This window comes from Poromitra crassiceps, assembly GCF_964638095.1.
Source record: "Poromitra crassiceps genome assembly, chromosome: 11".
Classification (NCBI taxonomy): domain Eukaryota; kingdom Metazoa; phylum Chordata; class Actinopteri; order Beryciformes; family Melamphaidae; genus Poromitra; species Poromitra crassiceps.
Window position 1 is genome coordinate 12,342,238 of NC_139643.1, and position 144,179 is coordinate 12,486,416.

The 144,179-nt window shown below is 43.6% G+C and overlaps 1 protein-coding gene across 2 annotated transcripts; it reads right to left on the reverse strand.

Moving 5' to 3' along the window:
- Positions 1 to 51,702: 51,702 nt before the first annotated feature.
- On the reverse strand, positions 51,703 to 109,099 carry LOC310784545 (class I histocompatibility antigen, F10 alpha chain-like). 2 transcript variants are annotated; one of them, XM_083645534.1, is made up of 7 exons: positions 108,957 to 109,099; positions 101,005 to 101,271; positions 79,700 to 79,978; positions 79,118 to 79,420; positions 70,181 to 70,282; positions 56,867 to 56,941; positions 51,703 to 53,393 (listed from the first exon to the last, which is right to left on the reverse strand). In XM_083645534.1, the coding sequence occupies exons 1-6, from the start codon at positions 109,003 to 109,005 to the stop codon at positions 56,886 to 56,888; spliced, it is 1,056 nt and encodes a 351-aa protein (XP_083501660.1). In that variant the 5' UTR covers positions 109,006 to 109,099; the 3' UTR covers positions 51,703 to 53,393; positions 56,867 to 56,885. The 2 variants fall into 2 exon arrangements, with proteins under 2 accessions (XP_083501660.1, XP_083501659.1); XM_083645533.1 differs by having other exon boundaries at positions 56,867 to 56,947.
- Positions 109,100 to 144,179: the final 35,080 nt, after the last annotated feature.

A 144,179-nucleotide genomic window follows, 5' to 3' on the forward strand; every position in this document is an offset into this window, starting at 1 on the left:
GGGAGCACACAGACCGAAATGACCCTGGCAGAGAATGAGTTAATGACTACCACCACTACTACAAAAGCATTGGCTTTTCATTGTGACAACCAATTACTTAGATCACCATTCAGGAACAGTTTGTTTAATCCTTTCCTCACTGAGCACATCTATAACCATGATCAGAAGTGTACAGTAGAAGCAGCACACTATCTTCATCCAATGGACTCGGAACACAAAAGCAACACCTCAGTAAGCTGTCCACTCATGGCTAACACATCTAAGCTTATCAGGAAGTTAGGATTTGAAATTATGACAGTTTGCCTAGAAAAAGTCCATTACTCTTTGACAGCCACCATTTGGCTTACCACCACCACTGCTACTTACTACATATTACTTACTACAAACTTGGTACACTTGTGCACATATCAACTCTGACTAAATGTGCAATTTAGTGTCTATATTAATATTATCTGACATATAACCCCCAAGTCACCAGAAGCTTGGACCCCGCATCGCCGCTTGCGGCTATATTTATATTTATTTTTATTATTATTCTCCGCTAAAACAGTATGCACATCTGAAAAACGTTGATACATCTGACGGACTAGTTAATTGGGCATGTGGCACTGTTTCTAAAGTGTATTTTGGAGATGATAAAACATTCCCCTCAATGATCTATGTCACTTTTGATGATGAGAAAGTTGGACGAGCTGCACGATGTAAGAAACCATGTCCACAACTTGGATTTGAACAAGCAACTCCAATTGGGCCTGATGAAGACAGAATGATTTACACCACTGCTGTACGCCGTCAGTTTCCATTGAGATTAGCGTGGGCTTGCACTGTTCATAAAGTCCAAGGTTTAACAGTGGAAAAAGCAGTAGTTTCTCTACAAAGGATCTTTACTGCAGGACAAGCATATGTAGCTTTGAGTCGGGTGACATCTCTAGAGGGACTAATAATTGAAGACTTTGACCCAAAATCTATATATTCCAACAATAAAATTGAAAAATCATTCCAGGAAATGCCTGCATTCATTAAACCATCAACACAAGTACCACTGCCATCATGCAAGATACTTTTGCACAATATACAAGGACTATCATCCCATGTTCAATGCATAAGACAAGATGCAAGATACATGGAGGCAGACATGATCTGTGTTACGTGGCTTGCACCAAATAATTGCAATGATGACACACATGTCAATGGATTTGTCTTCCATAGTAAACCACGGCATCTTGGATATGACACAAATGGAGAAATGTTTGCAGAATTGCAAGAACAACAACATGGTGGCGTTGGCGCCTATTGCAAAGAAAACATGCAATGTCATATTACAGCTGTGCCCTGCATAAATATTGAATGTCTCCTATTGGACATCCCACAACTGGAAACACAAGTTGCAGTGATTTACAGACCATCATCATATCAGCTTTCAACATTCCGCAGCAAGCTTAATGATCTGATTATCCATATGAACATGAAAACAGGAGGCAAAATCATCTTGGGAGATTTCAATGAAAACCTGATGGTAGCAAGTTCAATTAAAACACAAATGGAACAACATGGGTTCACTCAAGTTGTAAATGAGCCTACCACTGAGAAGGGGACTTTGATCGACCACATCTACATCAAAGACATTGACACCAAAAACATATGTGTAAGTATAATGCCCACATATTTCAGCTATCACAAATGTGTTGTACTTAATTGGTATTTTTAATCTTGACACTTGGTCTTATCTGTATGGATTTTGAGGGACAGGGTCTTTACATTTTTGTATTGCATTTCAAAGGCATCCAGAACCAAACAAGGAACCTTCATAAAATTGTAAAAACTTTGAAATTATTATTAAATTAATTAAATTAAAATTGATCTTGAAAAAAAATACAATTGTTACTCCATGTTGACCACTTTACTGTAGTACTGCTGTAGTACTGCCACAGCTAGGGTTGCCAACCGTCCCTTAACCCTTTGATGCACAACATATGCACACCCCTTTTAATGCACAACATGGGTCAAAAATGACCCGCATCAATTTCCCATGTTATTTCATGCTGACTTTTTAAATGAGCACAATATTCTTGGTCTTCCAATCCAGTTTTAAAGCCCTGCACAGCACTGAGTCAGCACTTTTAAGAGTTTTTAATGACATCTTTTTAGCTATGCTGGACCATGATATTTTAATTGCCCGCTTAGAACAGTGGGTGGGCGTCGGAGGCATAGCCCTTGAATGGTTCAGGTCCTACCTGGCAGATGTTGATTTTATGATTTTATTGTTTTATTGATTTACTGTTTTATCTTTTTTTTTACTGATTTTAGTGCTGTTTCTTTTGTTTTTACATATTATCTATTTTATTGTTTTAATGTTGCCTATGTTTTTTCTATTTTTATTCCTTTTTAGTTATTCTACATATTTTTTATCTATTTTATTATGCTGCTTATTTCTGCTCTGTACAGCACTTTGTGCCCCTGTGGCTGTTAAGGCACTTTATAAAATTAAAATTAAGCCCATCTTACAAGCACAACACTTTGAAGCAGTAATCCATGCTTTTGTCACTACTCGGCTGGATTACTGCAATGCACTTTATATGGGAGTGAGTGGATCCTCTGTTGCTCGCCACCAGCTGGTTCAGAACGCCGCTGCGCATCTTTTAACTAGCACTCGTAAGCATGAGTACATCTCACCGATTTTATCCTTACTCCACTGACTCCCCGTGCATTTTAGGATTAATTTTAAAATTATTTTATTTGCTTTTAAAGTCCTTAACAACCTTGCCCCACCCTACCTCTCTGAGCTGTTGCACTTCTATGCACCTTCCCGCTCTCTCAGGTCAGCTGACCAGCTGCTCCTAACTGTGCCTAAAACTAGGCGTAAGCTCAGGGGGGACCGTGCTTTCGCCCCTAAACTGTGGAATGAGCTGCCGCTGCAGATTAGGCAAGCCTCATCACTGTCGCACTTTAAAAGCCTCCTAAAAACACACCTTTTCTCCCTGACTTTCGACACCATGTAGGATGTTGATTTTATGATTTTATTGTTTTATTGATTTACTGTTTTATCATTTTTTACTGATTTTAGTGCTGTTTCTTTTGTTTTTACATATTCTTATTCTTATTGTTTTAATGTTGCCAATGTTTTTTCTATTTTTATTCATTTTTAGTTATTCTACATATTTTTATCTATTTTATTGTGCTGCTTATTTATGCTCTGTACAGCACTTTGTGCCCCTGTGGCTGTTAAGGCGCTTTATAAATAAAGTTGGATTGGATTGAATTGAAAATAGATGTGTGCATTGGAAGGGTAGTAATACAAAAATCATTTTTATTCAAAAAGTATGTAGAGAAAGAATAAAATAACAATGTTTAATGCCCAAAAACAAGTTAATTGAGGAATACCTGGAATACACTTTTCACTTTTGACCTATGTTGTGCATCAAAGGGTTAAAATATGGAATTGTCCTGTATTTGTAAACAAAAAGACGTGTTCTGTATTGAACTGATACGGGATGCGATCTGTCCCGTATTGGAGAAACTATGCAGTGCAAAGAGTGACAGGCTATTTGTATTGACCGATAAACTCCATAGCCGCTGCTCTGCCCCTCAGCTTGTCATGTTACATCCAACTACCCTAGAATGCGCTTCTCATTGATTGTTGTGAGTCACGACCAATGAGAAGCACTGTCAGCGTTGCTAGATTCAACTAAACTCTGACGACAGCACATTGAGTAAGCTATACATTGTGGCCCCTATCGTTGCATCGGCGCAGTTTCTAGGCCGAGCGGCAGGCGCAGATCAAAGCAGTGGGCGTGGAAAGGCGCACTTGATATCGTCGTGCTGGCGCTAGATGCAGCCCAAAGCATTACAACCACGCCTTTTAGGCGTAAAATTATGCACCGTCATGCTCATTGGATAAGTGCAATAAACGAATCGCACGCTTGCCTTTTTAGCTCCAATTCCAGTGATCCCGCAAAACCAGACGAAAGCCAAACGCTCTGCCCCCCCCCCCCCCCCCTCCCTTCATCCAGCCTGTCTGTCTGCATTATAGGCTATTATTCCATATTATTATGCTTCTCAAACCAATCTAACTGCAGTTTCAATACTGCAAGCATGTAAATACGCTACACTATAGCAAGATCAAAGTGAAAATAATGTTCTATGCATCAGCTAGAAAAATATAGCCTATTAGATTGGTGAAAGTTTGTCCAGAAAGATATCATTTTCTCTCGCCTGCTGCAGGAAGGATGATGCACATAAATATACCCTACATTATGTCAAGTCATTGCATAAATGTGTTTTTATTGTAAAACTAAATGTGAAATAGGGCCAAGTTATTGGACGGACATCACAGTATAGCAGATGCCATTAGAAGCGCGTTCCGAAGCGCGTTCCGCTGTTACTTCTCTAAATCACGTTAACTCGACAAGGGGTATATATATGCCCAGGAGGACATATATGTTTCACATAGGGTGGTGTTTTCATTTCGAGGTTTTATTTGGTCCAATATTGAAATGTTGACAATGGCAGGCTGTGTTACCATTACACATTAATTTAGAACTACCTTTTATATCTATTTTGGCTCATTTGGTGGCTATTTAGTAGCGAAATGAAGAAACACAATGCATGCTGGGAACTCAGAGAGAGAGAGAGAGAAGGGTGACAGAGAAGAAGCAGTGAAGGCAAAGAATAGGCCTGCTTTTGAAAAGCGCAAAGCGCTAAATGTAGGCCAGCTCCCAAGATATGACTAGGCTGGTATTTAGCGCCGACACGCCCACTTTGGGACTGCGCCACGCCCATTCGGCCTAAAGCGCATTTGGCAGCCTAAAGCCTATTGCTATCTTGCCGAAACAGGCGCAAGGCACGTTTTTTTGCGGTTAAGGCCCGTAATAGCGCCGATGGCCTGTGGGAGAATAGAGCCCTGTATCTATACATAGTAACATGCCATTTTGTTGTGTTCAGAAGATTTAACCTGAAATCTAAAATGTTTTTAAACTAATGATTTAATCTTTCATAATACCAGGTTTTTTCTATTTAAAAGAATATGTAATGTTGCTATTTGCATTGCTATATCAAAATACCGTTTGCACTACTGTTTATAGTTTTTTTTTTAATACAGCTGTTTTAGGCTATTAAGAATAAGAAACTTCTGTTTTATGACGCCCAAATAAAATTCTTGAATGATAATCTAGGAATAGGCTATGTGCAAAAATGCAAAAACGGGTCAAATTCAGGTTTGCTTGTCTTACTAATAATGGGTGACAGTCCCCCAACCCACATCCCGACTGTTCCTTATCGTGCGTTCCTTTATCGCAAAATAACTGGGATGTGGAGGCTAAATGACATCACATCCGTTTTGTTAGCGTTCCATTTGCAGAAAACTTGAGCTGGGAAGTTCACTGTTCATTCGTCAGATCCAGTCGCTAGCCAGGCTAGCCATTGTTAGCAATAACAATTGACAACATGGCATTTCGCGGCATTTTGCGCTTACAAACACTGCAGCCTCATGTCCACACAGATAGAAGTTAGGCAGTGCTGTGTGTACAGCTGATTTAATGAGACACAAACAAAACAGAAGTGCTAAACAATATTACTACAATTATAACTACTGTTGTTGCGCAGCGCAGCCATCTTGGGTTTTAGAGATCAGGGCTGCTGAGGCTCCTACGAGTTTGGAATGGGAAATACCAGCTCGGTGACGTCACCGTCCCAGCTCATGACCTTTGAAGTTGTAAGATTACCAGTCCCGTTATAAAGGAATGCACGATTATTTCCATTTCAAAAAGTTGGCAACCCTAGCCACAGCGGTGGGGACTTTTATTCAAGTGCATTGCTACAGAGTAGTCACTAGGCAGTAGTCATGAAATGCACTGCCCCCCCCCCCCCTGAAATCTGATTGGCCACGTCAGGTACCACTCCAAAATCGTGAGGGTGCTAATATCTGGCTTACATTACTGCCTTTCAGAGGCTGTAGCAGGCTCATTTTTTTAACTTTTTTAAAGCAATTTTAAAGCAATTTTTACATACCAATCATATCAAACTAGAATAACTAATACATCCATTGCCACCAACCATGTTATGCTAGCTGGTTGAGAAGGGGCCAAATAATGCTCCAAAGTAGGCGTCTAGATAGTGTAGCCGTAGATTCCCTGCCTACCAACACAAGGATCAGAGGTTCATGCCTCCATATTACCTCCGGCTTGGTCAATTGACTACGTTTGCAGATGGGAAACCAGATAGAGAATTTGTGCCCCACATTAGTCAAAATGGCCTAAACACACCACTACTTTTATTTAAATGTTTTGTTGTTTACAAAAGTCCCCCATCACTGCTCTCAGAGCAACGCAGCAGTACATGGCAGTAAGATGGTCAAGATAGGAGTACATCTCTTTAAAAAATCATTGTTTGAATTTAATTGAATTTACTTGACATGAATTGGCTTGAATGGACTTGAATTGGCTTTAGTCTGCTTGACATAGTCTTAAATTTGCTTTGAGACTTGAATTGAATGTACTTTGTTTTTGTTGATCAATAAAATTCGTTTTTCTTTTTTTTTCCTTTTTTACTGACAGTATGTTGATGGGTACCTAGGGGCCTAAGTAAATTTATTTTCTTTTCTTCTTTTTTTACGTTAGCTTCAGTGTTAATTTTGGCAATTATTTTACATTTAGTGCTCTTAGGTCGCTGTTTAGTCCGCTTTAACGGTGCCAGAGTTCGTTTCCTCAGATAATGCGCTTCGTTTGGGGTGGTGTTAAAGCGCAAACAACCTCTGTGACGGAACAAACAAACAAACTCTGGTCCGCTTGAAAACGTGGGTCTCGGTTCGCTTCCAAGTGAACCCTGGTGCAGTTCGTTTGTTGTGTGAAAGCAAAACGGACTAAACACAAGAGCGCCAGTGCATCCCATGCACTCATGCAGTGCATCATGAGTAGAAGACGGTAGAAGGGAGCAACACAAACACTGCGGCGTGCACACGTGTACAGTATACCTGCGCGCCGCGTCGTGACGTACGTCATAACATCACATTTCTCAACAGCTGGCTGGCTTGGCTTTCTCCTTCGGTACATAGGCTACTCTCATCTGCAGAGTGAAATGTTCAACAGCTTGCTGCCTCATCTGCTGCTCATATTGGGCACATTCTTGTTAAATAATTATTTGATAGTAACACCAAAGTAAAACGGTGCCCTCAGCCAGGCAAGAAGCCTGCTGGAGAGGAGAGATTTCCCTTCTCTATTCTGTCCAATAGACGAGTGACTGTTTCGACCACGTGACATTGTTCAGAAAGTTTGGTGCGCTTGGCAAATTGCTGTGTGAAAGTGAACCAGACCAAATGAAAATCGCAACAATGTTGCAGCTTTACCCCTGAATCGCACCGAGTCCACCAGCTTATATGTGAAAGCGACCTTAGTCTTTGGATGAAAACGCTCATTAGTTTTACTCACATTTTATTCACATCTATGCTAGTTTTAATCTAGTTTTAGTCAAAGGAAAGTTATTACATTTTAGGCAACTTTCACTCAACATGTCAACTCTATCTTTAAACTAATTCAATTAGTCCATTACAAGTATTACATGTTTTAAATGTAGCCTTATCCTTAGTCTTTGGATAAAAAACTCTCCTAAATTCTTCTATCAATTCTCCCATCCCAATTTTGGTAACTATTTTAGATTTAGTTTTAGTCTTTTATTGAGTAAACTGCTCATTATCTTTAGTTACATTAATCATTTGTATCCTTCATAGTATTAGTCAAGTTTTACTTTTTGTCACAGAAAAAAGGTGTTCACTAGATGTTTTCTTCAACAAAATGAACAATGATTTGTTGGGCCCCTAACCCCTAACTGTAAAACCCAACATCTTTAAAGACCCTGGAAACTGGAATTAAAAAAAAAACTAATTATGTAATTTAAGGTCTTATGTGAGTAATTATAAGCCAAAGAAATGGAGACATTAGTTTCAACCTAAATCTTAAATATCGCAATTTCAATATTTGCAATTTTCTGTGAAGCAGCTTTGAATTGGGCAGTGTTGAACTGCTTCAAATTCCACCAATCAGTGACATAGCTTGCAGTTGTTTATTCAACAAAACCTTCGTGCCCCCACAGCCTGCTGGGACTCTGTCTGAATGGGGCGTATTCATATGCATATTCCTATTAACTAGCCAAAGCCAGCAAGGACAATCAAACTCCACTCTACCCCACCTCTCCCTCTCCCCCTCCCCCTGCGATTTGGGAGCTAGTTCAATGCGACACGACATTCCACTAGGGAGCTTGAAGGGATAATTCTCCCTAATTTCTCCATGACTTTCAAACCTAAATGTATACTTTGCAATGTTCATTATCGTTCACGTTCCTGTGGTGTGAATAACTCAAAATGCATATTTATTTTGTATTTCCAGGGTCTTTAAAACTAAATAAATCAAATTAAGTAATTTATGTTTGAGTTTCCCAACATTTATCTGACTGACGAGTTGCTCCCTCGGAAGTTTGCCAAGCTAGCCTCGGTTTCCTAAACAGACGCTCAGGATTATTCATGCTGCAATGCATTGTGGTTTGCAACCAGACCTTGCCCATCACTACAAGTACATAGTTACTAGACCACTCAAAATGATCAACAAGTCTAGCAGAAGTGGATCCCACAAACAGAAGAGAAAAAACGGTGCTGCTCCACAACAAGCTGAGGCTAGTAAATCTAGCAATAGCAACAAGGATGCTGATGTGATCGTAATTGAAGAAAACATGCAGGTGTTGCAGCCTAATCCAAGACCAGAGGAAAAGGTTAACAACATTAGTGCTACCACCAGCTGACTACCACCACCACAACAACAACAACCTGAAGCTAGCAGTAGGACCAGCTCCCAATCGCACCAGCAGTGATTCTACAAGGATCGATCAAGGACATGTTGCCGTTCACAACTAAAGAAGCATCTAGCTTAACCCGTGATGGGGGTTTGGGAGGTCAAATTATCATCTTCCAAATGGGCGAAAAATCACATGACAGTCATATAATTCTCCAACACCCTGAATGAATGAAGCTCAGAGTACTCTACTTAAATGTTCAGCACTCATCTGGAAGAACAACAACTGGAAGGACAGAAGAAGTACTGGCAAGGGGTGCTAAAGCAGTCTGTAGCTGTCATTCAGTTCTTAAGTGAAAGAAGATTGGCTTTTCATGGAAACAATCAATTACTTGAATCACCAAAGTATGCAAACTGTCTTGGCATTCTGCAATTAATCTACATTTCATCCTTTCCTGGCGGAGCACATCAATAAACATGGACGATAGAGGTAGCACATCTTTAATCCAATGAACACAGAAAAACCCAAAAGCAACAGTACCTCAGTACATTGTTACAGATGGCCATCAAATTTGACCTTGTCAGGAACCTGGACTTGGTTGTAACTGAGTTTGCCAATAGGAAAGCTTAGGAGAAGTATTTCTAAAGGCAACTGTACCAGTGCCCCCACCATTACTGACCTCTGCCTGAGCTTACATCTGCCTATGATCTGCTTGCTGCCTTTGCTGAGCTTTGCTTATGATCTACTCTCTGCCTGAGGTGACCCTTCTGACTCTGGGTGACCTGCCAGCATACACACAGTAAGTATAGCTTTACATTTCAAATGTTTGCAATTATTGATTATCATTTACAATGGATGTTATCCCTCTCATGTCAATTACATACATTTTTCTCCTTTTATTTCCCTATTTCTTTCTCTAGATTGTTCAAACAGAATGCTGTGCCACTCCACTCACTGATCTCTGCCTGAGTTAACTGCTGACCTCTGCCTATGATCTGCCCTCTGCCTGTAATCTGCTCTCTGCCTAAGATGACACCTCTAACTATCAGTGACCTGCCAGCATACACACAGTAAGTATATATTTACATTTCAAATATTTCTAATTATTGATTGACACCATTTACACAGGATGTTATCCGTCTCATGTCAATTACATATATTTGTCTTCTCTTTGTGTTTCCCCATTTCTCTCTCTAGATTGTTTAAACAGATCTCTGCCTGAGTTGACTACTGACCTCTGCCTGTGATCTGCCATCTGCCTGTAATCTACTCTCTGCCTGAGCTGACCCCTCTGTCAGTGACCTGCCAGCATACATACAGTAAGTATACCTTCACATTTCAAATTATTCGAATTATTGATTGACATAATTTATAATGAATGTGATCTCTCTCGTGTTAATTACATATACTTCTCTTCTCTTGTGTCTCCCCAAAATGTTCAAATAGAATGCTGGGCGAATCAACTCACTGTTCTCTGGCTGAGTTGACTCCTGAACTGTGATTTGTCCTCTGCCTGTGATTTGCTCTCTGCCTGAGCTGACCCCTCTGACTGTCGGTGACCTAACAGCATACGTAAGTAAGTATACCTTTACATTTCAAATGATTCTAATATTGATTGACTTAATTTACAATTAATTTGAACTCATGTTCATTACATATCCTTATTTTTTCTTGTGTCTCCCCAATTCTCTCCAGAATGATCAAATAGAATGCTGTGCCTGTCAATTCACCGATTTATGGCTGATCTGATTCCTGGTCTGTTATTTGCCTTCTGCCTGCTTGCTCTCTGCCTAAGCTGACCCCTCTGACTATCAGTGACCTGCCAGCATACATACAGTAAGTATAGATTTACATTTCAAATGATTCTAATTATTGATTGACATAATTTACAATGAATGTTAACTCTCTCATATTAATTACATATCATTCTCTTGTGTCTCCCCATTTCTCTCCAGAATGTTCAAACAGAATGCTGTGCAAGTCAATTCACTGATCTCTGTCTGAGTTGACTCCTAGTCTGCACTTTGCCCTCTGCCTGTAATCAGCTCTCTGCCTGAGCTGACCCCTCTGACTGTTGGTGACCTCCCAGGATACGTACAGTAAGTATAGCTTCACATTTTAAATGTTTCTATATCGATTGAGATCACAACCGATGTTCTCCCTCTCAATTACATATTCTTCTCTTCTCTTGCATCTTCTCATTTCTTTCTCCAGATTGTTCCAATAGAATGTGGTGCCAATCCACTCACTGATCTCTACTTGAGCTAAGTGGTGACCTGTGTCTGTAATCTGACATCTGTTTGTCATCTGCATCGACCTGTGCTGTAAAGGGGTGCATTAGGACTCCTGCGGAGCCCTAATCATGTTGGGGCAAGCAGTAATGGGCGGCCAAAAAATAAACTACGGGTGCCATGATTTCACCCTCATGTATTGCCAAGTAAGACATTACTTCTGCCATAGATTATTTTTGGCAATGTGACCACTACACTGGCTCTCACTCTGTGCCTAGCTAGGCAACCCTAGCCGCTCTACTTGAAACAGAGACAGACTGAGAGGAGAAATTACCAGAGAAACAAAAAAAAATCAACACCATGCCTGAGCTGACCTCTGCCTGTGATCTACTCTCTGCCTAAGTTGACCTGCCACCATACATACAGTAAGTATAGCTTTGATTGACAAAATGTACAATGAATGTGATCTCTCTCGTGTTAATTACATATCCTTCTCTTCTCTTGTGTCTCCCCATGTCTCTTCAAAATGTTCAAATAGAATGCTGTGCAAATCAATTCACTGTCCTCTGGCTGAGTTGACTCCTGAACTATGATTTGCCCTCTGCCTGTAATTTGCTCTCTGCCTGAGCTGACCCCTCTGACTGTCGGTGACCTAACAGCATACGTACAGTAAGTATACCTTTACATTTAAAATGATTCTAATATTGATTGACGTAATTGACAATTAATTATATCTCATGTTCATTACATATCCTTATTTTTTCTTGTGTCTCCCCAATTCTCTCCAGAATGATCAAATAGAATGCTGTGCCTGTCAATTCACCGATTTCTGGCTAATTTGATTCCTGGTCTGTCATTTGCCGTCTGCCTGCCTGCTCTCTGCCTGAGCTGACCCCTCTGACTATCAGTGACCTGCCAGCATACATACAGTAAGTATAGATTTACATTTCAAATGATTCTAATTATTGATTGACATAATTTACAATGAATGTTATCTCTAATGTTAATTACATATCCTTCTCTTATGTCTCCCCATTTCTCTTCCGAATGTTTAAACAGAATGCTGTGCAAGTCAATTCACTGATTTCTGTCTGAGTTGACGTCTGACCTGTGATTTGCCCTCTGCCTGTAATCTGCTCTCTACTTAAACTCACCCATCTGACTGTCAGTGACCTGCCAGAATAACTACAGTAAGTATAGCTTCACATTTTCAATGTTTCTATATTGATTGAGATCACAACAGATGTTCTCCCTCTCAATTACATATTTTTCTCTTCTCTTGCATCTTCTCATTTCTTTCTCCAGATTGTTCCAATAGAATGTGGTGCCAATCCACTCACTGATCTCTACTTGAGTTGAACAGTGACCTGTGTCTGTAATCTGACATCTGCTTTCAACCTGTGCTGTAAAGGGGTGCATTAGGACTCCTGCAGAACCCAATGCAAATCTCACATGAACAGGCTGAAATCATGTTGGGGCAGGCAGTAATGGACGGCCAAAAAATAAACTACAGGTCCTGTGATTTCACCCTCATGTATTGCCAAGTAAGCCATCACTTCTGCCATAGATTATTTTTGGCAATGTGACCACTACACCGGCTGTTACTCTATGACTTGCTAGGCAACCCTAGCCCCTCTACTTGAAACAGAGACAGACTATGAGAGGAGAAATGACCAGAGAAACAAACAAAAAATTAACACCATGCCTGAGCTGACCTCTGCCTGTGATCTACTCTCTGCCTGAGTTGACCCCTCTGTGACCTGTCAGCACATACATTGTACAAGTCAGTCTGTGACTTGCTAGGCAAACCTGGCCCTTCTGCTTGAAACAGAGAAAGACACAGAGGAAAAGTAAGCAAAGATTTTTCTCCCTCAGCATGAAACAAGGCAATACAAATAGAGATGGCAGCGTAGGTTACACCAAGACTCATTCAACTTTTCAAACCCAGAAGAATGTTGCCCTGGAACAAGATTCAATGAGAGGAAGATCAAATTAACTCACTTTTATATATAATAGGATGGCAGATGCAGCTCATATGGTTTCAACAATTTACCCACCATGACTGAGGCAGAGAAGAAATGAGACTGTTAAAGCAGAAACAACAGGAGGGAGAGAAGATGTACTGGCAAGAGCTACTGAGATGGATATATGTATGAATGTAGCTGTCATTCAGTTCTTAAACAAAAAGATTGACTTTCCATGATGACAACCAAATACTTGACAGAAGGGTAGAGGCAACACATTCCTATCCATCATCAAATGAACTTGGAGCAATACAAACGCAACAATACCTCAATCTGTTGTCACAGATGGCCATTGAATCTGAGCTTGTCAAGAAACTGGACTTTGATGTAGTTGTAGCTGAGTTTGCTAATGGGAAAGGTTTATCTAACTGGAAACACCCTGAACATATGTCTAATCATGAGAAAAGCTCGGAGCTACCACTTGAACACTCAACTGGAAAGACTGTGAATGCTCAACTAGTACAATGGGAAGGAAAGAAGAGGTACCCAGAAGAGTTACTTTTCATGGCGACAACCATTTACTTCAATCACAACAAAATGCTAATATTCTTGACATTCCCAAATTAACCTCTGTTTGATCCTTTCCTGGCTGAGCACATCAATACACATGGACAGAAGGGTGGATATCCTATCTTTAATCTAAAAAACTTGGAACAACACAAAAACAAACAGCACCTCAGTGCAATGTCATGGATGGCCATTTAATCTAAGCTTGTCAAGAACCTGGACTTTGATGAAATTGTGTCTGAGTTTGTTAGTAGAAAAGACTTGAAAACGGTTTTCTATGGACAACTGAGCTCACTAACCTCTGCTTGACCTGGCCTCTGCTTGTGATCTGCTCTCCACTTGAGATGACCCATCTGACTGTCTGACCTGCCAACATGTACACAGTAACTATGTTTAAATTTGTAATTATTGATTGATTGATCATTTACAAAGAATGTATCCCTCATGTCAATTACATCTTACTCACTTATTGTCTCTTTTCCCATTTATCTCTCCACATTGTTCAAATATTGGATGCTGTCATAAGAACTCCATGACCCTACAACCATCCAACTGACCTGTTACCTGAGAAATCTTATATGAGAAAGTACCTCTCTATCTATCTATCTATCTATCTATCTATCTATTTATATATCGATCTTATATATCTATATCTATATATATCTATCTCACTCTACCTCTCTCTCTCTCTCTCTCTCTCTCTCACACACACACACACACACACACACACACACACACACACACACACACACACACACTCTTGTGTACTTTTAATTCAGCCCTGACTACAAGTGTTGGTAAGTTATTTTTCCACAGCTTAATGAGAAGTTGACAGTCCCCTGTTTGACTTCATTGAGAGCTGTGGTACAAAAATGAAATGGTCTACAAAACCACACCTCCCATCATCCATACCCAACTGTAGTGGGAGGGAGCTGTCCCTTGTAATCTTTGCTACAGTAGGTATTGTTAACTAGTAACATACAATTTCTGTCTTTGATCATTTTTGAGATTAACAAAAGTGTCATCTCACCAAGAACTTCTCTAATGTTTTCATTCACCTGTAAGATGAATTGTCTTGATCATATGAATCACTTTGGCTGACTCTCATTGTAAATGTATATATTTTCAACGTTACAGCTCCTCTGCAATTAATCAGCATCCTTAGCATCGCTAGAGTCAGGACCCTCAACAAGGTACCGCTATACTCTGCATCTCATCTCTTACATAGGTTCTTACATCTGATTTGTAAAAGCCCATTGATGTTTCTATCCTATCAAAAAGTATCCCATTACCACTAGCACTCTACTAGAAAAGCTGTTGACCACAGTGTTGGCTGATGTGTGTGATTTGGGTGTATAGAGGCAGTTAAGTTTATTAAGATAACTATTAGGCATAGCATTGCAACCAGCAACTATTCTTCCTCTGGCCCATAAGCCTAGATGTTATTATGTTAGAGATATAAACCATAACATATTGTAAATGTCTTTGCTGGTGGGAGGAACCCAGCGCACCTGTAAGACACCCACATAAGCATGGGGAAAACATGCAAACTCCATACAGAAAGGACCTGGGATGGAGTTTGCTGTAAGACAACACTAACCATTAACCATTCCAACAATTCTGATAGTTATGTTGTATCATATTCACAATACACTATACTAAATGTGTTTACAGTTTGACTTCATTGAGAGCTGCAGTACAAGAATGAAATGCTGGTATATGAAGACAGCTCCTATCATCCACATCCCCAACTGTACTGCAAAGGAGCTGTCCCTTGCAATCTCTGCTACAGTAGGTATTGTTGACTGAACACATACACCTTATATATTTCATTAGTTTTGGTATTGAATAAAATGCCTTCCCAACCATAACTTCCCTGATCTTTTCATTGAAGTCTAACTATCCTGACCATATTAATCACTTTGTCTTACTCTCATTGTGATGTCTTTTTCAGCAGTACTGCAGCTCTTCTGTAATTTTCCCAGAGCATCCTTGGCATCACTGCAGTGAGCACCATCAACAAGGTACAGTGGCACTCTTCATTTCTCCCTTAGGTTCTTAGACCTGATGAATATATAAGCACATGTCACATTACGCTTTTGTTTGTAAACAAACTAATTTATATTGTTTTGATCCTCCCAGAAATCAACCAGATGCCACCAACAACCTACCATAGAAGCTGATGGTCATAGTGTTGACTTAGACCAATCTGGGAACCCAGGGACAGCCATACCTTTTTTAGGCTTCCTATACAACACAAATCTTCCACCCAGAACATTCACCTCTACACAGTGCCACTCTGTTGTTATTCTGGTCCTCAATACTATTTAATATATTAGAATTTGGATGTTTAGCATTCAAAATAAAAGCAACACATGTTTTATATAAGGCACCACTGCATGGAAGTGGACATCCCAAGCAGAAGATCTACCTGTACAGGAAGCCTAAAAAAAGATACAGATGTCCCACTCTATTGATGTGCCAAAATAGACTCTAAGTTCCCAGATTGGACATGGTCTCATTACCACATTAGCAAAGTGGGCAAGTGTCCAGAGAGCCCTAAGCCAATGAGGACCATTAACCATTGACGGCACTCTCTTTTGGTACTGCCCCCTGGTGGCAGTTTTCTGGACAGAAACTGAGATGATTGTATTGTCTGTGTAATATATATTTGGCTATATATGTATAAATTACGAGACTATAAGTGCTATATCTACATGTACTGCATCAGCTCAAAATGTACCAAAGAACATAATGTGTAAAATAATTGTTGTAAAATTCAAATGATGTAAAAACAAAGCATGTCTTCCGAAGCGGGGGGGTGGTGGAAGGGTTAATAAAAATAAGAAAATAGGCCCTTTGCTGATTATTTTTTAATTTCTGATCATTGTTTAGATGCTGTTTTATCCAATTAAATTGTGTACTATCACTCATAAGCATTGAATGAGAACTCATCCAGAAGTCAAACTTTATCACTAACAAGTTCATCAATAACTTTTCTTTAAAAGAGGCTATTGTGCTGTACATGGCGTTTATAGAGCTAAATAGACCTGAGATAGCAGTTATTTACGTGTCAAAATAATGTATACTATTTCAAAGTAATATGCTGTATGTTTGTGAGTTGCCCCATACTGTTGGGTGATCAAACATATTTGTATGTGGAGGCCACTAGAGGCTTGTGACAAAAATCCATGTCCATGGACTGTGGTCATAATACATCTGACTGTTTGCTAATGTGTGATTTATCTTCATCATGGGTGAGTATTGACATAAACCATTATTTACAGTTGTGTTGACTACCCTCTACAATATTACAATTCAGTTTATTACACATTTTTGTTCTTGAATTAGCAGCAAAGACACCCCTATCCACGTCATCCTGGCTCTCCATGGGATAAGAGACTTCCAGTCCAGCTCTTCCCCAACAATACTCCTCATCACTAACTTCTTCCCAACTGCCATCAGCCTCATCAAGAAGACTGAAAAGCCCATGCTACTAAGGACTCTACCACAACCTTCCCCCAAATATCCCCCAAGCACAGCTAGTTCACCAACAAGCATTATCTTAACATTATCTTCACCCCATACCATACGCCAATTTAAGACTACAACCACCACTGTGATCTGTGGGACCGTTTTGATATTTTCAATGCATGTAACTATTTTAACACATTCACTGCCAACACTTTTTTCCAATCAGTAGGTAGCTTCTGCCAAGGGTTTTTTTGAGGATTCTGGCTCATCTTTCAAGAGCCGAGGATTATTTTCTGCTAGGACTTTGTGAACACAAAATATCTCAAAAGAAGTAATAGAATGTGTGCTTTCTTTGTCTAAAAGAGTTAGTTTTTATCATGTTCTGTTATGTAGGCATTAGCAGTTGAATACAGCATGGTTTCAGAGATTTTTGAGATAAATGGATTTTTAGAACCACCTCATGTGCCTGTGATTATGGGTGCCCTTGGGCAAGTGTGTATACTGTGTGTGTGTGTGTGTGTGTGTGCGTGCGTGATTCGATAGAACAGGCAGAACAGTCACTTTAACCATTTATTTTTGGCATCAGTGAGACATCAGACATCTAAACAATATAGTTCTGAACAGTAATTTCCTCCATAGGGGCTAAGCGGGGCAACAGTCCAATATAATAAAGTGCGAGGGAGGCCGTAGGGAGTGGTTAGGCCCAGGGTCAGCGCTGCATCAGTTCCAGTCCTCAATCGGTTACCCCATTCAAGTGGCTGGGGAACACACTCTGGTGTAGCGTCGGCTGGCAACACCTTCAGCCTGGAGGAGCAAGGTTTGTCAGTTGACCGCAGCAGAACGTGGTTGACCCTGGCCTGCACACAGAGCACAAACAGAATAATGAGTCTAGAGCACACAGGAGAATAATAGTCAGAGCACAACATTACATTACAATAAAGCGTAACACCATACCTGCACACAGAGCACAGACAGATGAATGAGTCTAAGCACACAGGAGAATAATAGTCACAGAGCACATTACATTACAATGAAGCGTAACACCATACCTGCACACAGAGCACAAACAGATGAATGAGTGACAAGCATTTGCTGCGTGTGGCTATTTATAGACCAGTGAGTGGAGGCACACCCAGACACACCTGCCTTCAATTACTCCCAATCACACCAGAGCCAAAGTAAAGTCCAAAGTCAAGTTCACACACCCCACCAAGTCACTGCAAACCAAAACACACCCAAAATCAATGACACCCAACGTGAAGGCAAGTATAATGAGCTGATACCAGTACCACAGGTTTACCCTGTTACAACAGCGCCCCCACCCCCCTCTCCTTCAAACTCCTCCCTCCGTGGGTGTGTCTCTGGTGGCTTTGCAGCGTTTGTCACAGGCGAGTCTCTCTGCTGCCTGTCTGTGCTGTACCCTCCCTGTCTGTGGCGGCCGCTCGTCGGGCGAGTCTGGATGGGGCTCGTTCATTTCTGGGTTTTCGGTTGTGAGCTTTGATGAAGCTGCGTGCGATTCTGGGCTTTCTGCTGGTGTTTCAAAGTGTGTTGCACCCAGAGTATATTTTTGGAATCCCCCCCCATTGTGCGCCAGCGCGAAAGCGTTTTCGCCAAACCATTTTCATGAGAATGGCTTCCTCACGCTTTTTCCTGGTGTTTTTGCTCGGCTTCCTCTAGTCTGGAGAGCACTGTCGCCACTTAGTGGGTCGGTAAAATAGGTTATACACATTCAATAGCTCCCATATATTTATAGGAGATGTAAAAGGGTTTGATCCACGTCCCACCGATTTTTTTTTTTTTACGAGATAACTCGTCCACGGCAGTCAACCGTTGGATTTTTTTTGACGAGATAACTCGTCGACGGCAGTGAACGTGTTAACAAAAGATATAACCCTACCTGTTCATGAATTTTCTTAAATATTTTCCCTGACAAAACCATTCACATGTAGTACAGTCTGTATATAGAAATACAATTTTATGAGAAAATATCAATTTTGGTTAAACAGACCTAAGATGACAGTAATTTCTTGTCAACATAACTTATACAATTTCAAAGTAATATTCTGTATAGTTGTCAGTTGCCCAATGCTGCTGTTGGACCAAATTATTTGCATCTGTAGGCCAATATTTTTTTTTCAACTGTGAATCACCGTGCATATGAGCCTCCCACTCCATGTCCTGCAAAAGAAAAATGCATGTGGTGACACAGTTGAAGATCAATGTGATGACACAGGCAACAAAAAGTGAAGGATGAGCAGTATAACATCTGCAATTTCTGTTTATATCCTTAACGTAATGTGTATTTGCCTATATATGTGTATATTCAGAAAAACTGTGCTGTATCTACATCTGTATGATATATGATATGATATTTTCATTTATATTGCGCCCCTCAACCAACTTTTACATTGGTCCAAGGCGCAGCCCGGGGGAAATAATAAAATAAAATAAATGAATAGACAGGACAATGGAGACAGGGAACCAGGCAGACGGACAGACAGAGAACATACCTCAGACACAGAACACAACAGCAAAGTAACTTAGTGATCATCTAGCAAAAAGGTGGGTTTTAAGCAAGGCACATAAATACACACACATATATACACAGACATATAGACACATGCATATACACACACATACACACACTACTATTACTACTTCTGCTACTATTACTACTACTACTACTACTACTACTACTGCTTGAAAACCGTCAGGTCACCAGATCTCAACCAAACTTTGTTTACTTGTGCACATACCAACTCTGAATAAATGTGCACTATTTGGTGGTTATTATGTCTCATATATCCCCCAGGTCACCAGATGCTTGGACCCCGCATCGCCGCTTGCGGCTAGATTAATAGTTATTATTGTTATTATTGTTATTAATTTGTTGACTGTCATTGATATCATAGGTCGCCCGATTTAAACCCCATTGAATTGGTGTGGCATGAGATGAAGGTCTACATTCGGCGAAAGTGTAAGCCGAAGACCAAAGACACCCTCATGCAGGCTGTCAACGAGTTTTGGACCACAAAACTCACGCGAGAAACCTGCAACCGTTACATCGACCACCTCGACACAGTTCTGCCCTTGGTGGTTCAACTCGGCAGGGAAGCAACAGGAAGATAAACGGACAAGATAAACGGACTGAGAACGGAAAGAAGGAGAATTGATTTTTTTTTTTTTTTTACTTTTTTCCTGAGATTTTTTATCCCATTTTATCCTCCATTAGTGCTCATTTGATTTCTCAATGCTGGTTGCTACTCCACCCTCTGCCAATCTGGGGAGAGCCGAGACTGGCTCCATGCTTTCTCCGAGACATGGGCAGTCAGTCAGCCGCTTCTTTTCACCTGACAGAGGAAGCTTCACCGGTAGGACATAGCACGTGGGAGGTTCACGCTATTCCAACCAGTTCCCCTCCCTCTGAACAGGCGCCCTTAACGACCAGAGGAGGAACCACATTAGCAACCAGGATATTGCATGTTTTTGTGAAGGGGGTTCCTATATGAAGGAATCCCCGGGAGGCACGGGGAGAACATGCAAACTCCACACAGAAAGGCCCTTTTGCCGACCCCACCCGGGCGGTGGGCACTCGAGGACATGCGGACGGGCACGCATTCCTTCAGCGTTCACCTCGTCCCCAGGTGGGAATCGAACCCACGACCTTCGAGCTGTGAGGCGATAGTGCTTACCACTGCACCACCGTACCTCCCGAAACATTTCTTGTTAATAGGCCATATTTTTTTTTCCACTGTTGAAGCTGCCATCTCTAGGGCTGGAGCGTCGTGGATTAGTCTAGCACGGAGGAAACACAGGTAGCCAACGGTTTGGTTTGACCGGCATGCTCACACTGACGGTGCAGGGGCAAGCGACCATTTATTGAATGAAGCACACACGACATAACCACGCCCTTTAGACAATTGGCCTGAGAGCACATTCAAGAGCAATAGTGTTCAACAGTGTTCGTTTGTTCAACACCCCCACTTGCGCTTAGGCTGATCAATCATATACAATAGTCAAATACATTACATACATTTCATATTACACCCCAAAAACAAAATACACAAATTCATCAAGCTTGGCTTTACTTACAGGTTTGGTCAGGATATCAGCTACCATGTCTGTGGTTGGACAATACACAATAGTTATCTTGTCATCATTAAGAGCAGATCGAACAAAATGATACTTAATGTCAACATGTTTACACCTCTGACGACATACAGGGTTCTTAGACAAAGCAATCGCACCCTGATTATCCTCATAAACGGTCACTGGTGTATACACACAACCATCATCCATCCCACTCAGCAACTGGACCAGATACAGACTCTCCTGTGTAGTGGCTGCCAAAGCCATGTACTCTGCTTCACATGTGGACAAAGCAACTGTGGGTTGTTTTCTAGATTTCCAGGAAATAACAGGGCCTGTTTCAGAAAGACTAAAACAATAACCAGTTACACTTCGCCTGTCATTCTGGTCTGAGGCCCAGTCAGCATCACAAAATGCAACAAGTTTGAGATTCACATCATGTTTCCTGTAACATAATTCTTGATCCACAGTACCTTTTAAATACCTTAAGACATGCTTTGCTGCCACCCAGTGTTGTTCTCTTGGTTCAGACAAATGTTGTGATAATTTACTGACAATAAAGCTCAAGTCTGGTCTAGTACTTGTCATCACATAGATCAAACTGCCAACCACTTCTCGATACATTTTGGGGTTAATAGTTTCACCTTCATCATCAAAGTTCAGTTTATTTTCACATGGAGTTGATCTCGATTTGCAGTGAGTCATGTCAAACCTCTCCAAAATCTTAGCAATGTACCTTTTTTGATTCATCTTAATCTCATCTTTTCCTTGTGTAAAATCAATACCTAGGAAATGTTTCAGTTTACCAAGGTCTTTCATTTTGAATTTTTCGCTCAACATGTTTTTTACACTACAGAGTGTTTGACTGTCACTCGCTGCAATAATGAGATCATCAACCCAGATTATCAGTATGATTTTCTCACTTTCAGTTTGCATACTGTAAACACAATGGTCAGACGGATTTTGAACGAAACCTTTTTGGCTAAGGAAATCATGTAGCATTTTATTCAAATTCCGTCCTGACTGTTTCAGACCATAGATTGATTTGTTAAGCTTGCAGACCAGTTTCTCCCCCGTGTCTGACTTAACCTCAAATCCTTCAGGTTGTTCCATGTACAACTCACAATCAATGGGGCATGCAAATATGCAGTTTTTACATCCATTTGATGCAGTTCCAAATCATACTGAGCTGCAATCTGCATCAAACTTCGTACAGAGGTCATATCTGCGGTAGGAGAAAAGGTCTCTTGATAATCAATCCCCTCAATTTGACTGTAACCTTTTGCAACATACCGAGCTTTGAACCTAGTCTCATCTGGGTTTTCTTTAACAGTGTAAACCCATCTGCCCCCCACTGTGCGTTTACCTTCTGGCAATGTGGTGAGGGTAAAAGTGTCATTCTCCCTCAGAGAATGCATCTCCTCCTGCATTGCCCTAGTCCACTCTGGTGAGCTCATAGCTTCGTTCACTGTCTGGGGTACATCACATATGATTCTGTAACAGTAGTCAAGATTGGTAAATGCATAGTTATCATCACATTTTACTCCACACTCATAATCTCTGTAACGCCTGGGAGGTCTCCTCTCCCTCTTTGGGTAACGTGTTGCCTCACTGCTCTCTCTTTCACCTATGCCTAGGTCTGGGGCAGGGGCACACACTTCTGTTTCCTGTTTTATGATCTCAGCCTGTGGTAGGTGGCTGCTCTCCCTACGCAACAACACATCCTCACTTGTGTCCTGATCTGTCTGAGTGTGAGATTCACTGACATGCTTTGTGACAAATTTCACCAATCTGTTCTTCACCACTTTTCCTGACTCTGGGTGAAAAACTAAATATGCAGGACTATTCTTGTCATAACCAACAAAGATTCCTTTAACACACCTGGAGTCTAACTTTTTCTTGTTCTGCTTGTATGCGTAGCACACGGACCCAAAAGTTCTCATTCTTGAGAGATCTGGCTTCTTTCCTGTCAGCATGTAATATGGAGTCTGTCCTACACGTCTGTTGAAACATCTGTTTCTGATGACTGCAGCAGTCTGAACTGCATATGTCCACAAACTCTTTGGTAGGCCGCTCTCTATCAACATGCATCTAGACATTTCGAGCATCGTTCTCCAACTCCTCTCTGCTGTCCCATTCTGATGGGGTGAATAAGGAGCTGAGGTTTCATGTCTAATAGCGTTCTTACTCAGCAGTGACTGAAATTCCCTGGACGTGAATTCTGTACCATTATCAGATCTCATGCATTTTAGCTTTCCATAAGGGGCAACATCAGCAATTAACTTCTCTGTAGCTTTTACTGTGTCACTTTTAGCTTTCAAAAAATATGTAAACACTGCTCCTGAATAATCATCAGTGAAAGCCTGGATATACCTGAACCCATCTTTTGCTGTCGGTTCCATTGGCCCTGTTAAATCTGTGTGTACAAGGTCAAGAGCACCTTTTGCTTTAGGATCGGCCTCTCGATTCCTGCTCTGAGCAAATTTACCTTGCATACACACTTCACATTGCAGTTTACCAGTTTTACCTTTAATTTTCATTCCTTCAGTAACACTTTGCAGTTTTAACACATCTTCATAATTACAATGACCTAGAATCTCATGCCAGGTTTGTACATCGTGACACCCATGACACCCATCAACATCATCAACATCATCTGTGGTAGTACTGAGGTAAAACAGTCTATCATGCACCTGAATGTTAAACGCCACACCGTTCCTGTGAACGAGTCTGTTCTGACCTTCTTTAAAGATGACTGTTGCTCCCTGGGTGGTCGCCGCCTTGACTGAGAAAATGTCCTGGGGGAAGGACGGGACGTACAGCGCCCCCCTCACCGTTGTGTCCCTCACTCTACCTGCATCATCTCTCAGGCGAACCGTGGCAGTCCCCCGCTTGAGTGCGACGCCGCTGGTCCTCTCTCCATCCGCCAGCTCCAACACATGTTTGTGTGGCTCGAAACTCGTGTCGAACTCCTGGAACTTGGCGATGTCCCGGATGATGTGTGAAGTGGCCCCCGTATCGACCATGAGGCCTTTCTCCTCCACTCCACCGACCAGGGCTCCGTCCACCTGACCGACCTTGAAGGCGAACGTGTGGTCCTCTTCATCCACTGTCTGCTTCACCTGGTCACGTCTCCTCCGCCTGCAGTTCGCTTCTTTGTGCGTGGAACTCTTGCAAAAGCCGCATCACTGTCTCTGGTCTCTGCTGCCAGAAGCGGCTGTGCAGTCCACAGCCTTATGGCCCTTCAGGCTACAGCTGTAGCAGGACAGTCTTGTGTTCATGCTGTCTCTTCCTCGCACTCTCATCACGCGGTCGTCATCTGAGCCAGCATCACGGAACTTTTCGGTGCTCTCATAGCTCCGTAGCTTTGTTTTGAACTCGGCGAAGGTTAGAGTATCATCACTCTGTGTAATGTGAATGGAAAATGGCTTAAACGAGTCTGGTAGGCCCTTCAGGATCATTGCGGTCAACAAGCCATCGCTTAAAGTCTCTCCAGCATTTCTCAGTGCTGTGATAGCCGTCTCCGCACGAATAACATAGTCAGTGACGCTCTCATTCACGGCTTTCTGGAGAGAAGTCAGCTCTGTGTACAAGCTGATGACACGCGGCTTCCCCTTACCCGCGTAGTGTTCTGATAGATTTCTCTCCCCAATCTATGGTATTTTGATCAAACATTTCTCCATAGGCCCAGTTTGGACTCAATAGGAGGTAGATACTTCAGCAAGGCGGCCATGCAGGCTGATATGGAAAATATGCAATTACAGAGATGATCTTGTCATTTGTTAATTCAAATATATCTTTAATTATGTTTAAATGTTCTGTTCTAGGTCATCGGAGGAGCGGCTGAGTTTGTGTAATGATGAACTTTCTCCATTTCCATTAGGAGACGTGCTGACCATGGGAATTAACCATTAGAAGGTTCTGTGGAGTTGAACAATGCTTTGTGTGTGACAAACTGTTATTTTAAGCTGTTTATGGCAGGTCTGGGAAAACATTTAGGATAGGCTCAGTTAACCATAGAGGGCAGAGGTCACGGAGATCGGCCACATAAGGACATTCCACGGGACCCGCAGGTTGTGGAATCTTCTATGATAAGGACAGCACTGTGTACTTTGATGCTTTTATTATGTGTTGACATTTTGAGGACAGGCTCTAAGGACAAGAGCAGAGCAGACAAGAGGGGCACGGGTTCAAATAGGCTTTTTGGTCTCAGGGAAAATAGAGGTTCAGTGGAATGTGAAATGGTAATAAAGAGATGATTGGATATCTGATATGAAATAAAGTTTAAGAGCATACATTAGATGCGCTGATTTTTCCACAGAGAAGAGAAGACATGCTCAAGTACACAGCACCAATGAGAGGAGTCTGATGTCTGATGTTGTGTGTTGATCAACTTCAATTTGTCCCACTTGATACACAAGGAGAGTGCTATCATATTTAGATAAATAATAGCCTATTGTTATTATTGCAACCAAATGGAAAATAAAGGTATAGTCAAATTAGTTGATAAGTGGTAATTGATAAGAGTTTCTCATCCGGTTTAAACGGGGTGAGTTTTTCTCTGATTTGTTGAATTTAACTATAAGAAACTGTCCTCTTGCTCTTTTTTACACCTCCTAGAGGTGGTTTTCGACCAAGAGGATAGTAAGTTTGAGCTGTAGGAAAAATTGTTCCAGCTTCAGACTGATTAGCTGAATTTGATCTTATCCAGGATGTAGAATTAGTTTATATAGTCTAAAGTAATTATAAATAAAGTGCTTTAGGATTTCTAAATAGGTAAATAGCTAAATTAGCTGACCAAACCATAGGAGTTCAAAATAGGAATTTAAAGTAAATATATTAACAGTTGCTTTGGTAGATAGGAAATAAAATAAGTGACCAGTATTCAGTGAAGGTTAGTACTGTGACCTCGATGCGGACCAAGAGGAGGAGGAGGAGAAAAACACGCCTGCCAAATAGGAGTGACAGAAGGGAGAGATCATATGACCAACCAATGACAGCCCAAGCAGTGAAGGATGACACTAGATGGAGGAGGAACCATACCGGAAGAGAGACCAGCCCACAAGAAGATGCAGTTTAAAAGGACATGCAAAAGATAAGGGGGGGGTCGGTTTGCAGGGGTCTTCTTTTGACCTGCTACATATTTTGCTGTGAGGGAAAGACCACTGGAAATCCACCTCAGAGATCTCTGAATGGGGTAATATAACTTGACCTGTCTTTGTACTTTATGCAAAATTCTCTATATAAAATAATGTTCTAAATATCAGAATTGCTTGTTGTATTGATTTTTCATATATCTGGAATAATTGGACACTGGAAAGGTATTAACATATGTCACACCTTCTGATTGGAGTGGGCTGTTTTTAATTAGGTTGAACGAGGTACAGAGAAACTCTTTCCATCAGTTCCCGCAGGATCTTCAGCGCCTTCCTGCCATCATCTGCCCCATCTCGCATCACAAGCGATATATTTTGTCGTCCAACAACTGAATTAGTTCTGCGTAGGCCTCCTCATTTTTCTCCGCGTCCTCTGCAATTTCGTCTGCGTCTGCAGGAGCCGCACCCAGTCCCAGTATGGTGCTCTTCAGGTTCATCAGTCGCAGGTGTGCCAGGAACTTGGTTTCCCACAATTCGTAATTCTTTTCATCTCCGTCAAAACATAAACGATTCCATCGACTCCCAAAATCCCTTCTGGGCCCATAACCTGTTGAAGCTGCCATCTCTAGGGCTGGAGCGTCGTGGATTAGTCTAGCACGGAGGAAACACGGGTAGCCATCGGTTTGGTTTGACCGGCATGCTCACACTGACGGTGCAGGGGCAAGCAACCATTTATTGAATGAAGCACACACGACATAACCACGCCCTTTAGACAATTGGCCTGAGAGCACATTCAAGAGCAATGTTCAACAGTGTTCGTTTGTTCAACATCCACTTTTATATTTTGCCATATTTTGACTGTATTTCACGTGCATTTTCTTACAATAAATGTGTTTGCATTGAGACTCTGCTGTGTGTCAAGCCAATGAATGTTTGTTCTACACTACACTTTACATAACATTAAGTGCAATTTAAAATAAATAAAAATAAAAATAAATAACAGTCTTTCTTTACAGACTACTAACATTATAATCTTATAATACATTGAATGAGTATTATAAACAAAATAAATAACAAAATAAATAAAAACATGAGCCTACTGGCTCATAAAGTCTTGAGTGACCCTTCCCACATTTTATTTTCGGAATATGAGTTGCTACTGTACCATCCGGGAGAAGATTCAGAGCTAGCAAACACAGGAACAACCGCTATACAAGGCCTCTTGCACTGTTGCCTCTTGCACTTCCCCCCACAGACAGGTTAGGCAGGTTTGATTCACACAAAGGCAGGTTTCGATTGGTGTTTCACTGCCACTCCCCGTGAAATCAACTTTCACTGGGACATTTGATCTAAACTCTATCTAACTAAATATTCTGCCTTAAAATGTTTAAATAATGCTATAGCCAGACTTAAAAACGAAAACCCAATTTGAAGCCTCCAGAAGATTATTTTAGCCCGTTCTCATTCCCAATCTAATCATTAGGCCGGTTTCACACACAAAGGATACTGTTGGCAGAGTGCATGAAGCAACACAGTATAGCTACAGTAGCAAATGTTGACAAAACAGACTGCACTGCACTTCCCCCCCAGGTCACTGACTCTGGTTAGGCCGGTTTCACACACAAAGGATACTGTTGGCAGAGTACATGAAACATTCCACCCCCCATCGCAAGTGATTTTATTCTGCATGTAGAATATTCAGCAGGAATGCACAAATGTCACACAAAGGAATAATAATAATAATAATAATAATAATAATAATAATAATAATAATAATAATAGGGAAATACAAGGCAGATTCTTGTTTAAATTCTTGTTCATTCTCTCACCACATGCACTTAATCTCAAGGAACAATGAGTGATTACAGCAGCTACAATCCGGTGGGCAGTACACGGGCGGGGCGCGTGCGAAAATGATTTATCCACTCACGGTGGTGTTCTTTCATCTTGGCAGTAGACTTGAGCTTTGTCAGCGTGTGTGTGTGTGTGTGTGTGTGTGTGTGTGTGTGTGTGTGTGTGTGCAGGGTTGGGGAGTAACGGATTACATGTAACGCCGTTACGTAATCTGATTACAAAAAAACGGTAACTGTATCTGTCACAGTACATTTTAAGATGTGTAATCTAGATTACAGTAACGGGTGTATAGTAACGGAGTTACAGGCGGGATTACATTCGCCCTTGCCTCTTCATTAATTTTACAAAATAACAACAAAAAACGGTGTAGCCGTGACTGACTGTGACGAGGATGAGCGAGGCGGAGCAACAGCATCAGCTGCAGGCAGCATTCATGATGACAGAGGCACCCGCGTCTGTGGTGCCTCCTCCCACGAGTGCATTCATGGAAATATAACAAGCATTTCACTTTTACATTCGCTCAGTGTTTAGACAGATCAAGCATCTTCCACATGGATTCTACTGAAAATTATATTTTCAGTAGAATCCATGTGGAAGGCGCTTGTGTGTCAGCTGAACGTTACGAGCTGCCAGGCAGTGGAAAATCTGCATTGAATTTCTCCGCGCTGACACCCGCGCTGACAAACGCTGCTCTAATCTGCATGGGGTGAGAGGTTTTTACTTTCACTATCTCCTTCAGATCACCTCAGCCTCAGCTCGCCGCGTGTCGACTCGTGTGTGGGTGTCGCTCTCTCTCTCAATCCATACGCAGGCAGCGCGTTTCTCCTCTCCCTCTCTCTGTCCCCCTATCTCTATTTCTCTGTCCTGCCCTGTGGTCCAGTAAGAGGAGGTGCAAGCAAGGTTAGTGTTTCACGTCGTGTTTCAAGATTAAAGCAACAAGCTGCGTCTTCCACTCCACATCATGAAAAATACCCATAACGTAAATTAAAGTGGTCTTAAAAATAACTCTTGTTGTCAGATCAGAATCAGAATCAGAAAGACTTTAATGATCCCCGGGGGGAAATTGGGACAAGTTACAGTAGCTCGCTCACAGAACACACATAGCATAAATACAATAAAAATAAAATAAAAATAAACCGTAGTAATGCACTATTAAGCAGTAAGCAGAAAAACACAACATAGCATAGAATAACTAGAATGCGATAGAAGCAAAAGCACAAAATAAGTAGAATGTCTAAGTAGCAAAATACCAATACGTAGAGTAAGTATAGTATACATTCCGTGTCAATTAACATTATTGCCTGTGACATATTGCACATATTGCACGTGATTTATATTAAGTCGGCTTGCCCTATACGTTACACGTGGCTCAGCCAGGCACAGTCTCGGCTGGCTCAGTCTCAGGGAGACTGAGCGTCTCCGAGGTGCTCTTTTAACACATTGACTGCCAGCCATTTTTTTCTTGCTGTATGGTAGCTTCTGCCAGGTTTTTTTTTGAGGATTCTAGGCTCATTTTACAAGAGCCGAGGTTTCTCTTCTGTTACGACTTCGTGAACACCAATCATCTAAAAAGAACTAATAGAATGTGTGCTTTCTCTGTCTAAAAGAGTTAGTTTGTAGAGTTAGTAGTTATGTAAGCATTAGCACTTGAATACAGCATGGTTTCAGCATCAGAAAAAATATTTAGAGATAAACGGCTTTTTGTGAAATTCGATAGAACAGTCACTTTAACCATTCATTTTTGGCATCAGTAAGACCTAAACAATAGTTTGAACAGTAATTTCCTCCATAACAGCAGTAAACTTCCCTCTGCTCAACTCCTCCCTCCTGTGGGCGTTCTTTTTTGCTGCAGCGGTGTCACAAGCACTTTCCTACCTTTGCAAATGCACTTTCTCATACTCTCGACCTCTCAAATAAATTTCTGAATAGAAATTAAATTACTCTAAATTATAGCGAAAAAGAAACAAAAAAGAATGGGTTGAAAATCCCATTCTAAAAGCCTTTTAGAATGGGATTTGTTTCCAATTTGGTGTCGGACTAGGGGGCAGTCCCCGCTTGTCACCATTGCTTTGCTGCTGCTGTGCGGGTGTGTGCCTGTCTGTGCGGCCGCTCTTTGAGGAAGTCTGGTTGGACTCGCTCGCGTCTTGGAGTTTTGGTTGAGGGCTTTGATGAAGCTTTTGCGATTCTGGTCATATTATGCTGCGTGTTTCAAAGTGTGTCCCACCCGCAATCCACTATGCAAATCTGCAATCCCGCACCGCCAGCAATCAGCGCGAAAATGAAAGCGCCTTCGCCAATCCACCTTCATGAGAATGGCTTCAGTCACACTGCTTTTTGCTTGCTTCCTCCTTCCTTGTCGCCACTTAGTGGGTCGGTGGAATGGGTTGTACACGTTGTACACGTCCAATACCTATATAAGAGATGTAAAAGGCTTAGATGCACAACCTACCGTCAAAAAAAAAAAATCAATTTTTTTTGACGAGTACACTCGTCGCTGGCAGTTAACAGCTGGATTGTGTTTGACGAGTACACTCGTCGCTGGCAGTTAAGGTGTTAAGAGAGGCATTAAATAGACCAATGGCCACAGGCAGGAATGATTTCCTGTGCCTCTCCGTCTTGCATCTAGGTGGAATCAGTCTTTCACTGAACGTGCTCCTGTGTTTGACTAGCACGTCATGGAGTGGATGCGAGTCATTGTTCATGATGGAGCGTAGCCTGGACAACGTTCTCTTCTCTGACACCGCAGTCAGAGAGCCCAGATCCAGCCCCACAATGTCCCTGGCCTTACGGATCAGTTTGTTGAGTCTGTTGGCATCTGCTGCCTTCAGCCTGCTGCCCCAGCACACAATAGCATACAGGAAGGCACTAGCCACTACCGACTCGTAGAACATCCTCAGCATGGTCCGGCAGACGTTGAAGGACCTCAGCCGTCTCAGGAAGTAGAGACGGCTTTGCCCCTTCTTGTAGAGTGCATCAGAGTTCTTAGCCCAGTCTAGTTTATTGTCAATGTACACTCCAAGGTACTTGTAATCCTCAACTATGTCAACACTGACCCCGTGGATTGAGACAGGGGTCACCAGAGCCTTGACCCTCCTCAGGTCCACCACCAGCTCCTTTGTCTTTGACACGTTGAGCTGCAGGTGGTTCAGCTCACACCAAGTGACAAAGTTGGCCACCACATCCCGATACTCATCATCGTCACCATCTTTGATACATCCCACTATCGCAGAGTCATCAGAGAACTTCTGAAGGTGGCAAGACTCTGTCTGGTAGGTGAAGTCCGTGGTGTAGATGGTGAAGAAGAAGGGAGAGAAGACCGTCCCCTGTGGTGCACCCGTATTGCTGACCACTCTGTCTGACACACAGTTCTTCAGGCGTACATACTGTGGTCTGCCAGACAGGTAGTCCACAATCCAGGCCACCAGGGGGGCATCCACTCGCATCGCTGTCAGCTTCTCACCCAGTAGAGCCAGCCTGATGGTGTTGAAAGCACTGGAGAAGTCAAAGAACATGACTCTCACAGTGCTGGCCGGGTTGTCAAGGTGGGCGTAGGCGCGGTTGGTAAGGTAGATGACCGCATCCTCCACTCCCAGTCGGGGCTGGTAGGCGAACTGGAGGGGGTCAAGGGAAGGTTTGACCATAGGCCTGAGCTGCTCCAGGACGAGTTTCTCCAGGGTCTTCATGATGTGGGACGTCAAAGCTACCGGCCTGTAGTCATTGGAGCCACTGGGTCTTGGCTTTTTCGGTACCGGAACTATACAGGACATTTTCCACATCACGGGGACCTTTTGGAGACTCAGGCTCTTGTTGAAGATCAGCTGTAGTACATCACACAGCTGGGGGCACAGGCTTTGAGCACCATGGGACTGACGCCATCCGGGCCGGCTGCTTTCCTTGTGTGTAGTCTCAACAGCTGATTCTTCACCTGGTCAGCTGTGATGGTCAGCGTGGGTGGGGGGGGGGGTGGCATCATCAGCTCTGAGGCCCATCGGGGGGGGAGGGGGGGTGTGACCTCGTCACTGGGAGACGGGGTATGGCCTGGAGGATGAGGGGGGGGGGAGGTGGGCCATTAGCCGGGACCAGAGGGAGAGAGGGGGGGGGGGGAGAGCAGTGTGGCGGGGGCTGCTGTTTGTATACTGCAGTCAGGGGAGTCAGGGGAGGGGGCCCCCGGGCCAGCCGCATCAAATCTATTGAAAAATAGATTCAATTCGTTGGCCCGATCAACCCCCCCCTCCACCCCCCCACCCCCCGCTTGGTTAAATCCAGTAATAGCTTTCACACCCCTCCACACTTCCCTCATGCTGTTTTGCTGGAGCTTTGCTTCAAGCTTCGACCTGTAGCATTCTTTAGCCACTTTAATGCTCGCTTTCAGCTCCCCCTGGATGGCTCGGATCCTATCTCTGTCCCCTGACCTAAACGCTCTTTTCTTGGCGTTCAGAATGGCCTTGATGTCTTTAGTAACCCAAGGCTTATTATTCGGGAAACATTTTATTTCCTTTGTGGGTATGTTGCAATCCGCACAAAAGTTAATGTAGTCCGTAATGCACTCAGTGATCCCGTCGATATTTTCACCATGTGGGTCACAGAGTGCCTGCCAGTCTGTTATCTCAAAACAGGCTCTGAGAGCCTCCGATCCTTCCTCAGACCATACCCTCACTGTCCTAGAGGTCACAGGCAGTGTTTTCACCCTCGGGGTATATCTGGATCTGAGGGAGACTAGATTGTGGTCAGAGCGGCCAAGCGGGGGGAGGGGTGACGAGGAGTAAGCATCCTTCACGTTTGCATACATCAAGTCTATTGTTCTGTCGCCCCTGGTGCTACAGCTCACATACTGTCTGAAGTTAGGCAGTGTCTTTGTCATTGTCACGTGATTAAAATCCCCTGATATCAGTATCACTGCGCTCGGATGCTTGGTCTGTAAACCAGCAATGGCGTTGTGGATATTGTCACACGCTGCTGTCGGATTAGCGGAAGGGGGGATATATATTGCCACAACAATCACATGAGAATGTTCCCGTGGCAGATAATATGGCCGTAGACCTACAGCTAACAGCTCAGTGTCTGGTGAGCACAAGCGTTCTTTAATGCAGATATGAGCCGGGTTACACCATCTGTTGTTTACTAGAATGGCCAGCCCACCTCCTTTCTTCTTACCGCACAGGGTGCTGTCCCGATCTGCTCGTATCGTTTGGAATCCGTCAATTGATGCATTAAAGTCCGGGATATCTTTGTTTAGCCAGGATTCCGTGAAGCACATTAAGCTGCACTCCCGAAATTCTCTCTGTGTCCTCGCCAGACCTGTTAGTTCCTCCATCTTATTCGCTAACGATCTTACGTTGCCCATAATCATAGAGGGGAGACTAGGCTTGAATCTCCTACGTTCCTTCCTTGCCTTGTTTTTTCTCTGCCTCGATCTTCTGCCCCTTCCCCTCCTTCCACGCCGTGCGTTTCTTGTTAATTCCTCTGGAATCAGCGGCACCGATGCCACCTCGCCGGCCGGCGGGCGTAGCGCCATCAGCTGTTCCCTGCTGTAAACAATAGCCCCATGTGTAGGCTCCAGCTGATGTCCCCGTGCGAAACATTCCGCGAGCAGTAAACAGGTCAAAAATACGGTAAAAATTCCTCTGAACCACATGGTTACTGACGGATACACTATTTACACAATATATACACACTTTAAGTGTTAGAAAAAGAGCGATCTTAATAATATAAATACAAAGAGCACGAAACGAGCGAGCTAACTGCAACAAGCGACCTTCCTGGTCGACGCCTGCGCACACCGGTCGACGCCTTAACTTCATGTTGGTAGGCTATAAACATTCTTATCTGGTTATCAATGGTAAAACATGCTTCATCTAGTTAAATAAGGGTTTTAGCCAGGACTATTGACCAGGACTCCCTGGAAGAAGAGATCTTGTATTCCAATGGGACATTCCTGGATAAAAAAAAAAAAAGTAATCCAAAAGTAACTAAAAGTAATCCCTACTTTACTTTTAAATAGTGGTAATCGGATTAGGTTACTAAGTACAATTTTTAACAAGTAACAAGTAACTTTAAGGGATTCCTATTTAAAAGTAACCTACCCAACCCTGTGTGTGTGTGTGTGTGTGTTCGTGCGTTGCTCGGCGAACACACTCGCCGCTGTGCGGCGAGCGCACAGCGTGTGTGTCAGTGTGTGTGTGTGCGCGTGTGCATGTGTGTGATTCGAGTAAATCTTATGACGTGATAAGATCATTCATTTTAGCACCGCGCGCTCCGCTCTCTTCAATGAGGAAATGGAAATCCAATGGGCACCAATCATCACGCAGGGCAATAATGGGAGAATGCAAGGCACCTGTAGTGCACCCAAGGGTGCGGCCATCAGGGCCGTGTGCAAAGAGAAGTTGTGCAATCCTTTTCTCCAGTACTATTATTATTGTTATGATCATTGTTATTTTTATTTGTTTAGTGTTTATGTTTTCTCTTTTTCTTTTTGTTGACTAGACTACTGTGATTGTGCGGTGATGTAGGCTATTTGGCTCTTGACTTATGGTAGATTTGCCTGTCTGTCATCAATTATTTCCTACTGTAGGTCTAGGATTGCACAACTTCTCTTTGCACACGGCCCTGATGGCCGCACCCTTGGGTGCACTACAGGTGTCTTGCATTCTCCCATTACTGCCCTGCGTGATGATTGGTGCCCTCCTTGATGTATGTGTGTATATATATTTCTGAAAGTGTCTCTTTTCTCATTGTTGACAAAGGCTTGAAGCCGAAACGTCCAATTTTTTCACTGCCCAATAAAAGGCTGTTTTTCAATTAGCCTACCGTGAGTGCCGGCTCTGCTTTTTCACAGCAACTGAGAATGACACATGGCACAAACACAGCACATAGCAAACAGAGTAAAACATGGACCCTGATATACTATGCTGATTAGGTGATTGGGATCAGCTGCAGAGGAATAGCTTGGGCTGATTGGTTATTGCCACATGTGTGGTAAACTGAATGGGTGAGGAGACCGCATGAGAGAAAGGGGGCGAGCCTAACAATGGGTTATACAACCTCAAAGAAAGGGGGCGTGCACTGTGATATGACGTGAACTGGGGTTAACTGCTAAGTCTTCATTATTGAAAATAGTCGAAGACATTATTTCAATCATGAGAGACTAGTAGAAAGTTTAACAAGCTTTAATGATACAACAAATAAATTTTGGCGTATGAGTCATACATATTTTTAACGGCAGAAATCAGTTAGAATTAAGTAGAGAATCCATGGTGACAGGCTGCCTGTGTGTGCGCGCATTTGGCACAGTGGCAAGATGAGGGGACGAAAGGCACACACCGCACAGTGGTGTGCCTCGGCGCTGCCACTGAAGTGAATACAATGAGTAGCCTAATACATGTTTCGGGTGCAATGTTATTATAGGCATGACATTCTCGCACCAAATCCCCCTTTTTTCCCCTCCATCTCTGAATCGGACCGGTTTTATTTCCTTCCCCCCCCCCTTTGTTGCGCTAGTCATGCATTAACTGTTGCCAGCAGCACGTTGCCACTCTTTTTCTTTTGAATTGATAATCAGGCTGTAACTTCATCTTGTGATTTGCATTGACCATTGGTTGGATTTGAGTATGCAGCGGACAGGATATGGGGCAGATCCCGTGGGTAATCACTGTGGCAGCTGCTGGTAATGGGGAATTGCGTTCAGGTGTGCGCCAGTAGCGTAGCCAGACTTGGCTCATTGGGTGTGCCACAGAAAGCCAGGGTATGCCAGGGGGCGGACTACTTTGAAAAAATGTGGGTCTTTTCAAACCAGATTTAGAGGAATATTTGTGTGTTGTTTGCTCCTTTTCACACTCATTATTAGCAGGTAGAAGCAGTCAATTAAATTTTATTTTTTGGCAACATGTAAAACCACTTTGTTTGGTATCTCAAAAAAGTCTCACCTACTTTTTCCAATGAGTGTTCTAGTCGGGAAAGAATGCAAGTTTTGTTGGCATGCAGGTTCGTCTACTGCAGAGAGATCTGTAGCGTTCTCAGTGTCCTCTGACTGCTGCTGCACAAACCACCAGTGTGTTTTTGGCTGCGTCCCCCCGCTGTTATTAATGTCATTGTTTCGGCTGCATCATCTTCATCATCGTCTGTCTCTCCACCACCAAGCGTTCACCCCTAAAGCGCTTTTTTCAGTCAGAACGCTATGAAAATCATGTTTCCCCCTGTAGTCGCGTGCAGTACAGATCAGAACACAACGACCACACGGCCGGTAGCCAGCTAGTTTTGTCTGTTTGATGTTGTTCACTGTCCACATGAAAGCCAGATTATTGCTAATTCTGGCAGCAACAGAGGTTGAAAATCCCTCGGGAGGAGAAAAGGTAGGCTACAGTAGGAAGAGTGAAAAAGACGATCAGGGCGCTTTTCCTCAATGTTCAACTTTTTCAGCTTAAAAAGTAAACGCCCACAGCGCTCCTCCAAAAACAACAGACGGACACCAGCTCTGAAACGCCAGGTGCGTTCAAGAGGAGCACGTCTAGCGCATCCTGAGAATGAATTGCAGAAAGACGTTGGCAGCTCCAAAAACGCTATTGGTCTAAATGAACAAACACAACTTAATTTTTCCGCCTTTCTGTTTGGGTGTGCCAGCTGTCTGTGTGGGTGGCATTTGCACACCCAGGCACACCCGTGGCTACGCGCATGGTGTGCGCGCAGTCACTGATAGGTTAGTCATTCTTTTCAACACAGTCCTAGGAATCCTTAGTAGGGATTCTACGCAAGGGTTGATAGATGAGACCCCTGGACAGTGCTCTCAATGACTTTAAAATTGACACATGGTGTGCGATTTGCACCAAACACCCTCTTTCATCGAGTTTGGCAGTTCCTCAAGCAATGAACATGATAATTATATAGATGAACGCACCTGGCACACGGGTCTAACCTGGGTAGGGGAGCCATAATGTAAAGCCGCCTACTATAAGAGCTAAGACATGGAACAATTATAATAGATGATTCACAAAAATAAAAAACAAAACAAAAATGCGACCGAAAATAAAAAATAAACAAAGAAATAGCCCATAGGAATGAGGGTCCCAGGGAGTGTATCCAACGCGTCCTTCTGAAGGAATCTGTCCCAGATACCACCTCTCAGAGGCAGATCACTGACAATGTCCATAATGACGATAGCTGAGAATAAGCATGTCCATTGAAGATTCCTCATGATTATTGGTGATACACCTATAGATCCTTTCTTTTCATCAGCGACTTACTAACTCACCGGGCTTGACCTCGCCAACCGGCTGCGCTTTTCTTCCCCCAACTCAGACAATGACTGAGATTGATATCCAGTTTAGCCAACAATGATGATTGATTGCAATGTTTTATTTTTAGCTTAGAACGATGATACTTTATTTCGGATTAGTCAACAACGACTATGATTTCAGCTTAAACAGAGACGAATAATTTGATTCCCAGTTTAGCCACCAACAATGGCTATATAATTTCCAGCTTAGCCCACCAACTATGACTGTCGGATTTAGCCAAACAATGATGACAATGCTATTGAGCTTAGCCAGCAATGCTGTATGGGTCCGGAGTGACCGCATTGATCAGATGAGTTGATGAGCTGAAACAACAATGTTATGATGCCTGGACTGGATCCCTAGCAGAAGAGACAGCCAAGATTACGCAGTACAATTAACTTTCATAAAAGCAAGGAAAACTATACCTGAACAAATAGGCAGAAATAAAATGCACAACACGGACAGCACAGTGGATACGTGGTGAGCCGTGCCGCCTCACGACAGAAGGTCCCGGGTACGACCTCCGGGCCATTTTGTAGACAGCTGTTGGGGCTTTGGACAGCAATGGATAGAAGGTCTGCAAAGACCTGTATTTAAGGTCAGTACTGAGTTGACCCAGATCAGCAATGACCTGCATAATCGGGGCTTTGGACCGCAGTGGATAAAAGGTCACAATGACCTGCATGAAAGGAATGGCAGTGGATAATGAACGCCTTTGAATTCAACTGATTGGTCACAATGAATTAGACTTTCAGTTTAGACCACACAATGACAAGTCATTGTGTGGTCTAAACTGAAAATTGAATTCATTTTGGCATAGTCAACATCATCAAACTTCCAGCTTAGCCAAACCATGACTGGTGATGAGAATAATGATGATTTTGGGCTTAGCCAGCAATGCTGTATGGGTCAGCAGTCATCACATGGTGAGATTGATGAGCTGAAAATGAACAATATGACACATGGACAGGATCGCTAGCTGGAGAGGCAGACAGAATTCACCCCATGCAAAATTCTTATTGTTGTTAATTGAGTCGAGTCTCCAAGGCCCTCTGAGATGAAATGACAGTCCAGGACACCAAGCTCTTGGATGCAACAGAAATACTTTTATTCCAAAGCAACAGAGTGGTATTCTTGTACAGACACTGCAGAGTCTGGAGAAAGAGCAAGCCAATCCTCAATCTATTGGTTCATCAACAGGAGACCACCTTTATACCCTCACAAAAACATGTTGTTCTCAAATCCTACTCATTTGGTTTGTAACATGATCCCTATTCTTTGTATGCAATGGTCCCTTTACCTTGTCCACATTAGGTCCTAGGGACCCTGCTAGGTACCCCTGGCCCCACCAACTCCGGGGTAGCCTCATGGCCCTGTGCGGACAGTGACATCTGGAATCAATCAAAGTAACAAAGACCCCCTTCTTTCTTTCACTGCCCCCCTTAAACTTACCTAATAATAACAGAGAGTGGCTGGGCCTACACTCTCTGAATGAGAGAGCCTTCCATATCCATCTACTGTAATAGATATGGTCTAATCACTGAATCTTGTAGAGAAGAGGATTATAACAGTGATATAAAATATACTTCACTTATAATCAGTGTTGGGCAAGTTACTTTCAAAATGTAATGTACTACATATTACTAGTTACTTTCATTTGAAAGTAATAAGTTACTTTACAATATTACTTTCTGTGTAGAGTAACTCATTACTTATTACACTACTTTTGCATTACTTTTACCAAAACAACAGCAGCAGCAGAATGACATTGCCGCCCCGGAACCATCCCGAAAAATTATTTCAACCGCCTTGAAGTCGATGTAAACCATCCAAAAATTCTAAATGTTATTCTTTTCCTTTGTTATTGTCATCTATAGTGGTTATTTGCATAAAAACACAGAGTTTGATTAGGAAATTTTTGTATCTTTTTTAAATATGTGCTTTGATTTAATAAAATGTAACTCAATTTGTAACTTGAGTTACTTGACAAAGTAACTGGTATAATATTACTGAAATCCTATAAGTAATAAGTTATATTACTGAGTTACTACTAAAAGTAATATATTACATGTAATATGTTACTTTTGTAATGAGTTACCCCCAACACTGCTTATAATAGCTTCAACACTTGTCTTTCAAGGACAAATTATTTCAAAATGACATGCCAATAATTCATGGGAATGCAAGCATTATTAGTAGCTATTTGAATGAAAAAGATACGGTGATGGCCGGTGATGATGTCATCAGATAGCGACCATATTTTCCCCCCAACAAATGCCTGTTTGCTACTGACTTCTCATAGCCCTGCTGGCACAGCTGAGGCCAGACCATGGGGAAGTCTGGGCAGATTCACGGTGATTGACGGGACCCGGCCTGGAGAAGCACTGATGCTGAAGTGCCATAGCATCTCAGACACGCAGACACGCAGACCAAAAGATCCATGGGGCAAATGGTTCATTCTGGCAGCAACCCTAGAGCTGAAATGTAATGCTTAATGCATGAGATATAAAGAAACTGGTTAATAAACAAATAAAAGAAATAAAATGGTTTCGCCGCCTTGCAAATGCACCATAGACTGCTAGTTGCAACTCGCAGTGAATTATGGTTGGCCAACATATAACAATGGGATTTGCAGCCTCTTGTTAGATGACTAGCATGTCACTGTATTAATTATTTTAGCTTTGGTAGTATTTATGGTTAAAAGAAACGCCAAAAGCATTTTACTTTGAAATTCATTAATAACAGGAAATGGTGTGTTAAGACTGGGTAGTTTGACACGGAAAAAGACGTGAAATGACAAGCAGCTAACATGAATGTAAACAAAGATGCTGTTACTGTCGGAGTGGTAATAAAACAACACGGCCTCAATGCAAACGTTTCAAGATTTGTTGCTGTTAAGAAGAAACGTGATGATCCGTCAACATTCCCTGGGCAGTCTGACTTCGGTCAGAAGGTTATAAAGTAACACACTCATTCTAAACTGATGCTCAGACATGCTCCATGAGCCAAGGGTGTTTTGAATAACCCATTGCGTGATTTTTGACCGGCATATCACGTGATCTCAACAACATGCTGACAAGAAGAATTATGAATGAAATATACAATGTGCGGTGTCATCAGGCAGCGACGTGACATCTTTCAACTTACACAACCTCCCGTTTATTTACGGTTTAAGTAAAGACTTAACTGCCCGGTGATAGCAGAGGGATCCGCGCCTGCTGTGCAACTGATCACAAGCGAGGCGACAATGGAACAGCCTGGTGATGCCTGCTTGGAGAAGCCTGGAGACGCGATGATTGCTGCCCGGTGCGGAAGCCTGAATGCTTGGACGCCTGAACACGTGTCCGCTGAAAGAATAGTGAGACTGCATGCATGCTGCTTGCTGAACAAAAATGTTTGGTCACTGTTGTCAGTCTGAAGTCTGTTGTTGACTTGAGACAGACTCCTGGCTGGAGGGAAATGGCCGCTTTGTTTGAGCCGATTTACTCCATGAATGGAGAGATAATCCTTAGCGAGGAAAGAGATTGACGACGAGCAAAACAACCAAAACATGAGGGACAGCGACTACAGCGAAGCCAGTAAGAGCGAAAACAACTGCTTCAGCAATGATGATCAGCAACTGAGAATGACACATGACACATACACAGCACATAGCAAACAGAGTAAAACATGGACCCTGATATACTACGCTGATTAGGTGATTGGGATCAGCTGCAGAGGAATAGCTTGGGCTGATTGGTTATTGCCACATGTGTGGTAAACTGTGAATGGGTGAGGAGACAGCATCAGAGAAAGGGGGCGAGCCTAACAATGAATGGGTTATACAACCTCAAAGAAAGGGGGCGTGCACTGTGATATGACGTCAACTGGGTGTTAGCTGTTAAGTAGTCTTCATTATTGAAAATTGTCCAAGACATTATTTAGGAGGAGCATGATTTAGAATCAGAATGTTAAAAATAATGTTGGTAAATGTTGTGATATATAAAACTGATAGTAACATTTTCAACCCGATCTCCCAAAAAATTGTGACCTGGGCGGTCGCAAATCCTCCCCTCTCCTGCCTGCACCTTTTCCCTCTGCCTGCAACACCACGCTAGCCGGAGCAAACTTGCATTTGTCTATTCGAAAAGACAAACATGGATTTATTGGATTTAAGCTGGTCTCTCAACGCAAATCAACTAAACTTTGAATGCGAGGTCCGGGGAACCCCCACCCTCTGCCCAGACGGACCTTTCTCCGCGGGGTATGGGAAGACAGCAGCGATTGACCCAAGGCTGTGACGTCATGAAAATTGAGATGGGCGGTCAGTGAATTTGAACTGTGAAAAATGGATTATACCTGGATTATAGCACGGAAATTTCCACTGATCTGCATAAGGAATGAACTAATGTTTGGGATCCAGAGACTTGAGACCTGTTCTGTTTGGTCTGTGTGACCAGATAGGAATTCAGGCAACCAAAACATTTTCATCCTAATCTGGACTCGGAGCTGCCAAGGACGCAGCTGAAATTCCTCCCCTGATATTTTCGAATGCAAATGCGCTCATCCACCCTCACCCCACTAGACACCTGCCTGGTCGAGGCCGTCACCATAGCGACCCGCTATGTTTTCGCTCACCATCCGGGAAGACGACTCCCCCTATCAGGCTCACTAGCACACACAAGGACAATTGGACATTCCTGACCACAGCCAATGGCTTTATTGTGTTTTTATCCTCGGTGATTGTCTGTGATTTCCCTGTATTGTTGACATTCACCCAATAAATCAATCAATCAATCAAAAGCCTCCTTCTGCAAATATTGTACAAGGCTGTATTTTCCTGACTAAAATGTGATTACTGTACAACAAGACACACATCATAATAGGCTATGTATGCATACAAGACACATTTAAAGGTCCCAATTCGTGCCGCTGTAACCTCTTAAAAACGTGTGTCTCTGGTCCATAAAACATGATTCTGGATTAATTTGTCGAAAATATAGCAACCCCGTTTGTTGTGACGGAGTTGTCCCTTCCTCATCTCGTTGCATCCCAAGAATGGTCTGTTTCTATAATATATTCAGAACTAACAGTTCCCATTGGCCGCTGAGGGAGAGCCCGCCCCAGGCGCCAATCAGATTAGCGTCTGTGGACCAGCACGCTAGGTTGTGTCCACAACTAACGTTAGCAACGCTACGCTAAAGAGGACATCTCAAAATGCCTAGACTTACCGAATGCACCTCCGCAGTTGCTGGATCACGTACAGTTGGCGTCGCTCCAGCTAGAAGTGTTAATTTTGTGGCTATAGACAAAATGGTGCAGATAGCTTGTGTGAGAGAGACGCGCGCAGTATGCTTGAGGACCATCGTGACGTCCCAATACCCCGTCTGGGGAACAGAGCGTTAGGGGGCGTGGCTTGAAGGAGACTGCAGGGGGAAGCTGGATAGGGACAAATCCAACTGTGCAGTTCTGAGCTTGTGACCACTCATTACAGGGAGGGATGACAGCAGTATATATGCATTTACAAGTAAAAACAGCTTTTGCACGGAATGGGACCTTTAAATGAAAAGGCTGCAGGTTACAGTAAATAACCAGTGATACCAGCATATGGGGTGGACAGTTAATCTGTTAAACAGGTAAATATATAAATTATGTGGATTTGATTTAGTTTCTGGTTTTCTGGTTTCAGGCTAACCTCTCCCGGGGCTTGCCGGAATTTAAACAGCATATCCGCTTTCCCACGCGAGGAGGTAATATCTTGGATCACTGCTACACGCCGTTTAAGGACAGCTATAAAGCTATTTCCATGCCAGCTTTCGGTAAATCGGACCACGTCGCCATCTTCCTACTTCCAAAATATAAACAGAGGATTCAGAGAGACGCTCCGGTTACGAAAGACGCCAAGCGCTGGACCGACCAATCGGAAGCCACGCTGCAGGACGCTCTCGAGAACGCGGATTGGGAGATGTTCCGCGTGACCTCCGCTGACGTCAGTGAGTTTACGGAAGTAGTTGGGAGCTATATCTCCCTACTTACCGATGAGATTATTCAGACTGTCAAAATAAAAGTCTTCCCAAACCAAAAACCATGGGTCGATAGATCTGTGCGGGCAGCACTAACGGCACGCACTGCCTCCTATAATGCAGGTCTTATATCGGGAGCAGTGTTGGGGAAAGTTACTTTGAAAAGTAACTCGTTACTTATTTAGTTACTGCCTTGAAAAAGTAATCCCGTTACGTTACTTAGTTACCCACTGACAAAAGTAACGCGTTAGAGTACTTTAAGAGTACTTTAGTTCAGAGTACTTCTCCGTTAGAGTACTTTAAGAGTACTGCTGCGTTAGAGTACTTCAGTTTAGAGTACTTTTGCGTAACAAAACATGAACACCCCTTTGTGATTCCATGCACATGTTGGATATTGTCCCTTGCAATTTATTAATTCTCTACCTTATTTAATTTCTTAGCCAATCCATAAAGTTAAACTGTAACTCTCGCAAGCTTTAATAAGTAATAACAGGAATGACAGATGCTATAGCCATTTTACAGCTTTTTATTAACGATTCATTCGTTTCATTAAAGAACAAACCAAAGCATGGCTACAACTTTTTTTTTTGCAATTCAACTTCAAGTTTTTCTTTTCACTAATGATTCAGTGACAAAATCAAAAACATGCTTTGCCCTACTACCATGTATTACAAAAGTATAAAAGTGCAGGCTCACAAATAAACTAAAATAGTGCATTTGGCTTTTCAAATGAATCAGATTCACTCGACCAATATTCCTTCTGCTATTCCCACAGCGAACTGAGCAGATAAGAAAATAAAACATGAGGTAGTTGCCGACATAACGTTTAAAATTAAAATGTGCTAAACGTAGCATCCATACAAAATAAAGTGCATGTTTAGGCCTAGCCTAAACATAAAATAAATACCTTGCAACAAATAAATGCAGTTACTTACAAATTAAATGACTGAGTGAAATATTCCACGAAAACATGCATACAGTACATGTAAAAACATTTTTAAAGTGCAGGGTCAAACAGGAAATAAACTAAAAGTGCATTTGGCTTTTGAAATCACAGATTCACTCAATATTCCCTCTGCTATTAAACGATCCAACAGCAAAAAGAGCACACATGAATATGCCTGCCTATAAGAACCTCAAAATGCAAACTAAAGCAACTAATTTCAAATGTGTCAGTCAGTAGTACTCGGTATCCCTGTCAGAGCATAATCAGTCAATCATCATCATTCATTCATTCTTCTCACTCATTCATCCAAGTTCAAGTTCAAGTTCAAGTTCAAGTTTATTCATATGTCCCAGAAGGGCACTTTGGGTTGCAGCAGAGCAAAAACAAAACAGTCATCAAATCACACAAGACTCGAAATAAAAACATGAAACACAAAGTGCAGACACAAATAGACCATAAAACCATAAAAACCATAAAAGACCATAAAACCATGAAAACAAAATGAAGACACAATAGACCACGACATGGTGCAAAGTAGCATTCAGTTCAAAAGTGCCAGTGTAGTTTAAAGTGCATTAGAGGCCGGTAAGTGCAAATGCGATAAGTGCAAATGCAAGGCAGTCTAAGGAGACTTAGCCACACAGCGCTACATATTACAGAAAGTAAATGCTACAATATAACTATTGTATACAACACAAAATAAATAAAAACATCAAATAGATGTTACATTACTGTACTGTATAGATGTTATATTATTGTATATTCTCTTAAGTAGCATTTAAAGCTCGAATCGAAGCAGGCACAAAGGAATTCCTATATCTATTTTTCTTAGCCAATGGAGCACGAAGACGAAGGCCAGATGGAAGCAGCTCATATTCAGAGCACAGCGGATGGGCATTGTCTGAGCAGATAGCCCTTGCTTTTTTCAGCAACTGCAAGTTGAAAATGTGGTCTAGGCTCCTAAAATGGATTCCGGCTATTTTAGAAGCCGTTTTCACAATTCTCCCTAGGGAGTTCCTATTCTTGATATCGAGGCTGCCATACCAGCAAGCAATAGAGAAGGTGATCACCGATTCAATGAAAGCACTGTAGAACAATTTCATCAAGGTCTTGTCTACCTGGAATTTGGCAAGTTTCCGGAGACAAAAAAGGCGCTGCTGACCCTTTTTGCACAGCGACTCTGTGTTTAGATCGAACTTCAACCTATTATCAATTACAGTGCCCAGATATTTATATTCAGCGACCAGGTCAACTATCTGACCATTAACAATACTACCTTTCGGAACAGGGGGGGAGCGTCTAAAATCAATGCAAATCTCTTTCGTTTTTGAAACATTGAGTTGCAGAAAGGCATCTTCACACCAGGATACAAAGTCATCAATGACTTGGCCATGGCCGACTTCATCATCGTCAAGCAAGCTGACGATAATAGAATCATCAGCATACTTGATAATGAATCTATCGGCATAGCGACTACGACAATCATTGGTATACAAAATGTACAGAAACGCAGATAAAACACAACCCTGAGGCGAGCCAGTTGAGGATGTAAAAAAACTAGACAGTATCCCGTTTACTCTTACCTGTTGAGATCTGTTGGTAAGAAAATCTAAAATCCAGCCAACCAAACATGGGTCCAGACCAAAGCTGTCAGTTAGTTTTTCAACAAGAACATGTGGCTGAATGGTGTTGAATGCTGATGAAAAGTCAACAAAAAGCAATCTAGCGTGGTTCTTACTGCCCTCTAGGTGTTTATACAGGAGGTTCAGCAAGGTGGCTGTAGCGTCTTGCACGCCTCTTTTCGCACGATAAGCGAACTGAAAGGGGTCGAGCAAGCACTCAGTTTTAGCTACGAGCTCAGTTTTTACCAACTTTTCAAACTGCTTCATGACAAGCGAGGTTAGGGCTACTGGCCTAAAGTCATTCAAGGTTTGTGGTTTGTTGCTCTTGGCAACCGGAACCACAGTGGACTGTTTCCATAGGGATGGCACCCTCTGCTGGCAAAGTGATGAACTAAAAATATAATTAAAAATAGGGCCTAGTTGGTCAGCACAGACCTTTAAAAGTCGCCCACCCAAATTGTCCGGGCCAGGACATTTTTTGGGTTTGCACGCTTTAAAGCACTTGACAACATCATGTTCATCAAAGAAAGGGCTTACAGGGGGAGCTAGGCGGAGGCTATCTCTGATCTCCTGATGTTTCTCACTAAAATCATGAACATCGAATCTACCATAAAAATCATTGAAACTCTGAGCCAGCTGGACATCGGAGTTGGACATCGGAGTTGTACCCATACCACTAACCCCATTATTCTATTCAGATGACATTTGAAATGCAACCATGGGCCGTGGCAGGTTGAGAGGTGCTTGTGTCTGTCTGGATGTCTGTCAGTCCGTCTGTCTGTCTGGATGTCCATCTGTCTGTACGTCTGTCTCTGACCAGACGTCTGACTCACCCAATCGAAAGCTTACTCTGCTACTCCAAAGTGGTGATTGTAACGCATGAGAAGAAGCTTTTCAAAACGCTTGTCGGATAGTCTGTTCCTCTTGGGGGTAAGAACAAGATTTCCCAGGCTAAACAGTCTCTCCACAGGCGCACTGGATGGTGTTGCAGTATTGAGTCGAAGAGAGATTTTCTTGATCATGGGGAATTTGTTCAGCACATCCAATTTGAAACCAGACTTGAGATAATCCGCAATTTCAGTGTCCACAGAAACAGCTTGTTCTTCATCCTCAGCAAATGCAAAAAAGTCCTCATCGTCTTCGGCGGCAGGTGCCACAGGTGGGGCTTCTTGCGGTGGTTCCGCAGCAGGGAGCGCACGACACTCAGCGGCAAGCAGCATCTTTGCGTTGGTTTTCGCAGCATCCTTCAGCCAACGGAGCTTGAATTTAGGCAGGGTCACCGCGGCCAGCAACGCCTCCTGACTGTCCAGTGTGGAGGCGAACCGTGTCTTGACGGCCTGCGAGATATTACATCACATAATAGGTTACAATTTTACAAAACCTGAGAAAAAAGGCCTATATGTGCAGTTTCAGTTCATATGTCAAACATTATCCATTACACTTAGGAAGAAATAGTTTAAAATATAAGGTGTACAGTGTGTAGATTTTGTTAAAGGGTCCGTATTTTGCTCACGTATACTGTACATTTGAAATAAATAGGTGATGTAAATAATAGTGGAGGCCAACAATAAAATAGTAATACAGTAACATTATATTAGCAAAATATGGGCCCTTTAACAAAATCTACCCCCTGTACAAAAGTGATATTTTAATAGTGTTTCTAAGTGTAATAGATCATGTTAGGCATACAAACTGAAACTGCACATATAAGCATGATATGGTCACTTTAACTATTTAATAGAAATGACTGAGCATGATCAAATAATTACCTCGACTATGACATCAGGAAGGCTAGATGTCATACGGGAGAGGTTGGCCTTCAATCCCAGTGTCTGAGTCATCAGAACAGCAAGTGTTGGCCGGAGAGTTCCATAAAAGCAGTTGTCTTCTCCTTGCAGGATATCCAAGGCCATTGTGAGAGGCTTCAAAACCACACAGTACTCGTTCATAAACTGGTATTCTCGGTCTGTGACACATCGGATGCCTAGTTTAGTGCAAAGATTATTGAGGGTTGCGATGGGAATTTGGCTAACCCTACGCACGGCATCATAGAAGGAGTTCCACCTTGTTTTAGTAGGAACCAGAAGCTTTTTCTTGGCAATGTCCTCCATGCTCTCTGCCGCTACAGTTGACCTACTAGCTTTGGTCCATAACCCGGAACACTTGCCCATGGAACTACGGTAGACCGCTTTGCTTTCACTTTGTAACAGCCATTTCTCTATGTCGTTGGATATGAGATTGAGGGTGTGAGAGGCACATCTGAGGTGGGGAGGGAGAATAAATGTGTTGTTTTCCTCATCCTCCTCTCCGTTACAAAGCACGTTGTGTAGATCTGCAAATGCTACTTCTCCGGGCCCTTCCTCCTCCTCCTCGTCCTCCTCCTCTTCCTCTGCTTCGGGGTCAGAATCAGGAGTGTCATTGACGTTGCCAGTGTCCTGAAACACCCTGAACGCTTTAACAAAATTGGAGCCGTTGTCGGTGACTGTGGCAGTCACTTTACCGTTTATGCCATATGATGTGTGTATTTGCTCGACCTCAGTCGCTATCATGTCGTAGGTGTGCCTCCCTCTCACACGCCGACAAGCAATGGCAGCCTTCTTACGTTGCAACGTAGAAGGATGGATCCAGTGTGCCGTCATGCCCATAAAACTCTTGTTGTGTGCTGTCCACAAGTCAGCCGTGGTGGACACGTATTCCAGGCCCTCAAATGTTTTTTTGAGCTCTTTCTCCATGTCTGAGTAGGCTTTGTCGAGGTAGCTTGCAAAGGTTTTCCTGTCAGGCACTGTCGCGCCCTCCGCATTTTCACGTGTAGGTATTTTTCTAATGATCTTACGGAAAGATGTAGACTCTACGGTAGACAGCGGTAGCATGTCCTCCACTACGTACCGAGCTACAAGCTTGTTGACTTCCTTCACAGACACCATACTGAAAGTTAGCTTTTGCTGTTTCGGAGGAGGTGTCCCGGTGTCCTCCTCGGGTCTTTTTTCCTCCAGAGGTATTGCGCTGTGTTTAGCTTGCAGGTGTTTCTTCAAATTTGAAGTGGAATTCCTCGCAGTTGACAGAGTCTTATCAACTCCTCGGCACAAGTTGCATTTCACGATTATGTTCTTTTCCTTATCGTTGACAACTTTGAAGTATTGGGAAAACTTCCAGGAGGAAAACGCTGTTTTCTCTGCAGCGGCCATTTTGCGTAGTAGTGACGAGCTTGCCCGGGCATGCGCACACTGACATAAACACTGCCGTCACGTGATAAGAATCACAGACAGAGGCAGCGGAGATTTTTTTCTCTCTGTGACAACGAGAGAAGCAAAAGAAAGAACGCAATTTAAAAAGTAACGCACTGCTCATTTGAAAAGCTAACGCGTTACTGATTACATGTATTTAGAAAGTAACGCGTTACGTTACTCGTTACCTCCGAAAAGTAATCTGAGTACTCTAACGCGTTACAATGTAACGCGTTACCCCCAACACTGATCGGGAGACATGACAGGATATAAAGAAGCAGCTTATGGCCTGAGGAGGTCTGTCAAGGAGGCAAAGCGCCGCTATAAGGACAAGGTGGAAGCAGACTTTAATGCTGGTGACTCTGCCCGAGTGTGGAACGGTCTTCGGACTATTACTGACATTAAAAATAAGTCCCGTATGGTGTGTGATGACCCCTCCCTTGCTGAAGAATTGAACGTTTTTTACACGAGGTTTGAGACAAATGGTGATAACAACTTAACGGTTCTAGCTGATGGTGGTGGGTCTAGTGGGGTCCCCCCATTTACAATCAGTGAGAGTGATGTGAGGAGGGTGTTTAAAGGGGTAAACGGGAGGAAAGCTGCAGGGCCTGACCGAATTCCTGGGAGGGTCCTGAAATCCTGTGCCAACCAGCTAGCCCCTGTTTACACAGACATCTTCAATACATCTCTAGCCCTAGCCACAGTCCCACTTTGCTTTAAGCGGTCTATCATTGTCCCAGTGCCCAAAAACAATAAACCATCATGTCTGAACGATTATCGTCCAGTGGCACCTCAGTGGCCATGAAATGTTTCGAGAGGTTAGTAAAACCGCACATTTGCTCCTCCCTGCCCAACTCATTTGACCCCCTCCAATTTGCGTATAAACCCAACAGGTCTAGGGATGACGCCATCACCAACCTCCTGCACACCTGTCTAACCCACCTGGACAAGGGGAGGGGGAACTATGTGAGGATGCTGTTCATTGATTACAGTTCAGCATTCAATACCATAGTCCCCCTCCATCTGGCAGCAAAGATGAGGTCACTGGGGCTCAATACTCAACTATGTAATTGGGTCCTGGATTTCCTCACCGGTTGCCCCCAGGTTGTGCGGGTGGGCGGTGGCGTCACCTCGAGCTCACGGACCCTCAACACAGGCGCCCCCCAGGGGAGAGTCCTGAGCCCGCTGCTCTACAACACACATGACTGTGTGGCCTTGAACAGCTCTACTACCATCATCAAGTTCGCTGACGACACCGTGGTGCTGGGTCTGATCTCCGACAATAACGAGCAGGCTTACCTCAGCCAGGTAGCGGACCTAGCGCTGTGGTGTCAGTCCAACAACCTGTCCTTGAATGTTGGTAAAACAAAATAAATGGTGGTAGACTTTAGGAGGAAGAAGAGTAGCGGGTACACCCCACTGATTATCGGGGGGGAGCCTGTGGAGAGGGTCTCCAGCTTTAAATATCTAGGGATGCACCTCAGTGAGGATCTCACTTCGAGCCTACACACTGAGCACACGCTTAAGAAGTCCAGGCAGCGCCTGTACTTCCTCCGGCGGCTGAGGAAGTTCAAGGTCGCACCATCCATCCTGAAGACCTTCTACTCCTCAGCCGTCGAGAGCGTCCTCACTGGGTGCATCTCAGCCTGGTACGGCAACAGTACAAAGCGGGATCAGGCAGCCCTGCAGAGGGTGGTGCGCTCAGCGGAGCGCATCACCGGAGTGTCTCTGCCCACCCTCCAGGACACATACTCAAAGCGGGTGAGAGCTAGGGCTCAGAAAATCCTGAAGGATTTCACACATCCCGATTCTTGCTTGTTCACCCTGCTGAGGTCCGGGAGACGCCTTTGCAGCCTGAAAGCAAAGACTGAGAGGCTGAAAAATAGTTTCTTCCCCCAGGCTGTCCGCATGATTAATGCAGGACAGTAGTATCTGTAGGACGCTGCCATGCTTTTTATTTATTTTTCTAACAATTATTTATGGTCCCATTATGGTACTTTTATGCAGGCCGTGTTAGGCTACTGCTTTTTAAATTACTCTTTTAGGATACTGTACAATACCGTACAGCACTTAAATGGTTAGCACTTTATGATCAGCACTTTATGACTCTTATGTCCTGTGTCTTTTATTGTTATTATTGTTGTTTTTTCTTTCTTCTTTGACACAGTGTAAAGGCAGAGACCTAATCCTATTTCATTTCACTGCATGTTTTACCTTGTATAACATTGTATGTGACAAATAAAGTACCCTTGACCCTTGGTTGTAACCCGAAGATTTCCCCCTCTGAGTAACTGATCATCTCAATCAGCTGTGATTCAAGGTGTAGAACTAACAGAATTTTAAGTTAAAAAATGTTATCAATCATGTTTGACAGTTTACCCTTTGTTGTCATTCAGTCTTTACAGTCAAACACCGACATGTCAGAACCACATTCATGACATGTAAGTCTCAGTAGCAACAGTGGGTTCTCTTGCTGCAACATTCACATTATAGCCACACATATATAAGGAAAATAATACTTGATGATACTGGAATTTAAACAAACAAACACACAAACAAACAAACAAACCAGACTTTTGGTCTATTGGAACTTTATTGAAAAGCCAAACAGCGGTACAAAACGAATGCATCAGCAGTGCAATTTAATTGGACATTAATTTCAGTAATCCAAACCAGAACATGTTGTGAGCATCCTGAATCATCCTCTACACGTTCAGAAACTCAACAAATGACCACATCCCTAAATTAATTTAGCCTACAGTAAAATCACAACATAACTTATTAAGCATTTCTATTCAGTATGTACAGTATCAGTATCTAAAGAGAAAAACTCCCACATCACAACGTACTTTCATGTCAAAATGTTTAAAATGACAGATCATTTTGCTGTAACTCAGCAAAACATCAAATATACAAATTAATTTGTTTTTGCATGGGAGAATACAATTCAACAAGCTGTAGATTTTACCACACTGCATAAAAAACTATACCAGCAAAATATTTACATAACTGGAAAAATACATCTCAGACTGACATCCTTTTGGCCAAATAAGTAGTTTGTGTGTGTTTGTGTGTGTGTGTGTGTGTGTGTGTGTGTGTGTGTGTGTGTGTGTGTGTGTGTGTGTGCGTGCATGCGTGTGTACGCATGTGATTGTATTATCAACTTTAAATTCCAGCATGGCTTTCCAGGGAAAACCTTTCCAATAAAATCACACTGTGTTTATAATTACAACAATAACAAGAGTTTTGTGTCAAATTAATATTCAAATTTAATTTTGAATGTTCAAACCTAAATCAAAACCCAATCAAATCAACCCAGGTGTCTCCCATTCCTTCCCTTAAATGTATTGCCGCTTATTTCTAAAAGCAGCAAAAAGTTGCTCTCTAGTGATCAGAGGTGTTAATAACCTCAATAGCCGCCCTAACGTATTTTACCATCATGTGAGGTGACATTTTATTACAGCAACTAAATGGTGCAAATCTCATTTTACAGCAAAAAGTTATGTACGTTGTAATTCAGGGCTGTCAAACTAATTTTAGTTCACGGGCCACATGTGACCCAATTTGGTCACAAGTGGGTCAAACAAAGAAAATAAATGCATAATAACCTAAAGATAATAAATCCCCATTTATTTTAGTGCAAAGAATTACAGGTACATTTTAAGAACATGTTTTCACATAGGGTTATCTCAGCTACCATCCAACAAATGATCAAATCTACTGTCTGTAATTGTGCATTACAATTGATGGCAACTCTACAATTCTCTATATTCAAGGTCATAATACCATTTAAAAGCATTTAATGATGAATACAGAAAGCATGAATAGATCTTTAACTTGATCCTGAAACCTGGTACCTCTTAGCCTTCACAAGTGCATCACATGGGATTGAACGACTTCTCACTGCAATTTTCACAATTTGCAAAGTCATCCTGTGGGCCAGATTGGTTGGTGGACCGGTTCTGGCCCCCAGGCCGCATGTTTGACACCACTGTTGTAAATGGTTTAGGAGGGTTTCCATTCGCCATTAATTTTTTTATGAAGGTAATGCTTTTTCATTTTCATTTTGTGTCTCAAAACAAAACCCAATCAGTAATCAGCTATTTAAATATGTATGATGCTCCTGTTGTTTGTCTGTATGTGCACTGGAGTACTGAACCTTTTTGTCATCTGAAACTTCCCAATGATTCATGAATGATTAATAACCCACTTATTCCCAGTTTAAAGATGGAAGGGTGAAAGCGACAGCGCCCCTTCTGGCTCAAGTGCGCAATTGATCCCTAAAGAGACAGAAATAATAATGAGATAGCGTATAAAATACGTCAGCAACACATAACCTACATCAAATCATTACCTGAAGTTCATCATTCAGATATGATCAAATATTGTGGATTTGTAAACCAACGATGACTTAATTTACCTACTATCTATCTATCTATCTATCTATCTATCTATCTATCTATCTATCTTATATATATATTAAAATATATATATTAAAATATATATATTAAAAAAAAAATATATATATATATATATATATATATATATATATATATATATTCAGGGGGGCTGGGCCTCTGTTTGTTTGTTTGTGATTTGTCATCAGTGATGTCATAAATTCACTCACACACACATACACACACAAAGTCCCAGTGATGATGTGATCAGTGATGTCATAAATTGTGACATCAGTGATGTCAGAGGCATTGTGACATCATCAGTGATGCACACATACACACACAAGAGACCAGTGTTGGGCAAGTTACTTTCAAAATGTAATATACTACATATTACTAGTTACATTCATTTGAAAGTAATAAGTTACTTTACAATATTACTGTCTGTGTAGAGTAACTCGTTACTTATTACACTACTTTTGCATTATTTTTACTAAAACAGCAGCAGCAGCAAAATGACATCGCCGACCCAGGACCATCCCGAAAAATAATTTCAACCGCCTTGAAATCAGTGTAAACAATCCAAAATTCTAAATGTTATTTTCCTTTGTTATTGTCATCTATAGTGGTTATTTGCATAAAACACACAGTTTAATTAGGAAATGATTGTATCTTTTTTAAATATGTGCTTTGATTTAATCAAATGTAACTCAATTTGTAACTTGAGTTACTTGACAAAGTAACTGCTATAATATTACTGAAATCCTATAAGTAATAAGTTATATTACTGAGTTACTGCTAAAAGTAATATATTACATGTAATATGTTCTTTTGTAATGAGTTCCCCCCAACACTGCAAGAGACAGACAGGCACACACATGCACACACAAACACGCACACAAGAGACAGACACACACTGTCGGGGCCCTATCTTTGCAGTGGCCTTAGGCACAAAAACTGGCGTTAAACGCAAAAAAATGTGCCTTGCGCCTGCCTCAGGAAGATAGCAACATGGTTTTAGGCCCCGAAATGCGCTTTACGCCAAAGAGGTGTGGTGCAGTGCCAGAATAGGCCAGAATGGGCGTTTCGGTCTTAAATACCGGCCTAACGATATCTTCCCCCCTGGCGTTAATTTAGCGCTTATCGCTTTTCAAAACCAGGCCTTATTCAGTGCGCCGGTTATATTGTAATTGCGCGGAGCTCTCCTCTGCCATCTCACACTCTCTCCCCCTCTCTCTCTCTCTCTCACTCCCTCTCTCTCGCGCGTCAGACAGGCACAAAGACCGATGGAAAAAAGTGGTAATATCGTAGTTTTGAGCCCGTCATTCAGAGGCTGTTCTCTCCCCCCCTCTCTCTCTCTCACTCCCTCTCTCGCGCAGCACAAAGACGATGAAAAAAAAGTTGTTCTCTCCCCCTCTCTCTCTCTCTCTCACTCCCTCAAATCTCCCAGCATGCATTGAGGCTAATACATTTCGAGAAGAAATATCAACCAAATCAGCCTAAATTGCCTAAAGTGGTAGATAGAAATAATGTTTCTGTTCACACAACATGCAATTCTCGAACATTTCAATATTGGCCAAAATAAAACATAGACATCCAAACACAACCCTATGTGAAACATATATGTAACCTAGGTGGTATATATATCCCACGCAGATATAACGTGATTTAGATGAGAGACAGCCGCAATTAACACGGCTGTACTGTGATGTTCGCTTCCTCCAACAAGACTTGGCTTACTTCACATCCACTTTTACAATAAAAACACATGTATGCAATGACTTTACATAATGTAGGCTATATTTATGTGCATCATCTGCAGCACTGGAGAAGAAAAGGTAGCGAGAGAAAATGATATCATTCTAATCTGGACAAACTTTCACCAATCTAATCTCATCATGACATAGGCCACATAGGGATAGGCTATATTCTTCTAGCCTATGCGTTTAGAACATTCTTTTCACTTTGATCTTGCTATAGTGTAGCGTATTTGCATGCTTGCAGTATTTAAACTGCAGTTAGAGTGGTTTGAGAAGCATAATAATATGGAATATTATATATGAGACAGACGGGAATGAAACAGGGAGGGGGGGAGTTCAGAGCGCTTTGTTCGGCTTTTCTTTTTTTTTTCTTTTTTTATCCCATTTTATCCCCCATTAGTGTTCACTTGATTTCTCAATCCTGGTTGCTACTCCATCCTCTGCCGATCTGGGGAGAGCCGAGCCTGGCTCCATGCTTCCTCCGAGACATGGGCAGACAGCCAGCCGCTTCTTTTCACCTGCCAGGAAGCTTCACTGATAGGACATAGCACGTGGGAGGTTCACGCTATTCCAACCAGTTCCCCTCCCTCTGAACAGGCGCCCTTAACGACCAGAGGAGGAACCACATTAGCAACCAGGATATTGCATGTTTTTGTGAAGGGGGTTCCTATATGAAGGAAACCCCTGGGAGCAGGGGTGGACTGCATAATCGGGCACGTCGGGCAAATGCCCGGTGGCCTGGCCTGGCCTGGACTGCAAAAAAAAAAAAAAAAAAGTTTTGCAGGCCAGGCCAGCCACTCACTGAACAGCAGGCCAGGCGCCGCCTAGTGGTTTACTAGTGGTTTTATTACTTTATTCAGGGTTAAAGTGGGTGCATCTCATTGTAAAATTGGACTTGGCCCAAATTGGGCTTCAAACGGCCCAAATCGGGCTTCAAACGGCCCAAATCTGGCTTTAAACGACCCAAATTGGGCTTCAAACGGCGCAAATCTGGCTTCAAACGGCCCAAATTAAGCTTCAAACGGCCCAAATTGAGCTTCAAACGGCCCAAATTTTTCGCCGCCGCCCTTCGGACACCGGCACGCGCGTCGGCCCGTATCGGCCTGGCCTGCTTGGTATCTAATGCCCGGCCTGAAATTATGATCCCAGTCCGCCCCTGCCCGGGAGGCACGGGGACAACATGCACGTTCGGCTTTTCTGACCGGACTGGATCGCTCCGTGGAATTGGAGCTTAAAAGGGAAGCTTGTGATGCGTTTACTGCACTTCTCCAATGAGCAGGTAGTGCATAATTTTACGCTTAAAAGGCGTGGTTATAATGCTTAAGGCCGCATGTAGCGCCGACACCAAAATATCGAGTGGGCTGATCCACGCTCAGTAATCTGCGCTGCGCCGGGCGCTGGGCGCAGTTTTGCCGATGCAACGATAGAGCCCACGATGTCATCATATCTACATCTGTCTTTCTGACTTGCAGTGAATTGATACAATGATAACATCCAAATAATGTTCCCTTGGATCAAATGTAAGTCAACTTTGTTCAGTTCAGATGTGAATAGTGCACATATCACCTCTTTGTCTGCCCATAGAACATAACTTACTGTGTGTAACTTCATCCGTTTAGCGATCAGGAGTCTGGTTGAGAGGCTGAGAGAGCTCAGAGCCGATTTCAGAAGCTGAAGCTGAAGGTCAGAAACACACTATCATCACTTTTTTATATAAACAGACAATGCTGGAGGAAGAGGTGCTGAAAAGTTAATTAGCATAATATCAATATATAGAAAGCTTTCTCAACTGTAGCCATAAAATGCAACAAGGTAGCCAAGCTATCACTGATTTATAAGAAGAGTGCAAGTCACATCATGAACATCAAGTAAAAACACATTCTACTTACAAGATGCAGGGTCTTTGGCTGTTGTATGACAGATGCCCCCCATATTTACCCTGTTTTCTCCCCAATTATAGAGAGCCAAAGTGAACGTCACTTCCTGCCTTTCGAGATATGTTACCTTTTTGATCCCATTTGAATTGTGACACATGTCATGTTTGTCAATGTAAAAGATAACTCCGCAAGTCAAGAAAGTCACAGTTTGTGGTAAAACTGTGGCACTATAAGTTATAAATCAGAAAGATGACGCACAACCAGTCGCATGAGTGACGTCTCTCCCGCTACTCCATGTTGTTGATGGTGTGACGTGTTGTGCGACACGAGAGATGTAGTCGATTGACAAAACTAAGGGACTGTTCATTATTTATGAGAGGGGGGGTATGGTGCAGAAAGGGGGAGGGGTATCAAATATTTTTTTGAGTACTGGGGAGGGACTTGTGTTTTTTATTTTGGCTTTTAGGAGGGTTATACAACTTTCATTTTTTGTATTTTGTATATATTTTTAAATGCGTTTTTTCGTTCCAAAATTCGTGTTTACTCCCCTATTTATATCTATGGTTTATCTGTATGGTGACTGGACTCCGCTCCAGACCGCTCACCGCTCGATACAGATTTCACCCGCTCGCACTCACCACTCCGCTCAAAAGAATAAGAGATAAAAAGGCCAGGGTGTTTTAATTTGCGTTTAAACGCCTGGGCAATGGGCATTGCTCACTACAAATAACATGAGCTCAGCAGAGTCGGCTGCATGCTCGTTTCTCTTCCTTCTCTCTTGCAGCAGCTGGCAAGAAAATAGTGGGCGTGCACATGAAGTATAGTCTTATTGGAGGCTGGAGCGGACATCACAGTGCATCAGTGTCACTCTTCCAAATAATGTTAACTCTGCAAGGGATATATATAGCACCTGGATTACATACATGTTTCACATAGGGTTGTGTTTTGATTTGTATTGTTTTATTTTGTCCAATATTGAAATTGAAATTGCATGTTGTGCTAACATAAACATTATTTATATCTACCACTTAGCCTATTTAGGCTGATTTGGTTGCTATTTCTTGTCAATGTATTACCCTCAATGCATGCTGGGAGATATCACGTGGCTCAATTAGCCATGCACCGATGCATTCTGTTTCGAACATGTTGTGGACTGAGCGGTACTGAACGGGTGATCGACTTTATAACTAGGAGATGAGGCCGTTATTGGGCTGGGTACTAAACGTTATATGCCCCCCGCCCCCTCTCTCCCCCGCCCGCCCCCTCTCTCCCCCGATGTCATAGGGCGCTATCAAACGTAGCCAAATCATCGGAAAAGGTCATATTTTCTTCAGTAGGCTACTACCTTTGGTGTGAATATGATAAAGTGTGGTTATTTATGGTGGAGGGAGGGTCATGCATTTATCTCCACTCACTCAGGGAGGGACATGGAAAAATATTTATAGATCTGGGGAGGGTGAAGGAAAAAAACGAAAACAAAGTCACCCCTGCACCATACCCCCCCTCTCATAAATAACGGACTAAGCCTTATGTTTCAGTTTCAGGACAAACTGCCACTTTCTTGACATGCAGAGTTCTCTTTGGTAACACTTTACTTGGATAGTCCGCCTACAGATACTCTACAGAGTACTAGTCCCGTTTCAACAGCTTATTAGTTGACATTCAACAATTCATCAATTCAGGTTTGTCTGTAGATGTTTAACAGATGATCTATATTCATGAACAGTGATTCTCAGAATTAATGAGTTGAAGATGAGCTATGCACTCAACCTATGCTTTACAGATGTTCAACAACCTGAATATTCAAGAATTAGTTAACATTTAATTAATATTTGTCGAACATTCTAATGATCAACTAAATGTTCAAGATTATATATACCAATCTTCCACAAAGTTTCAACAGCTTATTAGTGGGGGGATTCAACTGTTTCACTGTGTCTGTGTCACGGTTCAGCCGTGTGGCACCGCTGAACCTCATCAGCTGTTCCACTTCACTGGTACCACCAATGGTAGTCACTCTCTTGGCTGCTGCAGACAGTTTACCTGAGTTTTCACTCTCTTGGCTGCTCCATACAGTTTACCTAAGTTTTCACTCTCTTGGCTGCTCCATACAGTTTACCTGAGTTTTCACTCTCTATGCTGCTCCAGACAGTTTACCTGAGTTTTCACTCATGCTGCTCCAGACAGTTTACCTGAGTTTTACTCTCTTGGCTGCTCCAGACAGTTTACCTGAGTTTTCACTCTCTTGGCTGCTCCAGACAGTTTACCTGAGTTTTCACTATCTTGGCTGCTCCAGACAGTTTACCTGAGTTTTCACTCTCTTGGCTGCTCCAGACAGTTTACCTGAGTTTTCACTCTCTTGGCTGCTCCAGACAGTTTACCTGAGTTTTCACTCTCTTGGCTGCTCCAGACAGTTTACCTGAGTTTTCACTCTCTTGGCTGCTCCAGACAGTTTACCTGAGTTTTCACTCTCTTGGCTGCTCCAGACAGTTTACCTGAGTTTTCACTCTCTTGGCTGCTCCAGACAGTTTACCTGAGTTTTCACCCTCTTGCCTGCTCCAGGCAGTTTACCTGAGTTTTCACTCTCTTGGCTGCTCCAGACAGTTTACCTGAGTTTTCACTCTCTTGGCTGCCCCAGACAGTTTACCTGAGTTTTCACTCTCTTGGCTGCTCCAGACAGTTTACCTGAGTTTTCACTCTCTTGGCTGCTCCAGACAGTTTACCTGAGTTTTCACTCTCTTGGCTGCTCCAGACAGTTTACCTGAGTTTTCACTCTCTTGGCTGCTCCAGACAGTTTACCTGAGTTTTCACTCTCTTGGCTGCTCCAGACAGTTTACCTGAGTTTTCACTCTCTTCGCTGCTCCAGACAGTTTACCTGAGTTTTCACTCTCTTGGCTGCTCCAGACAGTTTACCTGAGTTTTCACTCTCTTGGCTGCTCCAGACAGTTTACCTGAGTTTTCACTCTCTTGGCTGCTCCAGACAGTTTACCTGAGTTTTCACTCTCTTGGCTGCTCCAGACAGTTTACCTGAGTTTTCACCCTCTTGGCTGCTCCAGACAGTTTACCTGAGTTTTCACTCTCTTGGCTGCTCCAGACAGTTTACCTGAGTTTTCACTCTCTTGGCTGCTCCAGACAGTTTACCTGAGTTTTCACTGCTTCTCCAGACAGTTTACCTGAGTTTTCACTCTCTTGGCTGCTCCAGACAGTTTAACTGAGTTTTCACTCTCTTGGCTGCTCCAGACAGTTTGCCTGAGTTTTCACTGCTTCTCCAGACAGTTTACCTGAGTTTTCACTCTCTTGGCTGCTCCAGACAGTTTACCTGAGTTTTCACTCTCTTGGCTGCTCCAGACAGTTTACCTGAGTTTTCACTCTCTTGGCTGCTCCATACAGTTTACCTGAGTTTTCACTCTCTTGGCTGCTCCAGACAGTTTACCTGAGTTTTCACTCTCTTGGCTGCTCCAGACAGTTTACCTGAGTTTTCACTGCTTCTCCAGACAGTTTACCTGAGTTTTCACTCTCTTGGCTGCTCCAGACAGTTTACCTGAGTTTTCACTCTCTTGGCTGCTCCAGACAGTTTACCTGAGTTTTCACCCTCTTGCCTGCTCCAGGCAGTTTACCTGAGTTTTCACTCTCTTGGCTGCTCCAGACAGTTTACCTGAGTTTTCACTCTCTTGGCTGCCCCAGACAGTTTACCTGAGTTTTCACTCTCTTGGCTGCTCCAGACAGTTTACCTGAGTTTTCACTCTCTTGGCTGCTCCAGACAGTTTACCTGAGTTTTCACTCTCTTGGCTGCTCCAGACAGTTTACCTGAGTTTTCACTCTCTTGGCTGCTCCAGACAGTTTACCTGAGTTTTCACTCTCTTGGCTGCTCCAGACAGTTTACCTGAGTTTTCACTCTCTTCGCTGCTCCAGACAGTTTACCTGAGTTTTCACTCTCTTGGCTGCTCCAGACAGTTTACCTGAGTTTTCACTCTCTTGGCTGCTCCAGACAGTTTACCTGAGTTTTCACTCTCTTGGCTGCTCCAGACAGTTTACCTGAGTTTTCACCCTCTTGCCTGCTCCAGGCAGTTTACCTGAGTTTTCACTCTCTTGGCTGCTCCAGACAGTTTACCTGAGTTTTCACTCTCTTGGCTGCCCCAGACAGTTTACCTGAGTTTTCACTCTCTTGGCTGCTCCAGACAGTTTACCTGAGTTTTCACTCTCTTGGCTGCTCCAGACAGTTTACCTGAGTTTTCACTCTCTTGGCTGCTCCAGACAGTTTACCTGAGTTTTCACTCTCTTGGCTGCTCCAGACAGTTTACCTGAGTTTTCACTCTCTTGGCTGCTCCAGACAGTTTACCTGAGTTTTCACTCTCTTCGCTGCTCCAGACAGTTTACCTGAGTTTTCACTCTCTTGGCTGCTCCAGACAGTTTACCTGAGTTTTCACTCTCTTGGCTGCTCCAGACAGTTTACCTGAGTTTTCACTCTCTTGGCTGCTCCAGACAGTTTACCTGAGTTTTCACTCTCTTGGCTGCTCCAGACAGTTTACCTGAGTTTTCACCCTCTTGGCTGCTCCAGACAGTTTACCTGAGTTTTCACTCTCTTGGCTGCTCCAGACAGTTTACCTGAGTTTTCACTCTCTTGGCTGCTCCAGACAGTTTACCTGAGTAAAGCTAGTGTAGACTAGCACATGCTTCCTCCGATACATGTGCAGTCACCAACTGCTTATTATCATCTGACAGCGAGGCATATTCCCTTCCCAGTTTACCTGAGTTTTCACTCTCTTGGCTGCTCCAGACAGTTTACCTGAGTTTTCACTGCTTCTCCAGACAGTTTACCTGAGTTTTCACTCTCTTGGCTGCTCCAGACAGTTTACCTGAGTTTTCACTCTCTTGGCTGCTCCATACAGTTTACCTGCGTTTTCACTCTCTTGGCTGCTCCAGACAGTTTACCTGAGTTTTCACTCTCTTGGCTGCTCCAGACAGTTTACCTGAGTTTTCACTCTCTTGGCTGCTCCATACAGTTTACCTGAGTTTTCACTCTCTTGGCTGCCCCAGACAGTTTACCTGAGTTTTCACTCTCTTGGCTGCTCCAGACAGTTTACCTGAGTTTTCACTGCTTCTCCAGACAGTTTACCTGAGTTTTCACTCTCTTGGCTGCTCCAGACAGTTTACCTGAGTTTTCACTCTCTTGGCTGCTCCAGACAGTTTACCTGAGTTTTCACTCTCTTGGCTGCTCCATACAGTTTACCTGAGTTTTCACTCTCTTGGCTGCTCCATACGGTTTACCTGAGTTTTCACTCTCTTGGCTGCTCCAGACAGTTTACCTGAGTTTTCCCAGTGTTGTGTCTGTAGGCTTCCTGTTACTTCTGTGTTGAAGATTCTTCTCCTCTCTGCAGCACCACTTGTCTGTCAGCCCGTCTGCCTGCTCGGCCTGGATCACAAACTCCCCGTGGCTTCCAGCTTCCATCCATCTTATCATTCACATCCCCTTGACCATCGTTTTGCAAATAAACCTTTTCATCTCCACTCACCTCATGTCTGTGTCTTCCTTTGGGTCCAAGCGAGCGGTAAAAGTCTGTAGAGGTTTAACAGAGTATCTATAGAGCAATAACAGTCCATGAACATATTCTCTGAATAAATTAGTTAACCTTGAACCAATCACTCAACAAACTACGAGTGGAGTACTGCCTTGTCCATGTAGTGCATTCATAAAGCCGTTGCTTTTACCACAGAATTTCAACTACATCATGTAAATGTGAAGTTGACCATCACTTGCACAACCACTAACCATCTGTAGATTTTCATCTGGACTACCCAGGTAAAGTGAAAACGAGTTGAATTCACCTCCATATTCACCTTATGCAGCCCCGCCCACTTGACCCATTGTATCACGACTTCCTGTTCAAAACGCCAGATGTTTTACCTGCTCAAACTAGTCTGACTCACGGGGTCAAACCTAGTTGGACTCACATTATGAGTCACAGGAAGTGTAAATACAATCGGAACTTCCGATTGTATTTACACTTCCTGTTAGTCTCTCAAGCCAGACAGTCTCTTCTACATAGGGTGAATAAGCAGATATGGAACTTGATTCTTTCATAACCACTACATCTGTAGATTTTCATCTGGACTACCCAAGTAAAGTGAAAACTAGTTGACAGTCTACAGGCTATTTATATCCATACTATTCATGAAAACGTTAACTGTACAGATGAAGCAGAAATACAAAGTTGTACAAAATGTGTATTTCTCCACACACACAACTTATAAGGCACATTAGGCAAAGAGAATTGTGACACTTGTCGTCGCTACCAAAAAGATGGACTGATGGTTTTAATAAAAACAAAATGGTATGAGGCCAGCAACACCTGCCTTAGGCTAGTATTAACACTGTCTTAATTTCACACACCGGCTTCAACAGTGAAGGGACACATCCTAACAATTAGCCAAGTCCCAGGGCATCACTATACTTTTTAGTTTTGGCCGACCCGGGGGGTCCACAAGGCTGGATAGCCATGGGCCCCGGGGCTATGACTTTTTCAAGGGCCCTGTGGGTGAAGATTGATTGATTGATTGATTGATTGGTTGATTGATTGATTGATTGATCGATTGATTGATTGATTGATTTATTGATTGATTGATTGATTGATTGATTGATGAAGTGATGATGAAGTATTTCTCTGCCTTCTCCTTAATCCTCTGGTGAAACAATGTGCATGAGAGCAGGCAGCTGTAGCAGTTTTTTTTTGAATATTTTTGACAAACCAGCAGTATGTAAATTGAGAACACAATTCTTCAAATATCCAGTTCCACCCAAAACAAAAGAAATTCACTACAAAATAATGAATGACTTCTACCCTTCCAGAAATGTTTTAAGGATGAGATTTGGCTTTGAGAGCAAATAATGTGTGTGTTTTCTGTAAAGGTGATATTGAAACAACTGAGCATCTTTTTGTTTCATGTTCTCAGTCACACCCAACTGTTCTGGAAACAATTCATTGATTGGTTAAATTGAAAAACCACGGTAATGCCTGTTCTTGATTATAATAGTATTGTTTTTGGTGTAATATTAGAAGACAAAAAATTGGACCTAATGATCAATGTGTTACTAATCTGAGCTAAATACTTTATTCATAAGGCAACATTTATAAAAACTCCACCCATTTTTATGTGCTACTATAATGAAACCCAACTCTACATAAAGTCATAAAGCATGTAGTTGAAATTCTGTGGTAAAAGCAACGGCTTTATGAATGCACTACATGGACAAGGCAGTACTCCACATGTGGTTTGTTTTTTTATATAATATACAATATTTTGTTTTTAATCTTTATAGAACAATAATAATACACTAACAAGACAAATAAACAGGCTCAGACACAGGAAATAAAATAAAATAAAACAAAACATAGATCATCAACGTTCAACATTACATGTTGCTACCAGCCGCATAAGGTGCTTTTATCTGTAATAGATATTGTGCATGGGGTCCCATGCAAGGGGTCCACGAGAAACCAGACAGGAGAGCCTCAGACACTAGTCATTCTTAAGCTCATCAAAGTAGGCCAAAAAAGGATCCCAAATAGTCGACCTTTTAAGCGAGTTGGCTCTCAGGGACCTGAGTCTCTCCATCTGTATAATAGAGCTCATGTCCATCAGCCACACCCCGTGGTTTGTGAGTGGTTCAAGTTCAACTAATCTACTCTACTAGAGAATATGTTCATGGACTCTTAATTCTCTATAGATAATCTGTTAAACATATACAGACAACATCTATAGGCTACAGGCTTTTACCGCTAGCTTGGACCCAAAGGAAGACACAGACATGAGGTGAGTGGAGATGAAAAGGTTTATTTGCAAAGCGATGGTGGTCAAGGGGATGTGAATGATAATGGAAGCTGGAAGCCACGGGGAGTTTGTGACCCAGGCCGAGCAGGTAGATGAGCTGACAGACAAGCGGTGCAGCAGAGAGGAGAATAATCTTCAACACAGAAGAAACAGGAAGCCTACAGGCAGAAGAAACACTGGGGAAACTCAGGTAAACTGTCTGGAGCAGCCAAGAGAGTGAAAACTCAGGTAAACTGTCTGGAGCAGCCAAGAGACTGAAAACTCAGGTAAACTGTCTGGAGCAGCCAAGAGAGTGAAAACTCAGCTAAACTGTCTGGAGCAGCCAAGAGAGTGAAAACTCAGGTAAACTGTCTGCAGCAGCCAAGAGAGTGACTACCATTGGTGGTACCAGTGAAGTGGAACAGCTGATGAGGTTCAGCGGTGCCACACGGCTGAACCGTGACATAGACACAGTGAAACATTTGAATCCCCCCACTAATAAGCTGTTGAAACTTTGTGGAAGATTGGTATATATAATCTTGAACATTAGTTCATCATTAGAATGTTTGATATATATATATATATATATATATATATATCAGTTTGTTTTGGTCATATGTTGTTGGAAAGAAAAAATTATATATATATATATTAATTATTAATTTTTTCTTTCCAACAACATATGACCAAAACAAACTGCTCAGACACAGGAAAGGGAAAAAGACAAAAACATACATACCAAGAAAAAGTTATTGCTTATACAGCAAAAAAGGATAAATCAAAGTAAACAAAAGTTTGAATCCAAAAACAAAACAAAACAAAGAAATACAAAAAACATTTCCTCAGCCTATGTCCACCTAACTCCAACCCTCACCCCGACTCAAAGTTTCCCACCCACGTTCATAAATTAAATTCTGTTTTTCATTTCTATTAATATCCCTTTCAAGAATCCACTGAAATTTTAGAAATGTTTTAAAACGTTCAATATCTAATTGGTGTCTTTTCGTAGCTTTAAATACTGTATATATGCTTTCCCCATCATATATAGTTCCAATATTATTCAGGTCTTTTCCTTCTTCATCATCCCTTAAATCCCCAAACATTATGGTTAGAGGATAACTATAAAAATGTGTGCTGTAAACAGAGATCCATTCTTCAATTTTAATCCAAAATAATTTCCGGACAATACCAAAATAAATAATAAATCACTCTCCTCTTCCTCCTCACAAAATCTACACAAATCACACTGTTGGATGGTCAATTTTTTAAGCATCTTTTTAGTAGGCAAGTACCTATAGATTAGTTTTAATTGTAAAATTCTAATGGATACATCAAAGGTAGTTGTGTAAATGCAAGAAAAAGCTTTGTCCCATGGGATGCACAGCATGTCCAACATATCCTCCCATTTTGACTGAATGGCTACCGGTGCTGCACATATTTTTTTAAGATACATATGAAACTGATAGATTTTTTTTTTTTTTTTTTCTTATTTATAACATAAATATATACATCCTGACATAAAGGATACAAATCCTTTATGTCAGGGCAGCCACCATTTGTTTTGTATTTAATAGTAGCTTCCTTTTCCAGGTCTGGGGTATAGCTGCAAAGAGTTGATTATATGTAAAGGAGTCACAAGCGTTGCCATATACTACTATGAACTCATCATACAACACGATTTCACCCCCACTATTCAAAAGATCATTCAAAAATAATATTCCTTTTTCAAACATTGATTCAATAAACATAGGTGTATCCTTAATTAAAATATTTCTATTTGTACCATAACAATTGGCTTTGAATTTCACAACATGATTCAGATTGATGAAGCCAGCTGACCGTGACCTCTTCTAAAAAGCCTGATAGATATGGGAAAGACTTTCTCTTTAATAAAGTAAACTGAAAAGGAGTTAGCTGAAAATAAGGATACAGTTTTTTAGTTTTTCAGTTAAATTTGACAATAATAATTGTTCGACAAATATTAATGAAATGGTTAACTCGTTGAGTATTCGTATATAAGTGGTTGAACATTTGTAAAGCATAGGTTGAGTGCATAGCTCATGTTCAACTAATTAATTCTGAGAATCGCTGATAATTAGAAGGTTCAACAAATATTAATTAAATAGTTTACAACTTGTTTGTTGAATATTCGTGAAACATCTGTAAAGCATAGGTTGAGTGCATAGTTCAAGTTCAACTAATTTATTATGAAAATATGTAGATTTGTTCATGAATTGTCACATATACTCTATAAATCATCTGTTAAACATCTACAAACGAAGCTGAAATGATGAATTGTTGAATGTCAACTAATAAGCTGTTGAAACCTTACTAATCTGTAGACTATCTGTAGGCGGACTATCCAAGTAAAGTGTTACCTTATCTTTTAAATTGACAGAATTTGACATGTGTACCCCGTGGCACAATTCAAACGAGATAAAACAAAGTAACGTCTCTCTCAGTTAGCCACCATTCATATTTTCTCAGACGCTGGTGCACAGAGAAAGGCAGGAAGTCCCGTTCACTTTGGCTCTCTATACTTACTGTATGACTTTAAATCAAATGCACCTTTATACAACAGTTAGTTCCGGCCGAGCAATTTGATTGGACAAGAGTTGCCAACCGCCATTAAACAACAGAAGAAGAAGAAGACATTTCGCGATAACAGCACTGGCACTTCACTCACTGTGTGTGATGATCATTGACCTATATATAATGGACCAACATAGCTCATTGACTTTGACACAGCAAAATGAAGCTCACTTCCGGATATTGTTTGATTAATTTGATTGGTTGAATGGATTAATGCTACATGGAAGTACGAGGAGAAGGGGCGGCTGCCCCTAGCGGCTGCCGGGGGAGTTTCCGAATTTGCTCTGTCTCGCTTATCGGCGTAATGCATTATGGGTAGTCAGCTACTGTGGCTAATGTAGCCGCTAACGCTACTTACTTTACATTGCAGTAAAACGGCACTGAATGACCAAATTGATTTAACTTTTAACCATTTCGAGAAACATTGTTTCCATACGGACCCCCAGCGTTGGTTAGTTGTTTATAACGTGACTCTATTTAAAATGTTATAACGTACTCCGGTTTCTGTGCTGAATCCAATGGTCTGAATACAGAGAAGGCTTAAGGCTTTATCTAACAGTATAAATAACGTTAAATGGTCCGCCATGTTATGGACGTTAGATGTATGGTATCTATATAGTTACGTGTGTCTACTAACATTATTAAAATATCATAAAGTAACGCTATTTTCTGATAATTTGCTCAACTATACTTGCTACCTGATGCCTTGCGGCACATTGCTGCCTCTACCGGTCGGAAGTATTACTGTTCTTTTTATCCGATGTTTGTCGTCAATTTTCCTCGAAATGGGGCTATCATTTGGAAAACGGAGCGCGTTAGAGCATGAAAAAGACTTGAAATTGTTTTTTCAGACCATACACTAATTTGGAAAGTGTTTATTTAATACATAGACCGAGAGAGAAGTTGTCTCCTTTCCCATATAGTTGAATGGTGATGTTCCTGGGAGTGCTACACAAGCTGCGACCCCCACTGGCCATTTGGAAATAATGCAATTTCCGCATTGGCGTCAAAAATAGGCAGGCTGAAATGCCCACTGGTGATGATGCAACAGCCTCTGAATGACAGGGGCTGCATGCTGTCATCTCTTCATGCCAATTTGGATGTCTCAGCCCATCACATAAAGACCATTGGCTGAGCCACGTTTAACGTATAGGGCAAGCCGAATAATAATACAGGTTCAGTGTGCAATAAAGATAGGCTAACTGGAAAATGTGCCTGGCTGAGCCACGTGTAACGTATGGGGCAAGCCGAATAATATAAGTTCAGTGTGCAATAAAGTCAATTGACACGTAAGGTATACTTACTCTACGTATTTGCTTACTTAGACGTACTCCACTATTTTGCTCCTATCGCAGTAATACTGGTTAACGTTTATACTGTTTATACTGTTTATACTGTTTATTCCATGCTATGTTGTGTTTTATTCTGCTTATTTTACTACTGCACTACTACTGTGTATTTATTTTAGGCTATGTGTGTTTTGTGAACGAGCAACTGTGACTTGTCCCAATTTCCCCCCGGGGATTATTAAAGTCTTTCTGATTCTGATTCTGATTCTGATCACAGATCATAGCCTGAATAAAACAATTCAACCTACAGCCAGGCAAATACAGATCTGGTCAGCAGAGCTGATGCAGTCTCCCTGTAGCCTACAATATAGAACGTTAACTATCGGTGACATTCCTGATAGCATCCAATTCCAATTCCGCATGGTCTTTATGTTAAACACATAACTTTCACAATAGTGAACAAGCACCCCCACTCGGCTCATTCAGGACAAGCTTAGTTTTATAACTTGTAGGCTACCTGCTGCTCCTGCACATCACAGCACATGGTAAATGATGCGACATAAATATAGCCTACATTATGTAAAGTCATGGCATAAATGTGTTTTTATTGGAAAAACTACGTGTCAAGTAACCTAAGTCTTGTTGGAGCGGACAGTACAACCGTGTTACTCATCTATATCACGTTGTATTTGCGAGGGATATATACCACCTGGATTACATGTATGTTTCACATAGGGTTGTGTTTTGATTTTAATTTTTAATTTTGTCCAATATTGAAATGTTCTAGAATTGCATGTTGTGTTAACATAAATATTATTTGTATCTACCACTTAGCCTACTTAGGCTGATTTGGTTGAGATTTCTTGTCAAAATGTATTAGCCTCTATGCATGCTGGGAGATTTCACATGTGTGTCTGTGTGTGACTTTGGTAGAGGGGGCGGCGCAGTGAATAAGGCCTGGTTTTGAAAAGTGCTAGGCGCTAAATTAACGCCAGGTTGGAAGATAGCGTTAGGCCGGTATTTAAGGCGGAAACGCCCATTCTGGCCTATTCTGGCACTGCGCCACGCCTCTTCGGTGTAAAGCGCATTTCGGGGCCTAAAACCATGATGCTATCCTCCCAAGGCAGGCGCAAGGTGCGTTTTTTTTCGTTTAACGCCAGTTTTAGCACCTAAGGCCAGTGGGAAGATAGAGACCATCATCTCTCAGCCTGATACTGCTTACTGTTGGTTGATTGTCATTTTGCTGAGTGAATTTGAGCTTGTTCTACTCTTGCACTCATGTGTAAGCCACTCTGTATAACAGCATTAACTTAACACCTAAGTAAATGTCAAAACATCCTCACCTTTCTTCTTTTTGTAAAGTGTGATGACTCCAATAGCAGAAATGATGATGGCAGCAAGAACAGCCACCACAACAATGATGGGGATGGTCACATCACCAGGCACTGTTGAGAAAATAAATAAATAAATAAATAAATAAATAAATAAAATCAAAGAAAGTATTGAAAGTCAGCGAGGTTGATCATTTTTTTGTATTATTTTATAAATACGGGTCGACCGTGCGCTGCGTGACCCAAGAAGGAGACGCCGGTAGGTCATTACGCACGGACGTGCCACCCCCAAATTATGCATGCATGGCGCCAACTGTGGAACACTAACGTGATTTAAAGTCACACCATCACTAACGTTGGGTGTATTTCACCCAATGCAATATACCCCATAAAACATACATGGGCAACATACCGTATGCGGCCCGCGGGCGCCCCCTGTGTGGCCCGCGATGGAATTGCAAAAAAAAATAAGTGCACTTGAACGCAACATGCAATATACCCGCTGAATAAGTGTCCAAATGTTCATGTCATTCTGGGCAATACTCTTCTGTTATAGCATTTCAGTCTGGAATATGGAATATCTTTCAATAATATTTATGACTAAAAGGCTAAAAGTAATCTCATGTGTAAGAAATTACTGTTCTACATTGAAGTAGAAATTTAAATAATTAATTTGTTGGTTTTGGATTTATTTAGCTTCAAGAGTGCATTTTTGTTCTTGTGTGACCCTCAACACAGGCTTTGAGAATCCCGGGCAACTTATACTTATGCTTAAATTAACCCACTCATATTCTGGTTTATTTCAAGAAAAACATTTCGGCTAGTGGAAATTCTAATTGGCTGGTAACTTTAAAATCTAGCAGCCATATTGGCAGGTGGTGAAAAAAGTTAATTTCAAGCCCTGAAGGGAGAGCAGGTGGTGACATAGGAGTGAGTGAGGAAAAGGATCAAATATTGGTGGTTAAGACTGAATAATGACATCACAATTGTTAATTTAAAATGAGTTATTCCTCTAAACCTGGCTTCAAATGCCCCAAATTTTTCACGCTGGCGCCGTTCAGCCCTCAGCAAAATCTGGTAGCGAGGAAATTTTTTTGTGGCCCTCTCTATCATCAAAGTTGCCCATCCATGGGTTACGGCATGACAATATTTGTTCGGCCCCCGGCAACAATCTGGGTTTCTCATGAGAAATAGTTGCCCACCCCTGCCATAAAACATACTTCTCATCAAAATATCTTAAAGTGCAACAATACATGGCAAATTGAGGTACTCTTCTTTTATTTTTCAATGTGAAATATCACAAAAAAACACACAAAAATGTATTATGGGGGACACTATAAAAAATATGTAAGATTTGCGAAAAATGAGGTAATCGTTACTAAAAAATTCCCCCAAAAATAAAAATAAAAGAGCTCCCAACTTCTCCTTTGGTCCACCCATTCATGGGACTTGTGTGGTGAAAATCACCACACAAGTCCACCACAGTTGTCCACCACAATAACCCTAACCCGAAGATATTTTACCCTCTATCACTAACGTCGGGTGAAAATCACCCGAACACGTAGCCGGTAGAAAAAACCATAAATGGGAGCAGGGAAACACACCTACATTCAATGACGTCTGTGAGCATCGAAGGTACCCAAGGACCCGCCCACCTCAGACAGCAGCAGTACACTGAAAATCACGTGAATGCAATTGTCTGGGTGAAAATCACCCGAGGTTAGTGGTCTTTTTTTTTAATCAAGGTTTATTTTCAATTTTCTAAATAAAAGCAGGGCATTACAAGAGAAAATGAACTGAAGATAGGGCTCATAGCTCCAGTATCCATCCCATTCATCTCCCTCCCACCCCACAAACCCATTAAAAAAACAACAACAAAAAAAACATATTCCAACCCCACTTGACAAGAGGCATCCCAAGAGCATATGCATTGAATTACTTTCCCACATACATACTCATTCATACACACACACAGACACAACAATGGGGAGAGAGAAAGGAAGGGAGAAGAGGGGGGATAGAAGTCAAAAGAAACAAAATCAAAACAAAAAAGATTGATAAATAAAAACACACAAAAAACACACAAAACCAAAATAAAATACTAGTCCATTCCAGCTAACAGCTGGGCATCTAAAGCCTCTACCAAATCAATCGAGGTTAGTGTTCTAGGGATAAAGGGAATGCGAGATGGGAATCTGATTGGTTTGACAGATGCCGAGGCATTGCCAGGCCACAGCTGTTAATAATTCTGGTGGTTAAACCCACCCAAATCAGATTTGCACTGGTATTTTACGGGCATGGAGCATAGCAGATGACTTAGCACAGCTCCAATTTGAGCCTGTGCCCGGCATTACCCCCGTGTAGCCTACGTTAAGTGCAAGAATGACTGGACACAAAACAATCTCAAAAGGAGGGGAATGTTTAATGAACAAAAAAAGCATAATGTGAAATTAATGAATGTGGGGGGAAAAATGTAAACTAATTGGGTCTTCTCCCTCAGATGAATTAATGAATGAATGTGTGAGTGAAAGGGTCATTTTACAATAGCTATTCAGAATTGATTGTGGAAGGATATAGAGGGTATGCATGTGATGTCACAGAGGCAGAAGTCACTGTGGGGTCACGCCCACTGAGTCACAGCAAGACTGAGCTTGAATGCAGTAATCAGCCTAGATAACTGACACCTGCTGCTCAGGGAGGAACTTGAGACTCATTTTGACACTTATTCCCGATTGAGGGGGCGTGTTCCAGTGGGTGTGCATACCCTCTATAGGCCTACCACCTCGTGCACGAGAACGTCCATCTTCTGGTCAGTGAATTGTTGTGCTCTCATTCTGCTGGCCATGTTGTCTGTCTTTTTTCTCTCTCTCTTTTTTCTTCCTGCTCCAGCCACTATCGCTGGCTTTTAAAGGGATGAGGTGACTTTGATTGGTTTATTGATATGAGCCCAGCTGGCACATGGCCACACCTGTGAATAATTGTTGCTTTAAGCATGGCCATTTACTGCTTTAGCACGGAGCGCACAGGCATTTTGCGGTGCATGGAGTATAGTAAAGCACTTGGCCACACCTCCAAATTGCACTGCGCCACGCATAAAAAGCCGCACGTTTGGGAAGGTAGGGCCCCAGGAAATTAAATGTTAGCAAAGTAGTTTATAAGCAAATATAGCAAAGACAAAATTAAGAAAAAACATATTCCATATTAGCCTTACGGCAGCAGGGCCTCTTTTTTTGTTGTTGTTGAGCTGAGCTGCTTTAGAGCTGCTTTTCAGCACGCTGACGATACCACATTGCAAGCATTTATAATAATAATAATAATAATAATACATTCAATTCATATAGCGTTTTTCTAAATACTCAAAGTCGCTTTACACACAATAAAATCATGTAATAGATACAAAACATAAAAAATAACATAACAATATTAATATCAATAAAACAAAGTATGTGATTTAAAATGGGATGAGTTATAATGATGGAGGGGAAGATGATTAGCAGGTGAAAGCGAGTTTGAAGAGCTGGGTCTCGAGGGCCTGTTTGAAGGATGGTAGAGCGGTTGCCTAATGACACCATAAAAAAAAAAAACACGATTTCAGACGGAAGCCCGTCTTTATTGTCACACGAACACACTACAACACATGCATGCGGCCACAACACACACTCATGCTGACGGTGGCATGGTGAAATATGTCCTCTGCATTTGACCCATCCAGGCTTGTCCTTTCCTCCAGGTGGCAGGCCAGGAGCAGTGGTCGCTTTTTCTTTCCAGCGCCCGGGGACCATCATTGGACCATCATTGGACCAACTTCAGATGTTGTCGTCACTGGTCGGATGACGATCTTCTGCATGTTTTTAGTGGGGGGTTATGTACGGAGGAACCCCCTGGGGGGTACGGGGAGAACATGCAAACTCCACACAGAAAGGCCCTTTCGACGAGATAGCCCACCTGGGCAGTAGGCACTGAAGATATGGGGGGGTCACAACTCCAGCGCCCACAGGCGAGAATCGAACTCAGGACCTTCTAGCCGTGAGGCGACAGCGCTACCGACTGCGCCACCATACCCCTGGATATGGATGTGGATGGGGAGGGTGCGGCAACTGAAAAGGCCCTGTTGCCCCGGAAACACACCTGTTTTACCTTGGGGGACGCCCACACCTGCAGATCCCCCCACACAACTGGATGGTATCGTGACCGCTAATTGAGACTTGCGTGGGGTGGACTGCTATCTTCCCTGCCTTAAGGCATGCGCAAACAGGTGCGCAAGCGCAAATAGGGGATAGCGGAGATACCAAGATAGGGCCCCTGATCTCAAAAGAAATAAAATAAATACCAAGATGACTAAAATGACAGCAAAACCACAACAAGGAGAGAAATGGACCAGTACAGAACAACAGAAACATACATATGAACTGTTAATCAGATGTAAGAAGTAAACTATATGTGTCCAATGTCAAATGCAATGAATTTGCGACCTTCTTTAGGGATAAAATTATAAATATCAGACTAACTATTTCCACATCAAGAACAAATGTGGCTCCGCCGCACCCACAGAATAGGTGCTTAATTAACATGACTCAGTTCAATGTCATTGACCACAAGAAACTAGAAGAAACGATACGAGGCCTTAAATCCTCATCGTGTTGCCTAGACACCCTGCCAACAAGCTTTCTAAAAAATGTCTACAGTTGCCTGGCGACCGACATACTGAAGATAATTAATACCTCTCTTCTTACAGGCATTTTTCCAAAATCTCAAAAAACTGCAGTTGTTAAGCCCTTGCTAAAGAAGCGTAGCCTCGACCCCTCTATAATCAGCAATTACAGACCAATATCAAATCTTCCCTTCATTAGCAAAATACTCGAAAAAACTGTCTACCAACAACTCAATACCTTTCTATCCTCCAATGACCTCCTAGATCCTTTCCAATCAGGCTTCCGACCCCATCATAGCACCGAAACTGCGCTTATCAGAGTTATAAATGACATCCGAATGAACACTGATTCAGGTAAAATCTCAATCTTAGTGTTACTAGACCTCAGCGCTGCCTTTGATACGGTTGACCACAAAATTCTATTGGACAGACTGGAAAACTGGGTCGGGCTTTCCGGCACGGTCCTAGAGTGGTTCAGATCTTATCTGCAAGACAGGAACTACTTTGTCTCCATTGGCAACTACACATCTGACCAAACCAAAATGACATGTAGGGTACCCCAAGGATAAATTTTAGGTCCTGTCCTGTTTAACCTTTATATGCTCTCTCTGGGCCTAATTATGCAAAAAAACAAAATAGCTTATCATAGCTATGCAGATGACACCCAACTCTACATAGCCCTCTCATCGGATGACTATGCCCCCATAGAGACACTGTGTCAGTGCCTTGCGCAAATTAATGATTGGATGTGCCAGAATTTTCTCCAACTTAATAAAGACAAAACAGAGATAATTGTCTTCGGCAAAAAAGAAGATAGGCTCAAAGTTACTGCTCACCTCGAATCCCTATCTTTGAAGCCAAAGGACCAGGTAAAAAATCTTGGCATTATTATTGACTCTGATCTAAATTTCAACTCCCACATCAAGCTTATAAGAAAATCTGCCTTCTATCATCTAAAAAAGGATTAGAGGCTATGGCCCCTATCGTTGCATCGGCGCAGTTTCTAGGCCGAGCGGCAGGCGCAGATCAAAGCAGTGGGCGTGGAAAGGCGCACTTGATATCGTTGTGCTGGCGCTAGATGCAGCCCAAAGCATTACAACCACGCCTTTTAGGCGTAAAATTATGCACCGTCATGCTCATTGGATAAGTGCAATAAACGAATCGCACGCTTGCCTTTTTAGCTCCAATTCCAGTGATCCCGCAAAACCAGACGAAAGCCAAACGCTCTGCCCCCCCCCCCCCCTCCCTTCATCCAGCCTGTCTGTCTGCATTATAGGCTATTATTCCATATTATTATGCTTCTCAAACCAATCTAACTGCAGTTTCAATACTGCAAGCATGTAAATACGCTACACTATAGCAAGATCAAAGTGAAAATAATGTTCTATGCATCAGCTAGAAAAATATAGCCTATTAGATTGGTGAAAGTTTGTCCAGAAAGATATCATTTTCTCTCGCCTGCTGCAGGAAGGATGATGCACATAAATATACCCTACATTATGTCAAGTCATTGCATAAATGTGTTTTTATTGTAAAACTAAATGTGAAATAGGGCCAAGTTATTGGATGGACATCACAGTATAGCAGATGCCATTAGAAGCGCGTTCCGAAGCGCGTTCCGCTGTTACTTCTCTAAATCACGTTAACTCGACAAGGGGTATATATATGCCCAGGAGGACATATATGTTTCACATAGGGTGGTGTTTTCATTTCGAGGTTTTATTTGGTCCAATATTGAAATGTTGACAATGGCAGGCTGTGTTACCATTACACATTAATTTAGAACTACCTTTTATATCTATTTTGGCTCATTTGGTGGCTATTTAGTAGCGAAATGAAGAAACACAATGCATGCTGGGAACTCAGAGAGAGAGAGAGAGAAGGGTGACAGAGAAGAAGCAGTGAAGGCAAAGAATAGGCCTGCTTTTCAAAAGCGCAAAGCGCTAAATGTAGGCCAGCTCCCAAGATATGACTAGGCTGGTATTTAGCGCCGACACGCCCACTTTGGGACTGCGCCACGCCCATTCGGCCTAAAGCGCATTTGGCAGCCTAAAGCCTATTGCTATCTTGCCGAAACAGGCGCAAGGCACGTTTTTTTGCGGTTAAGGCCCGTAATAGCGCCGATGGCCTGTGGGAGAATAGAGCCCCAGGGCCCCTATCGTTGCATCGGCGCAGTTTCTAGGCCGAGCGGCAGGCGCAGATCAAAGCAGTGGGCGTGGAAAGGCGCACTTGATATCGTCGTGCTGGCGCTAGATGCAGCCCAAAGCATTACAACCACGCCTTTTAGGCGTAAAATTATGCACCGTCATGCTCATTGGATAAGTGCAATAAACGAATCGCACGCTTGCCTTTTTAGCTCCAATTCCAGTGATCCCGCAAAACCAGACGAAAGCCAAACGCTCTGCCCCCCCCCCCTCCCTTCATCCAGCCTGTCTGTCTGCATTATAGGCTATTATTCCATATTATTATGCTTCTCAAACCAATCTAACTGCAGTTTCAATACTGCAAGCATGTAAATACGCTACACTATAGCAAGATCAAAGTGAAAATAATGTACTAAACGCATCAGCTAGAAAAATATAGCCTATTAGATTGGTGAAAGTTTGTCCAGAAAGATATCGTTTTCTCTCCCCTGCTGCAGGTAGAATGATGCACATAAATATACCCTACATTATGTAAAGTCATTGCATAAATGTGTTTTTATTGTAAAACTAAATGTGGAGTAGGGCGAAGTTATTGGAGCGCACATCACAGTATAGCAGATGACAGTAGAAGCTTCCGAAGCGCGTTCCGCTGTCACTTACCTAAATCACGTTAAATCCACACAGGGTATATATAGGCTCAAGAGGACATATATGTTTCACATAGGGTGGTGTTTCATTTCATGTTTTATTTGGTCCAATATTGAAATGTTCGACAATTGCAGGTTGTCTTACCATTACACATTATTTTAGATCTACCTTTTATATCTATTTCGGCTCTATTTAGTAGCGAAATGGAGGACCCAATTGCATGCTGGGAGTGGACATTCACAGGCAGTAAACTTACAACTGCTATTTCCTATGGGAAGCTGGGTGCTGCTATGTGTTGTGTCTGTTTGAGCGAGGGAGTCAGAGAGAGAGAGAGAAGGGTGACTCAGAGGCAGAAGAGCACTGGCGCACTGAATAGGCCTGGTTTCAGAGAGAGACAGAGAAGGGTGACAGGGGAGAGGCACAAGTGCACTGGCGCAGTGAATAGGCCTGGTTTTCAAAGGCGCAAAGCGCTAAATTTAAGGCAGGTGCCAAGATATCAGTACGCCGAGATTTAAGGCCGACACGCCCACTTTGGCCCATTCTGGGACTGCGCCACGCCCATTCGGCCTAAAGCGCATTTGGCAGCGTAAAGCCATATTGATATCGTCCCAAAACAGGCGCAAGGCACGTTTTTTTGCGGTTAAGGCCCGTTTTAGTGCCGAAGGCCTGTGGGAGAATAGGGCCCCATATGTCCAAACAAGATCTTGAAAAACGAATTCATGCTTTCATTTCTAGCAGGCTAGACTACTGCAACAGTCTTTTCAATGGTCTTCCCAAAAAAGCTATTAAACAACTACAGCTCATTCAGAATGCGGCTGCTAGAGTTCTAACAAGAACCAAGAAAGCTGAACACATTACACCAGTTCTCAAATCCCTGCATTGGCTGCCAGTAAATCTTAGAATAGACTTTAAAATTCTGCTAATAGTTTACAAATCTCTCAACGGGTCAGGCCCACACTACATCTCTGAAATGCTTCTACACTATGAACCATCCAGATCCCTGAGATCTTCAGGCACTGGTCTACTAATTGTCCCGAGGACCAAATCAAAACATGGTGAAGCCGCGTTCTCCCACTATGCCTCTCATAACTGGAACAAACTCCCTGAACACATTAGATCTGCCCCTACTCTGCCTATTTTTAAATCCAAGCTAAAGACCTTTATGTTTACTCTTGCTTTTAACTGCTACTAAACTACTGCCTCTCTCGGCCTGTAATTTTTAATTTTTTTTCCTGTACATTTCCAACAAATGGACTGTACATGTAATAATAATACTGAAGAATGCCTTGTAACTTATTTAAAACAGAAATAATGTTTCATGTTTGTTAATTTGAGTATATATTTTAACTAAAACTGTCGACTGTGTTTTTTATGTGTTTTTTCTGCTTGTTTTTTCGATTATTTTTTTTGTAAAGCACCTTGAATTGCCTTTGTGTATGAAAGGTGCTATATAAATAAAATTTGACTTGACTTGACTTGACTTGTCCTCCTCCATAAAGCTCTTACCCGGGTTGTTGGTCTTGATCACTGCTGGGTCCAGTTTGGTGATGGTGTCCTCCTTGACACCAGAGATCTGAAACACACACTCGTACTTCCCCCAGTCTTCAGGTTTGACTGATGAAACGTTCAGCTGAACGCTCATCTGGAAGGTTCCATCTGGGTTGGGGAGGAGCTCTCCCTTATCCTGAAGCTGAAGCTCCTCTCCATCTCTGGTCCAGAACAACATGACTCTGTCAGGGTAGAAGCCTGTAGCATGGCAGCTGACTGGAGAGGAGGGAGACTTCTGGAGGAGAGAGATCAAGGGAAGAACTGGAGAGAGAGAGAGAGAGAGAAGGGGAGAGAGATAGAGAAAGAGAGAGGGGAGAGAGGGAGAGAGAGAAGGGGAGAGAGAGAAAGAGAGAGAGGGGAGGGAGGGAGAGAGGACAGAATGACAAAAAACATGTGTAAAAAAAATCATGACAGTTGTATGTACAGTGTGTGTCTATAAGTTTGTTCATATTCACTGTCGCTTTTTCTTTACATTAGCAACAGAAGACACAGATGAACATTGCTGTGTCCATGAAACTACATCAGGTCATGTGACTCTACCTGTTCTCTGCAGAGTGCTCTTCCCAGAGGCCACAAACTTCTTCAGCCAATCAATGCAGAATGTGGTGAGGTGGTGCTTGATGTAGTCTAACTCAGCTTTGTTATGATTTAACCTATCTGTGATCATAACAGCCTGTTGTACTGAAGCCTTAAATGTCCATTTCTCCGTATCCAATACCAGCCAGTCTTCTCCATCATAACCAAACTGGCTATACCAACTAACATGGTCAGTCTCATCATCCCATTCACAACCATACATACACTGGCCAATGTGGACACCTGACAGAGACAGAGGAAGACAGAGAGAGAGAGAGAGAGAGAGAGAGAGAGAGGGAGAGAGAGAGAGAAAGAGAGATAGAGAGAGAGGGAGAGAGAGCACAGTCAACAATCAGTAGTTGATATCTCATGTTTAGCACAGAGACACACTGATCCACAGACACCAACACAGAGGATCTCCCCCTCTTGCTGTTGCAGGCTGGCTGGATGCAGGCCCGGTTTTACTTCGTTTTTAACTTCGGATTCTCACACTATGCCAAGCTGCTCCCAGCAGCGCATCTACTGGATAATTCAAAATGGACCCCTATAAAACCATCCATTGCGCCTGAAGGCGTCATAGCATCTGGCTTATGACACAGCCACTCGCTCCACCCCGTGACCACCACGTCACGTCCGTGCAATCAGCCCAGATCCTCACTCTGCTTTTGTCCAGCAATCTACTCGGTTGTGGCTTCTCTTGCTAGCTAACAGTTAGCTCTTATCCAGTAGTGGATACCCATCCCCTTGAGTTCCAACAACCATAACGGGAGCGGCGGATGAGGGCTGCGGGCGATTTTCTTCGACCCGGCCCTCTTCGCCAGGAACGGCGGGACCTGCTACGAAAGCTAAGAGTTTTTCTCTCGTTGGTTTAACTGTCAGCTCGGCAGTCTCTCTTGCTAAGCAGCCTTGTGGCTAGGTTGTAGCTAGTTGAGTTATGCTAGCCCGAGCTAGCTCTATTGCTATTTCCCCGCCTGGGGATTGTGTCGTTAGCTGTTAGCTAACTTAGCGACTTGCCTGCTTAGTGCTAGGTCTTGTACTGTTGCTCGGCACCATAGCTTGTTAGCTAGCTATCCGCTAGGCTGCTATTGTTTAGCCGGCTCGTTCGCGGCTTCTTTCTTCGTCCCTGTGCTAGTTAGGCTGTGTCTTCGGACCCGCCTTGCCCAGCTATGGACAAGAACGTGCCGTTCCGTCAGTGTGGCCAGTGCCGTGCTGTAAATCAGGTTAGAATTGTTATGCTTACTGTAACTGTTGCTTGTGTACACATTAAGTTTTAGGTTGGCTGACATTATGCTAGGCTTGCTTGCTGTGCTTGGGCACCGTTAGTCGGCTTGCTTTGCGTCTTGCCTTGCTCCCTTCCTGGACGGGTTAGCAAGTTTTTTCCTTTTCCCTGTTGCTAGTCAGGCTGTGTTTGCAAACCCGCCTCTCTAAGCTATGGACAAGGACGGGACCCCTCGCCAATGCACTTGGTGTCAGGCCGGGAGGGTGACAGACTATCCGCAGTATCATGCATGTTGCTTGGGACCTGAGCACACTGAGTGCACGCTCACCGGCCCCCGCTTCTGTCGAAGGTGTGCCAGTTCCTTCCCGCTGCCTAGGTTGAGTCCTCCCCACCTAGCTTCATTATGGAAAGGGCAGAGCCGCTTAGACCGCCTGCTCAATGCGATGCGGCCCTGATGCCAGATGATTGCTATCTGTGTTATAATGCGTACGCTGCTATAACGGTTCGTAAGCGGAGGGCGGACATCGCTCCTCTGCTAGCTTGTGTACTAACCCCGCTGTTGCCCCATTGAGTTAGTTCGCTTCTGCTGGCTTTTTGTTAGTGCTGCTTGTTCTAGCCGCTTGCACGTGTGTTCTAGCCGCTTGCACGTGGGGTTCACTAGTGTGATAACATTGCTAGCTTCGCTCCCCGCTTAGCCGGGCTGCTTGCACCCCATCTAGCTGCGGTTGGAGAGTGGTTGTTACCTCCCCGTGTGAAGATGGGGAGAGGGAGTTGTTACTGCTTGTTACGGCTCGGCCGGCCTGAAACATGGCGGCCTGGTTACCTTAGCCACCACAGAGTTGGTTACTGGCCTGCTTGTTAATAGCTTACACCACGAGCTGCACGGCACCTCGCTGGGCGCCCGCGTTGCCACAGTGTTGCCTACCCGTTCTGCTTGTTACCGGGGTATTGCTAGCTGGTTGCTCGCATCCTGCTTAGCTTGTTGCTATGATTGCCAAATGCGTCTTGACTAGGCTTGGCTTGCTATCCCTTGGCATATTGGACTTCAGGTTAGCTAAAGATGGTCCAGGTGGAAGGCTTGGCCTTAGCTGGAGGGTGACTGACTAGCCCCATCCCTGTTGTTATGCCTTAGCTAGCCATCACCTGTTGACCGCAGCTATCGGTGCTGGGCGGGTAGCCGGCAGGAGGGTAACCGGCAGCCGGCACGTGTTTAACAAGTGTGCGCATTAGCAGCCCACAGCTGCCACGCCGCCTGCTTACTCTGCCTGGGTCCCAGGCATGTAGCTTAGCCTGACACAGCTGACTGATCAACCCGCCGGTCTCTCCGTCTGGCCTCTTCGGACCGCCGGTCAGGGATTAATGGCCTGGCAGCTTCAGAAGCCCGCTTCGGCCACAACAGCAGCGCCACTAGGCAGCAGTGTGCCCTGCGCCAGCAGCAACGTTCCCCTGCCAGTGCATGCTGCTTGTCAGGGGAGCGAGCCCCCGTCGTCTGTGCCTAGTGCCTGACTTCGGTTGGAGCTCCCAAGAGGACTTACCTTTAGAATGCCCCGTGCCGGTGAAAGCCGCACGGCAAGGGGGCGGGCCCACCACAGTCTGTGCTCAACGCCCAACTCCGGTTTGGAGCTCTCAGGAAGCCTTTGCCCCGCTAGGTCCCGTGTCTGTGACAGCCCGGGTCATACAGCGTGCAAGCATCACTCTATTCCTTCAGGAGGAGGTATCCACCCTCCTGGCCAAGAGGGCGATACGGCTGGTACCGGAGGCAGAGAAGCGCGCAGGGTTTTACAACAGGTATTGCCGTGCCCAAGAAGGACGGCTCCATGTGGCCCATACTGGACCTTCGGCTTCTGAACAAGACGCTGAGGAAGGTGCCCTTCCGCATCCTTACCCTGCCCCGCCTCTTCAATGCCTTGCGGCCGGGGGACCACTTAACCTCACTATACCTGTAGGATGCCTTCTTCATGTGTCTGTAGTGGAGTATTCTCGCTGGCCAGCCTCCCCTCCCTACCGGGAGATGAGTCTGGCGGTGCAGGGCTCCATAGTGGGATTGCGATGGGCGGCGCTTGGTGACAGTGCCCTTGGAAAATAGTTTCCAACACTCCAACTTGCCATTTTGCCAACTAGCACCTATAAAAACTGTTAGGATTAAACAAAGAACTGAGAAATGGGTTGATGAAAATATTCTAGAGGCCATCAAAAAGAGAGATGCCTGTCTTTTAGAACATAAAACTAAGAAGGACCTCAACAGTTTTTTACAGTTTAAAAAACAGAGAAATGAGGTCAAACAAATGGTCACCAAGGCTAAAAAAAATTACTTTAGTGAGAAAATATTGGAGCACAGGAAGGAGCCAAAGAAGCTCTGGAAATGCCTAAAAGAAATCGGTTACAGCACCAAAACTAAAACCAGTGGCAGTAACATCAGCCTAGAAGTGAATGGTCAAATAACTTCCAATAAAAAGGAAGTAGCTGAACATCTTAACATCCACTTCTCCTCTGTTGCTAGACAGCTAGTTGAGAAGCTTCCATTACCTTCAGGGGCCTATGGTGAGAAACATCTGACTGGTTTCTATGGGCAGCTGGGCATTGAACCAGGCTCGTTGGCATTCTCCAGAGTTTCTGAAGCTGAGGTAGGTAAACAACTTAAAAATTTGAAGCCTACGAAAGGCACAGGTCTCGATCTGATGCCGGCTAGGTTCCTCAATGATGCTGCGGAGGTGATAACTCCCTTCATCACCCACATCATGAACCTATCCATCACGTCGGGAACTGTGCCAGTGGGTTTTAAAAAAGCCAGAGTGATTCCTCTTTTTAAAAAAGGGTGTAAAAGGGACCCAAACAACTACAGGCCTGTATCGATTTTATGTTCTCTGTCTAAAGTCTTGGAAAATCTAGTGTTACAACAAATCAATGACTTTATTACAGATAAACAGATTTTATATGAGTGGCAGTCAGGTTTCAGGAAATCCCATTCTACTGAAACATGCCTGATGTACCTCACTGATTTAATTAGGAGGGAAGTTGATGCAGGCAAGTTTTGTGGTCTAGTGTTGCTTGATCTTCAGAAAGCGTTTGATACTGTAGACCACAGCATTTTAATTCTTAAACTCAGAGCAATGGGTTTTAGTGTTTTAGCATTACGTTGGATCGAATCATATCTTACCCACCGTCTTCAAAGGGTGGACGTTAACGGAACGCTTTCTGAAGTTCAAGAAATGGGGTGGGGGGTGCCGCAGGGGAGTATCCTCGGACCCCTGCTTTTTCTTTTATATATTAATGATTTTAGAGCGGCGACCTCTCCTGCCTGTAATTTGTTTCTTTATGCTGATGACTCTGTTTTAATGGTGTCGCACCAGGAGAAATCTGCTGTTGAGAAAGCTTTAAGTGCAGAGCTAGAGAGTGTTTGTGACTGGCTGTCCGACAACAGATTGTCTCTTCACTTAGGTAAGACAGAGGCCATTGTATTCGGCTCAAAAATTAAATTGTCTAAATCGCCTGGTCTCGTCATCAAGATTGGTGACATTCAAATTGATGCCAAGGATAAGGTAAGCTACCTTGGCTGCATTTTAGACAAATACCTATCAGGTGAGTATATGGCTCTGAAAGTCCTTGGCAAAATTAACATGCATGTCAGGTTTCTGGCCAGGAAAGCTGCCTTTCTCACCAGTCCAGTCCTTCACTCTCTGGCTTCTGCACTTGTTCAGAGTCATTTTGACTATGCTGCCATCTGCTGGTATACTGGTCTCTCTCAGAAACTCAAAAACAAATTACAAACGGCTCAAAACAAGTTGATTCGAGTCATTCTTAAAGTCCATCCACGTACCCACCTGGACCAAGCTCACTTTGACAGTCTTAATTGGCTGACAGTTGAGAAGCGCACTTTATACATCAAGCTGCTGTTCACTTTTAAGATTGTTAAGAATTTTGTTCCTATGTATCTTAAAAGCTACTTTTCTTGTGTGAGTGAGCGTCACCAGTATTCTACGAGAGGCAGTTCTACTGATTTCATCCCTATCAGATTTAGGACCCTGATGGAGAGGAACTCGTTCAAATATAATGCAGCGACTCAATGGAACATGTTACCTTCGTGCTTGAAACTGAGTGAGTCTATCTGCACTTTTAAGAAAGGCTTAAAAAAATGGTTACAAACATCCGCACTTTAAACCGTTTTATCCTGTCTTTTTAGTTCTTGAATTGGTTATTTATTTATGGTATAGCTGGTCTTTTATTTTATTGATTGATATGTTTAGTTCTAGTTTTTATTTTTTTTATTTTGGTAAATTATAAACTGAGTTAGTAATTTATCTTTTAATGGAGTTGTATTAGTTTTAAATTATGTTCCCACTTGCACTTCTTTGTTACACGTATTTACGTTGTCTGTCTTGTCTCCATGGGGACCACAATGGAAATAAGCCTTCGGGCTTTGTTGTGTTTTTATCCTCGGTGATATGTTGTCTTATGTCCTGTTTTTTATCACCAAATAAAGTCAATCAATCAATCAATCAATTTTCAGCGTGTAGCAAGGAGCTAGCGTGTACATTTCTCCCATTAGCTTGCTAGCTAGTTAGCGTTGTTGTTTTCACTGAGGCGGCAGTGCACTATTTACAGTGACACACAGGGAGGAGGGAGCAGAAGCCGCTATGATTGACATGGTCAGAGCCAATTACAGAGCTTGTAATGAGACGGGAGCGGACATCCGGCAGCGACTGAAACAGTCGCTCCAATGCGGAGCAGCTGTACAGCAGGGGAGGGCTTATCCCAGTTGCCTGTTTCCGTGCAGCCAGACGACTCTCACGGAAGGGAGGGGAGGCTGGCCAGCGAGACTAGTAGTGGAGAGGCGCAGGAATTACCTCAGGTTTTCCTTCCAGGGGAGGGCTTACGAGTTCTGCGTCCTCCCCTTCGGCCTCCCTGAGCCCACGGACGTCACCGCCTGTGTGAACATGGCGCTATGTTTACCTCGACGACTCGCTCATGGCGGCGGACTCGAGGGTCCTCGCCATCGCGCATACCAAGGCGGGGACAGACCACCTACCTACCTACAGCCTATGGTTGTAGACCTCGCGGCTTTTTGTCCCCCTCCTTCAGCTTGGAGGAGGAGCGACGGTTGAACACGCTTTGCAAGTTGCTGGTTTGCTTTGGGCCACGGGCCCTGGGTGGGGCACTCTCCAAGGAGCGCTTGTCGCACTAGATAGTGGAAGCCATTGCTTTGGCCTACTCTGCCGTGGGGGAAGGCTCCCCCGGAGGGTATTATGGCCCACTCTACGCGAGGTGTCGTGACATCCTGGTAGAGAGCTGCAGGCCCGAGTGTACCCTCGTGGGCCCCTCAGGGCTGGCCAATACGGGCTGGGGCCGGGCCCAAAAATTAATAGGTCCGAGCCGCCGGGGCCAGGCCGGGTTCAATAATAAAATAAAATAAAGTTGTATTAGTCGCTTAATTTTACACAGCAGAGTGAGACAAAGAGGACGAGGAGCACACAGAGGGACACGCACACACACACCGTGCACACACACACCCTCACCGTGATGTTAGTCTGCCACACTCCACAATCCACATGTCATGACATGTTTCAGTCAGTGTGCTGTCAGCGTAAAAAACAACAACAAAATAAGCCGCTGTGTCCGTGTCTTGAGAGAGAAACAAGATCGATGGACATAAAAACAAAGTTTGCGAGGGGAGAGTTAAACAGTCCCAGCTGCTCCATACTGGAAACATTTCAACCTGTTAAAAACGAACCCTGGGCCAGGCTGGGGCCAAAATGTCAGGCCTGCGCAGCTCTCTACATCCTGGGCGTTGTTGCGTGGTGTGTCAATGTCCTCACCCATTGTGAGGACATTAATGTGAAGTTATTCAATGCAGATAAACGGTAAGTCTGCTGTTTTAATTTCGATATGCTTGAGTGACATAATGTTTCAGTTTGTGGTCATTGTTGCTGTTGGCAATTAAACAATCTAACGTTCTCTTTGTCAGACAACATATCTGGATTTTGATAGGCTAGGGTAGCGCGCGTGTGTGTGTGTGTGTGTGTGTGTGTGTGTGTGAGAGAGAGAGAGGAGGAGAGAGACAGAGAGAGAGCTGCGGTGGTTGTCTAGAGTTTAGGCAACACAGTCTCACTGCCAATTGTAAAATAGCAATGTTTTGGACGAACGAGTTTAGAGCCTCTCTGCAGCACGGCGGCATGCACAGCACAGAGAGGGAGAGGGAGATGTGTCGTCATACCATGATATTGAGGTCGGGCCTCGCGGCGGGCTGGGGCCGATTAATTTCATAACTCCTCGGGGCCGGGCCAGGCACGGGCCTGAATGTCACGGGCTGGGCAGCTCTCTACATCCTGGGCGTTGTTGCGTGGTGTGTCAGTGGAAGACGTGTGTGGCTGCCTCATGGTCTACCCAACACACTTTGATTAGGTTCTATGGCCTTGATGTGGCCAGCGTGCCCTTTGCGCACTAAGGAACTACCGCCTGGCGGCTGACAACAGCCGCCAGGGGGTAGTTCCTTAGTCACTCTTTATGCCTTCGGATTGCCATGGGCTGCGGCCATGTGTTCCGTTGCCAGCCTCGGGTCTCAGAGTTACACGAGGTGCTTCTTTGCAGCAAGGTTGGTTGTATAATTGGCATAGTGTGAGAATCCGAAGTTTGAAATGAAGTAAAACATTGGGGTTGTCCTATAGGTTTTACGAGTGAGTACATAGATCTTGCCCTGTTGCTAGCTAGGAAATGCATAGCTTTAAATTGGAAAGCATCCAATCCCCCAGCTGTAGTTCACTGGTGGAATGAACTCTCAAGCTACCATACGTTGGATAACATTGAGCAAAGGCAGATTCTTAGACATCCCCAAAATATGGCAACCACATACAGAGTTTTACTTTAAGAACTTTTTACCCCAGTGTCATTAGGCTTATCAGGATAGGAGCTGAGTGCATTGTTTTTGTTTGGTTGTTTGTCTAATAGTCTTGTTTGTTCTTGGACTATTGTGTATCTTATGCAGTTTTCTTGTTTTGTTTTGTTGTGTTTTGATGTTCTTTGTGGGGGATATGGGATATGATAGTCCATGTATGTCGTGTAAATACCTCATGTTCTTTCTTAAAGTAAAAAAAACTAAAAAAAACGACTAGTCGACTACCTTTAGGGACGACTAGTCGACTAGTAAAATTCACTAGTCGTGAATGCCCTAGTGGACGGCTCAGAGAGAGAGCGGGAGGCAGAGACTGCTGTCAAACAGAGAGAGATCCTAACACAGTCACTTCTTTAAAGGCCCATCCCGTCAATTGTCACTGTTACTGACGCCGGTGGCCGTTAGAGTAACTGCAGGCAGCGTGTGAATGAGCTGACGCGCGGGCACCATACTCGCACGCGCACAAGCAGTTGCCTGGCAACAGCAGAGGTGTGGGTTGCTTTGTAACGTTAACTCATAAAAGTCACTTGAAAACGGCAACCTGGACAATTTTTCGGTCAGATCAGCCTCGAGATGCCCAGGAAGGATTCTGGATGAATTATCGGACGTTATTGTGGCATGTTTGGCCGTGTTTTGGCTTACATTGGCTGCGGGGAAATGGATAGGATATTCACGTTACCGTGAGCCAGGAACTACCCTGCTTCCTCTGTATTTACGGTACCGTGTAATGCCTGGATTTGACCAAACTGAACAATCAAACAATGTTTCATAAGCATAAGAGTAACGTTAGGCATATTTACGACTGTTACATTCATTATCCACACAAGACGGTAACGTTATTAGTGGAGCTCGGTGGTGATTTCTATAAATATAGCTAAATCTATTAGTTAGCCGCGTATAGCATCAAGCTAACGTTATGGTTATAATAAGCAGACTCCCCACCGCAGCTAACTGCAGTCAAACAATAATGTTCCATGACCATAAGCATAACGGTAGTAATGTTAGGGTTGCATTACTTCACACAAGACGGTAATGTTAGCAGAGTTTCTGACCAGGTGGTCAGATACTTGTACTACAGAGTAGGGATGCAGCGATAATTTTTTTTGATGTACGATTATAGTCTGAGAAAAAACCACGATTATCACGGTTTCACGATTATTTATGGACGTATAAAAATCACATGAGCATTCTTTGAACAGAGGTTTTATTGTATTGTCCATGCATTGTTTAAAGGTTGCTGTCTTTTGAAAGGTAAATAAAGGCAAATATTTGTCCAAAATGATAAATAAAATAAACAAAGTCTGACTGTAATATTTATGACAGTAGATCTCTTTGGAACAAAACATAGTCAGGCAGGTGTATTATTTTTCTACATTTCTTTTGGATCACCTACTTGTAAAACCTGGTGGAAAAACAGATCTAACTTATCTTTTAGTGTAAATGTTGATTAACTTTTAGTGACCTCCTATGAGAAATATAACGAATGTGGGTAATACACTTGAGTGTTATCATCAACTGTGTCATCCTCATCCATGCCTATTAGTTTGATTATTATTCATTTTTAATCATCTAGCGTTATGCAGGTGTTGCAGAAGGTTGGAGGTGTTGGAGCCCTTAGCTGCGACTGCAACTTCGGCAGGTTTTGCAGATTGGGTAGCCGTCATCTTTAACAACACCCTGGGCGTCCTTTTTGTAACTGAAATGCTGCCATACCGATGACTTTAGACATGTTTTGGGGGGGAAGAGATCATCTCTTTGAGTTGCTTGTGGTCTCTCAGGCTCTGCCATTACGTTAGCTGTAATGCTAGCGTAGGCAAGGGAGAGATAACTAACTAGCGTTACGTCGTTACATCGATGGCCGTTCAGTAAACAAATTAAGTGGCCATGGAGACCACAGTTCGTGTCAGGCAACTGTCGCATCGCGCACGTCTCTGAAAAGTTTGTTTGGCTGACGTCCATGGCTATGCTATTGGGAGCAGACTGGTGGGAGAGCTGTGTTTTGTGCACCCGCTAAAATAGTCCGTGTGGAAACGAAGCGAGAGACCGGTTCCTCTCGTTCCAGCGCTGTCTGCGCCGCATGGGAGTTTAAACTGACGGACTTTTTTGACAACAAAACACCCGGTGTTACGGAGCCTCTGCGGTTATATAACCGTGACGTTTGAAATCGCGGTTAATAGTCAAACCGGTTAACCCCTGCATCCCTACTACAGAGTGACAATAAAAATCTTGAATCTTGAAAATCCATTAGCAAGCAGCTAACGTTATCTGGTCAAAACCACATTACAGTAGCTACAAGCAGCAAGTTCCCTTCATGAACCGAAAACACAGTCCTGACTCTAGTTTCCCCCCGATGTCGATCACATTGCTGCTGTCTGGCCAGACGGGCTTCATTAGATAAATATTTATTTATTTATTTAGTGTGGACTTTTTCTGGAGTCTGTTGTTGTTTCCTTTTGCTAGCAGCTAGCGACGAACGTAACATTATCCATTTCCTGTTAACCGTCTTCTTCGTTGGTATTGGTATTTACGCCGGAGCCATGAGGACAAGAGGCAGGCTCGTGAATGCGCAGACGTCACATCCTCTAGCTGTGGCGGGAAATGCTCACCCCTTCGAAAATGCGGTATTTCGTTGTATCTTCTGAACGGCTGGTCGGAGAGAAATGCCCCTGGTCACGATTTTGAAGTTACGTCAAGGCGCATTCACTCATTGCCAATAAAAAACACTTTGTGCACATTTATTTCTCCCCAGAACCGACGGAATGGGCCTTTAAGTCAAGTCAAGTCAAGTGTATTTGTATAGCACCTTTCATACACAAAGGCAATTCAAAGTGCTTCACATAAAATGGTTGACAAGAAAACAAAAGAATAAAAGAAGAGAATAAAATGGACATTTAAAGGCCCATCCCGTCAATTGTCACTGTTACTGACGCCGGTGGCCGTTAGAGTAACTGCAGGCAGCGTGTGAACGAGCTGACACGTGGGCACCATACTCGCACGCGCACAAGCAGTTGCCTGGCAACAGCAGAGGTGTTGGTTGTTTTGTAACGTTAATTCATAAAAGGCACTTGAAAACCTGGAGTTGACCAAACTGAACAATCAAACGATGTTTCATAAGCATAACAGTAACGTTAGGCATATTTACAACTGTTACATTCATTATCCACACAAGACGGTAACGTTATTAGAGGAGCTCGGTGGTGATTTCTATAAATATAGCTAAATCTATTAGTTAGCCGCGTATAGCATCAAGCTAACGTTATTATTATAATAGGCAGACTCCCCACCGCAGCTAACTGCAGTCAAACAATAATGTTCCATGACCATAAGCATAACGTAGTAACGTTAAGGTTGCATTACTTCACACAAGACGGTAATGTTAGCAGAGTTTCTGACCAGGGGCCGGTTGCACCAACTGGTCTTACACTGGTCTTAAGCTAAGTTGGTCGTAACTTTACGACCTAACAGCTACGCCGGTTGCACCAAGACGACTTAAGCCTTATTTTCACTAAGACTAGGCGTAACTCCTACGCCTCGTCAGGAGGAGGCGTAGAGCCTGCCTGTAACAGAGATCTCCGCGGAGACCTTTTTGACCGTCATCGTCGTAACACCGCCAGTTCGCCGTCTTTGAAAGCAGGACGTTAGATTATAACTAACTAGTTAACCTAACCCGCCTTCCAAAATGTTGCCGTTAGTTTTTTAGAAGTTAAATTGGGAACGTTACATTCAATTTCATTCAGACTGACTCTGTCTGCTCAATAGCCGCCATTTTTCCCCCGGAGCGAGGGAGGGTGGGAGGAGGGAGGGTGTTTTACAGTAGTGGCTGAGAGAGCGTAGTGGCACAGTGCTCCAAGCAGGTCGCGAGGCACATTTTTTGCAACATCATCCAATCAGGGTGCATTCCCTGGCAATTCACATGGACGCGCATTGCTACGACCAGCATAGTTAAGACCAGACATAAGCCGTGTTGGTGCAACAGGCGTAAGTCCATGGTCTTAACTAAGACCGACGTAGGAGTTACGACCAGGCATAGTTAAGACCAGTTGGTGCAACCGGCCCCAGGTGGTCAGATACTTGTACTATGGAGTGACAATAAAAATCTTGAATCTTGAAAATCCATTAGAAAGCAGCTAACGTTATCTGGTCAAAACCACATTACAGCAAGTTCCCTTCATGAACCGAAAACACAGTCCTGACTCTACTTTTCCCCTGATGTCGATCACATTGCTGCTGTCTGGCCAGACGGGCTTCATTAGATAAATATTTATTTATTTATTTAGTGTGGACTTTTTCTGGAGTCTGTTGTTGTTTCCTTTAGCCATTTCCTGTTAGCCGTCTTCTTCGTTGGGATTGGTATTTACGCCGGAGCCATGAGGACAAGAGGCAGGCTCGTGAACGCGCAGACGTCACATCATCTAGCTGTGGCGGGAAATGCTCACCCCTTCGAAAATGCGGTATTTCCATGTATCTTCTGAACAGCTGGTCGGAGAAAAACGCCCCTGGTCGTGATTTTTAAGTTACGCCAAGGCGCATTCACTCATTGCCAATAAAAAACACTTTGTGCACATTTATTTCTCGCCAGAACCGACGGAATGGGCCTTTAAAAGCATCACAACAATACTTTAAAAAAGTGCATTAAGCAACAGGCGCAGCAGTTACAAAAAGAGCTGAAAACTTATAGAGGACTCATTGGGTTTGCATAATAGAATAAATAAAATTTTCTATATTGAATCCCCCGACATCATGACTATATAAGAAACATGATTACACACACATGATTGGAAAAATGTCCATACCTTTTTAACAGTTGGACTCGAACCTTTATAGGCCACACATATCTCCTAAAAAAACAGCTGTCAGCAGTTAAAAGCGACGGTAAACATTAAAGTAATTAAAGTTGGGGCAGATCTGAGGTCTTCAGGCAGTTTGTTCCAGCTAGCAGAAGCATAGTGGGTAAATGCGGCCTTCCCATGATTTGATTTGATCCTAGGGACAGTTAGTAAGCCGGACCCTGCTGACCTGAGAGGTGTAGACGGTTCGTAGCATGGGAGCAATTCAGCTATGTATTTTGGGCCTAGGCCGTTAAGTGATTTGTAGACTAGTAACAGTATTTTAAAATTGATTCTATGACACACTGGCAACCAGTATACGGACTTAAGAACTGGAGTGATATGATCAGCTTTCTTAGTCTTTGTTAGAACTCTAGCAGCAGCATTCTGGATGAGCTGAAGTTGCCTAAGTTCTTTTTTGAAGAGACCAGAGAAAAGGCTATTGCAGTAGTCTAACCTACTGTAGATGAAGGCGTGAATTAGTTTTTCTAGATCCTGTCTGGACATGTAGCCCCTAATTCTTGTTATATTTTTAAGATGATAAAAAGCTGATTTTCTGATTGACTTAATGTGGGAGTGGTTAAAGTTGAGATCGGAATCAATAATAACGCCAAGATTTTTGACTTGATCCTTAAGCTTCAGCGATCGAGACTTAAGGTGTGCAGTGATTTTAAGCCTTTGTTCTTTGGGACCAAAGAAGATCACCTCTGTTTTGTGTTTGTTTAGCTGTAGGAAATTCTGGCGCATCCAGTTATTTATTTGGTCAATGCACTGGCACAATGATTCTATAGGAGCATAGTCAGCTGAGGAAAGAGTTATATACAGCTGAGTGTCGTCTGCGTAGTTATGATAAGCTATTTTGTTTTTTTGCATAATTAGGGAGCATATAAAGGTTGAAAAGAACGGGCCCCATAATGGATCCTTGAGGCACCCCACAAGTCATACTAGTTAGGTCAGATGTGTAATTGCCAATGGAAACGAAGTACTTCCTGTCTTGAAGATAGGACCTGAACCACTGGAGGACTGTAGAGAGACACAGAGAGAGAGGCAGAGAGAGAGACAGAGGCTAATGTGTAGTTATATTTATTATGGGATGGACACAGTAGAGTTAATATAATCTAATGTGTAGTTCTACTATATATTTATTATGGGATGGACAGAGTAGAGTTAATATAATCTAATGTGTAGTTCTACTATATATTTATTATGGGGTGGACCCAGTAGAGTTAATATAATCTAATGTGTAGTTCTACTATATATTTATTATGGGGTGGACCCAGTAGAGTTAATATAATCTAATGTGTAGTTCTACTATATATGGGGTGGACACAGTAGAGTTAATATAATCTGGATACTGAGAGGTTACACAGTGAGATATCTGAAAATATCTGAAGAGATGTGAACGTGGCAAGTCAAATTTACTTGAAAGGGATAGAAAAGTAGGAAATATGTTATCCTTTAGACGGTTTTCACGGAATGGTCAGTCCTGCACTTGAAAGTTTTTTTTTCTTTTATGTCCATAGCAAACACTGCAACAGGAAGTGAGCGGGGGTTCAATTTAGAATGTTTTTGTTGTCAAGTTAAAACCGTCTATATATATATATATAGGTGATTCCTTTGGATTTCCATAAAGAAAAGGAAGTCTAAAGAAGTGGGAAATAGATGGTTAGAGGTTGTAGGACCTAAAGTTGAGGCAGGACAACTGAGTTTTTTTGTATAATGAGAGAAATTGGATAGGAGGAACAAAAAAGGGCTGAAAGAGATGTAGATAAAATGGATGATTTGGCCTCAATTGAGCACCAGGGCGTGTTAGCTGAATGGAAACAAAATAATAAATTAGCTGCCCAAAATAGTAGTATAAGAAGTTTGGAAGCACAAGCCCACCAGCCTATTTGCATTCCTGTAGAACATAACTACTAATTATCGGATGTTGTGTAGTTCTACTATATATTTATTATGGTGTGGACACAGTAGAGTTAATATAATCTAATGTGTAGTTCTACTATATATTTATTATGGGGTGGCCACAGTAGAGTTAATATAATCTAATGTGTAGTTCTACTATATATTTATTATGGGGTGGACCCAGTAGAGTTAATATAATCTAATGTGTAGTTCTACTATATATGGGGTGGACACAGTAGAGTTAATATAATCTGGATACTGAGAGGTTACACAGTGAGATATCTGAAAATATCTGAAGAGATGTGAACGTGGCAAGTCAAATTTACTTGAAAGGGATAGAAAAGTAGGAAATATGTTATCCTATAGACGGTTTTCACGGAATGGTCAGTCCTGCACTTGAAAGTTTTTTCTTTCTTTTATGTCCATAGCAAACACTGCAACAGGAAGTGAGCGGGGGTTCAATTTAGAATGTTTTTGTTGTCAAGTTAAAACCGTCTATATATATATATATAGGTGATTCCTTTGGATTTCCATAAAGAAAAGGAAGTCTAAAGAAGTGGGAAATAGATGGTTAGAGGTTGTAGGACCTAAAGTTGAGGCAGGACAACTGAGTTTTTTTGTATAATGAGAGAAATTGGATAGGAGGAACAAAAAAGGGCTGAAAGAGATGTAGATAAAATGCATGATTTGGCCTCAATTGAGCACCAGGGCGTGTTAGCTGAATGGAAACAAAATAATAAATTAGCTGCCCAAAATAGTAGTATAAGAAGTTTGGAAGCGCAAGCCCACCAGCCTATTTGCATTCCTGTAGAACATAACTACTAATTCTCGGATGTTGTGTAGTTCTACTATATATTTATTATGGTGTGGACACAGTAGAGTTAATATAATCTAATGTGTAGTTCTACTATATATTTATTATGGGGTGGCCACAGTAGAGTTAATATAATCTGGATACTGAGACGTTACACAGTGACATATCTGAAAATATCTGTAATAATGTGTAGTTCTACTATGGGGTGGACACAGTAGAGTTAATATAATCTAATGTGTAGTTCTACGATATATTTATTATGGGGTGGACACAGTAGAGTTGGGTATTCAACTTGTTCAACCTGTGACCTGGATGAGAAATGTAACATCTTGTCCTGTCAGCAGTTTATTAAAACATGCGGGGCCCTATCTTCGTACAGGCGATATCCCCTATTAGCGCTTGCGCACCTGTTTGCGCGTGCCTTAAAGCAGGGAAGATTGCAGTCCGCTGTCCAGGTGTTATGCCGAGTTTTGCACCCCCGCCAGACAGCAGCAAAACGCATCCCCACCTCACGGGAACATATTGTAATGATTTATACAGAAACATAACTGTTTAAAAATGATATAATTGTTTGGATAGATGTGACCTCCCTGTTTTTAAGTTGAAACAACCCCAAAATATGGTAGCGATGCATGGTGGTGCGGGGAAGCATAACTCGTCACAACAACAGGCGCAAACGCAGATTAGAGGCGTGCCGAATCATTTATGCACGGCACAAACGGGATTTGGGCGGTGTTAACCACCAGAATTATTCACAGGTGTGGCCTGGCAATGCCTGGGCGTTAGATCAAACAAACCAGATTCCCGTCTAGCTGTCCATGTAATACAGTTTGCGTGAGGCATGCTGTAATTCTTCCCATGCATAATTTGGATAGGTGTAGGCGTATTGACTGTATATATTATCCCTATCTCATAACGACACCATCACATCATATACCTGTTAAAAAGATCAGAGTTTTGATGCAATTCAGGTTATTTTGTTGACTGGGGTGGGACAATAGAAACGTGTTTGCAGCGGGTAAACGGCGGAGAAAAAGAAAATATTTAAGGATTTATAAGGGCCCTATCTTCGTACTGCGCTATCGTTTGCGCTGCTTTTGCGTCCCTCTTATTGCTATCTTCCCAGCTTCTTAAGCTATCGTCTGCCTCCACCGTCCAGTTTTGCGCTGGGATGACACAGGTGTAGGCGTGGCCCAGGTGTGTCCGTGGGCCTCTAGCCTATCATGTGTCTCGTGCAAGTGTCATTTTGCGCTGTGGGGAAGATACCGTCGGTATGTTCTGAGTGCGAAGAGAGGTTTGGGCGTTGCCCGTTCCAAAATAGGCGTTCCAGCGCAATGTGTTAGAAAAAGGGGCCTTGGGTGCTCTCAATGTTAACGCCAGCAAATAGCTGGTCTTAGCGCAAACAACCGCACCATGCCAGGCGTATGCCTGAGCGCAGACAGCATTCTCTGGCGCAGTGCAGGAAATCCTCGCTTGGATAGGCCCATTACGCATGGCTCGCGCGCGGACACACCTGAATGCCACGTTGACGGGGCGGGAGTCTGTGTGTAGCGTGGGGAGGGGTGCTTTGTGTTCGGCTAGTGTGCCGTGTCCTGAAGGGGGGTCTCCCCAGAGAAGGTGTGAGCTGGGCCGGGTAGGCAGGCCGGGGGGGTCGGTGCACAGGGTGGGTAGAGGCACTGCCGAGTCACCGAGGCAGCGCTGTGCGTGGTCCCGTGGATCGAAATCAGTTTCTGGCAGCAAATCACTTTCTGACACCGACCAGTAGGCTATACAGTAACCTTTGATAACCTCTCTCCCTGCACCATTGCACCATGCAACAATAGCTTAACCCGAGTGGACAATTCTGGTATAGGCTATTGAAATTGGCTAGAATTAAAATCTCACACATCCCTACCCTATTAAAGAAACAAATATTTTTAAATGTGTATGTTATAGCCTATATGAGCGAAATGACTCATTAAAAGGCTACTAATTACAAAACCATCAATTTTCGTTACGAATCCGAACTGGTTCATCCTCCAATTCTCTCTTCCCTCTCTCGTTCTCTCTCCCCCCCCTCTCTCTCTCTCTCTCTCTCTCTCTCTCTCTCTCTCTTTTCTCTCTCACTCTGTCACTCTGCTTGCACTGAGCAAGAAAGAAGCTGCTGCCTGTCACAGACGTGATGGCGGTGACGCTGTGGATTTGAGGGGAGTGATCTCACCTTGTGAATCCTGTTAATATGGGCATAAACACGCATATCGGGGTTTGCACTGAGATGACGTGAAGCGCAGCGGCCCAACATGCCCACAATTAGGGCTTTGCACGGCGCTATTCCAGCGCAAAACAGGCGCTAATGCAAAATTAACGCCATTGGGAATATAGGGCCCTTACAGTGGACTCAATTAAAACTTGACTCGTGCCGACGCTTGTGCCAGATCGGCTGTGATGCTGATGCCAACGACCCTCCGGGTTATAGCAGGTGAAGGTGAATAGCCTATTGCTAGTAGGCTACAATGTACAAGTTTTCTCAATTAATTTACCATAACCCCTCCTTGCAATGTGATAAAAGTTTCTCAGTGAATTACAGTTGATTGCCTCACCGAATAATCTGCTGCTTACCCAATTTTAGCAGCAGAATTTGATGTACTGGGGTGGCACATCCGTGGGTAATGAAGTTTCTGCGCTGCGCTGCGTGGAGATTATGGTGCGCTCCAGCGCAGCGACGTATTTAACACGTAAGAGGTCCTTTTCAAAGCTCTTAGCGCGAAGTAATTGTGCGCTGCTGACGATAGGATAATGCCATCTATCCCCACATTTTAGCGCTGAAACGCCTGCTTTGGCATGCGCCACGCCTATGCCCAATACAATTATAACAGGCATGCGCTTGTGCCCGCCCCCAATTTGCATTGCGCACTGCATTAAATGAGCGGACACGCTTAATTACCGCTTTTGGGAAGATGGGGCCTGCTAACTGTCATATGGGACCCAGCAGAAGCAGCCTGTGTCTACAGTAGAGTTATTATGGAGAGACTCACTGTGGGTCGTTCAGTAGAGTTATTATAGAGAGACTCAATGGGCTGTTCAGTAGAGTTATTATGTTGAGACTCACTGTGGGCTGTTCAGTAGAGTTATTATGTTGAGACTCACTGTGGGTCGTTCAGTAGAGTTATTATGTTGAGACTCACTGTGGGTCGTTCAGTAGAGTTATTATGTTGAGACTCACTGTGGGTCGTTCAGTAGAGTTATTATGTTGAGACTCACTGTGGGTCGTTCAGTAGAGTTATTATAGAGAGACTCACTGTGGGTCGTTCAGTAGAGTTATTATGTTGAGACTCACTATGGGTCGTTCAGTAGAGTTATTATGGAGAGACTCACTATGGGTCGTTCAGTAGAGTTATTATGTTGAGACTCACTGTGGGCCGTTCAGTAGAGTTATTATGTTGAGACTCACTGTGGGCTGTTCAGTAGAGTTATTATGGAGAGACTCACTGTGGGCCGTTCAGTATAGAGTTATTATGGAGAGACTCACCGTGGGCTGTTCAGTAGAGTTATAGAGAGACTCACTGTGGGCCGTTCAGTAGAGTTATTATGGAGAGACTCACTGTGGGCTGTTCAGTAGAGTTATTATAGAGACTCACTGCGGGCTGTTCAGTAGAGTTATTATAGAGACTCGCTGTGGGCCATTCAGTAGAGTTATTTTGGAGAGACTCACAGTGGGCCGTTGAGTAGAGTTATTATGTTGAGACTAACTGTGGGCTGTTCAGTAGAGTTATTATGGAGAGACTCACTGTGGGTCATTCAGTAGCGTTATTATGGATAGACTCACTGTGGGCTGTTCAGTAGAGTTATTATTGAGAGACTCACTGTGGGCTGTTCAGTAGGGTTATTATGGATAGACTCACTGTGGGCTGTTCAGTAGAGTTATTATGGAGAGACTCACTGTGGGCCGTTCAGTAGAGTTATTATGGAGAGACTCACTGTGGGCTGTTCAGTAGAGTTATTATGGATAGACTCACTGTGGGTCGTTCAGTAGAGTTATTATGGAGAGACTCACTGTGGGTCGTTCAGTAGAGTTATTATAGAGAGACTAACTGTGGGCCGTTCAGTAGAGTTATTATAGAGAGACTCACTGTGGGTCGTTCAGTAGAGTTATTGTGGAGAGACTCACTGTGGGCCGTTCAGAAGAGTTATTATGGAGAGACTCACTGTGGGCTGTTCAGTAGATTTATTATGGAGAGACTCACTGTGGGTCGTTCAGTAGAGTTATTATAGAGACTCATTGTGGGCCGTTCAGTAAAGTTATTATGGAGAGACTCACTGTGGGTCGTTCAGTAGAGTTATTATAGAGAGACTCACTGTGGGCCGTTCAGTAGAGTTATTATGTTGAGACTCACTGTGGGTCTTTCAGTAGAGTTATTATGGAGAGACTCACTGTGGGTCGTTCAGTAGAGTTATTATGGAGAGACTCACTGTGGGTCGTTCAGTAGAGTTATTATGGAGAGACTCACTGTGGGTCGTTCAGTAGAGTTATTATGGAGAGACTCACTGTGGGTCGTTCAGTAGAGTTATTATGGATAGACTCACTGTGGGTCGTTCAGTAGAGTTATTATGGAGAGACTCACTGTGGGTCGTTCAGTAGAGTTATTATGGAGAGACTCATTGTGTGCCGTTCAGTAGAGTTATTATAGAGAGACTCACTGTGGGCCGTTCAGTAGAGTTATTATGTTGAGACTCACTGTGGGTCTTTCAGTAGAGTTATTATGGAGAGACTCACTGTGGGTCATTCAGTAGAGTTATTATTGAGAGACTCACTGTGGGTCGTTCAGTAGAGTTATTATGGAGAGACTCACTGTGGGTCGTTCAGTAGAGTTATTATGGAGAGACTCATTGTGGGCTGTTCAGTAGAGTTATTATAGAGAGACTCACTGTGGGCTGCTCTAATCTAGTGGAGATTAACTGTTCATAGGCTCTGTTGGTTATTATGGGATGGACTGTATCAGTACAGCAGAAGCATAGTCATTCTTACTAATCTGACTTAGTCATTCTTAGCCCTCATTCACACATGATGCCGAGCGTAAGCAGAACTGAAGCTTGAAGCAGGCACAAGCTGAACGTACGCCTTACTGTTCACACAAGACGCCTTCTCTTTTCCTCTCAGCGCCTACTCTCGCACCTTGAACCCGCCCACAACTCCCAATTGACTTCATGCCTCACGGCTTCAGCGTCACACTTGGAAATTTGGCGTCATTCCTGCGTGACCGCTTCGGCATGCCGTGAGCGTGGCTTCGGCACAGCTTCAGCGTGGCACACGTGCAGGTGGTGTGAACGGCTTTGCCTGCCGAAATGAAACTTGTGGGTACAGCATAGGTACAGGTTCGGTTGAGCGTTGCTTCAGCGTGCTGTGTGAACGGGGGCTTACACACACGCGTGCATGTGCGCGGGCGTGTGTGTAAGCTACATCTCTCTGCTACTTTACAACTAATCTCTCAAGACATACTTTCGACTTGCATCAAAATATATATATATACAGTATATATATATATATATATATATATTTTAACTGATGGTTCTCAGATTGCTTTACAACAAACACAAACACATACAAAAACATTTCAGCAGAATAAGGTAACATAAACAAACCTCCAGTTTGGTGGAACCTCTGCTTTGCCCGTTCAATGTTTTTTTTGTAGAGCTTCTGCTGAAGCACACACCTCCGATTTTCGTGCTTCCAGTACTCTGGATTATCTGCTGTGGCGGTGATCACCCAGTCCTGTTTGGGTTCACATCTCTTGGTGTTGCTGTCACAGTGAGATATCTGAACTCCATCAACAAACGCAACAGACTCAAACTCTGGGAAGTTTGGGTCTCCAGAGGATGCAGTGTGGAAATACTTCAAGGAGTGAGTCACTGTGGGACAAACAGTTACAGTAAGAAGCTCAGAGGCCTATACCACAAAGCAAGATTAGTGGCTTAGCGAGGTAACTTAAGGTTTAACCCTAGGTTTGCCGTACCACAACGCTAGTTAACTTCTTACCGAGATAGATCACCATAGCAACTTATGCTCTACGGCTAACCTGCTTTGTAGCAGGTTAAGTTCAGAGGATAAGATCAAAACCCTGAAAGACCGACCTGCTTACCAATCAGCTCTCTGGAAACAACAAGTCACCATTCATATGCTCCCCATATGAAAAATACATTGCATTCAAATGAAAAAGGAAAGAAAAACTGAAAAAAAACATAATAGGCTCGTGTTGAATTAATCGAGGACTGAAGCCTTGCACTTGTTGCAGGCTACATTTAAATTAAGCTATACATTAAAGGAACACTCTGCCCATTTTCAACCAGCTTTGTATCATTAGAACATCAGTAGTATATCAGAAAACTGTAAACGGTTTTGAAGTCTGTCATTTAATTTGACAGTTATTGAGTGTTAAAGTGTGGACCAGTGAGATCACTGGTCCACACTAACTCGAATTAACAACTCATTAACTCAAATCAACTCTCAATAACTGTCAAACTATTGATCATTCATCTAGTTTGACAGTTATTGAGAGTTTATCAAACGTGATCTCGGTCACCAAGTCTCATGAAGTCCTGCGATACTTTCCTGCCGACTGGTCAACTACAGGTAGGACGCTTTGCGGTGGTGGTTTTAACGTAACCTATGTGGGGTTTGGCGTAACCTATGTGGGATTCGAAATATCGAAGGTTATGCCAAACCCCACATAGGTTACACTAAAACCACCACCGCAAAGCGTCCTACCTGTAGTTGACCAGTCGGCAGGAAAGTATCGCGGGACTTCACGAGACTTGGTGACCGAGATCACGTTTGAGGTAATTTGGTCTCTGGGAGAGACCAGGAAATAGCCTGGGGGGAAATATCCCTCTGGTGGATGTTGACGGATCAGATTATGGCGATATGCGGCGAAAACGGGAATAAAAATAGCTATTTAGATGCAGGAAAGACAGGCTCACACTTGGCCCCAAATCAGCTCCATTTTACGACTGACTTGGACGCTATTGATCTCAAAACAACGCTAGGAGGGCCAGAAACGCCACGGAGATCGCTGGGTGAGTGGCCAAATCATAATTAATGCCAGGAGATGAGTCCAGGTTCAAAAAAACCGAAATTCTCCTTTAAGTGTGTGAGGTCACAGTGACCTTGAACTTTGACCACCAAAATGTAATCAGTTCATCCTTGAGTCCAAGAGGACGCTTGAGGCAAATTCGAAGAAATTCCATCAAGACATTCCTGAGATATCGCGTTAACAAGCTTGAAAATGGCATTCGAGAAGTCACAGTGACCTTGACCTTTGATAACCAAAATGGAATCAGTTCATCCTTGCATCCAAGTCGACGTTTGAGCCAAATCAGAAGAAATTCTATCAAAACGTTCTTGAGATGTTGCGTTAACCAACTTGGGAATGGCGTTCGTGAGGTCACAGTGACCTTGAAGTTTGACCACCAAAATGTAATCAGTTCATCCTTGAGGCCAAGTTAATGTTTGAGGCAAATTTGATGAAATTCCATCAAGGCATTCCTGAGATATGGCGTTAACAAGCTTGAACATGGCATTGGAGAGGTCACAGTGACCTTGACCTTTGAGCACCAAAATGTAATCCATTCATCCTTGCGCCCAAGTCGACGTTTGAGCCAAATTGGCAGAAATTCCATCAAGCCGTTCTTGAGATATCGCTTTAACGAACTTGGGAATGGCATTCGTGAAGTCACAGTGACCTTGAGCTTTGACCACGAAAATCTAATCACTTCATCCTTGAGTCCAAGTCGATGTTTGAGGCAAATTTGATGAAACTCAGTCAAGGCATTTCTAAGATGTTGCACTAACAAGCTTGAAAATGGCGTTCAAGAGGTCACAGTGACCTTGGCCTTTGACCTTCTGAGTTCTGACCACCAAAATCTAATCAGTTCATCCTTGAGTCCAAGTCGATGTTTGAGGCAAATTTGATGAAATTCCGTCAAGGCATTCGTGAGATATCGCGTTAACAAGCTGGAAAATGGCATTTGAGAGGTCACAGTGACCTTGACCTTTGACCACCAAAATCGAATCAGTTCATCCTTGAGTCCAAGTCGATGTTTGAGAGAAGTTTGATTAAATTCCATCAAGGCATTCCTGAGATATCACGTTAAGCTTGAAAATGGTGTTCGAGAGGTCAGAGTGACCTTGACCTTTGACCTTTGACCACCAAAATCTAATCAGATCATCCTTGAGTCTAAGTCGATGTTTGAGGCAAATTTGATGAAATTCCGTCAAGGCATTCCTGAGATATCGTGTTAACAAGCTTGAAAATGGCGTTCAAGAGGTCCCAGTGACCTTGAACTTTGACCTTTGGCCACCAAAATCTAATCAGATCATCCTTGAGTCTAAGTGGATGTTTGAGGCAAATTTGATGAAATTCCCTCAAGGCGTTCCTCAGATATCGCGCTAACAAACATCGTACGGACGGACGGACGTACAGACAGACAACCCGGATCCATAATGCCTCCGGCCTGGCTATCGCCGGCGGAGGCATAAAAATACCAAGTCCACTTACCGTGACGACGAGTGGGGGACGCGCCGGCGGCATTAAACGAGCGCACCCAGTTCAGATTCAGAGAAGCCTCCCCTCCCCCTCCCCCGCTCTAGTGCTTCTCTGCAAGCAAATAGGCTAACGTTAACGTTACATATCCTGACCAACAACGTGTGTGTGTGTGTGTGTGTGTGTGTGTGTGTGTGTGTGTGTGTGTGTGTGTTTAATTTAACTAGCTGGCAGAAAACTGACAGAATTACTGGCGGATATAACGTTAGATTCGCGTGGGCTTTTGAACCTAATGAGAGAGAGAGTTGAGGAGACTGGAGCGAGTTGAGAGAGAAATACAGCAGCAGCAGTAGCAGCAGCTAGGCTACTGCTAGCTGTTACAGCAGTAGCTGCCGCTCACTGCTTGAGTGGCCTGGCTCTGTGCTGTAGCTAAGCCTGCCTGTCGTTCTCATGAAGAGCTCAGCTCTCCTGCTTTTAACGTGCATTGCAGCGGCGGATGGCATAAATGACGATGCCATCTTTCAAAACGATGTTTCACTGTAAAACAATCACGATGGATATTTTGGTGACATCGCACAACCCTAATCCCACACCCGTTGACAGTGGACACATGGGAAGATAATATGTGTAAATGACTGAACGTAACTACAGGCAGGATTATAGCGTATTTTGAGGAATCAATGGCGGTGGACGGCAACGCGATGAACAATCTCAAAAGCTCCGAAGTGTCAGCCAGACTAACGTTAGGTTACAGTCCTCTCCTCTGTCACAGTCAGTCAGACTAACGTTAGGTTACAGTCCTCTCCTCTGTCACAGTCAGTCAGACTAACGTTAGGTTACAGTCCTCTCCTCTGTCACAGTCAGACTAATGTTAGGTTACAGTCCTCTCCTCTGTCACAGTCAGTCAGACTAATGTTAGGTTACAGTCCTCTCCTCTGTCACAGTCAGACTAACGTTAGGTTACAGTCCTCTCCTCTGTCACAGTCAGACTAACATTAGGTTACAGTCCTCTCCTCTGTCACAGTCAGACTAACATTAGGTTACAGTCCTCTCCTCTCTCACAGTCAACCAGACTAACGTTAGGTTACAGTTAGGGTTGGCACGATGGACGATGGCATCGACCATCGTGATTGACCGACCCTCCTTCGACCTCTGAGCCTTCTACATCGGATCATCGTGATTAATTATCTGTTCGAAATAAATGTGTGCCGTTTTAACACATTGGGTGCCAGCCATGTTTTCATTCCTGTAGGTAAGTTGTGCCAGGGGTGTTTTTGACGATTCTGGCTCATTTTAGAACAGCCGAGGATTCTTTTCTGTTAAGAATTCATGAACAGCAATCATCTAAAAATAACTAATAGAATGTGTGCTTTCTCTGTCTAAAAGAGTTAGTTTGCAGAGTTAGTAGTTATGTAGATATTAGCCGTTGAGTACAGCATGGTTTCAGCGTCTGGAAATTTATTCAGAGATAAATGGCTTTTTGTGAAACAGTCACTTTAACCATTCATTTTTGGCATCAGTAAGACCGTCAGACATTCTAAACAATAGTTTTGAACAGTAATTTCCTCCATAACAACAGGAAACACCCCTCTCATTCAAACTCCTCCCTCCGTGTGTCTTCTCCTCCTTCCTCCTGGCTTCAGCGGGCGTGTCAGAAGCGTGTTGTGCTGCCTGCCTGTCTGTCTGCGTGCCTGCCTGCCTGCTTGCCTGAAATGGATTGGATTACTGTAAAATCGCCAAGCTTGCTCCCGCGGTGTGTGTGTGTGTGTGTGTGTGTGTGTGTGTGTGTGTGTGTGTGTGTGTGTGTGTGTGTGTGTGTGTGTGTGTGTGTTCGCGCGTTGATCCGCGGCTCTGGGGGGAAGGGATCTCTGTCCGTTCTGTGTGTGTGTCTCGGGCTTCTGACTGTAAAATCCAAGCCATTTCCGCGGAGGCGGCTGCTTTTGGGTCCCGTGGCTGTGACTTCTCTCGGTCTCTGTCGCCACTTAGTGGTCGGTAAAATAGATTACACACATGCTCTTGCTCCAAATAGTTATCTCGAAGATGTAAGAGGGGTTGATTGATGTCCCACCGTCAAAAAAACATGTAAGACGAGTTATTTCGGCTCTGGCACTCAAGCGTTGGATTATGTAAGACGAATTATTTCGGCTATGGCACTTAAGGTGTTAATAATAAAAAATACCAAGTCCACTTAACATGACGCGTGGGGGACGCGCCGGCGGCATTAAACGAGCGCGCCCAGTTCAGACTCAGAGAAGCCTCCCCTCCCCCACTCTAGTGCTTCTCTGCACTGGGAGCGCTCGTTTAATGTCGCCGGGGCGTCCCCCGCACATGAGAAGTCAGTTATTTTTTTGCGAACACTTTTAAGACAAAGAAGAAACTTCACGTTCTTTCCTGTTTTCAACCCAAAGTGAGTACAAGTCTTCAACTGTGAATTTACCTCGCCTGTTTCCAAAGTGAAAGTTGAAGTCGCTCACAGCAGCAGCTGTGTTTCTCTCTCAACTCTCCTCTCCTCACGTCAAATCGCTCTCATTAGGTTCAAAAGCCCACACGAATCTAACGTTATATCAGCCAGTAATTCAGTCAGTTTACTGCCAGCCAGTTAAATTCAACACACACACGTTGTTGGTGAGGACCTGTAACGTTAACGTTTTGTTATTTGCGCCGTTCAAATTGCTGGTACAGTGGTAGTGAGAGCCACTGCTTCATTCAGTCGCCTGGCTCTGTGCTGTTAGCACAGAGGCTAATAGTAGCCTATCGAAGCCCGCTGGTCTCCGTGAAGAGCTCAGCTGTCCAGTTGTTAATGAACGCATTGCAATGAATGGCATTACCGCACCACAGCGACTTAATAAATTATTAATTATTCCCCCCACCCCCGCCAATGACGATGCCATTGTGGATCACGATGGTTCACTGTGGAATAATCACGATGGATAATTTACTGACATCGCACAACCCTAGTTACAGTCCTCTCCTCTGTCACAGTCAGCCAGACTAACGTTAGATGTCTCAAACAATACAGTTTGCCTTGATCACTGCAAAACATGACATGCCGTGTGTAGCCTCCACACAATAGGGCTACACACTGTAAATCATGGTAAATACGCAGCACAATATCCGCCGTGGTAAACAGAAGAACATCGGATATTAACTTTAAGGCGACTCACTTCTAGACTTGAATGAAATTGTATTCACTTACTATCTGCTCCGTGGATTACTAGTTTACAATTTCGGAGCCGAAATTGTAACATAGCAACGTTGCTATTTTACAATTTTTTTGGAGATCGGGTTGGGATTATTACTATTAGTTTGCCGAGTCGCACCTGGTAATCCAGAAATGGCGTTATGGTACCTTTGTCTACTTGTAGATCATCAAGAAACTTTAAATTAATAACGTTAGATGTGTTTAACAGAGCTGTATATCGGGTCTAGCAGCTGATCAGCAGCTCAGACAGCCTCAAACACGAGGTGATTGACAGCTCTATAATTTGCAAAATAGCAGTGGATGGAAACGCGCATTGTTTCGCATTTTATTTTGCTGACTTTCTGAAAATTCGATTAAAAGTTGCGATACATTTGGATGGAAACCCAGTCACACAATCTAGTTGCTGCAACTTGAGATGGTATTGGATATGCATCATGTGTGCTGATCAGGGCCCAAAATTAGAGCCCGCCACCCGCCAATGGCGGGCACATTTTAGCTTTGGCGAGTGACGTGAGAGGTCTGTCCGCCACGTGGCGGGTCCCAAAATAGTCGTCATGTAATATTAAAACTGTGTGTAGCCGGCTAACATGAGGGCTTCCTCTCTCTCTGCTGCTGCTCCTGTCTGCCCTGTGGCAATGTCCCGCCCACAGCGCTATCTGATTGGTTTCATATCGAGCAATAGCCTATCAGAGGGCTGAAATCTGAGACGCTGCCTGCCTGCCCCACAAAGCACCTTGATGCACGACTGGACTCTGCCTGCCTGTGTGAGCGAGTGTGACCGCCTTCCTAGACTTTCTCCAACAAACACGGACAGACAGACAAACGCAGATTGTTCGCAAATGTTCGTTTGCTGTGCCATAGCAGTCCGTCCGTGTCTGTCTGTGTATGTTCGTGTTTGTTGGAGAAAGTCCGATACGATTGGTGTACCTTGTAAACTGTGGGGCAGGACACAAGATTTTAATTCCATAGCGTCCACGGTGTAGCGTCACTCTTTTTGAATCAAATGGCCATGGTTGTCAAGCGTGAAGCTGTTTTATTAATCAATAGTCCTGTAGCGTCCCAAAAATGTATATCTCCAATCCACTCGCATGTGTAACGCAGCGCAAGCAGGCTGCAGGCACCACTCTCCAGACTGAGCGGAGGAGGAAGAAGGAACCGAATGAACTAGGATGAGACATTGGTCAGCAGATGCCCGGATTAACCTGTTTGTGTTCTCCTTTGAGAGAGCCTGGTGCGAGGTTAGTGTCAAGTAGTGTAAGCTGAGGGAAACCCTCTTTCTTATTTTGTTTCTGTGGTGAGCTGTTAGTTTGTTTAAAGTACACAGCTTTATCTTGATAATGTGCCCAAGTCTCCACTAGATTGAACACACACACACACGCACACACACACACACACACACACACACACACACACACACACACACACACACACACACACACACACACACACACTTTGATTCATGTCAATATTAATAGAGTAGAAGTAGAGAAAATCCCGCATTAGAAGATAAATAGGAAAAACAACGTTTAGGTGCTAGACCTTCATCAGGTTTTTTCATCAAAAACTCATCATCCACTCGTTCAGGCGTTTCTGTGTATTGTGACAGCCACGCACCGCACAATGTGTTCCAGAATAACCCATTGTTAATAACGTCTGTTAACGTTAGTGTAGCTGATGTTAGCGATCGTTGTAAAAAAGTTTGGATATTTCGGCTGCTGCCTTCTGATGTGTTCGCTGCTGTGGACGCAATGTGGAAGCTGGGGACATATAAGACTGCTATGGCACCGCCCTAGGCCAGCGTTGGGAAACTTGTCTATAGCTACATAAAGGAGATATTTTAAATGTGATCTTACCTGGAGATGCAACATGACAGAAGAGGAGCAACAATATCAACACCTTCATCTTGTTTTGATCAAGAAGTCGACTACAGCTGAAACTTTCCCTCTGCGCAGATTGTCTCCTCTGTCTGAGATCAGGAAACCTCACAGTCACAACAGGTGACAAACCCCACTGACAGACAGTTGAAGCACACTGTTCTAATGGAGGCGTTTTCAGGTAATTCCTGCAGACTTAAAGGCTTTTGCATCACGAGCACTAGGAGCTTTTGTGTGTGTGTGTGTGTGTGTGTGTGTGTGTGAGAGAGAGAGAGTGAGTGAGTGAGTGAGAGAGAGTCACATACCAAGAGAGGTATGGAGACAGAGGCATGGGTGTGTGCATGTGTGTGTGTGCGTGTACGTGTGCGTGTGCGTGTACGTGTGCGTGTGCGTGTGCGTGTGCGTGTGCGTGCGTGCACGTCAGTGGCACAAACAACCCCGGGGGTGATTGTGCCAAGTTTTGGGCCAATCTGAACACTAGATTTTAGACATGCTCCGATCACCACGAAATTCGGTGTGGTGGTAGCAGCTGCTCACCAAAGGACAGCCGCCAAATTTCGTGTCTCGACGCCACTCATTTCCCTTCAAGATGGCTGCACATATCATAAAAGTGCCGTGTTTACGACAGGGCAGTCTCCATTGACTTTGTGTTTGCTCAGAAAAACCCCACAGCTCTTCCTGAAGTTTGCAACCTCGCATCGGGCCGGTATTCTGTCAGGGGGCGGGCCTACCCATGGACGGCTTTTAACGGTTACTATAAACTGAATATAACAAATTATAACAAATACTACTTTTTGTTGAAGTACTTATCCTTTTAAAGCTAAAAGGAGGCACTTCCAACACCTTGGGCTGATTTCTGGAGTTATATCAATCTGACAAATCCATAATGTGTCCTGGGATTCCCTTCATATCCATGTATCTATCCATCTGTTTCTTCAATGGTGGATCTGAAATGGCTTACTTTTGAGTACGGTATGTTGCTCCGCACAAGATTCCGACGCGGCGATGTCTCACTCATGACCCCACGACCGATAAACACTGAGCACGACCAGGAGGCCTCACTTTTTAAGCCTGAGCTAGATTTGACCAGCTTTTGGCTGACCCTGGCAAAACCATTGATCCTAGAGCGATGATTCATATATCCAGGTGCTCAGCAGAACACTCTGATCGACGCAAGCAGGTGCTACAAAGTTTCCTATCAAATCGGACCGATTTTTGGGGGTTATTTTGGGGTATTAATGGGTTGTGTCCAGCAGCAGATTCAAACATCAAGTGCTGACCACCCCCAACCCCCCACGCACACACACGCACACATTCCAGATGCCCCCCCCCCCCCCCCCCGCCGTCTCCCTCAGCCCTCTTCTTGCCTCCCTCCCCAACGACCAACCGGCCTGCAACGGCAGGCCTGACTGTGTCGTGGGCTGGGGCGGCAGCCTGGGCGCTGCGCACGCGTCGACCTTCAGCAGCAGTAGCAACGACCTATTATAACCCATGCATATTCCAACAAATGATATGTATTGTACAATATTTGCAAGTGTGCCTGGTTACTGAACAAATCAGTAATACTGTGTGTTATCCTAATCTGAATGTATTTCTAAAAAACACTACTTTGTAAACCAATTTGCCCTCACGGGACATGAATAAAATTGAACTTGAACTTGAACTACCGGTACCACAACAGGCTTTCCTTTTTGAGTGTTTAAGGGCCAGCAAGGCCCCAGAGCACTGAAATTCGCCACAGTGGATCGCATGGGCATTCTGATCATGGGCACCGAATTCGAGCCCTCTGCGGCTTCGGGCGGCCAGTTCCTCTCAAAATGGATTGGTGTTTTCAAGCAAAAACGACAATTTTTTTCTCCTCAACTGCCCCAGAAGGTTCCAGAGCACTGACATTCGGCACAGTGGATCGCATGGGCATTCTGATCATGGGCACCGAATTTGAGCCCTCTGCGGCTTCGGCGGGCCAGTTCCTCTCAAAATGGATTGGTGTTTTCAAGCAAAAACGACAATTTTTTTCTCCTAAACTGCCCCAGAAGGTTCCAGAGCACTGACATTCGGTACAGTGGATCGCATGGGCATTCTGATCATGGGCACCGAATTTGAGCCCTCTGCGGCTTCGGGGGGCCAGTTCCTCTCAAAATGGATTCGTGTTTTCAAGCAAAAACGACAATTGTTTTCTCCTAAACTGCCCCAGAAGGGCTGAGAGAGCCCAATTTCGGCACAGTTTGCCCAATTTACACCATATGGGCATATGGCTGTATCGGACATAGAAATGTCAAATATCCAACCATAACCTTTATACTGTACCATTATAGCATCATACATTTTCTGATGTGTTACACTAGAAGGTTTCCAAATAAATAGTTTTCCTAATCCCCCCCAAAATCCAACAAAACTATGAACTGGACTAATTGACCCCATATAGTTTATTCCTATGACACAAGCGCTGTTGGGGCATTGAAGATGGGCAGTCTGATGACAATGGCAGCTATTTTTCAAGCAGTTTTCAGCACCACACATATGGTTAGACACCAGTTAGAGTTGGATTTGTTTTATTCCAATGTAGGGAAGCAAAAAAACTGAACATACAGAGCCTTCATTTGTGAAAAAAAAACTACTTTATTCCTTTAATGGTTGTAGTGTCATAGGTTGTGTTCCTACGTTATTCCTTCAAAAGTTGTAGTTGCCATAGATTGTGTTGCATACTGTAGTTGACTTCTTTTGTTGCAACGAAATGTAACGTAATGAACTTAAAGATTGCCCGTTGCAATGATTATGCAACTCCGAAAGTTGGTGCTTGTTTTATGCCTAGAGTCATATAACGGGCAAAGTCGTCATAGTTTCCATGGAGGGGTAGCCTCAGGAAGATAGAACAGGTATTTGCTTCCAGGAACACCCGTCTCCCACCATTGATGGGGTTGTGGAGGAAATGAATCTCTGGCCCCTCAGGAAATCCAAATGGTGGGAGACGGATGACCCGGAAGCAAATACCTGTTCTATCTTCCTGAGGCATTTCTCCCCTCCAGCCTCTTTTTCTCCGCCTCAATTCGGCAGGTAGATCTAGGGAGAGACACTCCACCACCGCTGGCTGGAGTTGGTAGAGCTCATCTAAGGTGTAGGAGTACCTGGCCGGGCGGGAGGTACCTTCCAGCTGGGCCCGCACACTTGGCCAAAAAAATCCCCACAGCAGCCATAATACAAAGCCGATCGCTATGTCTACCAGACATTTTACAGTAGTTTGGGGAGTGCAATCGTCTTAGAAAAACTAACTTGAGACCGATAAAAACACATTAAAACAGTTAAAAGTCACCAAACAAACAGACAGGTGGCGAGTCGCCGAAATGGGTTGGCGCCTGCGCAGGATGGACCGAGTGGACCGATCGACACCAAACCACTTCTAATCCTTTGCTAAGCTCACTGCTGAGGTTTCACAGTCTTTGTTTTGCAGGAAAGATCATTTAGGATTTTCCTAGACAATATTCGTCATATTCGCGGCTTTTATTTTGAAATAGCTTTACATTACATTACATTACGTCATTTGGCAGACGCTTTTATCCAAAGCGACTTACAATAACACATTTTTGTCAGCAATAGAGCAATCAACTATGCAACACAGTCTATGACAACTACAACATCTGAAGAAATAGTGGTAAAGTTAAGTTGTTGTTTTTTATGAAGAGAGAGAAAGAAGTTAGTTCAAGAAGGGCCCAGATGAAGCAGGAAAAGGTGTGTCTTTAGTCTTTTCCGAAAGATCGGCAGTGATTCAGCCGTCCTGACAGAAGGTGGAAGCTCATTCCACCATTGAGGTGCCAGGGACGAGAAGACTCTCGATCGGGATGAGCGACTTTTTAGCCTCTGTAGCGAAGGAGGGGCGAGGCGTCCTGCACTAGTGGAGGAGCGAAGGGAGCGGTGAGAGGTTTGGAACCTGACCATAGATTGCACGTACAGAGCAGCTGTCTGGTGTACTGCCCTGTAGGCCAGTACCAGTGTCTTGAATTTGATGCGTGCCGAGATGGGAAGCCAGTGAAGGTCCCGGAAGAGGGGAGTGACATGAGAGAATTTGGGTTGGTTGAATACTAGACGGGCTGCAGCATTCTGAATGAGCTGAAGCGGTCGGATGTCGACGGCAGGTAGGCCGGCAAGGACCACGTTGCAGTAGTCCATGCGGGAGATGATACGTGACTGGACCAGGAGTTGAGTCGCTTCCCTTGTGAGAAAGGGACGGATTTTGCGGATATTGTAGCTCTCTCGTTAGTTGACCAATCAACACCAAACCACCTCTCATCTGTTGCTAAGCCCACTGTTAAGGTTTCACAGCCTTTGTTTTGCAGGAAAAATCATTCAAACTTGGCCTAGACAGGAAAAGTTGTCATTCCAGCCCTTTATTTTGAAATAGCTCTCTCGTTAGTCGACCAATCAGCACCAAACCACCTCTCATCTGTTGCTAAGCCCACTGTTAAGGTTTCACAGCCTTTGTTTTGCAGGAAGAAACATTCAGACTTGGCCTAGACAGGAAAAGGTGTCATTCTAGGCCTTTATTTTGAAATAGCTCTCTTGTTAGTGGACCGATCGACAGCAAACCACTTCTAATCCTTTTGTAACCAAGTGGGCACTCTCAACAATAAAATTGCATAGTAGCTTAACACATTCAGTGCCAGCGACGCCATATGGCGTCATTAGAAATTTACCGTAGAGTGCCAGCGACGCCAAATGGCATCAATAACTTGAATTTTTTTTTTTGACGGGGGGGTGTCGATCTATGCCTCTTACATCGCCTCTTACAATATCAGAGGTATTGAATGTGTCTAACCTATTTTACAGAACCCTTAGGTGGCGACAGCGCTCTCCAGATGAGAGAACGTGGAGTGAAACACACAGAAGAAGTCCCCATGTCGTTGGGGAAAAGCAGGAAATCACATCGCATCCGTCCGTATGCAGCTGCTTCATTGAAGCAACGTTTAGCTGTGCCCCTGCAGCAGCCAATCTGCTATCACAATTGAGCACCTCGGTGTCCGCTGCAACAGCCTCCGTGTCCCCCACACCTTCATTTGCATGATCAGCCGTGGATTTGTTATTATTCTCAACTTGAAGCATGGGAGCTGGTACACGCGGCTGTAAAAAAGCAGGATCTAGCGGACTTTTTCAGTGCTGAGCACAGGCAGAGAAAACAGCAGGGCTGAGCCGAGCAGAGCAGAGAGACACTCCTCCCACAACGGGGGGGGGGAGGAGGAGGGGGGGAGGTGGGCACGCAGAGCCAAGTACACAACACAGACCCAGACAGCAGGACAGGGTTGGCAAACGCAAGCCAGAATATCCGATGCCCACCAGCAGCAAAAGATCAGCAAGAAGCTGCAACCAGCAGCGCATGCAGGCGCCAGCGCTGCTGGTTTCAGCTAAAAATATTATTCTTCCAAACAAAATTCCCTTGCCTTCACTGTTTTATTGAAGGAAATTATTTTTGAGGTGTGACTACATCAGAAAATTAGCTTCAGAGTCAGTGATGTGCTTGAAATGTTTAATTTCACAAAAGGCTCATTATCTCAGCTCGTAGAAAAAAAGCTCTGTTTTTCGTTCAATCAAGCTATCTTCTCCGGCTCATAACTAAAGAACGGAAAATGGGATCAATAAACTTTTTTTTGCAGGTGATAGAAGAGAGTCTCATCGTTATTTGTGCGTGTTCAGTGTTTACATAGTAATTATTAAAGAAATTATATGACTGTTTTAAAATGCATTGCGGCCTATGTGGCACAGCAAGCAACCTTTTGCCCAAGGGCCGTGGCACTTAAAGTGTTAAGAGACAATACACCAATGAGCCCCACACAAGTCGTTCTTATGAAGGAACCAAACAGAGACTTGTTGCTTTCCAATATGAAAATAGGTTTATTCTATTAAAATCAGTCAATGGTTCATAGAACGCTAATTAGCCTCAAGGGGGGGGGGGGGGGGTAGGAAACACAGGCCCACCGGGCCAAGGGGTTCTAGCACCACCGGGTATATATGCCACTGAATAGGCTATAGAACACAAACGCACTGCAAAACAATACACACGACCAGTGGCGTGCCTGACCAAGTTGGTGCCCTAGGCAAGATTATTGCTGGTGCCCCCCCCCCTCCCCCAAAGAAAATATAATAAAAATTATATCGCAGCTAATCCAGCACTGCAGTGCAGGCTCAGAATCGCCCTTCCCCAGTGGAGCTGGAAGTACTTTTAGGTACGGGGTGCTGTAAGGAAGGGTCTCTCGGTGCTGCCCGCGAGGGCAGCGCCGAAGAAAATTTTACGTTTTTTGGACTTTCATCCATATTTAGAAGAATATTTAATTTTAAATTAACATTAGGATTATACTGTTGTGATGTCATTATTCAGTATCTTCTCCTTTTCTCACTCACTTTCATGTAAGCACCTGCTCTCCCTTTAGTCGTTTTACACTACAACAGACAGAAACACAGGCATAAACACTGAACTTATTATTATTATTATTATTATGGAAAACCAGATTATAATGAAAATCAAACACTTTTGAAGAGAGAGCGTATGAAATAAGATTAGAGCTGGGAAGCACAAACTCTTTTTTAATGCATCTTGTTGGTGGTATAAACACAAGACAGCCAAATCCAACAATTTCGAAAATCCATTTCTTGCCACCAGGGGGTGCTGCAGCACCCTCAGCACCCACCTTCCAGCTCCCTTCCCCCACTCTGGGAAAAAGCTCCGAGCAGGTAGAAGGGGGCGCGGCCGCGCAGTGGGTGGGGTGGTATGGATTACGGACCATGGTGAAAGTGCTGCAGCCCGGGCAGCCAGAAAGCCAGAATTAGAAAAATTATATCACTATTATTTAAAGACTTAAGACGTTGTTCTTCTTATTTTTGTCTACTATTGTAAAATAATAGTAGGCCTATTATCATGAAAAAGTATTTGTAAAAAAAAAAAAAAAAAAATTTTTTTTTTTTTTTTTTTTTACCCTCTCTGGCGCCCCTAACGGCTCAAGCGCCCTTAGCATTTGCCTAGTTCGCCTAATGGACGGCACGCCACTGCACACGACTTTGTGAGTGCACCGCAAACAAAATAAGAAAACGTGAGTAAAGGTGGATTATTTCTTATTTCCCCCCTTGGTGCTGGGCCTGTACCCAATTACACTTGGTATAAAACAGTGAGGCAAAAGAACACTAGGTTATTGTTGTTGCAACCCAAAACAATCCTAAAACTAAATATGGGCAAAGCAGCGACTGACAGACAGCCACAACACCACAACAAGCCCTCCTGTAACACAAAGTACATATTTAAACAAATCATATAATTACATACCTCGGGGAGGCCACTCCCCTACAATTACCCCTAACAATGTATGTTACCTTTAATGTACGGGGACTGGCCGCCCACACCAGGCAAACACCACAGGAGACGCGTCGTCTGATCCTACTGGTTGGCCTAAACATAACACAAGTTTAAATCATTTGTTCCCCAACAAGATAAATAACTGAGTTATGAAGAGAATGACCGGTACCTCAATTGGGTTCATCTGCTAACCTGGCTGCCACACTACACAACATGGAGCACTGCCCGACCACCTAAAATGTGTGTACACATTATAATCACAAAATAAACAATAACAGATAAACAATTATGTGAGTTCCAACATACCGAATGATTTAGGGCCACTCAAGTCAGTTGCTGGTTCCAGTACTGCGCTTGGCTTTACACAAGCAGCCAATGCCCAACACACCCAAACACGGAGCATATGCTCTCAGCAGCTCACAGGTGATGGTGATTAGCAATCGGCCCAGTCTGACCTGTCAATCAAATAGTGGGCAGGTCCTACCTGTCACACTTTGCTAAGCTCACTGCTGAGGTTTCACAGCCTTTGTTTTGCAGGAAAAATCATTCAGACTTGGCCTAGACAGGAAAACGTGTCATTCCAGGCCGAGACACTGGGACTGTACACGAACCTGCGACCAACTCTTCTGCTACATCGACCACCACTACAAAAGCTGCTACTTTCTTCTGACGTAAATCTACTTTCATACCCCCCAAATAGAAACTCTTCACTCGACACCTACTGTAGGTTGATTGAAAGGGATTTTTCCATAATCTGTAACAAGAAGAGGGAATACAAAGTGACAAACAACTTATCTAAGGAACAACGTGATGCACTTAAAACCCTGAGTGGAGACAACACCTTGATTGTCCAGAATGCAGATAATATATAATATAATTGTCATACTAAACAGACACTATGACCAGGAGGTGAGAAGAAAACTGTCTAACACTACTTTCTACAGGAAATTGGACGGTAACCCTACCAATGACATGAAAAAACTGATTCATAATAAACTTGACATTTTATTAGAACAAGGTGTCATTACTAAACCGGAACACTCTTTCATGACTGTTAATTTTCCCATCACCCCAGTCTTCTATACTTTACCCAAAATTCACAAGTCATTCACAGACACACCTCTAGGTTGCCCCATTATTGCAGCTATTGGTTCATTGACTGAGAAAATCTCAGCTTTTGTTGATTATTTTTTACAACCTTTAGTGACTACCCTACCCTCATACACTAAGGATTCCATGGATTTCATTAAACTCATTAAATCCATCAACCATATAGAAGATACACAACTTTTGGTCACAATGGACATTGAGTCATTATATACCAATGTGCCTTTTGATGGGGGCCTCCGAGCTGCTGAACATTTCCTGGACACAAGAAATGAACTTAACCCTGACACTGCATCTCCGCTGGACCTTATAAAAGAAATTCTCACCTCTAATTTGTTTCTTTGTGGGAATGTTTTCTTCCTCCAGGTGTCAGGAGTGGCCATGGGCTCCAAAATGTCACCAAGCTTCGCCTCCCTATATGTGGGTCTCTTCAAAAAAGAACTGTTCAACCAACAAGACCTTCCCTACCTCCAAAACATCTCTCATTGGAAAAGGTACCTTGACGACGTGTTCTTCATATGGACAGGACCTGTGTCCTCACTGCAGGAGTTCCACCGGTTCATCAATTCTAGAAAAAAACATTTACAGTTCACAATGTCTTTTGCTTTAACTAAGATGAATTTTCTTGATATGTGGGTTATAAAAGAAAACAACTGCCTTAAAACTGACCTATACCGTAAACCTACCGATAGAAACTCTCTCCTCCATGGCTCTTCATATCATCCCACACCACTCAAAAAAAGTTTGCTCATCTCTCAATGTAACCGGATCAGGAGAATTTGCAGTTCAGATGAAGACTTTCAAACTCAAATCAAGGATCTTGAGACCAGATTCAGAAAAAGGGAGTATCAAGAGAGCTGGATCCAAAATGCAACTACACGATTTTCCAATGTGTCCCAGACTCAGTGCCTGGAGTCCACTAGACCAAAATCAAAAGAAAACAGAGTGGTCTGTGCCATCCAATTTTCCCCTGTCTCCAGAGAGATAGAGAAAGCCATAAAAAAACATTGGCACATCATTGACAGTGATCCGGCACTTAAGGCGTATTTTCCTAAACCGCCTTTGGTGGTCTATAAAAGGCCCCCCAATCTACGTAATATGCTGGTGAGGGCAGACCTCCCACCTACTCCACCTGCTCATTTCCTCAGCTCAATCACCTCTGGTAATTATCCTTGTGGCCGGTGTCAACAGTGTAATTTCACCTACAAAACCAATTGTTTTTACCATCCCCACAGTGGTAAAAAATATAAAATCAAAAGTGTTATCTCATGTTCCACTGTCAATGTTATCTATATGCTGCATTGTCCATGTGGACTTTCGTATATAGGTAAGTCATTGAGACCACTCAAAACCCGTATCTCTGAACACCGCAGCACAATCAGATAAAGAAAAAAAACATCGCATGGATGCATAACTGGGACGTATCCTCAGTGATGTACCCTGGGGTCATAGGATGTTTCGGGTCTCGCAACATCATACACCCTCGCCCAGGTGACCCAGCCGGGGCTGGCCAAGCCCCAACTTACGTCCCAGTAGCTACCCACGGTCAGCCCTATAGGGAGGGTCGAAGGTGGTCACGTGGTCAGGGCCACTCAATCCGCTGCTCCGGAACTACTCTGCTGGGACCGGGGGAGGGGGAGGGCTCTGGTACGTAGAGGGACCGGGCTCTGTGGGTTGCCACCCGGCCGGGTTCCTCCCTCGTCTCACCAGGTCTACGACCTGTGCGCTGCACCAGACTCCCCCGCTCCAAACATCTCATTCCGAGGTGATGGTATCTTAGTGGACACCATGCAGTACCAGTACTTGGTGGCACTGCAGTCTCCACTTGCGGCTTGAATGGCCCTCCTAAAAGGCCTCTCGTGGGTTGTTGGGCTTCTTCCTCATGGAAGACGCAGGCTGGGGAGCTAACCCATACTGCTACCCGGGTGCCGTCCCTGTTCCGGCTGTCAACTGACTCTCCAGTAGTCACTAGTCTTTCCTGGTTGTCACATAGTCTATTCCTATGAGTCACTGGCTAGGCCAGGCTAACTAATAAAGAAAAAAAACATCGCATGGATGCATAACTGGGACGTATCCTCAGTGATGTACCCTGGGGTCATAGGATGTTTCGGGTCTCGCAACATCATACACCCTCGCCCAGGTGACCCAGCTGGGGCTGGCCAAGCCCCAACTTACGTCCTAGTAGCTACCCACGGTCAGCCCTATAGGGAGGGTCGAAGGTGGTCACGTGGTCAGGGCCACTCAATCCGCTGCTCCGGAACTACTCTGCTGGGACCGGGGGAGGGGGAGGGCTCTGGTACGTAGAGGGACCGGGCTCTGTGGGTTGCCACCCGGCCGGGTTCCTCCCTCGTCTCACCAGGTCTACGACCTGTGCGCTGCACCAGACTCCCCCGCTCCAAACATCTCATTCCGAGATGATGGTATCTTAGTGGACACCATGCAGTACCAGTACTTGGTGGCACTGCAGTCTCCACTTGCGGCTTGAATGGCCCTCCTAAAAGGCCTCTCGTGGGTTGTTGGGCTTCTTCCTCACGGAAGACGCAGGCTGGGGAGCTAACCCATACTGCTACCCGGGTGCCGTCCCTGTTCCGGCTGTCAACTGACTCTCCAGTAGTCACTAGTCTTTCCTGGTTGTCACATAGTCTATTCCTATGAGTCACTGGCTAGGCCAGGCTAACTAATAAAGAAAAAAAACATCGCATGGATGCATAACTGGGACGTATCCTCAGTGATGTACCCTGGGGTCATAGGATGTTTCGGGTCTCGCAAAATCATACACCCTTGCCCAGGTGACCCAGCCGGGGCTGGCCAAGCCCCAACTTACGTCCCAGTAGCTACCCACGGTCAGCCCTATAGGGAGGGTCGAAGGTGGTCACGTGGTCAGGGCCACTCAATCCGCTGCTCCGGAACTACTCTGCTGGGACCGGGGGAGGGGGAGGGCTCTGGTACGTAGAGGGACCGGGCTCTGTGGGTTGCCACCCGGCCGGGTTCCTCCCTCGTCTCACCAGGTCTACGACCTGTGCGCTGCACCAGACTCCCCCGCTCCAAACATCTCATTCCGAGGTGATGGTATCTTAGTGGACACCATGCAGTACCAGTACTTGGTGGCACTGCAGTCTCCACTTGCGGCTTGAATGGCCCTCCTAAAAGGCCTCTAATAAAGAAATAATGTAACATCTAGCCCGGTGGCTGTCCACTTTACCTCTGCAAAACATCCTGTATCCACTCTCAAATACATTGGGATTGAGGCTCTTAAACTGCCAAGCAGAGGGGGTGACATCAACAACTTGCCACTCCAAAGAGAACTATTCTGGATATATACATTGGGCACTCTGGCCCCTAAAGGCCTTAACTCATTGAGTGCCAGCCACTTTTGGAGAACGGACGCTCCCAGTGCCAGAGTTTCAGAGCGTTTTCAGTGATTTCTCGAGGCCCACAGAATATTGTGTGATATTACTATGTAAACACCAAACATGCAAAAAGAATGATGAGACTCTCTTCTATCATCAGCAAAAACAGGTTTATTGATATCATTTTCCGTTCTTTAGTTATCAGCCGGAGAAGATAGCTTGATTTAACCAAAAACAGCCGTTTTTTTCTAGAAGCTGAGATAATGAGCCTTTTGTGAAATTAAACATTTCATGCACATCACTGACTGAAGCTAATATTTTCTGATGTAGTCACACCTCAAAAATAATTTCCTTCAATAGAACAGCGAAAACCAAGGAATTTTGTTTGGCAAAACAATATTTTTTAGCTGCAACCAGCAGCGCTGGCCCCTGCGTGCGCTGCTGGTTGCAGCTTCTTGCTGGTCTTGATTTACTGCTGGTGGGCATCAGATATTCTAGCTTGCGTTTGCCAATCCTGTCCTGCTGTCTGGGTCTGTCTGGGTCAGTGTTGTATGCTGCTCTGCGTGCCCCCCCCCCCCCCCCCCCAACTGCACACTCCTCCTCCGTGTGGGAGTGTCTCTGGGGCTTTCTGCTGCGTTTGCTCTGCACTGAAAAGTCCGCTACATCCAGCTTTTTTACAGCGTTCCGCGTGTATTTGTCACCGGCTCCCATGCTTCCAGTTGAGAATAATAACAACTAATAACAAAATCATGTGGATGGGCTATCGCAGCGGACACAGAGGTGCTCAATTGTGGCAGCAGATTGGCTGCTGCAGGCACAGCTAACGTTATCCTTCATGCATATCGATGCATACGGATGCGATGCGATTTCCGTTTCCCCAACGACTTCTTCTCTGTTTTTTCCTCGCCTTTCTGTAATCTGGAGAGCACTCTCGCCACCTAATGGGTCCCTAAAATAGCTTTTACACATTCAACAGCCACCATACTTTCACAGGAGATGGATCTGGCTTTGATGCACGTCCCACCGTCAAAAAACGCAATTGACGAACATACTCGTCCTTGGCACTCTACGTTACTAAACCAATTGACGAACATACTCGTCCATGGCACTCAATGAGTTAATGAGGAATTCGATATGAGACCTTTATAGAGGGTGATGTAATCCTGTACTCCAACCTGTTACTAGGATGTCCCTTTTGTGATGTTTTTCTCTCTCTATTGTTCTCTCTCTCTTCTAGTGTTGATCTTTTTTAGTGGTACCTCTGTATTTTTTATTTTGTTTGTTATTTTAAGTAATAGACTAGGTCCCCATTTCTGCAAATGCAGTATGTTGTGGTTAATGGAGTCGCCTCCAGGGATGTATTTGTCTTCCAAATTCTACTTGACTACTTACTGTAAAGCAGAGCCCACAAACTACTCCCTTTGGCGGGCAATTATAATTGTCCTGCTTGTCTATACTGTATATATATACTGTTAGAATCTGTACATTTGTGTCTATAATAGCCTACGTTCCTATGTGTGTACATCTTTATTTTAACTTTTCTAATTGCTAATTGCTGAACACCTGGTGATCTGTCATGTATATTGATACGGGTATTTAAGATGGCGTCTCTCTGCCACTTCAGAAAGCATCTGAGGAAGGGCCGGTGTGGCCCGAAACGTCACGCTGTGTTGCAAATAATAAAAAACAATGGGAGCTCTCTTGGTGTGCGGATCGTTCTTTTTTCACTGTAAGTTAACCTTTTGATCCAGCACCATGGCCCAGTGTGGCCCAGTTTGGATGTGCGTGTCCCTGTCTACTTTTTGCACTTTCAAAAATAAAACCCTCGTTGTAACGTTAAACATTTTGAGTCCTGCTTTACAGCCATGTTATGTAATCTTAACATCACAGAGTATTTTGATACGTTTGCTCCTTCGTTTGTTGAAACACCTTTTTCTCCTCCAACATGCATCAGTCAGGCTATTTACTTGTTTAAATGACATTAGTTTGAAATTTTTACCCGGAAGTTTCCATTTTGTTTTGGGTGGCCTGACACAGCGCCGTGAGAGAAGAAGGAAAAAGGGAGGGAGAAGAGACAGCCCGCAGCCAAATAACTTTTATGGAAAGAAATGACAGCTCCATATTGCCCCATTGCAACATCAGCGCCCAGCAGCCTCCGCCATTTTTTATTTTTGGAAGCGTGACAGCGCCAAAAGAACCTCGCACAGGCTCGCAGTGGTCAGCTGCGGTAGCGCTGGCCCCTATAATCAGCCTCTCTAAACAGTAACTCAACGGGAGAACACTCTAAACTTTGGGGATTCACATCTTTTCCGGGCGTACTGCAAATCTTGATTGAAGTGGTGTAGTGCAGGGATGTAAAACAACAACCATATTGTGGAAACTAAGCAAATTTTTTCGTTTTCTTTGTTTAGTTTTTTCAAGATAAATACCTAATGAAAAGGACCCGAGGTTCAACTCCCGTTGAGTTACTGTTTAGAGAGGCTGATTATAGGGGCCAGCGCTACCGCAGCTGACCACTGCGAGGCGCATTCTGTTTCCAAAAATGGCCGGAGTGTCGTCTCTTTCCTTCCACGCTCTTTGCCGCAGCGGTGGAGAAACGCGGGTTGAGAGTGTGATCTAAAAGTTTAAAAGGCGATGCTGCTACTGCTGCTGCCCCCTACTGCTTTCCTGGGTAACAAAAACACGTGTGCTGGTGGGACTTTTGATGTAAAAATGTTATGAGTTACCGCCCTCTAGGTTTACAGTCCCACGCTACAGACTAAACATTTTAAAACTATTTTAATCCGATTTCTGTTACACTTTTAAATTGCGCCAGACAAACGGCTGTGCAATTATCGAATATCGATATCTAGACATGGAACTTAGCTGTGCAATTATCGATATACATCGATATTAACACATTCACTGCCAGCCATTTTTCAATACTGTAGTTAGCTTCTGCCAAGTTTTTTTTTTGAGGATTCTGGCTCATCTTTCAAGAGCCGAGGATTCGTTTCTGTTAGGATTTTGTGAACACACAATATCTCAAAAGAACTAATAGAATGTGTGCTTTCTCTGTCTAAAAGAGTTAGTTTGTAGAGTTAGTAGTTATGTAAGCATTAGCAGTTGAATACAGCATGGTTTCAGCGTCAGAAAATTTATTCTGAGATAAACGGCTTTTTGTGAAATTCGATAGAACAGTCACTTTAACCATTCATTTTTGGCATCAGTAAGACGTCAGACATCTAAACAATAGTTTTGAACAGTAATTTCCTCCATAACAGCAGGAAACCCCTCTCTGCTTCAAACTCCTCCCTCCGTGGGCGTTCTCCTCCGCCCTCCTTGGCTCTGCAGCGGGTCTGTCACAAACGAGTTGCTGCTGCCTGGCTGCTGCCTGGCAGTCTGGATGGGGCTCGCTGGATGGGGCTCGCTCGTTTCTTGGCATTTCGGTTGAGAGCTCTGATGAAGCTCTTGCGATTCTGCGCTTATTTATGCTGCGTGTTTCAAAGTGTGCACCCAGTCTATTCTTGGAACCCCCCACCGTTGCCACCGCTGTGCGTCAGTGCGAAAGCGAAAGCGTTTTCGCCATCCATTTTACAGTATGAGAACGGCTTCCTCGCGCTTTTCCCTGCAGTTTTGGCTCGCCTCTTCCTACTCTGGAGAGACATGTCGCCACTCAGTGGGTCGGTAAAATAGATTATACACATTCAATACCTCCAATATTTGTATAAAAGACGTAAAAGGGTTGGATCCACGTCCCACCGTCAAAAAATAAATAAATAAATTTAAGCCGAGATATCTCGTCTTTGGCAGTCAACGGTTGGATTCTGTAAGCCGAGATATCTCGTCATTGGCAGTGAACGTGTTAAGTAATGTAACTAGATTATGAAAGACTTTGCAGTGGGGTGATGTAGTTCCACTGTGTGTCTAATGTATATGTGTCTTGACGGTATTGATGATCGGTCTTCCCTGACTGGTTTGCCAGACATTTCATTGTGCAGACCTTATTTATACCTTTTTATACCTTTTTACTCTTTATTTAGACTTAAAGTAATGGGACACTAAAGTGAAGAATCTTGAAAGCAAAACCCAATCAACCCTTGTGTCTATAACATTCATTCCCTTAAATGTATTGCCAAATGTTTCTAAAAGCAGATTTTCCATCAGCAAAAAGTTGCTCTTTAGTGATCAGAGCTCTTAAAAACCTCAATAGCCGCACTAATGTATTTTACCATCATGTGAGCTGACATTTTATCACAGGAACTAAATGGTGCAAATGTCATAAAGAGCAAAAAGTTCTGTAAGTTGTAAATAAGGGATGTGAAACTCATTTTAGTTCATGGGCGACATGCGACCCAATTTGGTCTCAAGTGGGCCTGTAACGACGGATTATGTAACTAGAAAAGTGCACTCGAAGGACAGACATCCAGAAGTCGATTAGGCAGACAGTCCTGTAGGTACCTGAAAGCTGTGATGTTATATCTAGAATTGCACAAAATTTACCACTGAAATAACTGGGGTTCCCAGCAACGCACCTGCCAAGTTTGAAGTGAATCGTACGAATATTTTTCAAGATAAACTGCTTTTGGTGTTGACACTAGGTGGCGCTGTGAAATTGCAGGAGATTCAGCTCTCTGCACTCACACGTTGCGTCCCCCTAAGTGCACTCCCTGAGTTTGAAGTTGATCAGACTAACGGTTTTCAAGATAAACCACTTTTTGTGTTTCCAGTAGGTGGCGCTGTCCTGAATTGTACGAAATTCGGCAATGCACTGTGTCGAGTTGCCATCAGCGCACTCCCCAAATGTGAAGTTGATCGGACAAACGGTTGTTGAGATAAGCATTTTTTGTTGCCAGTAGGTGGTGCTAAGGTGAATTGCAATTTGTTTTATTTGTTGCCAGTAGGTGGTGCTATGCCGAATTGCCTGGAATTCAGCTCCCCGCACTCCGTTGGGTCCCCCTAAGCGCACTCCCCGAGTTTGAAATTGATCGGACGAGCGGTTCTGAAGATAAACCACTTTTTGTGTTGCCAGTAGGTGGCGCTATGCCGAATTGCACGAAAACAGGTCACTGTTCTCCGTCACGTACTCCTTAGTACACTCGTAAAGTTTGAAATAGATCCGACCAACGGTTCTGGAGATCCGGGAGGAACACACACACTGTCTTGCCAGTAGCTGGCGCTATCCTGAATTGCACGAAAACAGGTCACTGTACTCCGTCACATACTCCTTAGTACACTCCAAAAGTTTGAAGTAGATCCGACCAACGGTTCTCGAGATACGGGAAGAACACACAAGGAACACACAGAACACACAGGAACACACGCACGTTGCCAGTAGGTGGCGCTATGCCGAATTGGACGAAAACAGGTCACTGTACTCCATCACGTACTCCAGTACACTCCCAAAGTCTGAAGTAGATCCGAGCAACAGTTCTCGAGATACGGGAGGAACACACAAGGAACACACAGAACACACGCACACACAGACGCATATAGACAGACACCGACAAAAACACAATCTCCTGGCGGAGATAATAAAAAACACAATCTCCTTTTTTTTTTTTTTTTTTTTTTTTTTTTCCGTTTATTTGTCAGGGACAATGCAAGAATCATTGTAACAAGTTACAAGAACATGAAACATATGTGATGCATATAGGATATCTAGCCAAGGCTAATTTGCAATCCCTGTCCCTGGGTAGGCTTTTCTAATAAAAAACATAATCTAAACAAAGTGCAAACAGTGTTGCAAGTGTTATTATCTCCTGGTGGAGATAATAACATTTGATGCATTTTGTAATAAATGTATTACATATTGCGCAGATTATTACATAATGCGGGGGTTGCACTTTTTTCAGGTTGAAAATGTAATAAGTGACGCATTATGTAACAAAATTAGAAAATGCACTGACTTTGTCATCGGGGGGTGGGGGGGAGTATAGGCTAATAAATATATTTGACCATAAAAAGCATTTTAACAGAGTGTTGACGCGCACTTTTCTTTGTGGTAAACCAGCGGACACTTGCATTTCAGTTCTGGTCTTTGATCTACAAGTGATAGAAGGTAGGTTGACATAGCCGCATTTACTGCCTCAAGCCATAGATTACAGGGCCATTTAAACATAAGAAATGCATTAAGAATTGAGGATTGCAGAGACGTTTATGAATTGTCTGATATTATGCACAGGTTTTTTTGGCTGCCCAATTCTGTTCTTCGGGCTCTCCTCCGCAGAGCACCCCACTCCTCCTGTGACAAAATGGGTGAGAACACACCATTTGTCCCCATCACCTCTCAATCATCATCAATCAATAAGTCTTACTTCCATCACCTGCATTCAGTCATCAATCAGTCACTCAATCATTCTCAGTAGTGAGGTCACTGGTAAGACCAAGTGTGTGGGGGGATAGGAAAATGAATCTCAGTGATATATCAATGCGTGTGACCTGTTTAGGTAAGCTTGCAAACCTATGTTTAATGGTGAGCTGTGTTTAAGTATTTCTATGGGAATTGTGTGACAACGTAACTTTGATACTTACCTGTTTCAGGTTGGGTTCAGGCGATTTATTACATATTGCACATATTATTACATAATGCGTCGTTATTACATATTGAAAGTGAGAATGTATTACATTTTGCGATTTTATTACATAATGTGCAGTTATTACATAATGCGTCGTTAGAAAATCAATGCATAATAACAAAACAATAAAAGATGCAATAATAATAATAATAATAATAATAATAATAATAATTGTAGTGGCTTCTTGTCCTTGATTCAAAAGTTCCTTAGCCACAGTGGGCAGTGACTGGCAATAATCCAAACGCACACAAAACATCAATGTCCAAAAGATTGTTTTCTTGTCAAAATGAATAGGTATTTATTTTTCCTTTTACATCTCCATTCTTCTATCATCAATACAAAAGATACTTTAAATAAACTTTAAACAAACTAAGAAAGCTGATAAACCTTAATTGGCATGAACAAAAGGAAAACTATGATCTTCAGCATGGTCAAAAGACTGTTTGCCCTGCCGGCCACTCCCCTCACCTGCCAGGCTTACCTGAGGCCTTTATGTTTTTCCTCCTGCCAGCAGGTGGGGTAATTCACAGTAACATTAACCCAACAGTAAATTATAAATTTTCCTCAGTTTTTGGCTCATACACTTGTCTTTACTTTAAATGGCAGTAAAACGCCACTGAATGACCAAATTGATTTAACTTTTAACCATTTCGATTTCCACTTTCCATACGGACCCCCAGCATTGGTTAGTTGTTTATAACGTGACTATATTTATAACGTTTATAACGTACTCCGGTTTCCAGTTTATAACTCGGGTCTACAGCCAGAGTGCTGAGGGGTTGTAGCTATTGCGCAACACACAGATTCAGCCCTCATTCAGCCCTGCAAACCGGAGTACGTTATAACGTTATAAATATAGTCACGACGTTAACAACTAACCAATGCTGGGGGTCCGTATGGAAAGTGGAAATTGAAATGGTTAAAAGTTAAATCAATTTGGTCATTCAGTGGCGTTTTACTGCCATTTAAAGTAACGACAAGTAACAGTTAGCCGCTAACATTAGCGCTTACCCATCAGCGCAGCGTCATTTGATATCAGCACACTCTTCTAAACAGGTCATGTGCCGCATTCCAGTGGGCAATCCCATGCTTTCACATGGACGCAGACGTAATAGCCCTGTTGGTGCAGTAGTCCACTCTAAAACCAAGCAGTTAAGACCAGTTGGTGCAAGCCCCAGATGTTGGGTGTGGATGCTACAGACACAGTCTTGTGTCTGGATGATGTGTGACCATTTTACATGGAGCATTTTGTCTTTCTCCAAAATTAAGAGCACTGTTACTGAAAATTGCACACCATTGTACTGTAAGATGATGATTTTATGTTGGACTGCTGCTAAACTCAGTTGACATTGCACAACGTTTTTGGTATTCCTCCTGAAAGTGACTTGAATTTTATTTATTCTACTATTTTATTTTGAATTGCACTATATTCATTTTATTTGAGGACAAGCTCTTGCTTTAATTTTATTTGAGAGATTTTATGTTGGACTGTTAACACATTCAGTGCCAGCGACGCCATATGGCGTCAAGAGAAATTTACCGTACAGTGCCAGCGACGCCATATGGCGTCAAGAAATCCAAAATCATATTTTTCCATATTTGTGCAGCTTAAGGTCGTACGCAGCCTGTCAACATAATTTCCTTCAATGGATCTCACGGCGCCACCTTAAAAAATGGACGCGATCAGAGCGCGCCGCCCCCCCCGACTCCTTTGTCTTGACTGAGTTTGGGAAATCGCTTCAGTCCCTTGGTGATAGCAGATGGTAGCATACGATAGATAGCATTGAGAATTAGCATTGAGAATTAGCATTGAGCATTAGATAGTTATTAGCGGTATATTTAGATCAGATAGGTAGATAGATAGATTGATAGCATCAGATAGATTAGTTTGTGAGATTGTGGTGAGTGTTGAGCGTTTGGTGTATTTCAGGTGAGTGCTTGGGTGTTTGAGGTGTGTGTGTGAGGGCCGCGTGTGTGTGTGAGTGTTTGTGATAGCGTTAGGTCGATTAGTTTAGCAGGCAGCAGTAGTAGCGTTAGCGTATAGTTATTAGTTAGTGTAGTGTGTGTAAAAAAAAAACAAAAAAAACAAAAAAATATGTGTTTGTGCGTCTCTGTCTGTCTGTGTCTGTCTCTGTGTGTTGTGTGTTGTGTGTGTGTGTGTGTGTGTGTGTGTGTGTGTGTGTGTGTGTGTGTGTGTGTGTGTGTTTAGTTGGCTAGTTGGCTAGTCTAGAGCTAGCTTAGCTGTAGGGATGCCTAGGCGCAAGCGTCCCCAGCCTGCTGCCGGGCAGCTCACATTACAGCAGGCCCTGGACCGCGCTGTTGAGTCGAGAGGTCTCCCGGAGACGGACTCCGACGAGCCGGTCTCTTCCTCTGAACATGACGATGCTAGGGATTCAGACTGGCAACCGCTTGCACCGAGTGGTGCCTTTTTGGACTCCAGCGATGGTGAGATCGATTTACGATCATCTGATATTGAAAACACTTTTTTCCTTCAATCATATATATCATATTTTTATAAACTCTCACTTTGGATACAGATGAGGAGGAGGAGGAGACTCCTGAGTTGCCCGTGGCGTCGTCTTCTAGAGGTAAGAACCTAGATATATATACGTTATTATTGATCCTTTGCAGGAAATTCATGTGTCAGGTATACAGCTAAATCTACATTTCAGGACAAACAGAACAATGTATCATCATCATCTTCATAGGAGAGCAAAAAGTAGCCTACTAAAAGTGACTTACAGTATATAGCAGTGATGCCCAACCAGTAGATCGGGAGAGAGAGAGAGAGAGAGACAGACAGACAAACAAACAAAGAGGGAGTGTGTTGTGGCGACTTTACTATGCAGGCTGGAAACTGTGTCTGTGTAGTATACGTGTGTGCATTTGCAATGTTGAAACTGGACTGGTAGATCTTGGCAGACTGGCTTCTTGAAAAGTAGAGGTACAAATGTAAAAAAAATAAACACACACACGCACACACACCTTTTATTATTCAGCCATTTATTTTCGTAAATAAAAGCTTGGTAAGAATAACAATCCTGAATTATTTAGCCTATTCTAATACCATGTAAAATATACAATTTCAGAGTTGGAGGACAGTGAGGATGACGAAAACCAAGGGGCTTCCTCCAGCTTCCCACGTGTTGCACGTTTGCAGTCCAGTGATGAAGGTGAGATCAAGGCCATTTTAGAATTCCAATTCAATCTGATAGTGAATGAAAACATAAACTTTTTTCCTTCAAGAAATTTCAATTTCATATTTTTATAAATTCACTTTTACGACAGAAGAGTCGGAGGATCCACCACCACCACCACCACCTTCTTCAAGTGCAGTTGGGCGCAAAAGAGGTGGGAACCTTTTTTATTCAGTTTATTTTTGTCAACACAAGGCTTCTAATTATTGGATTTTGTCAAAAAGACAGCTTGTTTACATATCACAATTGTCTGAAGAAAAACCTTTTATTTCATATTATTTTTATTTTATTTTATTTTTATTCAGCTGGCAAGACTCGCCATCAGGAGGACCCGCCAAGCTGGCGGGAAACGGGTGACTGGAGCCCCAAGAGCTTGCCGTTCACGGGAGTGGCAGGTCCTAGCAACGCGGCAGCATCCATCCAGTCCGACCAGCCTGTCGACTTCGTGGAGCTCTACCTCTGCGAGGAGCTGCTGCAGCTCATTGTTGAGCAGACAAACACTTATGCACAACAGTGCATTGCTGTCCTCCATCAGCTGCGTCTCCCCTTCTCCAGGGCAAATGCCTGGGTTCCGCTGACGGTGGTAGAGCTGAAGCGGTTTTTGGGTTTGCTCTTCCTCACCGGCCTCATAAAGAAACCCAGCATCGCGGAATACTGGTCTGTTGAACATGCACTTGAAACGCCCTACTTCAGAAGAACAATGCCACGGAACAGGTACCAGATAATCTGGCGCTTTATTCATTTCAGTGACAACCGGGAGGTCGATGGCAGCGACCCGCTGCACAAAGTGCGTCTCGTCCTGGACCTGCTGCTCTGCAAATTCAGGGAGATGTACCGGCCCTCACAGAACATCAGTGTGGACGAAGGCATGCTTCTCTGGCGCGGGAGACTGCGGTTCAAGGTGTACAACCCTGCAAAACCAGTCAAGTACGGGATCAAGAGCTACATACTCTGCGATTCTGAAAACGGCTATTGCTACTCCATGAAGCCCTACTGTGGAACAAGCAACACACTGCAGGACACCGTGCGCTTCCTGGTCGACGGCCTTGAGGGTTTTGGCCACCGCCTCTACATGGACAACTTCTACAACAGTGAGTCCATGTGTCGACTTCTCCTCAGCCTCCACATAGACTCAGCCGGCACACTCCGTGTGAACAGGGGAGAACCACCGTCAATCCGGCAGGTCAGCATGTCGGATCTGGCAGTCGGTGAACGACGCGCTCTCCACAATGACGCAGTGATGGTCCTGGCGTGGCGAGACAAGCGGATCGTGAGGATGATCACCACCTTCCACACGGATGACATGAAGACCGTAGAGGTGAGACAGAAAGGCCAAAGTGAGAGAGTCCCCCAACAAAAACCAGCATGCGTCGTGGCCTACAACCAGTACATGAATGGTGTAGATCGGCTAGATCAGAAGATCAGCTATTACCCATTCATCAGGAAGACGGCGAAATGGAGCTCCAAATTCGTGGCGTACCTGATTGAGATCGCGATCAGCAATGCCTTCATCGTTTACAGAAACCGCAACCCAACGGCCAGCTGCAAAACGCTCAAAGACTTCACCCTGTCGGTGATCAAGTCCTGGACGGAGGCATCTGTCCCCCCCCCCCAGGGCCGATTTTACACTTCATGGGCCCCTGGGCTATTCATCTCTGCAGGGCCCCCCCTCAAGCGGAAGGGGGGGCTTCGGTGGCGCCCAACGGGCGCCGCCGAAAAAAAATTTGAGTGTTTTTTTTTAACCTTTTTTAGCCGTATTTAAAGGAATATCTCATTTTAAATCAACATTAGGATTATACTGTTGTGATGTCATTATTCAGTATCTTCTCCTTTTCTCACTAACTTTCATGTCACCACCTGCTCTCCTGTCAGCATTCTAACTTACAAACACAAACTGTAGGTTTAGCCATCATGTTCTTTCATAAACAGCCTGATTGGAAAGAAAACATTGCCACTGAGATGTCACAACAAGCACTTTTATTATTATTATTTAGTATTTATTATTGCTGTTATTATTACAGTGCACACACACATTCTCACAATTATTGCACAAATCAATCAAGCAGTATTCAAGTCTGTTCGTACCTGAAATGTCTTCTTCCTGACTTTTGCCGTGGCAAAGCGTTTGACTAGAGTGGTGAAGTCCAATGTTCTAACAATGTCACTTTCCAATGACATCAATGTCAAGTGGGTGAGCCTTTCTTGTCCCATTGTAGACCGTATCCTGTTCTTGACAAGCCCAAGTTTTGAAAAGGAGCGCTCTCCAGAGGCATTTGTTACAGGGAGAGTTAAGTAAATCCTGAAGGCAATATCCACATTTGGAAAAACTGATGACAGGTTCCTCTTCCTTATTATTTGAAGCAAGTGCCGCACACTTTCATTGTCTTTGTTTTTGATGAATTCTTTGAATTGCACTATATTTCATCTACAAATTCGGGAGCCCTCTCACAGGGTTCCATGTCGTTGTTTCCGACCTCTCGCTGTTCCGACCTCCCCTCTCCCAGCCCCATGCCTAAACCTAACCTCCCCCAGACCCTAACCCAAAACCTAACCTCTCCCCCACGCCTAAACCTAAGGTCGGCATTGCGAGTGGTCGGCATAGCGGGTGGACACCCTCTCACAGTGGATGTTATTACTCTGCAAAAAAAATTTGAATGCCGTCAGTAAAAAAAACATTTTTTGCGAAGACCCTGGACAGGGGGCCCAAAAAAAAAACATCAAGGGTCCCCAAAAAAAAAAAAAAAAAATTTTTTTTTTTTTTTTTTTTTTTTTTTTTTTTTTTTGGGGCCCCTTGATGTCCCGGGGCCCGGGCTTCAGCCCGGGTGAGCCCGTTGGTAAAATCGGCCCTGCCCCCCCCCTCCTCCTCCGGCGGCAGGTGACCAACCTCCTCCTCGCCAAGCCACGCCCATCCACCCGCGGAAACGGTCCGCTTCCGCTTCCGCGACTGTGGACTTCGAGGGACATGTCCCACAGCCAATCGAGGTGCCACCCACGAAGGACAAGGCCTACAGGCGATGTGTGCACTGCGCAGCGAAAGGACTCAGAAAAGAGACAAAATACGTTTGCCCCAAATGTGACTACCTCCCTCTCTGCCTGTACCCCTGCTACTTCGAGTATCATTCCCAGTGACAGTTTCATCCTCTCCCCACTCCCTCCCCCACCTCACCCCCCCAACCCCAAAAAAAAAAAAAAAAAAAAAAAAAAGTAGATGAGGTCTATTGTTTATAGTCCGGTGGGCTGTCGTCTTTTCACATACTTTTTCCCGCAGGTAAACTAGACATTCTAACTTTCATTTCAGCTATAGCATTTTGTTCAACTCAAAGGAGAATTCATTATTTGGCCTATGTTTACATAAACTTGTCTTGATTTCCATATATTTTGAAGGTCCATGTGAAGAAGATAAAACAGTGCAGGACATGTTGTGTTTTGAATATTGTTATTATGTTACACATCAAATGAAAGCTTTCAATGTGTAGTTTCATAAAAATAAAAAATAAAGGTGATATATTGTTTCCCTATGTAAATAGAGACTTCAATATCCAGCATGACCTCATGAAAGTGAGCATTTTGATGTTAGACCAAGATGTATACAGATATTTGTAGAAAATAAACAAAACATTCTTTTCACATACTTTTTCCCGCAGGTAAACTAGACATTCTAACCTTTCATTCCAGCTATAGCATTTTGTTCAACTCAAAGGAGAATTCATTATTTGGCCTATGTTTACATAAACTTGTCTTGATTTCCATATATTTTGAAGGTCCATGTGAAGAAGATAAAACAGTGCAGGACATGTTGTGTTTTGAATATTGTTATTATGTTACACATCAAATGAAAGCTTTCAATGTGTAGTTTCATAAAAATAAAAAATAAAGGTGATATATTGTTTCCTTATGTAAATAGAGACTTCAATATCCAGCATGACCTCATGAAAGTGAGCATTTTGATGTTAGACCAAGATGTATACAGATATTTGTAGAAAATAAACAAAACATTCTTTTCACATACTTTTTCCCGCAGGTAAACTAGACATTCTAACCTTTCATTCCAGCTATAGCATTTTGTTCAACTCAAAGGAGAATTCATTATTTGGCCTATGTTTACATAAAGTTGTCTTGATTTCCAAATATTTTGAAGGTCCATGTGAAGAAGATAAAACAGTGCAGGACATGTTGTGTTTTGAATATTGTTATTATGTTACACATCAAATTAAAGCTTTCAATGTGTAGTTTCATAAAAATAAAAAATAAAAGTTGATATCTTCTTTCTTTGTGGAAATATGGACTTCATTATCCAGCATGACCCCATGAAAGTGAACATTTTGATGTTAGACCAAGCTGTAAACTAAAATTTGTAGAAAAAAAACAACACATTCTTTGACATACTTTTTCCCGCAGGTAAACTAGACATTCTAACCTTTCATTTTAGCTATAGCATTTTGTTCAACTCAAAGCAGAATTCATTCTGTCGCCCTTTCTAACATAAAGATGTGATTATCTCAGAAACTAATTTCACCCTGCTTTTTTCGGTCGAAAACACTCTTTTTCAGAGGGGTGTATTTCCAAAATGGAAATGGTTTATAAACAAACTTTTTTTTTTAAATGAAACAGAAGGGTTCAAAGTTTCATTGAGGCTATTGGTTGTCCATATAAGAGGAACACAAAAAATGATATGGCTATATTACAATGCATTGCGGCCTATGTGGCACAGCAAGCAACCTTTTGCCCAAGGGCCGTGGCACTGAAAGTGTTAAAGAGAATGAGATGGTTAAATAAAATACTGAAATTGAGAAGTTTTTGGTTATTTATTTGTTTTGGGTAAATTTATTGTTATATAATAAAAAAATTAAATAAAAAATAATCGTTAGATTAATCGACTAATCGAAAAAATAATCGTTAGATTAATCGATAAGAAAATAATAGTTTGGGACAGCCTTAAAATCCACCAAAGGAAAGAACCTTGTTAACATCTGTTTTATCTAATGAGATATTGTTTCCAGTCTGTTCATCTCACTTCAACCATTTTTATTGCAGCAAAATGGGATTTTCAAGCAGACAGACTGACCAACACTGTCATAAAAACCTGACATACTGTAAATGTTCCGTCTACCTGACAATTTCTATAATAAAAAATATCACGATATCAGCATTCGTGCGATATGATATATTGGCACAAAAAATATCACGATGTGCCTGTGTCCAGACCTTGGAATCTGTTTTTGCTGCTTTTGGTCTGGCATCGTGATAATATGCTAATTCCTTTAGCCAATCTGTGTCAATAAACAGCACAACGGCTGGACTAATGCCTCCCACACACTAGAGGATAAAAGGCCCGATTTAATGCCCGATTCCCCTCGGGGGGGCGTGGCCCGATTCGAGGCTAGTCTCAACCGATTTTTTGTCAAAATAATAGTCAAGTGTCTGGTGTCAATAAATTATTGATTGAATCGGAGCCGGCCCGATCTCGAATCGGGCATATCAAACATGTTTGATATTTACGATGGCTGTCTCCCGACGGAACCCGCAATAGCCAATGAGAGCGAGCAGACCGGGACGCGTCGACGGTCATACCCGGATGTTAATGCAGCGCTACGAGTTGTGGCAACAGCAGTGCCATGTAGCTCCTCTCTCCCCATCATCCTCACAGCTTAAAACAGGGTGGACAGCGGCGGATGGCTCTCCAAACATGTGCCGAGCGGAGCGGAGCGGTTTGCTTCAAGGGAGTGGATATGCTGTAATATGAGCTCTCAGACAGGACGTTGTTTTAGCTCATTTTGCGAGCGTGTCCGCGCTGCTTGAAGTGGACCCGCCGCTCGGTGCATGTTTGGAGAGCCATCTGCTGTTGTCTGTGTGAAAAAATTGCGGTTTTGTGGGATATAAACAGCCTACAGTCTAGTTGCTGGAATCGCTGTGAGTCGGTACTTCAAACGGCTGGTGTGTGGTCTCGCAGTCTGGCCGAATCGTAGTGTGTGCGTTCAGGCGATTTTAATGTTAAAATCTGATGAAATTGTCCTTATGTCTGTGGTCTCTCATGTTTTTAAAATCGGTTAAGATTTGAAAATCCTCTAGTGTGTAGGCAGCATAAGCCATTGTTGCCAAGCGGTTGTCAAAGTGCACCGAGGAGTAATGTTCTTAACAAGAATTACTTTGAAATCTGAACTGCACACTGCTCGGAAGTCATTTATTTAAAGGAGAGATGTGTTGTTGTAGCAAGATTCAAGCCGATACTTGGTCTCTAGTGATTGGTTAGTTAAAATGGAATTCCCCCGGGGAATTCCTCTAATAGAAATTTGTTAAACAGGGGACAATCTCAGACTAGAAGATGGAAATGAGTGTAATGACTTGACAATCCAGTCTGATATCAGGCTATATCAGGATACGATGCTATATCAACACCCCCCCCCCCCCCCCCCCCCCTATAGAGCAAACCACTTTAACCTTCTAAAAAAAGTTTTCATAGCCCACATCCTGTATCTCACCGACACTAAAATATTCCTGTATGTTTTAGCAGCACATAAGGCTGAGGAACTCCTGGACCATCAGCACCTAAGCTGCCCAGGTCGCTGTCTTCTCTCCATACTTCTTCTCCCTGTACATCAGCGATACCCAATACATTGATATACCAGTATTGCAAAGTCCGTGCTGCTAAATCTCCTTCTTATTCATAACAATATATTTAAAAGGGAGACAGAGACGCGAGGTGCGCGTCCGCATGACCGGTAACTACAAGTCCGTAGCTGTCAGCGGACGCGAAACACAGACAGTATCAGTCCCGAGAGGACACACACACGGGACAGCTGAGGACACTATGGACGAGTGTTGTTCTGTCTATACTCGTTTCTGGAGTTGCGAGGATGTGTAAAGAGAGAGGGAGCGAGGGAGAGACAGAGAAGCAAACTAAGTGCACATCTCAAAAGCAGGTAAACCACTGTGGGATTAGTGCAGTTGCTAAAAGGAGGAGAGAGCTATATGAGTGCTTGAGCAGAAGTACGAAAACGAAGCTAGCTTTAGTTTGGATATTCGACGGACATTCACAGTGAATGTCTGTTCAATATACGACCTAACACTAACTTCACCGTGGTCCAAATCTCATCTCTTGAAATTCAGCGTGTGTTTTGCTCATAGCCAAGAGAGCACAACCAGCTCAGTAATGGACTGACGTCCCCCCATGGATATTATCCCCTCCCCTCCCACACACACACACACACACACATTATATATGTCACTTTAAAGGCATTTTTACTTTACTCAACCTAAGCTCAACCTACGCTGAACCCACAAGTTTAATTTAGGCATCCTTGTTAACAGGCGAGGTTGTTCACACCACCCGCGCGCGTGTCACGCTGAAGCCACGCTCACGCCTTGCTCAAGCGATCGGTCAGGATTCAGTCCTATTTTCCAAGCGTGACGCGTGAAGCTTGAAGTTGCCAGGCATGAAGTCAATGGGAGTTGTGGGCGGGTTCAAGGCGCGCAGAGGAGGCGCTGAGAGGAAAAGAGAAGGCTTCTTGTGTGAACGGTTAAGCGTCAGTTCAGCTTGAGCCTGCCTCAAGCTTCAGCTCTGCTACATTCTGCATCCTGTGTGAACTAGTTTAGAGTGAGTTGAGATATGAGGTTCTAGTTTAGAGTGAGGTGAGATATGAGGTTCTGCCTTATATAGAGTGAGTTGAGATATGAGGTTCTGGCTTAGAGTGAGTTGAGATTGAGATGTGAGGTTCTAGTTTAGAGTGAGTTGAGATATGAGGTTCTAGTTTAGAGTGAGTTGAGATATGAGGTTCTAGTTTAGAGTGAGTTGAGATATGAGGTTCTAGTTTAGAGTGAGTTGAGATGTGAGGTTGTGAAATGAAAATGAGAGGCTCACAGCGGACGGACAGGACGATGATCCCGATCAGCAGCAGAAGACTCAGCAGGCCCAGACCGCCTGCAGCAGCTCTGAAAGAAGGCTTTCTGATTTTCTGGACGGCTGGAAGAGATGTTTGACTGTGAGCTCCCTCTAGAGGCAAAGTACACACATCACATTCACTTTCACACCAAGCATGTTCTGAATTTATTTTGACTTCATCGACGTCACCCAAGGAACCGTGATGTCATCAGTGAGTGTCACTCAAATTTATTAGAAGGATAAACCCCTTGAGATGAACCATCTCGTTTTCGAGGGGGTCCTTGGCACAAATATACAGAAAGAAAACAGGTGTTACATAAAACAAACAACATACAAATACACTCATACATACACATAAAAAGCACTCCCAGGCCTAGCCACTCCCCAACCCCTTAGTCCCCAAAGATAGCATAATATATACAGTGAGAATATATACTGTAAGTGTACACATACCCAGATAAGGTGAAATTACATGCATGAAGTATCATGAGCAAGTTGTTTCAAAATTTCAAACATAATTAGAAGCAGGAGCAGGTTGTTTGAAGATAAGTGAGGAGAGATGCCTTGAAGGAATGAAAAGATGTGATAGATCTAAGTGAGGTAGGCAAATTGTTCCAGTCAGATGGAGCTTTAAATTTAAATGCACGACGTCCAATTTCTTTGTGAATTCTAGGAATGAAAAAGAATGGATGCTCAGCATGCCTGAGACTATATGATGATCTAAATGGAATTAAGAGTTCTTTTAAGTATGAGGGATAATTAAAGAAAATACATTTAAAAACAAACTGCAGCCAGTGTGAATGTCTACGAGCCTTAGGCATTAACCAGTTAAGTGACTCATACATATGACAGTGGTGGGTTCTATAAGGACACCTCAGAACAAATCTGCAAAGGCTATTATAAACTACGTTGAGCGCTCGAAGATTAGCCTCTGAGGCGCTCTGATAGACAACATCTGCATAGTCAAGTATTGCAAATATCAGTTGTGAAATAATTCTTTTCCTGACATGAAAAGTGAAGCAGTTGATGGAGCGATATAGAATTCCAAGGCTGCAGTTTATTTTCTTAATTACTGCATCAATATGGGGTTTAAAAGAAAGATGAGAATCAAGCCAAAGGCCCAGATACTTAAATTCCTCCACTTTCTCAAGTGGAGTCACATCTGAGAAAGTGATTGACCAATTATTGGTTACAAGCAGAGAATCAGATTTGGGGCCAAACAACATGCTGTAGGACTTCTTCTTATTTAGTAAAAGTTTGTTGGAAGAAAACCATTTTTGAACAGCGTCAAAATCAGTCTGAAGAGCTGTCTGAATTTGTGCTGTATCAATATTGGAGATATATTGGAGCAATTACAATCTCACTACACTATAATAGGGCGTCGTTCCCAGTGGGCAATCTCTGAGGTTTTCCCACGAAGACGCGGAAGTAACCCAGAAAGCTGTAATTCCTCGAATGGCCAGTTGAGGCAGACCTCCGAAGTCCCATCGTTCCCGGCCATGTTAAATGATCCACTTTGTAACTGTGATTAAGCATCTTTACAGCCTGGTCCAAAACACCGTTTTGGTCTGTATAGATCATTTCACATTTTCACAACAACTGTAGGGGGGTTACTGTTTATATAACTTGCCCGTTTGGTGTAAAATAGATGATAGAAAAGGGGGTGATTGACAGGTCGCCTGTCCAGTGATTGCGCACAGCTTGCCCATCACAGACCAATAGCAGGCGGAGCTGCGGCTCTGGGAAACACCCATCTCACGTGAGCTGCAAAGGTCCCCAACATGGTATACAACACTTTGCAAAACGTGAGTCCAAAAAATAGTGGATGGGTTTGTCCATAATATTTAGGTCAGTGGTCGTTAATTATTTTTGCTCAGAATTCTTGCTCAGCAAAGATTGAAAAGTATCAAATTGCTGATTTAAACCAGTATGATAGTACTTAGAACACACAAGAAGGTGGGTACAGGCAGTTTTGTACGTAGAGTACGGATTGGAACAAACAAAACATATAATGTCAACAACACTGAGATCTTCTTCTTTATCATCATCATCATCATCATCATCATCAACATCATCATTTATTTTGCTAGAGTACATTTTTGTTTGTCCCAGGATACATCACTTATTGATCAAAGACCTGTCACACTCCTCACTGAAGCATAACTTCAGCTACCAGCAGTCTTATCAGAGCACATCTTGATCAGCATGTTGCCATCGTTTTACCAAAGACCTTACATTGATAAGAACTGAAGGCTAATTTGTTGTTCCATTGCAACATGAGCAGCATCACATTTCATAGAAAGACCCGCCCTACTCTGCCTCTGATTGGCTGTCATGGTTCTATGATGGTGTCCCAGTGGCGCAAGGAGGCTTTTTCAGGCCAAGATGGCGGCAGCACTGTTATCAAAACAGCACTAGTTTCGCCCTCTCCCTTCTATACTCTTTGGTGTTACTTGCGTCAGCGTGCATCTTCAGTAGTGTGATCCTTTACTGAAGCTGCTGTCAGTGTGTCTGTCTCTGTCAGTGTGTCTGTCTCTGTCAGTGTGTCTGTCTGTCTGTTTCCTGCTTCCAGCAAGTAGCATCAAGGAAATAGCAGCACACATGCCCACACACACGCGCGCACACACACACACACACACACACACACACACACACACACACACACACACACACACACACACACACACACACACACACACACACCCACACACGCACGTTCACACATTTATAGTTAAAGGGTTTCCAACACAGGAAATGTGATGTATAGGTGCTCATGTGGTCGACCATCAACTGGCAACCGCCTGCAAAAGTGTCTTAAAATGGACTGAAGTGCAACATTTCCTTCTATAGCCTGTAGTTACTTGGATCCAACGTCATGAAGTTACCAGACACACACAAGTACATGTCTAATGATGCTCCTGTCCCTTACTGTGTGTATGTCAATGAGCTTTTATCACTACACTATTTAGAAATAAGAATATATATTCCTCTTCCATATATGGCCTGCCACCGGGAACGCCTCAGTGCCAAGCTTTACATAGTCCATGCTACGTCTTATGTACTGTAGCCTACTATCACTGCGTGTGCGTGTGTGTGTGTGTGTGTGTGTGTGTGCGTGTGCGTGCGTGCGTGCGTGCATGTGTGTGTGTGTGTGTGTGTGTGTGTGTGTGTGTATAAATGTGATGTGCTTTTTTCTGGAGAGGTGTCGTGTGTGTGTCTCTCTCTGCTCTCTCTCACACTCACCCACCCACCTCTCTCTCTGTCTCTCTGTATCTCTCTCTCGCTCCCTCCCTTTCTCGCTGCTCTCTCTCTCTGTATATATCTCTCTCCCCCCCTCCCTCTCTCTCTCTCTCTGCTCTCTCTCACACTCACCCACCACTCTCCTTGTCTCTCTGTATATATATCTCTCTCTCCCTCCCTCGCTCCCTCCCTATCTCTCTGCTCTCTCTCACACTCACCCACTGCTCTCTCTGGGAGCTTTCTCACTGGGAACAATTGTTTTGATTCAGTTTAATTCTAGGCTACCAGAGTACGATGGTCCCCCTCCCCTCTCCCCTGCTGGTCAGCTTTTACATTACAACATTTCTTCCGTGTTCGGGAATGGAATGGAACACTTGCAGAGTACGGTTGGCGTTCACATTCACAAGTGTTCCGTCCCCGGGCACGCCAAAGTGTTCCCCAGACCACCTTTTCAAGTGGACCCTGTCACCCTGTCGCCCTGTCACCCTGTCACCCTGTCACGGTGTTCCAAGCCCGGACACGTAACGCAACATTCACACTCGTCAAATGAAACCACACCGGGGTCACTTTGGAGACAAGTGTGCTCGGAAACGGTCCCGGGTCCTGAGTGTGAAAGCAGCCTCTGTCTCTCTGTATCTCTCTCTGCTCTCTCTCTCTCACACTCACCCACTGCTCTCTCTGTAGCTCTCTCTCTCTCTCTCCCTCTCTCTCTGCTCTCTCTCACACTCACTCACCCACCGCTCTCTGTAGCTCTCTCTCCCTCCCTCCCTCCCTCCCTCTCTCTCTGCTCTCTCTCACACTCACCCACCGCTCTCTGTAGCTCTCTCTCTCTGCTCTCTCTCACATTCACTCACCGACTGCTCTTGTGGCGGGGACACTTTTTGTATTTTAATGGACACTTTTTGTATTTTAATGGACCTGTGTATTTTAATGGAATGTGAGACTCGCCACATTCCAGATCGCACTGGAAGGCCACACAGCAATCAGTGTAACTGGCCTCACCTGAGCACCTGCGGGCAGTGCTGGTGCAGGGGATATAACAGACTTGATTCACAAGGCTCTTTCAGACACAGATCACGCAAAATTGCAGTTCAGCAGGCCCGCAAAGCCAGCAGCCTCGCCACAGAAATTGCTTCCACACAGAGCCAAGCAGCACGGCCACATTCCCGTCCTGCGGTGTGCTTTCAGGTGAAAGCCACCGCTCCCGGATTGGAGGCATTTCCACCTCCTCCTAGCCCAAATTAATATTTTCATAGGTTAGTGTAGCCTAGGCTACTGTATGATGAACGAATTCATTCAACAACCAAGGCTTCCCTCCAACTAGCCGATCAGAAAAACATGTAAACAGCCATGTGATTAGTGAGAAAGTCAGTAAAAGAAGAAGAGAGCTGCAAGCATATAACGTGTTTATATCTATGAGCTGCGAGTGCTTATGCAGAACTTGCAGGTGACGTGGTGGAATAACATGCAGACAGTCGGCTTTACTGTATGTGACAACTTAGCTTTTCTTTAGACTCTGGCTTTTAAAAGGAAGTTGCGGATTCCCTCGTCTAACTAACGTTACACGCGATGCAGAAAATAAACAAACATACGTTTCTCTGTCATCACACTGGACATCAACATAGCGGGTGACTTCTCAAACTCCCGCAACTATACAGTAATGTTATGCCTAACGTTAACATAAACATAATAACATCTTACTGGAAAGCAGCCATCACTAACAGCTAAACTAATTAGCCGATCAGAAAAGCATGTGTGATTAGTGTGAAAGTCAGTAAAAGAAGGAGAGAGCTGCGACGAGTGCTTATGCAGAACTTGTAGATGTGGTGGAATAACGTGCAGACAGTCTGTCATGTCTGCACGTCATGTGTTTTTGGGGGTGAGCGAGATGTCCCAGCGCCATGAGGGTTTCCAGGCCGCTATCAGCAGTCAGGTGGGTGACCTGGCTGGCCAACTCCAGCAGCTCATGGCACGTCTGGACACTCTCGTCACAGCTCCTCATGTTCCACCGCCTGCTCAAGCTGCGGCTGCAGCTCCCCCTGGAGGGTCTTTTCATGGTCCTGCCACTGCCTCCATGCCATCATTTGTCCATCTCTCCAGACCTGAGCGATTTTCTGGTGACACAGACAATTGCAGGGCTTTCCTGGTCCAATGTGGTCTGCATTTCGAGATGCAAGCTTCAGCGTTCCCGACAGAACGAGCAAGGGTAGCTTATATTATTACTCATCTGTCTGGTAGACCGGAGGCGTGGGCTACAGCTGAGTGGGCCCGGGATTCTCCCATCTGCGCTTCTCTTTCTCTCTTCACGGAAAAACTAAGCAATATTTTTGACCACACTACCCCAGGAGCTGAGGCAGCCCGAGCCCTAATGGATCTACGCCAGGGCTTTCGACAGGTTGCCGATTATGCCATTGAGTTCTGCACTTTGGCAGTAGACAGTGGCTGGAACACTTCATCTCTGCTGGATGCTTTCTATCATGGACTTTCTGACCCCATAAAGGACCAGCTGGTGTCCATAAAACGACCTGTTGATCTAGTT

What these genes read in the sequence shown, in the direction of transcription:
- LOC310784545 (XM_083645533.1), bottom strand. Translation starts at nt 109,005, where the DNA reads ATGAAGGTGTTGATATTGTTGCTCCTCTTCTGTCATGTTGCATCTCCA. An exon ending in GAGGTTCCACCAAACTGGAG is followed by an intron (nt 79,979 to 101,004) that starts GTTTGTTTATGT and finishes TGTCTCTGTCAG; the next exon opens with GTGTCCACATTGGCCAGTGT. An exon ending in GATCAAGACCAACAACCCGG is followed by an intron (nt 70,283 to 79,117) that starts GTAAGAGCTTTA and finishes TTTTCTCAACAG; the next exon opens with TGCCTGGTGATGTGACCATC.